Source organism: Aedes albopictus, chromosome 3 (genome assembly GCF_035046485.1).
Source record: "Aedes albopictus strain Foshan chromosome 3, AalbF5, whole genome shotgun sequence".
In the NCBI taxonomy this organism is placed as follows: Eukaryota; Metazoa; Arthropoda; class Insecta; order Diptera; family Culicidae; genus Aedes; species Aedes albopictus.
The window spans coordinates 436,595,839-436,723,091 of record NC_085138.1 but is presented as its reverse complement, the minus strand read 5'-3'; the positions used below and the strand labels follow the sequence as shown (position 1 = coordinate 436,723,091).

The window sequence follows — 127,253 nt, the reverse complement described above, 5'->3', positions numbered from 1 at the left end:
CCCAGACAAGCTTTGAAGTGCATTTGTCAGATGCAATGCAGCTTAACTATCTGAGAAAATACAAATATTTGCGTTATCTGTATTTTCTTTCAAGGCAGATTCTTGCGCATTTCAAAATAGCAAAAGTCTCTCCTTGAAACACTGTAGCATAGTATCCCATCGCCAATGAAATTTGTATTCCAGGGCCGTAGATTCTTGCTCCCGCTTTTATTCCAACTTTTGAGCCATGATCTGTATAAAATTTGATTGATCTTTCATAAACAATGGAACCACTGATTTCTTAATCTGCGCGAGTTGTTTGATGCAACTTGTAGGGAACATCATGGTTCTCCACAGGTTTCATCCAGTCTCTAATAATTTTCATTACTGGCCCTTTTTTGGAAGTATTGTGACATGCTCAGATCACCTGACATAAACTATTCAACTCATTTGTTTCAGGGATTTCTTTTCTGCTTCTAATTGCACGTATTAATGCAAAGATAGCTGGTAGATTGAGAATCACATCTCAAGTCACATCTAAAGCTTTTTGCAAGCACATTATAAATGCAATGTATGATACATTGATCCAAGTTTTTATTCTCCATGGCACGCTTCATATATAAATAGGACGCTTTATAAAACGCCCCTTCTATGGCTGGCTATTTATTTTGCTGAAAATGTTTCTTCTTTCTTTGTTTCTAGCGAATGAAATGCCGTAACCGTTGACTTACTAGATTGATAATCAAACTTTTGGCACAAATTTCCCAAATGGAGGAGAATGTGCCTCTGGAGCCAACCTACTGAAACTAGAAGTCAGATAGGGGTGGGTCTTTTATGTAAGAAGAATTGATAAACTCTTTCAAAACCTTTTCCATAGTCTTTATCAAAACTGAAGAAAGACTGATTGGCCTCTCTCTCTCTCTTCTTGGCGTAACGTCCTCATTGCCCGCTTCTCAGCTTAGTGTTCTATGAGCACTTCCACAGTTTTTAACTGAGAGCTTCCTCTGCCAATGACCATTTTGCACGCGTATATCGTGTGGCAGGCACGAAGATACTCTATGCCCAAGGAAGTCAAGGAAATTTCCTTTACGAAAAGATCCTGGACCGACCGGGAATCGAACCCGTCACCCTCAGCATGGTCATGCTGAATACCCGTGCGTTTACCGCCTCGGCTATATGGGGCCATAAGTGATTTTATAATTGTTTGTAATTTTCCATGTGGGACATCCACGAAATTTCCTTCCCAGGCAAAGTTGACATCTGGTTATCTGGAGAAAAGTATTTCGGGCGACAGCGTAAGTTACACTGTGATGGCTTTCTTGTCGGAGGTCTGAGACACTGCACCATTTTTCAGGTCGAAGTTACGCTGTTATGTGCGGAGAACAATCAGCATTTCAGCAATACGTAATGAGCAAATTGGTACCCTGCTGCTCAGATAGCCTGCTGTTATTAAAGCAGTTGCTTCGGCCCACTCTGGATCAAAGCTATTTAACGCTTGTCGAACTCAAATCGAGGAGCTGAATTCAGCAAACGCTGTTCGCCTTCCATGGATATCTGGCCATTCTTCCATCGCTGGAAATGAAATGGCGAGCTGCACTGGCATGACTTGCTTGTAAGCCAGTTATTCCGGTGTCGAAGTGTTAGGCAATTGACACCTGGGCTGCCACTCAGCACAAACAATACTGGAATAGTTTGGAGTCATGTCGTCAAAAAAAAATTGTATTGTACTTAGCCATCTCTATGGGTGGCAAAGTATCTAATAAATATGTCTGATCAAAGCATAGATTGGCTACTGCCAAATCAGCTATCATATAACAAATATTCAGCAAGGAGATTCATTTGTATGTGGTAGTTGTGAATCCGATTATGGAACTTCGTATAATTTGATATGTAACTGTCCAGATTTTGCGTATCTGCATTTTCGGTTACTCGGTATCCGAACACTTTTAAGTAAAACTTACTTCAGAAACCTGAATCTTCACAGTGTTCTGTTGTTTTTAACCCGCTGTGGGAAAGAACTACCTATAGCTGTATGTGTTGGAGTCAACTCTCCATAACTCGTGGAATGGAATTTCTTTTCGGGATTCCTTCAACAGTTTATTTTGAGTTCTTTTTGGGATTCTTTATAGTTTCTCTGGTATTTTCTCAGGAAATTCTTCTGAAACTCATACACAAATTTCTCTAGGTGATCTTTATATAATTGCCGCAGTAGTTTTGTTTGGTATTTTAAAACGATTTTGAGTACCTTATTCCCAATTCTAAAGCTTTTGCAAATCCTCTAGAAGTTCTATTTCTAAATCATGCAGAAGTTCCTTTTGAGAGCCCTCCTGGTGTTTCTCATATAAACTTTTCAGGAGTTATTTATGGGAGTCCTTTAAAAATTTATTCTTAAAAGCTTACAGGAGTTCCTTGTGGCAATTTTTCAGAAGTTCCTACTCGAAATCCCCCAAGAGTTCCTTGTGGGAAACCTTCAGAATTGATAGGAATGTTTTGGAATTTCGTACGGGAATCATTCAGGAGCACCTGAATGAAACCCCTCAAATATCTCGTTCCCAGACTATATTCTTGTTCTCTGAAGCAACTAATTCCTAACATACCAAACTCCTGAATTGCCAGAAGGATTTTTTAGAGAAATTCTTTAAAGAAATCCAGAAATCTGGAGAAATACACAGAAGGCATACAAATCGGAGTCTCTAGTAGAAGTCACTGAATGAATCCAAGAGTTGATTTTAGGAGTAATCAAAAGATGAAATTCCTGGATGGAAAATCTGGATAAAAATGCTGTTAGAACTTCAGAAGGAGTACCCAGTTGGACATTTTGGAGGAATCCTCGGTAGGAACACCAATGCAAGTCCCCACTGGGACAAAGCATAGTGTTCTATGAGCACTTTCACAGTTATTAACTGAGAGCTTCCTCTATCAATATGACCATATTGCAAGTGTATATCGTATGGCAGACACGAAGCCAAGTTCAAGTCGAAGTCAAGTCAATTTCCTTTACGAAATTCTGTACCAATCGGAAATCGAACCCGCCACCTCAAGTCATGTTGTCATGCTGAATACCCATGCCATAAGGAGTATTCGAGTACTGAATACCCATGCGCCATGCCATAACGAGTATTTGATAAAACTTTGCGTGGTTAAAAAACGGAATAAATTCTTCACGAAGTCAGATAGTGATAAAAACGGAGCTTGACAAAACCAGCTGTGATTCGTATATTGGTAACCTCGACAGAATATCGTTTGGTATCTTGATATTTTTCGTTTACATTACAAAAATAAAAATCGTAATCCAAAAAATAGGGCAATATGGACACCCGGGGCAGAATGGACACCCTCAATATTTTGAAATATGCAAACTTTTTTGAACTTTCAATGAATGGAGAATATAGTCCATTTGTCTAAAACGTAGTTTCAGGAAAGAAACATTCGAAATTAAAATTATACTTGATTTTACACGAAAAAGTTGGGTCTTCCGTTTTTTGTGCATGGAAATTATAATTTTCACACCATCTAAAATAAGATTTAGTGATTAATTTATTGCAGGTCGATTAAAACCTGACATTTCTAGAACACAAGCAAGTAGTTTTGCTGTATCTACATGCTTAACATGTTTATATTTTCTGCTTTATTATATCAAAAGTCAGGTTTGGAAATATCTTCTGCTTCCGGGGCAAAATGGACACTCATCTTTTTGAAAGAAGCGGCAAGGGAAAAATATATGTAACCTAAATCACAAACCAACCAAATTCTTCGATTTCAGTATATTTTCGGTTAAATGTTCACTATAGTAGACATAGGGTGAAACAAATTGGTCAAAAAACGACAGCATTGGTGGAAAATAGTTGTTCTAGGCACAGCTGTACTGCCGTGAATCGCATATCAGTCCCATCTTTGCTGGATTTCCTATGCAAATGGGACAGATATGCGATTCACGGCAGTGTACATGCCGACAAAAACGAAGCTTTATCCAAAACAGCCTATGTCTTCATTTTGAAATTCAAAGAAAAACTGTGCATTTATATCAAAATGCAAGCCGTTTGCCCAGGAGCAACTCAAAATCCTTGGAAACCTTTGAACCTTTAGAAGTCAGGCCAAACATTTCAATAGGGAATCGCGCCACTTGGGCGGTGGCTTCTATATTCGTCTGTTTTCCACTATAACTCAGTCAAATTTGAACGACACAACTTTTGGAATGTTGTGAGATAGGTATAGTATCTACCCGTGTGCAACATTTCAAGTGAATTGGTTCAAAATTGACTGAGTTATAGTGGAAAACAGACGAATATAGAAGCCACCGCCCAAGTGGCGCGATACCCTAGGTCCTATCTGCATTTGTGAGGCTCTCTTTGTTCACTTTCTCTTTCAATTATTACAATGTAATGATACAATTTTCAACTACTTTTGCAGTACAAATCAAAAGACGATTGTTTTCACCAACGTTCTATGCAAGAAGACAATCATAATGCAAATAAACAGCTGAGATATCAACGAAAGAGAGGGAAACCAAACTTCTGCAGATTTGACCTTTAGACATGTTTGGCCTGAAGTATTACAGTGCGTGTGGCACCTGAACCTTCTGTTTGGGAACCCCTTCCTGAGGCCCAAACCATCCAATCTTTTGCCACAATGTGTTGGTGCGTATTCGCGGCATACCAACACACAACGCACACCGGCTTCCACACTGTATAGAGAACGTGAGTGAAGCAAAAAAAAAAAGAAATAATCAGCGGAAAGCATCGATACCGGACCGCTTTGTACAACGTACTCATTCGTTGTATTCTTGTTGTTACTCTTGCTAACTACTCAACAACAGTTTTTTTTTACAGACCACGATAGTGTGTTAATTTTAATGAACTCCGGCCGCCAACACCCTCTGATTATGATTGCATATCTAGTTGGCGGCGTTCAGTTGAGAGTACGATAGATGCTTTGATTAATCTGTCTGTACTACAGTAGCGAAGGAGAGTGCGCTGAGTCTCTCCAGGCCGGTCGCTATGTCTCCATATAGGTTATAGGAAGCCGACGCGACGACGATGACTGCGACTACGTGTATAGGTATGCAAGGCAAGCACGGAAAAAAGTCCACGTATACAGGGAGATAACCGTGATTCAAGAAAGTCAAAAGTATGCCTGGAGTCTACACACGGGAGCCGCGGGGATTGCAAAACGAATAAGAAACACAATACGTAATTATTAGATAAGCCAAAGCAGGTGAATTCAGCGATTTGCAACCCGGGGTGATGTGTTGGCGTTTTTTCCAGCCCTCCGAATACATTGCACTTGGCACCTCATTCCACTCACTCACAGCACACTTCGATACGATTCCCCGACTTTCGGATCAATTCACACTGTTCTATATTGATGTCAATCGATATAGGCCAGGGACCTACTCATAGTAGGACAATGAATAATAGATATTTCACTATGATCTAGTAGGCTAAGCCGAGAGCACACATGGTACCCATAATTTCTAGAGTTCTAAGTAGGCACTCAGCAGCAAAAAAGCAGGAACAGATTTCCAGCCGCACAATTTCCAAGATGGAGAAGCGCGAATCGATATGGTCAACACACAGAATGAAACAGATAGCTAGATATAGATAGATGTCTACTCACAGAACTCCACCAGGACGAATTCGTTTCCTTCGACCACCGACTGGAAGTTATCCTTGGTCAGCACCAGCACGCCGTCCTCCTCTTTCACTTCGGCATCGGAGGCTACCAGAGCCAATCCGGCCACGAACAGCACCAAACCTAACGACCGTAGAACTCGCATATTGTAATCCGTGTGTATGTTCCCTTAGCCTACCCGTTGCTTTGTCCTGACTGACTGCTGTATGCAATGTTCCCGATCGGAGTGTGTAGGAGTTACCGGAGGAAGAGAAAGAAGAAAATTTTCTGATTCAGTGCTCCTCGCGTAGGTCGTCACCGGTGCGCGTTTTTCCGTCGACTGCAATCGGCCGGAAGTAGGATCTTGGCTTTTATATTCTCTCCCCACACTGCCCGGCAAACGCCTCACATCCGGTTCACCACCAGAGAAATAAGGAAAGAACACCAAATTCTCCAAGTTCCAATTTTCTTCCAGACCGAAAAAATCAACCAAAATGCACCACGCCACTGAGAGAAAGAAACACAACTACTCACATTAACGCTCAGATCACTACTGAATCGATGATGATGATGGGCTCGGCTCCTCGACTCCGCGGTTGATGACGGCGACGGGAAAATCTTTGAACGTGGCAGCAGTCAAGCTCGTGTGCTGTCGTGATTGGCCGAAGACACGGAGCGAAACGTCACAGGATAGCCGCAGTCACTTTATCGGCGTACAGTGATGCTTTTTGCTGACAAAATGTTAATTACTTAAAAATGTTGGTTTAACAACGCCATTTACGAAATAAACTATTCAAAATGCAAACTTCAGAGAAACTTTAAGTGATAAACAATATTGGAGTCTCGATTTTGAAATTAAAAATTACAAATCATCGACGTAGCACATACTGTAAAAGTTCAGACACTTCAAATTTGAATTCAAAATTTCATTTTCCAAGACGTTCCTATGAAATCCTCCGCTACTGAAATTAAAAAAGATTTTTGTTGTTTTATTTATTAAGGTGATGCGGGAAACTTTTTCCGGCAAAGGGCTCCAGGGAGGAATCACCACGCCCGCCACCCCGAATTCATATCGACGGTGATGAAATCGAGGCGGTTGAAGAATTCGTGTACTTGGGCTCACTGGTGACCGATGACAACGACACCAGCAGAGAAATTCAGAGGCGCATTGTGGCAGGAAATTGTGCCTACTTTGGACTCCGCAGAACTCTACGATCGAATAAAGTTCGCCGTAACACGAAGTTTACCATCTACAAAACGTTGATTAGACCGGTCGTCCTCTATGGGCACGAAACATGGACCCTACGTGCAGAGGACCAACGCGCCCTTGGAGTTTTCGAACGGAAGGTGTTGCGTACCATCTACGGCGGAGTGCAGATGGAAGACGGGACTTGGAGAAGGCGAATGAACCACGAGCTGCATCAGCTGCTGGGAGAACCAACTATCGTCCATACCGAGAAAATCGGGAGGCTACGGTGGGCGGGTCACGTCATCAGGATGTCGGATAGCAACCCGACTAAAATGGTTCTCGGGAGTCATCCGACCGGTAGAAGAACCCGGATAAAAACTAACCATAGGGTGTATGGTGAAAACCATTCCTGCACCATACAGTGTACCAGCTACAATAAAGTGTATTGTAATGAAATGGTTCGCTATACTATACATTTACATTGGATTTTTATGTAACAATATATTAAACTGTTTTTCTTACGTTTGAACCATTCACTTTTCCGAAACATTATTTTTCCGTGAATTTTTAATTATTTCTGGTGTTCGATTTGAATAGATCGTATGTTTGCTGTGATTCCTATGCAGATTCGACCTATTCAAATCGAACACCAGATTTATTCAGTTTAAGATTTTTTCCGTGCTTTGTTTTGTTGATGTTTGTGACTTTTTTGATGCAAAGGAAAGGAAAGAAAAAAAAGTGAATAAGTTGAAACATCAATTTAACCTTTTGGAATTGATTTTTTTCGCCGCTGTTGACGCAACCTCGCTGGTGTCGAACACGTTTGTTATGCTCGGTTTCATCGCCGGGGTCATATATGACCCCTCCGGCTCCAAAGGGTTAATGCCAATAACATGTTTAAATCAGTGGTAAACCAGATGTCCTAAGAACTGCAGGTCCAAGCAGGGGTCCAAGAGATATGGCGGGCTCGAGGGCGGGCTAGGTGTGTAGAGTGCGATGAGAGAAATACTAATGCAATGTAGGCCAACCCGGAAAGATGCAGGTCAGATTACCGTAAATCAGTAGATGAGTTCAACACTTCAACACTATTCTTTCTGTATTTGCATTTAGGGGAGTTTTCTCCTCTTCTCTCTTGTGAACTTGCCTTCGACCACAATCGAATCAAATCAGGCCAAACATTTCAATAGGTCCTATCTGCATTTGAGAGGCTCTCTTTGTTCACTTTCTCTTTCAATTATTGCAATGTAATGATACACTTTTCAACTACTTTTGCAGTACAAATCAAAAGACGATTGTTTTGACCATCGTTCTATGCAAGGAGACAATCAATATTCAAATAAACAGCTGAGATATTAACGAAAGAGAGAGAAACCAAAGAGAGCCTCTCTTTTGCAGATTGGACCTTTAGACATGTTTGGCCTGAAATGCGGTTGACAAACTTTATCTTTGACGTAGAGCCATCTTTAACATATGGACTGGACTGAACACTGAAATGACTTTTAATATAGGTTCATCTGCGAGTTCGCTTTTTAACCTAACTTATATTTGAATCGAACTTGACAGTTATCTCATGAGTTGTTATGTATTTCAAACTTTAGTCAAACTGGTGCCTCAATATTGCAATAACGGTTAAGCACGCTGTAATGATACTTATGTACCTCGTCACCCACTTCATGCAACTACATTAGTGGTCTAATAACACTTAGCGCGCTCGGCATAGTTCCATCATGCCGCTCAAAGTGTTGCCACAAATAATGCTTAGTTTGCGAAACCCGGTTATCTGGCTGGTGGGGAATGGGAGCCTAAGCTTCAACTGTTAATGCAATCAGAGACTACTCAGACGTGGGCGATCCTATATATGAAGGGTTATCCAAAACGCTCTGGGAATTCCCAAAGCGCATTCTAATAAATCTAATAAGCCTAAGATGCCATTAACAGGAGGAAAATGGCAAGATAATATAACAATATATGGTTTATGTAATGTAAAACAATTCAACATAACAAAAGAGAACCATTCCAAAACCATTTGATTAAATGTATAACCAGTAGTGAAATTACAATTAAATACAATTTATTTACGGTACATTTTATTGTTTGAAACAATTCATGTACCATACAATGTACGGTATATTTAAACCCACGTATCAGTATTTTGAACAATTCATTAACAATAAAATGTATGGTTTTGCAAAAAAATATATATGGAGAAAAATTTTTTTTTATATTGTTACGATACTTAACAACCTGTATAATATATTGTAAAAATCTTATTTACAATTCGCGGTATGGTATCCAACATTACATCTTATTGTTTTTGTATTTTTATTTTTACAGTGGTGTCTATTGTAAAAATATGGTTCTAAATAGTACTGTTACAATATAACGTTCGGTTTTTCTACTGTATTTTTTATTCGGGAAGACGTGGAGCGCAGCGAGCTAGGTGGGTCGACCAAGTGGAGGACGATCTGCGGACCCTACGCAGAGTGCGGAACTGGAGACAAACAGCCATGGACCGAGTGGGATGGAGGCGGCTACTATGTACAGCAAAGGCCACCCCGGCCTTAGCCTGACCGGTAAGTAAGGGATACTTTTTTCTGCGTTCATTTCACGAAGAAAGTTTTTGATCGATCTCATATGTCATATTGACAGATAACACATGAGCAGAATAAGGAGAAAAACCATCGATCTCATACTCGATCTCATATGTCATATTGACAGATAACACATGAGCAGAAAAAGGAGAAAAACCATGTTCTGTTTATGCAGAACTCTCGGAATGACCTGGAAATTGTCCAACCATGAAAAGAACCGAGAAAAGAACGTTTTTACACGTCCAAAATTGAAGTTGTTTATGACGCGATCTCGATACAGTCTTACCTTGCTGGTTGGACACGTTTTAATGCGACACTTAATTCGTACCCCGATTATTCGACAAATGGTCGGCGTTCAGTCAGACCGGACCATCTGTTTTTCGATGGTTTTAGGGAAATGTCCTGCATGCACTTGAAATATCAAATCAAGCGCATTATTTTCTGAAAAACCGTTGTTGTTTCATGTTATGATCCATCTGCATCAAAGAAACGTCGAAAAGTTCAGAGTTATCGAGTTCCTTCGCTTACCTTTACCTACCCAAAAAATCACGTAGTCCACCAAGTAGTCCACTCTGACCTAACGCCGACCAAATGTCGAATCAAAAAGTATTCAAATGTCATAGCGATGTACACTGTAAAATGTAAAACAGTTTGATATTGCGCTTATACTCGTACCCGCAGCAGTTCCTCTTGCAGCCACTAACTCGGCCGCTAATTCCGGAAGTTCTACGGTTCTATGGTGTGCTATTTGTGATAACGTAGGTGATCTACCAAGCCACGACGTCACGGTAGGACTGATCAGTCATCGCGCTGATGATCGAGGTACACGCGCTGTGTGCATTTGTGTTGGTAACATAGACGTTCTTAACAGGGGGTTTATCCCTGTTGGTATAAAGGAATGCTTTTCATATAACGACATCTATCACATCCCGTCTTTTAACCATTTTTTTTTATTTAAGCTAAACAACTTTATACTACTTTTGTTAGTTAAACATAAGAGATGTTTATACTTATCTTGTAGGGCTAAATCGCTGTCTTGGTTTGATCGTTCGTTCTGAACGACGAATTGGAGCCGTTGAAGAATCCGCAGGACCCGGTGTTACGTCTGTCGTAGAGCTCGAAGGATTGGGTCCATACTCTGGTGTTTCCGCTGAGCTATCGATGACATCGAAAGGTTGCACCAGCTTCTTCAAATGGGACACGTTTCGATCATAATTTCTTCCTGTGTCATGGGATTGCACGGTAACATTAGATCCATTTCTGTGCATCACGGTGAACTTTTCCTTCAGGAAATTGGTTGACAATTTGTTCGACGGAAGTAGATTCTTCATCAAGACTATATCACCGGCAGTTATGTCACTTGGCTTTGCTTTACGTCGAGTATCTTCTCTCTCCTTTTGTTGCATCTTTTTTTCGAAATCCTGGTCTCGAAAATCAGAGCTGGGGGGTGTAGTCTCAATATCTTCAAAGGTAGGAAGCTTTGAACGCAGTTTCCTTCCTTGAAGTAATTCGCTGGGAGCTTTTCCTGTTATCGTGTGGGGTGTATTATTGTAGAGATCCAAGAACTTATCGAGTTCGGCTTTCCAGTCGTCGTAAAGGGCATGAGCGATCTTCATTCTTTTGAGCAGTGATCTGTTTTGTCTCTCGACCTCCCCATTCGCCTGTGGCCAGTATGGCGATGTATGGTTGAGGTGTATACCGATAGTCTTGCAATAGTCTTCGAATTCTGTTGACACGAACTGTTTAGCGTTGTCAAGGGTAATTGTTCTCGGTGGACCCCATGTGCGAAAAATTCGTTTGAGTCGTTTTATGGTCTCTTGCGCAGTAATTCGCTGCATAACGTCGATTTCCATAAAACGGCTGTAGTAGTCGACGATCACCAATACATACTCTCCCGTAGGCATGGGTCCTAAGAAATCCATTGCTAAGTCGATCCAAGGTTTTTCGGGAAGAATGCGGCGCGTCATCGGTTCAGGAGGGTTTGCCATTTGGACTAATTGGCATCCTTCACAGGCTTCACATGTTGTTACCGCTTCTTTGTCAATTTTTGGCCACCAACATCGCTCGCGAAGCCGGCGTTTCATCATTGATTGACCCGGATGTCCTTCGTGGGCCAGTTGACACATTCGAGAGCGAAGACATTTAGGAATAACAAGCTTAGTACCCCGCATCACCAGGCTGTTGACGTTAGAGAGTTCAAAGCGAAACGGTGCGTAGTCTTTCATTTCTTCTTGATGCCATTTGTTGCTGTTGATACCAAGATCAATACAATCGACGAGCTTCTGGAGCTCTGGATCTGATGCCGTAGCAGCAATGACTTCGGCTATGTCAATTGCTGCACATTCCTGTACTGATCTGATCATGTGTTCCGTTCCTGCATCGAACTCCTCACCGTTTGCAGTGGTAGACAGAGATGCCAATGCTTCAACAGCGATTCGCCTTATGAAAACTTCTGTGTCATCATGCCACTCATGATCTTCCACATGAGCAGCAAGTCTAGATAAACAGTCGGCTAGATTGGTTGATCCCTTGCGATAAACGACTTTGAACCGAAACGCTTGTATTCTCAACAGCCAGCGTTCAATTCTAGCAGTAGGTTTGGAAGTAGTCGAGAACAAAGTTTCTAATGGGCGGTGATCGGTCTCAAGCTCAAAAGTTATGCCAAGCAAGTAAATTCTAAATCGCTCAACAGCCCAGACAATCCCAAGAGCCTCTTTTTCAATAGGAGGGTACTTCTTCTCCGTATCTGTGAGGCTTTTTGATGCGTAGCTAATGATTCGAGGGAGGTTGCCTTTGAATTGTATTAATACTGCTCCCAGTCCTACTCCAGAAGCGTCCGTGACAACCAGTGTTCGGTCTTGTGGATCATAAAAACCTAAACTGGTAGCGGATCCCACAAGCTTTTTGATCCTGTCAAATGATTGCTGATGCTCATTTCGCCAAACGAACGGAGAGTCTTGCTTCAGTAGTTGCCTTAAGGAATCATTTACAGTCGCCAAATCAGGAATGAACCTAAACACCATATTTATATAATAACCAATTCAAAATCAAATTTAAGGTTCTATATTGCAACATAAGATATAACATAAATTACAAAGAAAGCATACCTTGAAATGTAGGTGATGAGCCCTAGAAAACTTCGCAGTTCTTCCCTGGTTCCTGGTGCTCTGCAAGCCACAATCGATTTCACTTTGTCTGCGCTAGCTGATATTCCTTTTTCCGATAGTCGGTGACCCAGAAAATCGACTTCTCGCTGTTTGAATTTGCATTTATGATCGTTCAGCATGATGCCGTACCGGTTGAGCACAGTCAAGGCCTTTCTCACAGCAGCATCGTGTTCAGCTTCGGTGTTGCCAAAAATGAGTATGTCATCTATGAACACGACAATATTTGGACACTCGGCTAGAATGCTCTCCATCAGGTTTTGGAAGAGTTCTGGTGCGCAGTTGACGCCGAATAATAGTCTTTTGTACCGATAGAGCCCCCAATTGGTGATGAAAGTTGTGATGTCACGACTGCTTTCTGTGATCTCGACCTGATGGAAGGCTTGTTTTATATCCAGTAGTGTGAAAAATTTCGCGTGCCGAAATTTAGCAATCAGGTCGTCGAACACTGGCAACGGATGGTTCAATCTCTGTATAGCCTGGTTGGCTCGCCGCATGTCTATGCATAGTCGCAAATCTCCGTTTTCTTTTAGGATTGGGACGAGTGGCGAAACCCAAGAAGCAGGTTTAGTTACCTTTTCAATTATGTCCATTTCCAATAGCTCGTCTATCTTAGACTTGACTTTTTCCAACAGAGGAATAGGACAACGGCGCAGAGGTTGGATAACCGGAGGGACGTTTTGGTCTACTGGAATGCTCAACTTGATACCTTTCATTTTTGGAAAAGCTTTATCCGGTCGATCAACAAGATGAACTGATGCCGTCTTAGTGGGAAGACCAATCCGCAATACGCCCAGCTTTTGAGCAGTAACTTTTCCTAACAACGGTTGCTGCCCTTTTTCGATCACGTAGAAAGATGTTGTTGTTTTCAAGCTGTTGTCATCGTCAATTTGAAGTTCTGCGTCAAACGCCATCAAGACCTTCAACGGAATCCTTCCATAAGCTAAGAAACGCTTGTTGGTATCGTTCCTCTCGTTGGTTATCTTGACATCCCTCATCTTCATTAGCTCCCAAGTTGTGTCGTCAATCAGATTATATTTGGAGCCGGAATCGATTAGCATAAAGATTCCCACTCCCCCCACATTGCATTTTATAAGCTCATCATCATCGTCTCCCACATTGTACACAGGTAAATTTTCAACCTCAACATCTTCCGTTACATTGTAGACACGTTTTGAGCGTTTAGGTTGATGAGGAATGCCCATGTTTCGGAAAATCTGGCTTCCGTTTACGCTCATGGGAACCCTGCATTTTCAATATTAGAAATATAACAGCCAAATGTCTAAACATTATTATTCATGTACTTACCGCATCAGATGCAAGGGTGGAATGACAAACTGTGCGAAAATGTCCTACTCGCCCACAGCGAAGGCAGGTCTTGTTCACCGCTGGACACCGCTCCCCTTGACGATGTTGGTTGAAACCGCAACGTTGACATCTGGGATTTCGTCCTACTCCGGAATGGCTAGTGCTCAAATGATTAACAGCGTGTTCTACTCTCTTGGGAGCCATTCTCGCCGATTGATATCTGACGGTTTGATACGCGTTCACAACCTTGATTGTATCGTCCAAAGTGAGGTTCTCCTTCTCCAACAATTTTTGCCGCAGATCGTCAGCGGTGTATTGTATGATTTTATCAATTATGGCTATGTGTCGACTTTCCATTTCGGTTTTACCGAAAGAAATTTTCTCTGCCTTCTGTTGCACTCTCGAAGCAAACTTCTCAATGGACTCACTCTCTTCTGGACCCATGGACCAAAACAGAAAGCGCTCAAAGCTATCATGGTGCTTGGGTGAAAAGTGTTGTTGAAGCTTTACCTTAACTGCTTTGTAGGGATCAACATCGACGTCTGTTGGCTCATCTTCAGCCCCGGGTAATCCAAAATAAGCGGACTGCAGCTCTAGTCCACCCATGGCCAAAAGCTGGACTTTTCGGCTTGCTCCATCCAGTACATTTGCTGCATCCATAACACTTTCGAACCATCTGATCCATTGATTCCACGCATTTCTAACCTCCGATGCCGGCAGGTGTTTGTATTTAAAATGCGGCAGGTTATACGATGCCGGACTGAAAAACTGCACATTTTGATGTATAATACCATCGGTAACGCTGACATTCTCCGGATCTATCATCATTGTAGTACTGCTGTTTGTAGACCATTTTTTTCCCACATGAAATGAAACAAATGAAAAAACACATTTCTTTTTTTTTCAACGATTTTTTTTTATATAAATTTCTTCTCTAGATACAGGTCGGACTCGATTATCCGGGTGACTCCAAAATTATTTCACCCCGGATAATCGAATCACCCGGATAATCGAGCCATGCTTCTTTTCTTTTATTTTTGATGTTCTTCAATCAAAAACTGTTCGTTAAACATAGAAGCTAACATACATAACTTTATAGTGCCTAAACTCAACGTCTAGTATTATTACAACCATGTTTTTTGAAAATGAAATTTTAGCTGAAAAATGTGAAAAATTAAAAATCATTTTTAAATAGGCTAAATCCTACTTACAGGTGTTGTATTTGATGTTTATCACATTTGTTGATATATTGTAATCTAAAAATTTGTAAACAAAGCAAAAACAAACTTTTCCCCGGATAATCGAGCCATTTTTCCCGGATAATCGAGCCCCGGATAATCGGGCCCCCGGTTAATTGAACCCCCGGATAATCGAGTCCGACCTGTATCATCTTGCATGCACTGTTTTTAACACACGTCGTAATTAAATCGGCAATCTCCAATGAATCAGCATTTTCAATCAACTGCCATAATTTAATTGGCAACATTTTTCTCCATCTGGTTGTAATTTGAATCGGCAGCTCAAACATTTTTTTTTAATTTTTGGCCGTAATTGAATCGGCAACACTGAAACCATTCATCATTTTAACCATACAACCGTAATTCAATCGGTTCTTCTTCGTCTTCATGTATCGTGTATCTGTAGATTTTCATCCGTTTATTCGGATCACTGTTTCACAACGATCATAACCCCACTTCATACAAGATACCAATATTCATATATGCAGCTGCCATAATCTTCACATTCAAACATTTTACCCTTGCGACACTAATACACTTTTACGCCAACGGGAATTTTTCTTTCCGTATTGGTATTCCCCCTGCCACACTATCCGCAGCAATATCATTTGATTTTCACACACCCCGCTCTTCCAAACAGCTTTCGCTTCTCTTATATCATCAAGCCGTTGTCACTAATACATCGCTCTTTCCTTTTTTCCTCTCTCACTTATACTTTAATTCCCGATAAATTTTGCTGAAAACAAAATGGCACCCACATTTTTTTTTTACCCTTGCGCGTCACCAAATTTTTCATTCTTAATTTTATTTCCAATCCCGCAAAAACTTCACTTCTCTTCCACGCAAAATAATAACCGGCATCAGTATTCCCGCACTCAAAAGCATAACCAGTATCAGCTTGCATTATTTTCACTGTTCAACCGATGCCACAACTGCTGCTCTCTAACATGGCGTCCTTTTTCTCACTTTTTCTCTGATTTCATTTCCCCATTATGCCCATACCGTTTTATTTTCTTAATTCATATTTTTCGGTAACACCAACGCACCTTCGGTTGTTCGCACGCAATTTCACCACACTCCGATTTATTTTCCGCCGTTTTTCACCAGTTTTTCCGTGTTTTTCCTCGTCGCCACGCTCTGTGATAACGTAGGTGATCTACCAAGCCACGACGTCACGGTAGGACTGATCAGTCATCGCGCTGATGATCGAGGTACACGCGCTGTGTGCATTTGTGTTGGTAACATAGACGTTCTTAACAGGGGGTTTATCCCTGTTGGTATAAAGGAATGCTTTTCATATAACGACATCTATCACACTATTCGACGCCCAAAGCGCTTGAAGACCAACCGGAATGAATTGAGGAAGGCAACAATCGCAGAAAGATCGAGTTTTTCATTTGAACCACCACAATACAGTAGACGTTCGATAACTGCAACATGTTTATGTTTTACTTAGCGAATGAAATTCGATAACTGCAACAACTGACAGACGTCAAAGAACTGTCAGTCGTTGCAAAATGCACCCAATGTGCATACAGAAAACATCGCACTGCAACAAAAGTGCATCTGAAAAACATCGCATCGCTGTTGACATTTGATTTTGACGGATAGCGGTGCGATAACTGCAAAATTGTTGCACTTAGCGGACTTGCAGTTAAAAAGCATTGCAGTTAAACCGTTTGCACCGAGCGAACGTCTACTGTATCTGTTGAAATTATGTTCCATATTCCATAACAAATCTGGAAATCAAAACATAAATAGAGTTGCCAAATTTCAATGAGCAAGGTGGTGTAGGATGAGCAGTTTGTCGAATTAAAACTTTACCCCGGTAATTCGACAGCAGTCGTTATTGACGGTTTTCCAAAGATAAATGCGTTGGGTTTTCCCCCTCATCGAACGTGACGATTTGAATCCGTCGCAGATTAAACCGTCGCCAGAGTCGTTGCAGCCAATCAGCAGGCGGGAGTCTGACGTTTCTCCGATCTCACTAACACAAACAGCAGCAGATGTGGTGCTTTCATTGCGATGATTCAGAAATGCCGACTGGAAGTTGGCAGCGCATTTTGTTATGAAAGTAACATACAATCAAGGTGTCTATAGTTCAAACCATCCGGGGTAAGCGGTAATTAAGTTTCAGGACCGGGTCGAATTTCATTTTCCATTGTATTCCCTCTCGGCTGTCAAAATAACATTTTGTTTACAAACTACACGTGCAGGGCGTCATAGTCCTCTCATTTGCTTCGCTGTTCCCGCCGGTCTTGAACGTTTACGCAAAATTTCACTGATTTTATTGTGCAATTTCTCCCGAAAATATGGAAGTTGAACCCGTCGTTAGTGATTCTGCTGCGGATACAAAACCCGAAGAAGTGAATACAAAGTCGGACGAAATCGTAGCAGAACCAACAACAGACGAAAAAGTAGTAGTAGACGCAACAGAGGCGAAGTCCACCACCAAGGAAGACGAGTATGCATACTTGGAGACAACAGGGTTTACGTCGGAACGGTTCAAGATTGAGATTCGAAACATGCCGAAATATTATGGGATTGCCGTAAGTAGAATGCTCCTGTCCGATCATCTTAACTAGTATACTATAACGGTTATTGTTTTATATTTGATAGGAATTGAAAAAGTTCCTAAATTCGGAGCTATCACTCTCCACAAACAAGATCAAAATCATACGGCCGGGCTGTCCGTTTTTGTTCGTGTGCTTCCGCGACGAGAAGGGCCGTCAAGCGGCTATAACAACTCTTAACGGGTACACCTGGAAGAATAAAAAGCTGCAGGCCTTTGAAGCGAAGCCAGCTCCAGATCCTCTGGTCAAGCGAAGAAATCAGGCCTCCGGAGCGGATGGAAAGGTTACCGTTAAAAAGCGAAAAACTCTCGAAGAATCTGTTACGGCTTTGGCTTACCTGAGCTACGAAGATCAGCTGGTTCAGAAGCAATCGGAAATGCGAAACGTGTTGAACAAGCTCGGCAAGGAAGTGTGGAAAACTTGTCCGGCCCTTAGAGGGCACGTCGAGGAGGAAAGGAAGCTGCACGATGGATTACCATGTAAGCTGGAGCGGATCCGGAAGTCGCCTCAGGTTGATGGGTACCGTAACAAGTGCGAATTTTCAATTGGGAAGGACGATCAGGGAGAAATTCGCGTGGGGTTCCGTGTAGGAAGCTACTCGAATGGCTTTCTGGATGTGGAGTCCCCTCAGAATTTGAAGAACGTTTCCGACAAGATGAAGGCAACGGTCAAATTCTATGAAGAATTCGTTCGCAAGTCGACGTTGGATGTCTACAGCCCGGAAACATATCAGGGGCACTTCCGACAGTTAACCGTGCGCACTTCCAGTAGCACCGGAGACGTCATGGTGGTAATTGGAATTCACCCTCAAACGATGACCGAGGAAGAACTTACCGCGTTCAAAGCTTCCATTGTGGACCATTTCACTTCTGACCAGGGCAAGCAAATTGGAATCAGTTCAATCTATCTGGAAAAGATTGGAAAACGTGAGTCCGGACAGACCGTAAATCCGGTTGAGCATTTGCACGGAGAGACACACATCGTGGACGTTATCCACGGTTTGAAATTCCGCATCAGTCCGCTGGCATTCTTCCAGATCAACACACCCAGCGCCGAGGTGCTCTATCAGTGTGCGATCGATCTGGCCGAAACCAGTCAGCAAACGAGCGTTTTGGATATCTGTTGTGGAACGGGCACTATTGGGTTGTGCTTTGCCAAGCATTGCAAGCAAGTGCTGGGCGTTGAACTCAATCCACAGGCCATCGAAGACGCCAAATATAATGCCGAGTTGAACAAGATCGATAATTGCAAGTTCTACGCCGGAAATGCTGATGATCTCATAACGTCCCTCATTCGGAATGCCAACATCCAAGCGGGGGAGAATTTGGTGGCGATTGTGGATCCTCCGAGAGCCGGATTGCGTAAGTTTAGTGGATCCACGAATTTCTTCTTGTTAAAGTTAAACAATTCCATATTTTTTTTTTCAGACGTCCGTTCGATCACCCAGTTGCGCAACGCTCGCGGCCTAAACCGATTGATCTACGTATCCTGCTCGCCCAACAGTGCCGTGAAGAATTGGGTTGACCTGATGAGGCCCTGCTCCAAGGCGATGCGGGGTACACCATTTGTGCTCAAGAAAGCCCTTCCAGTGGACTTGTTTCCACATACGCCACACGTCGAGCTGGTGCTGCTGTTCGAGCGGGAACCGGAGAAGGAAGAAGCGGAAATGACTGAAGTCGAAGAAAAGGAAGGAGATGAGGCAAAACCTGCTGACGAGGAAATGAAGGTTTCCGATAGTGAGATTGTTGAAGGTGAGGCGAAGGAAGATACAGAGATGAAAACAGTTAGCGAGGAAGTAGAGGTTTGTTAAGACAGCAGCACAAGAAAAATTACTTTAATCATATATTTTTTGTTTTGACTTTTTCAGGATAAAACAAATGGTCAAGATTAGTTCCTCCGTATAACCTAGAACGGTATGTATGTCGTATGAAAAAAGTGATTAGTCCTGTTCAACAACATTGGTGGGACTTGCTCAAAGTTGCTGTTTCCTGCTCTTACCCATTCGTTAACAAAAGAGTAAGAGCGGGTTGCAACATCTTCGAGCAAGTTCAACCTATGTCGTTGGTCAGAACTAGGTATTTTTAGTTTTGGAATTGCAGCTGTGAAGTCAACAGTGCTAATCGTAATTTAGAAAGAACAGCTTTCAAGTACTATATTTTGAACTATCAGTAAAATTATTATATTGGAAAAACAAGTCGGTATCTGAAAGACGTAGGTAAATATCACAATCACATTCTTAACCTTTAGCAAAGTTTGGCATTGAAAAATGTTTGTTTTAAAGCTCGTAAGCACAAAAAAATGACAGCTACGAAAAACAAAACACTTTCATTGACCTTAAAATCTATCGTACAGACAAAATGACAAAAATAGACGTGGACCACGCGGTCTACTTTCGGTACGGTGCGGTACGGTGAACAAGATGCTTCACCACATCCATCGCTGGAGGATTTTTTGGTTGAAAATCTGAAACATGTTCCTGCATTTCAAATAACCCGAAGCGGATTATTCGTGAACTCTCGCCCTGGTACTACATTCCGACTATCCCACTTCTCAACACGCTTTTCGAGCTCCTTCAACTGGCCATCCAACAATCATCCTCAGTTGTCCCGTATCGCCTATGGATCCAGCCCTACTTTGCAGACATTCTAACATTAGTTTTTCATTGGGGCCTAACTGATAGGTACTGCCGATTTATCATTTATCCTCTCTTTGTGTTATTTCTGTATATATATTGAATATTCCATGATTTTTTGGTTGAAATACGAAAGAGACGACTGGTATCATTATGCTATATTTTTAATCCCGATAGATATGTAGATATGTAACCCCGTAAGCAATGTATCCAGATTTGAATGAAAATAGGTACCGTGAGGTATTCACCGCTCATTTAACGGCATTTTCCTAAAGTTTATGACATTAAAAATCGACGTTAGCAAATATTGCACATAAATTCACGTAAACAACTCAATAATTATGTTGTTATTATAAAAAAATATAACCCGAAAAATGAAAATTAAAATGTGCTATTTCTTGGCTCCTATTTACCGCTCATGCATCCATTCACCGCTCACTGGATTATTTTTCCATGGAGCCACATAAAATATATCTACATTTATAAAAACATATTAGCTTTGATTTACCACAGGATCGATGATTCAATGGTTTTCAGTTCATCCAGTTTTGTCAAAATTTAATCTTTTACAGGTTTTACTGTTTTAGAGCATCGCCACGGACGTCCCTATCTGGGTCCCTATTCCTATTTCCGGGCCCTTAATAGGGAAGGGACCCATGTTCACACCGATGGTATCTATCACTCAGAAATAAAAGAAGTCATTAATGCATATTTTTCATGCAAAATGACGGTTCGACTGGGTTCATGCATAAAATGACTAAATCGGGAAAAGTTTTAGCTAAACTTCATTCCGTTTAGTTTAATAATGACTATTTTTTAGATTTTTCAAACTAAATTCTAGAATTTGGAAATTTTCATGATCGATTTGTTTTAAAGCTAGTAAATAATTATTTTATATGTTATTTACATCGTATTTTCAGGATTTTTATTTCTCATATATCACATAGGTATGAAATTAATGAATAGAGAATAAATATTGCCACGAAATACGATAACACGGTCTAATCATAGATGATAGCGCTCTGCTAAGACCACGTTAGCGCCATCCGGTCGGGGAAAGCGAAACATCAGACATTTCAAGCGAATATTACGGCGTCGTTGGCTCTCCAAACAACAGCTTGGTTCCCCATTCTGAGAAAAGTATTAAAATGTTTTTATTTTAACTACTAAACGGTTTAAAAATGTAGAAAACTTACTTACCTTTGCAACAGTTCATTTCCACGAAAAACTTCGTAAGTCCAATGGCTGGTGGCTTATGTATTCGTTCTAAAAAATACTCATTCTTAGAAAACTTAACGGAAGTTATTCATAACATGCCTTAAATTCAGATTCTGAATGCATAATTTGTAGTATTTGATATGCATAAATTGAACATAGTTGGCAAATGAATAAAATAAAGTAATTTTCTGACTTTCCCTGTTTCTGAGTGTGGAAAATGAACAGCAGTGAATCAATAAAGCAAGAGGCAAATATTGATGCACTTTGTCTTGCGTGACTAGATGTTTCTCAGAAGAATCCTATCGCAAACAAACAGACGCAACCTTAACAATTCCCAACTACACCGATTCAACGGTTTATTTAAAAATTTGATATTTGGCCAACTGCCCATCTGTGGTGCTCGCAGAGTTTTTGTTCAAGTTTTATATTCGCTCACTATTGACACCTTACTCGTGATTGGCAACTCGATTGGCTAAACTCGGTCTTTTCAGATTGGGCGAATATGTTTCCGTGACTATGATTTTGAATAGCAAACGTATCACATGAAATATTGCGGAGATTCCACCTGTTTAGACGGTTTAGACTCCTGCGCGAAAATTAGTTGCGTGGATTTTTATTGCGTGGGCCCACAGATGTAAAACCAGACCGCGTCCTGGTAAATATTTTACGCTGTAATATTAGGTACACATTTGGTGATAGTTTTGCATTGTAAACAAACATGCAGTGCTGAAAAATTCATTTCGTCATATATAAATTCAATCACCTACAGCTCATTTTAGAAGCTGAACCTGAGAATATGGTATATGGAAAACTTGTGCGGCCAGACCAGTTCTGCAAGAAATTCACGGAAAAACCGTTATTTTTCGAATATTTAAGGTAAATGTCACGGACTACCTTTGAAAAATGCCAAATGATATTCACCGTGAATATCATTCGCATTTTTTAAAGGTAGTCCGTGACATTTACCTTAAATATTCGAAAAATAGCGGTTTTTCCGTGACTTTCTTGCAGAACTGGTCTAGCCGCACAAGTTTTCCATATACCATATTCTCAGGTTCAGCTTCTAAAATGAGCTGTAGGTGATTGAATTTAGATATGACGAAATGAATTTTTCAACACCGCTGAAAATGAGTCTAATCATTAATTTGCGTCGGAATCTATAAATCTTCACAACGGGCAATAAATTGCTATAAAAATCATCATCATGTAAACATATGTAATCCCCAATGGAAATCACGCTATGTTCCGCAAACCGCTCAGTAGGTGCCGGTAGTGAGCGAACGTCAAACAGGAGAAAAATGTATGTGAGCGCTGTTTGCGAACTTACTTACCTTACCGGTCAGGCTAAGGCCGGGGTGGCCTCTGCTGTACATAATAGCCGCCTCCATTCCACTCGGTCCATGGCTGTTTGTCTCCAGTTCCGCACTCTGCGTAGAGTCCGCAGATCGTCCTCCACTTGGTCGACCCACCTAGCTCGCTGCGCTCCACGTCTTCTTGTACCGGTCGGATGACTCTCGAGAACCATTTTAGTCGGGTTGCTATCCGACATCCTGATGACGTGACCCGCCCACCGTAGCCTCTCGATTTTCGCGGTATGGACGATGGTTGGTTCTCCCAGCAGCTGATGCAGCTCGTGGTTCATTCGAAAACTCCAAGGGCGCGTTGGTCCTCTGCACGTAAGCTCCATGTTTCGTGCCCATAGAGGACGACCGGTCTAATCAGCGTTTTGTAGATGGTTAACTTCGTGTTACGGCGAACTTTATTCGATCGTAGAGTTCTGCGGAGTCCAAAGTAAGAACGAGCGCTGCCTACAAGATACTCTCCCAAATTTCATGCGCCGTCTATCACCGATTGCAAGAGAGTTCGTGGGGCAATATCAGGCTGGATTCATGGGTGAACGCGCTACAACGGACCAGATGTTCGCCATCCGCCAGGTGTTGCAGAAATGCTGCGAATACAACGTGCCCACACATCACTTGTTCATCGATTTCAAATCGGCGTATGATACAATCGATCGAGAACAGCTATGGCAGATTATGCACGAATACGGATTCCCGGATAAACTGATACGATTGATCAAGGCGACGATGGGTCGAGTGATGTGCGTAGTACGAATATCAGGGACACTCTCGAGTCCCTTCGAATCTCGCAAAGGGTTACGGCAAGGTGATGGTCTTTCGTGCTTGCTGTTCAACATTGCTTTGGAGGGTGTAATAAGAAGAGCGGGGATAAACACGAGTGGGACGATTTTCACGAAATCCGTTCAGCTGCTTGGTTTCGCCGATGATATTGGTATTATTACTCGTAAATTTGAGACGATGGCGGAAACGTACATCCGACTAAAGAGTGAAGCCAGGCGAATCGGATTAGTCATTAATGTGTCGAAGACAAAGTACATGGAGCCCTTCCAGGGAGGAATCACCGCGCCCGCCACCCCGAATTCATATCGACGGTGATGAAATCGAGGCGGTTGAAGAATTCGTGTACTTGGGCTCACTGGTGACCGACGACAACGACACCAGCAGAGAAATTCAGAGGCGCATTGTGGCAGGAAATCGCGCCTACTTTGGACTCCGCAGAACTCTACGATCGAATAAAGTTCGCCGTAACACGAAGTTAACCATCTACAAAACGTTGATTAGACCGGTCGTTCTCTATGGGCACGAAACATAGACCCTACGTGCAGAGGACCAACGCGCCCTTGGAGTTTTCGAACGGAAGGTGTTGCGTACCATCTACGGTGAAGTGCAGATGGAAGACGGGACTTGGAGAAGGCGAATGAACCACGAGCTGCATCAGCTGCTGGGAGAACCAACCATCGTCCATACCGCGGAAATCGGGAGGCTACGGTGGGCGGGTCACGTCATCAGGAAGTCGGATAGCAACCCGACTAAAATGGTTCTCGAGAGTCATCCGACCGGTACAAGAAGACGTGGAGCGCAGCGAGCTAGGTGGGTCGACCAAGTGGAGGACGATCTGCGGACTCTACGCAGAGTGCGGAACTGGAGACAAACAGTCATGGACCGAGTGGAATGGAGGCGGCTACTATGTACAGCAGAGGCCACCCCGGCCTTAGCCTGACCGGTAAGGTAAGTAAGCGCTCAGTAGCGTGATCGCGCGGTAGTTCTCGCAATCCAACTTGTCGCCCTTTTTGTAGATGGGACATACGATACCTTCCATCCATTCCTCCGGTAATACTTCCTCCTCCCAAATCTTGGTAATGACCCAGTGTAGTGCTCTCACCAGTGCTTCTCCACCGTATTTTAGAAGCTCGCTTGGTAGTTGATCTGCTCCAGCGGCTTTGTTGTTTTTCAACCGGCCAACCTCCTCCTCAATCTCTTGAAGGTCAGGGGCCGGAAGTCTTTCGTCCTGTGCACATACTCCTAGATCTGTTACAACGCCACCTTCGGTACTTGCAACGTCGCCATTGAGGTGCTCATCGTAATGCTGCCGCCACCTCTCGACCACCTAACGCTCGCTCGTGAGAATATTCTCGTGAGATACACATGTCGGCTTGTGGCACAAAGCCTCTGCGCGAGCGGTTCAGCTTCTCGTAGAACTTTGGTGTGTCCTTAGCGCGGTACAGCTCTTCCATCGCTTCACGATCTCGTTCTTCCTGCTGGCGCTTCTTCCTCCGAAAGACTGAGTTCTGCCTGTTTCGCGCCTGTCTATAACGTGCCTCATTCGCTCTCGTACGGTGTTGCAGCATTCTCGCCCATGCTGCATTCTTCTCGTTTTTCAACTGTTCACATTCGCCGTCGTACCAGTCGTTTCTGTGATTCGGAGTCGCGAAGCCTAGTGCCGTAGCCGAGGTATTACCTATGGCGGATCGAATGTCCCTCCAGCCATCTTCAAGTGTAGCTGCGCCAAGCTGCTCTTCCGTTGGTAGGGCCATTGCTAACTGCTGCGCGTAGTCTTGAGCCACTTCTACGTTACGAAGTTGCTCGATGTTGAGCCGCGGCGTTCTACTTCGACGCGTGGTGATAACTGTCGAAAGTTTTGAGCGCATGCGCATACAGCGACTAAGTAGTGATCCGAATCTATATTCGCACTGCGGTATGTGCGGACGTTGGTTATTTATATCCGAGAAGAATTTACCGTCGATTAGAACGTGGTCGATTTGGTTGTCTGTTTGATGGTCGGGTGATCTCCAGGTGGCTTTGTGGATATCTTTGCGGGGGAAGAAGGTGCTACGGACTACCATACCACGGGAGGCTGCAAAGTTTACGCATCGCTGGCCGTTTCCTCCCTTCCTACCTGCGCGTTCATGTCGCCGACAACGATTTTCACGTCACGCGGCGAGCAACCATCGTATGTTTGCTCTGACTGCGCGTAGAACGCTTCTTTCTCGTCATCGGGTCTCCCTTCGTGGGGGCAGTGGACGTTGATGATGCTGTAGTTGAAGAAACGGCCCTTAACTCTCAACATGCACATCCTTGCGTTGATCGGCTGCCACCCGATCACACGTTGTCGCATCTTGCCCAACACTATAAACCTGTATAGTATTTGTGTCTAATCAATCGAATAAATTAGCTCTGAAGTACTTGGGATTCATGTTTATCGTGTAAAAAGCTCAAAAATCATATATTTGCTATGTTAATCAGTTTTGGCCTTAGTGAGTTATTTTGGCTATTGCAATCTATATGCAAGGTTTTTCAAAATTATTTTTGTTCGGTTCTGGCATTTTTTTCTACATGTATGTAGACTCAAAGCTTATTTAGTTTATTGAAAAGAATAACCTGCTAGTATACACTTTGTATGAGGTCAAGGATGTATTAATTATTGAAAACTAATTTCCCTTAGACTGGCCAAACCCGGGGCCCGTACCCTAATAATACATTTTTACTTGTTTCACTCACATGATTTTGGAGGACCTGCGATACAATTTTCGAGTAAAGGAATGTATTGAAATTACTCCCAAGTACTCTTCGAAAGATATCTCGATAACCGAATGTCCAATACAATAAAGAATCAAGAGCGTTCTACATGGATGTGATAGCTTTCATTTGGTGCTAAGAGAACTCAAATTAGTTAACAGATGCCTGAGATATTTATTATGATATACTTTTACTTTGTCATAAATCTCTCAAAACGTTAGGTTTTATTATTGCCAAATACTTTTCGAAGGATATCTTAGTAACCAAATATCCAAACGGAATAAAATTTAATAGGGTTCTACTTGGATGTTGTAGCTTTCGTTGGTGCTAAGTGAAATCAAATCGGTTGACTGACGGCTGAGAAATTTATTATGATACAATTGATTTAAACTCTCTCAAAAAGTTAAGTTGTATTACTCCCAAGTACTCTTCGAAAGATATCTCAGTAACCAATCGTCCAATCGAAATAAAACTGAATAAAGTTCTACTAGGGTGTTGTAGCTGTCATTTGGTGCTAAGAGAAATCAAATCGGTTGACTGACGACTGAGAATTTTTTTTATGATATACGCTTTGTCGAAAATCTCAAAAAGTTGAGTTTTATACAACTTTCAAATACTCTTCGAAAGATATCTCAGTAGTTACATGTCCAATCCTAATAAAATTTGATAGTCTTCAACTAGGATGTAGTAGCTTTCGAAGACTTCTGCTTGTTTCAAAGCTTGTGTATGACGCTTCATGTACTCAAGATCGAGTTTGCCCAACACATCTCTAATGTCTTTCTTCTCTGGTTTCCCTCGGGCCCTGAGGGATAGCATAGCATAGCATAGCACGAATACTTGCACAAATCGTGGATGGAGTTGCAAAGATGAGCATATCCATTGCTATTATTGATTTCGCTACTATCTACAATAACATGGACCCACTTCTCTCCACACACCTGGCCAAGTCCTTGCAAGCATTTTATAATTCTTATCATCAACTTAGAAAGCGTACAGAACTGAAACGGCTTCCAATAGATGATAGGATGGTAAAAATAGCGAATGAAGAAATAGGATAGTAAAACAATATAGTGTACAAAAATAAATTGGAAAGATCTTACCAAGTTTCATATGGTCGTCATATCGCACCCAACGACGAACGCGATCGATTATGCTGCGTTGCTAACCACGTGGGAGCGATGTATTCACAGTAAGAAACAACACAATTCTGCAGAGCTAGGACTCGACATCGTTACTGACTACGCTGGTACAGAATTTGAACAATATCACATCACAAACACGAAATCCCAGTTATATTTTTTGCACACTTTCTCTGAGAATAAACTGCTTGCGATCATCCGGAAGATCGCAAAAAAAAAATAATCAGAAATCAACGGATTCTGGCATATTCTGGAGAATCAAATATTATTTTTTTTCTTCTGCGTCTCCCGGACAATTGATAGCGTTAGTAGCACACGATAATACGCATGAAAAACGCGAGAACAACGGAGAGTTTCGGCACTTATGAATCCTCCCAATCCCGACTGTTTTCACGACACGAAACTACTCCACTCTCCGGGAGGCGTAGTACATAACGAATCCCCAGTGCCGAAGAACCCATTTCAGTAGCGTACACTTTATTTTCAAAATCTTCAATTAGCAATTTAAACACTTACTGGAGCTTCTTTTGGAAGGAAAAAACGAAAAACTTATTTTTGCCGGCCGAATCAAACACGCAGAAACGGTTCGGAAATTGCGTGACAGCTTCGGTTTCCTCGGGCCCTGAGGGATGCACATAAATTGGATCTGGCAATACCGTATTCGGGACATTACCATACTATATGGTTGATGTCTTGATAGCCTGCACCACAGCTACAGCGACTGCTATCTGTGAGCCCTATTCGATAGAAATGCGAACCCAGAGAGTAGTGATTAGACATAAGTGGACACATTATCTTGATAAAATCTCGACCCATATCCAGCCCCTTAAACCACGCCGTCTTCTATACCTGTGGGAGAATTGAATGTAACCACCTGCCTAATACCCCTGCATCCTATTTTTGTTGTTAAATGACCAAGGCATGCTGACGAGCAATCGAAAAAAAAAAATCATTGAAGGCGATATGACGGTCATAAATATCGCCTTCCATAGCGCCTACCTTGGCGAATGTGTCCGCTTTCTCATTACCCGGGATCGAGCAATGCGAAGGGACCCAAACTAAGGTGATATTATATGCTTGATGCGATAAAGCACTCAGAAATGATCGAGTTCGCTTAGGAAATACGTGGAGTGCTTCACCGGTATCGTGTGTCCCATCTACAACAAGTGCGACAAATTGGATTGCGGGAACTACCGCGCGATCACACTACTGAGCGCTGCCTACAAGATACTCTCTCAAATTTTATGCCGTCGTCTATCACCGATTGCAAGAGAGTTCGTGGGGCAATATCAGGCTGGATTTATGAGTGAACGCGCTACAACGGACCAGATGTTCGCCATCCGCCTGGTGTTGCAGAAATGCCGCGAATACAACGTGCCCAGTGCCCACACATCACTTGTTCATCGATTTCAAATCGGCGTATGATACCATCGATCGAGAACAGCTATGGCAGATTATGCACGAATACGGATTCCCGGATAAACTGATACGATTGATCAAGGCGACGATGGGTCGAGTGATGTGCGTAGTCCGAGTATCAGGGACACTCTCGAGTCCCTTCGAATCTCACAGAGGGTTACGGCAAGGTGATGGTCTTTCGTGCTTGCTGTTCAACATTGCTTTAGAGGGTGTAATTAGGAGAGTGGGGATGAACACGAGTGGGACGATTTTCACGAACTCCGTTCAGCTGCTTGGTTTCGCTGATGATATTGATATTATAGCTCGTAAATTTGAGACGGTGGCGGAAACGGACATCCGACTAAAGAGTGAAGCCAGGCGAATCGGATTAGTCATTAATGTGTCTAAGACAAATTACATGATGGCAAAGGGCTCCAGGGAGGAGTCACCGCGCCCGCCACCCCGAATTTATATCGCCGGTGATGAAATCAAGGCGGTTGAAGAATTCGTGTACTTGGGCTCACTGGTGACCGCCGACAACGACACCAGCAGAGAAATTCAGAGGCGCATTGTGGCAGCAAATCGTGCTTACTTTGGACTCCGCAGAACTCTACGATCGAATAAAGTTCGCCGTAAAACGAAGTTAAAACAAAACGTTGATTAGACCGGTCGTCCTCTATGGGCATGAAACATGGACCCTACGTGCAGAGGATCAATGCGCCCTTGGAATTTTCGAACGGAAGGTGTTGCGTACCATCTACGGTGGAGTGCAGGTGGATGACGGGACGTGGAGAAGGCGAATGAATCACGAGCTGCATCAGTTGCTGAGAGAACCAACCATCGTCCATACCGCGAAAATCGGGAGGCTACGGTAGGCGGGTCACGTCATCAGGATGTCGAATGATCAATAAGAAAAAAAATGTCATTAAAATCCGTATTTATGAGCAGCTCGCGTGCAAGTGGTTCAGCTTCTAAAATGAGCTGCAGGTGGTTGAATTTAGATATGTCGAAATGACATTTTCAGTACTGTCGCTAGGTAAGACAGGTAGGGCAGGCACTACTCATAAAATTTCTGGGCAGGAGAGTCAGTTTGTTATCTTACCCAAGACGTAGGACTTTCTCTACCTGCCCTATCTATCATTTCTTGCGCCACGGGTTATGGCTAACTTTTCCATTATTCAATTTAATTATTCAAATATTTATTGTTGTTTGTAAAAAAGGCACCTGGCCCTACATTTCGACGTGAAGTTTTTACAAAAAATAAGAGATTTTTCATTCATCAGGTTTAGTTTCAGGTTTTAGTTACAAAGTAATTATTTCCAATTACGCCAACTCGCACGTTGGCGGGTCACACACTCACACTCAGTCAGGCTAAGGACAAACGTCTTGAAATCCTACTTCAACAGTGCACCAGAACTTCAAACGCACAAATCTCAAGAAGCAAGCTTCACACAACAGTGAATTTCATTATTCTGTTCTTGCTCACTCGTAATAAGCTTAAAATAAGAAGATCTGTTGCGCTGGTTTTGTTTACGAAGAGATTTGTGCCCTCGAAATCGTGAGTAGGTACCAAAGTCGGCCATTGTGGTGGCCATCTTGGGATTCTAACAAGTCTGTCCTTAACATTGCATTAAATTCACACTTACACCCGCCAACGCAGCGAGCTAGGTGGGTCGACCAAGTGGAGGACGATCTGCGGACCCTACGCAGAGTGCGGAACTGGAGACAAACAGCCATGAACCGAGTGTAATGGAGGCGGCTACTATGTACAGCAGAGGCCACCACGGCCTTAGGGACAGACTTGTTAGAATCCCAAGATGGCCACCACAATGGCCGACTTTGGTACCTACTCACGATTTCGAGGGCACAAATCTCTTCGTAAACAAAACCAGCGCAACAGATCTTCTTATTTTAAGCTTATTACGAGTGAGCAAGAACAGAATAATGAAATTCACTGTTGTGTGAAGCTTGCTTCTTGAGATTTGTGCGTTTGAAGTTCTGGTGCACTGTTGAAGTAGGATTTCAAGACGTTTGTCCTTAAACAAATTTGTTACATTTGCATTTAATCATGAGACCATTCAAAAGATTTTAATGTATACAATCTCAATAGCTCGAAGCCGAATTTCTTCATTGACAACTTGTTTACTAAATGAAAGTGCACCCATAGAGAACAATATTAAATTAATTAAACGCGTACTGTTCAAGCCGGCAGGTAATTGCTTGCTACAGTTGTGTCGCGCCTATCCATTGTCTTAACGAATTTTCTCACGCTTAATGCTGGGTGCGCACCACGCGTAGATGATCTCGGCGCAAGTTCACACACGCAAGTGCTTCAACGTTCAACTTGAAATGCAATCGTTCCTGGTTAACTGATTACCAGGAATGAGTTAGAAGTCATGATCAAGTTTGAGCAAAGGAACAGGGAAAAACAATCCTACACAGTCTGAATCATCCTCGAATTCAGTTGCAATCGAACCTTCCAAGCAGTCAAAATGTTCGCGTTCGTCTATCTGAAATTCGCGATCACAGTTCTAAGCTTCTCTGTGCTTCTGGTGGAATCAACTCCGCGAAGAAATCCGCGCTACCGCCCTCCAAAGCCGCGGTTCGAAGTGTTCAACCCGAAAGGTCTAATCGCGTGGATACCGGCCGAATCAGGTATCACTCTGTTCACATTTCACGCTAAGTTGAACAAACGTTTCGAAGATGAGTACGAAGTTGGGCGGTGGGCAAAATCCGTGTCCCAGCCGCGTAACGGTCGGTTCACGTTCGTGGATCGAAAAGCGGAACTCCAACCGGGGGATGTTATCTACTACAAAACGGTGATTACGCACAACGGTGTGACGTATCGTGGGAACTACGGAAACTATGAGATCACACGGTTCACAGGGAACACTCCGGGAAGTGATGGGGGAGGTAGGAAAACTACCACAACTAGCACGTTGCCTCCGTTTGTGTACAAGAATAATGAGAGAAGGACGAAGGGAGTAGACCAGGATACTTACGTTCCTATGGGTCCTTTCGATTACGAGTCCAAGGAACTCGCTTCACCTCCGTTGATTAGGACTAGAACGATATCGACGCAGACCAGTGCAGAAGAGTTAGATTATAAAGAGTGTGATAGGGCTCGGACCGAAGTGAATGGTAGAAAAGTGTGTGGTGGTAAGCTGATCTTCGAAGAAACGTTCGATTCTAAGGAGCTGAATGGACAGAAATGGCGCATCGAGAATCGCTTCGCTTCGGATCCCGATAACGAGTTTGTGGTCTACGCCGATTTCAAGGAGAACATCCAGATCCGCAACGGCAAACTTAACATCAGACCGTCCTTGTTCGAGAGCAAATTTGGTCCGGGGTCAACCAACACGAAGTTCATGTTTGCTTCTGAGTGCACGGGACTGCTGAATTCTCGCGATTGCATCAGAGACCGGAAGATTGATTTCGACATGATTCCCCCGGTGCTTTCGGCGCAAATCTCCACCTACAACTCATTCAAGTTTCTGTATGGGAAAATATTGATTCGAGCGAAACTTCCGAGGGGAGATTGGATTTTTCCACGTTAGTTTCGATGTGTTTAACAACTCTTTTCCAAAATTAAGAATTCCTTTTCCTTGTAGAGTTGTATCTCAAACCCAGCAACCAGTTTTATGGCCAGGACGAGTACGCGTCGGGGTTGATGCGCGTGGCCTATGCCCCAGGTGGTCCAAAACTGCGAAATCAGCTGTCCGGAGGACTGATTTTGAACCATGCAGAACCCCTTCGTTGTTCCAAGATGTGCACCTTGACGAGACCCTACAACTGGAACGATGAATTCCACGTGTTCGGTCTCACGTGGACTCCGGACGGGATCTACATGGAAGTGGACGAAGAAGTATACTGTCACGTCGATCCGGAAGAGGGCTTCTACCATGAGGTCAAAGCTACGAAACCGCAAATTGCGAACCTCTGGAGGCTGGGCGGCAATCGAATGGCTCCCTTCGATAAGGAGTTCTTCATCAGTTTGGGCGTCGGCGTCGGAGGTCACTACGACTTCCATCTGTTTCAGGACAAACCGTGGAAGGATTTGTCTGTCAAGGCAATGCACACGTTTTGGAGCGCGCGGGGAAATTGGTACCCTACGTGGAACAGTAATAGCACTTTACAGGTTGACTATGTTAGGGTGTATGCGATATGATGAATTTTCAATTTTAACTACATATTGATAACTTCTATCGGAGGCAAAGTTAGTCATTTGTTTGTCTATGGGGCACGTTCGGTGTAGTACTAGAATTGAAGTAATGAGCTGAATTTTTGTATGGTGAGAAGGTCAATTCTCTGTTTCTGCAAAGAAATGGTTCAAAAAGCGTGGGTATTGTGATTCTTTGTCTAATTTAATGCTGTTTGAGCAAAACTTTAGACAACTATGTTGTTTATGTTGCAAGAAATGGAGAAAACAACAACACGGTTACTCAAAGTTTTGCTCAAACAGCATTAAGGACATAGTTGCTGGGGTTATAAAATGGCAGCGAGTATGGCCGCCACTCTCTCTCTTATACCTCTCTCTCCTCACCCTAGTAATCGAGTAGCGCGGAAGTAAGCAAACAAATTCTCAAAATTATACATGCTTACCTTTTAAAAATGCACTTAGGTTGCTACTGGTGGTAGACAACTATATTTTTCGTCCGTCGGGATGTACTGCTTTGCATTTTTCTCAATGTTTTCACCAAAATGTAACACACACTGCACTTTTTTTTTCTTTGACAAGTGCGTCCCACCTTTTTTAAATCACTTTTTAGCAGTCTTCCAAACAACACAGCACTGTAATAAGTTGATCGATTATGTGAAATTGTCCTCACTTTCACCTGACCTACCGGTTATCGCGAAAAACTAACGCGTTTCCCACTTTTGTGGTCGAAAACCCGAATCAATTTACATCGCGGTTCGCTAAAACGGAAAAACGTACCGTTAAACTGAGTGGTATTGTTCAAGGTACGGCGAAATTGATTAAACCGCAGTTCATGTTTATCACAACAAAAGGCTGTTATTTTGTTAATCTTTTTAACTATTTTAAATATCATACTGCCAATATGATTTCAATAGAAAACAGAACAATCTTTCGGTGTTTATGAGTTGAAATAACATCAATTAATGTCACCCTATAACACGGTAGTTTTCTACGGTCAGAGAGAAAAAGTACGAGAGAAGAGAGGAGAGAGTTGTCAACAAAACCGTAAATAAAGTAGTGCACAATGGGATAATTTGTGAAAATATTGGGCAAAGTAGGAATTTAAATAAATTTAAAAATGCTTTATAAGAACAAATTGTGTTGGTGGGCATATGCAATAAATCAAATGTGTGCCAAAATTCAAAGGTACAACTTCTGTTTTAATACAGCTAATTTTGGAACATTTTTGTTTGTTTGACCAAGTCACACTACACTGTGCGCCGTCTGATTTGCTTGTTTTGAATGGGTGGTTGAGAGGGTTATTAAAGTGAGAGCCGAGTTTATTATTATGATCTCGAGCAACCTTCACCTTAAATTAGGCAAGAAATCATAATACCCACGCTTTTTGAACCATTTCATTGCAGAAACGAAGAATTGGCCTTCTCACCATACTAAAATTCAGCTCATTACTACAAATCTAGTACTTCACCGATCTGTCCTATTGTTTCATTCACTAAGACTAAGTTTCTAAATTGCTTCTCGTAATTAAATTGCAAGCACAATACACTACACACCTATGGATAATCTCGTAGAAATGCATAATCGTTAAGAAAAAGAAAACGATTTATCATGACTTGGTGTAATAATGACTTGTTCTTCACAATAATATATTTGAATATCGTTTATTACGATAAAATACAGTAAAACCTCCATGAGTCGATATTGAAGGGACCATCGACTCATGGAAATATCGAGTAGTGGAACAGAAATCTTTTTGGAGGCATTTTGAAGGGACCATCATAGTAATCCAGAAATTATTTTTCAGTATGGAAAAAAAATACCTCCATAAGTCGATATCGAGTCATGGAACATCGACTCATGGAGGTTCGACTGTACACACTTTTCTCGTACTTGACGCAAAGAGATATTCGTGTGTACTCAGCGACGGAATCGATCTTATTTCAGAGTCGGAAAGTCATAGTGTCCATCGTAAATGACTGAAAATTAATAGAAAAAAGATCTGTGGATTTCTTAGTCAATCATAAGGGATTTTATCTGTGTGCGATTTATCAAATTTCGGTGATAGTGATTACCAAATTTCAGCGAAAACTATGTTCAATTCCAGTATACCGAAGTTCAATAGAAATGAACATTTTTCAAGCTGTGATAATCTCGTACTTAAGGATTTGAAAAATCACTCGACCTTCCGAGCCTTCAGGATATGTAACCTTAGGGAACGTCCATAAATTACGTCCCATTTTTTAGGGGGAGGGGGTTTTCAGGGGGCTAAGTGGGGCGACTCATTTTCGCTCGGGGGTGAAAATGGACAATTTTTGCTCGACGTTATTTATGGATGCCAGAGATGAACCAGCTCCCGGCTGAAAATCTCTTTAATAAAGATGAATAAATAATAATAAATAATTTATGGATGCTCCCTTAATAAAGTCGATTGAAAGTGTATTTCTTGTGAGGGTTGTGAAGAACCTTGCGGCGAACTAAAGTTACTTTTCAAATAGTTTACTTTATCAAAGTATCAAAAATTAATATGACAGCGATTGTCCTTGCCAATTACTTTATTTTTACAACATAACCTCAACTTTTGATCACTAATTAAAATCTTCTTTTATTATATAAATATATTCGATATGACTACACGGTTTGAAGTTTTTTTTTTATTCTTGAAATTGTTTTTCAGTTCGTTCTCGGTGATATAATAACAAATGTTCCTTAGCAGCAACCTGTGGTAATATATTACTTTTTATTTAGTTTAAGTGTAAATATGCTACCAGTTTTTAACTCATAAAAAATTGCAGCAATAATCAGCAAGCATCTGAACATCGCTAACCTCCCGGAAAATTTCGCCTTCAGCGTTGTAGATTATAACTTCAAAAACATTAGCTTTGCCTTATGAATCTTTATGATTTCAAGAATAATTACCAGGAATATTATTCGTTTTTTTTCTAGTGTAAATTACCCACCCAAATGCTTAGCATTAGCCATGCAGCATGCCTTATTGAATATAATTTATCATGTTTGAGTATATACATACCTAGTTAATTTTGCAATTATTTTTTTTTTAAGTTTAAATAAATATGAGATATTTTAGTATACATATACTTTTGATCATCACTTTCAATTCAATATATCCCAATTCCGTGTCTGCTCGGTATAAGGACTGTTCATTTTATAAAGAGGACACCTTATTTGTGTGATATCTATTATATTTTTCAATAAAATCATTATCAGTTTTTTGCATAAATTTCCATAGGTATTCTACAGTGTAGGAAAAATATAACATTACACAAATTGTCCTTAGTTATGGAACTGAAGCGGTGTCTGTTAAAGCTCAATAAAACCCAATTTCTCAAAATTCTACACCACTTTCCACATACATAACTTTAAAATTTTCATGAACTTTTCAATGTGTTGGGATCTAATACCATTCTCCTAAAGGTAGAGCGTAATAGTTGGTCAGTAATAATGCACCAAGCATTACACAACTTGATATAGTGAGTTACCTTGTTATCAATGAAAATGATAAAAAATACTTATTTAAGTCCAGTGGTGCAATAACACTATGGATTCAGTTAAAAATTTGTCCAGTATAGAAGAGAATCGCATTCTGAATGATACTGAAGAAAAATATGCTTTAAAGTACGTTCTTCATCATAAATTTAATCCTTCATGATGGCCATATTGAAAAATTGCATACTTTTTGCTCCATAAATGCAAGTTTTCGATTCTAGAGAAGCTTATTATTGTTTATTTTCAACAAGGCTTGACCCTATGTGATTATATACCTTATTTGAACATAACTACATGTTAAGTTTTATTTTCGCCATCATTGTTAAGTTGTATTTGCAAAAGGTTACATAGTTATTTAGAAGAACCTTCAAAGAATGAAGCTGTTTTACCTCCGGTAACTTCCATAAAGCACAGTAACCGAGCCAACAATGCTATCAAGAAGCGGTTTTCTGCCTTTGAAATTGCATTATTAGTACTTTCGACTAGATCCATTGAAAACATTCAAAATTTTATATTTTCATACATTTTTGTTTAACAAATAAATTTTGATCTGAAAATCGAGTCCAACTTGTAACTTTAATATCTCAACAACTAATATTCCGATTAGGTTTACATTTTGCCAGAATATCTATCACTCATACTGCTGCAGTATGGCAAACACTTTTATGAAATTTAAAACGATACACCGATGTTTTACAGTAATTTTGTTTTTATCTTTAGTTTTTGGGAATCGAAAAATTGACCTCTCCTAACACTTTTTCGCATTTCTATGAAGTTGAATAATTTTAACCTAATTTAATTATGATTATTATCTGCTAATATAATGTACTGAACAACTAACCAAAGCTGCTCAAATTTGAACTACGCGTTTTCTTTTTACAGCCTTGCAAAGTTGTCCTCTTTATAAAATGAACAGTCCTTAGCTTCTTATTATTTTTATTTTGCTTGGCGTAACGTTCTAACTGGGACAGGGTCTGCTTTTCATGTCAGTATTTAATGCGCACATCATTGGCTATTAATGAGAGATTTTGTTCATTTTGGCATTTGTATATCTTTAACCGTTTTTTTTAGAATAAATTTGTATATCGTTTACCGTTCGGTAGGCTCCAGGATTCTTTATGTCCAAAAAAGTCGAGAAAATTTCCAAAAACTAAAGGATCCTGGACCTATCGGAAACCAAAATCTAAACATTCAGGGGGACCAACACCACTGAACTTGTCACTTACTCTACTGTCCCCACTCGCATAACAGTTCCATTTGGCTTTTAATCATTTTTAAGTTACGCTATAAATTGTCATAACTTTCAATCTACTTCAAAACACTATAATTAAAAATGGAAGTTTTTTATGTCAATCGACTCGACTTGAGTTGAGACAAGTACAAGACACTGAAGTCGACTTTACAGTTGAGGTCGAAATACGTATCTGTCAAAGGATGCAAATTCTTAGTGGAATTCAAAGGAACAGTACTTAACACGATTTTCTTTTTACTTAAGTTTCATTCTATTCTGAGAGAAAGCTGCCAAACGCTGGTCGAGGTGATCATTGGTCACCGTACACTTCGTAGTTATTATATCATGATTAACTATCTACGGTGAAACGATCGAGGAGGTGAAGTTGACTACCGACCACTCGATCAAGGTTGTGGAGGCGTGGATGCGGTCCAGGAAACTGGAGCTGGCTCACCACAAGATAGAGGTGACGGTTGTTAACAACCGGAAGTCGGAGCAGCAGACGGAGATCAGTGTAGGAGAGTGCACTATCCTGTCAAAGCGCTCCGTTAAACACTTGGGCGTGATGAGCGACGATAAGCTTACCTTCGGTAGCCACGTCGATTATGCCTGTAAAAAAGCATCCATAGCTATTGCGGCACTGTCCCGGATGATGTCCAATAGCTCTGCGGTGAACGCCAGTAAGCTCAAGCTTCTGGCTAGTGTTGCTACGTCCATACTTAGGTATGGCGGCCCGATGTGGGGCACCGCGCTAAGTACTGAATGCTACCGACGGAAGCTGGAAAGTACTTACAGGCTTATGTGCCTGAGGGTTGCGAGCGCGTACCGTACCGTGTCACACGACGCTGTCTGCGTCATTACTGGTATGGTGCCTATCAGCATTCTTATCAGTGAGGACATGGAGTGCTTCGAAATGCGCGGCACAAGAGGCATACGCAAGACTGTCAGAATGGCATCTATGGTCAAATGGCAGCGCGCGTGGGACAGTTCCACCAAAGGAAGGTGGACCCATAGGTTGATACCGAGGGTAGATAGTTGGATTAATAGGCGCCATGGGGAAGTTACATTCCACCTGACACAGGTCCTTACAGGTCACGGTTGCTTCCGACAGTATCTACACCGTTTCGGGCATGCGGATTCTCCCGAATGCTCAGTGTGCAATGGTTTAGAGGAAACGGCGGAACACGTTTTGTTCGTGTGCCCGCGTTTTCGCACAATGCGTGACCGCATGCTTGCCACATGCGGGGAGCACACAACTCCGGACAACTTGGTCCAGAGAATGTGTAGGGATGAGATTAGCTGGAATGCCGTTTCAACGGCTATTACCCATATCGTCTGGGAGCTACAGAGGAGGTGGCGCGTGGACTCGGAGAATGGCTAGTCCAGATGCAGTACAAGAGGTGGTCCAGGGGTTCGAAGTCGGCTTCGTAGGTCATACCGGTGCCCTGCGGTCGAGATCGAGGAAGTCCCGGTAGCGGTGCTGTCGTGGCGTCAGTCTACTGGGTTGGATCTGAGCCCGCGGTTGGAAAGGGGTCCCCGGCAAGGGTCGGGGTAGGTGAGACCCTTCTGTCTGCAACCTACGAATGCATCTGATAAGGCCTGAAGGGTAGTAATACCCTTCCTTTGCGGGCAGGGCAGATCAGGTTGCATGTGGGCATCAGTTCTTGATGTCCGCTCAGCAGTAGGGCGCGGGCGGGGTTGACCCTGCCCGCCTTCCGAGGACAAAGGGAGTGGCGAGGACCACTCGGGAAACTGGCTAAGCGCCAGCACGCTACCGTGATGGACTCTCCAGAGCAAGTCATCGATGTTCGTTGCTGCTAGGCTACGGCAGCTAACCTTGAGGGTGCGATATGCACTAGCCCCTCTCTGAAGCAATACCTTCTTGGTGGTTCCGGAGAGACGTAGGGTTTGGCGACCATAGGAATGTGTTTTAGTGGGTCGAGGAGAGAGTAGTCCTGGCTTCTACCGGCATTGTAGAAGACGGCCTTAACCCCACACTACCCTAACCTTCCTGTTAGGGTGTCTGATGAGCAGATTTATCCCCCTATGGTTTAGAAGGAAAAACAAAGAGGCACGTTCTCCTCCATTTCTATTGTAACTCAAAGATATCAAAGTCAGATTTTCACGAAAAAGAGCATAAAAATCGTTTTTCTCTCGTGTGTAAAAGGTTGTTTGCCGATCAGAAAAAATTTCTCGGCTTATCTTGATGCATGGGAAATTCTTTGCCTGAATCGCAAAGAAACCGTTTTTCTTCGATCGTAGTACGCAGTTGCGAAGAAATTACAATTCAAATGGCAGTCACTGTAGACAGTTTCTGCCAGGAACCGGTCAAGAAATTTCTTCACCTATTCTTTTTGAACACAAAACTGGGCATAAGGGAATTATCTTGAGTTTTTGAAAACTTTATATCGGTCAATGTACGAAGTGGAACGCTCTGAAATACCCCTGGAACTTTATTAACCCTACGAATTCCTCTGGAATGCTCTTGCACCTTCGTGGGAACTGCTGGAATGTTCATGAAGCCCTCTGCCCTGGAACGCCCCTGAAACCCCTCACTGACAAGTATAAAAATGTTTTCAAATTTACCATGCGTTTTGTTTCCTTCCATATCAACCGGTTCGATAGCCGAGTGGTAGCGTGCGAGCCTGGTGATCTCAAGGTTCTTGGTTTGAATCCGATGGCCAACAGAAACATTTTTTAAATGTAAATCGGGTCCATGGTAAAATTGAAAAAAAAAATGTCTGCTTTGTCTGCTCAAATTTACTGGCATTGTGTATTTAAATTGACCCTCAGAATAGTAATTTCAACCGCATTCCGCCTTTCAGTGCTTGAAATGCACGATTAGGAAAAGTGAAGAAAAATCTGGCAGTCATGCTAACAGTTTATGCGAGGTATGCACTTCCAACGGAATCGCTCAAGTAATTTTCCTTCAGTGCATTATTTTTCCGTGACCAGAATGGTCAAGAAATTTAACACAGCAAGCCCCATTTGATTTGACGTTTCGTTTCAGCTCTGTACTAGGATCCGAAATAAAGCGATGCTTTCTCATTTCTTGAGCGATTCCTTGCCTGAATTTTACATGCATCAACATAGGCCAAGAAATTTCTTGGGATCAGCGTACTACCCATTAGGTTATGCCAGTGTTCAACAATAGGACGCGATCGGTGAAGTACTAGATTTGTAGTAATGAGCTCCCAAAAAACATGTTTGCTGTACAAAAGTGGAACAAACTACTCTTAAGCAAACTTCATCTTAGGAAACTGTTATTCAGTTGGTACTGTTACTTGGCCTGAATTTTTGTATGGTGAGATGATAAATTCTCTCTTTTCGCAATAAAATGGAGCAAAAAAGCGAGGGTATTATGATTTATTACCTAATTTAATAATGTTCGAGCAAAACTTTGAGAAACTGTGTTGTTGTATTCTTTATTTCTTTTTTTCGTGTTCTGTTGGATCATGGATGCATAATGAAAGTAAGATAAACAATATTTTCTGTAATGACAATGTTATAGTGTAAAGGACATCCTTTCAGTTCTTTGTGTTGCTTTGATATTTGATTGCCAGTCAAACTTATTTCGTAACAGCAATATCTTCAAATAAATCTTAAGATTGTGCAGTTTACGTTTCATTAACGATACAAAATTTTCAATACAATTCGTTAACGTAAAATATTTATAATTTTGTAACTAAACTGGTGCAATACCGTGGCACACAGGTATACGCATCTACATCATACGTTTACATTGAGTGAGAATTATTTACTTAAATTCGATTTATAATAAAATTCCAGAGACTGTTCAAGATTTGGATAGTGTTCAAAAACAGTGCAAGGCAATCTAGTACCGTGGCAATGACTGAAAACTTGCATCTCGTCCGCGTACAGCAGCTTTCTTTCAAACATCCGCTTATAGATTTATTAAATCAATGTTTTATAAATATTGTAATAAAGTTTGATGTTTTGTACACCCGTGTAACCGATTGTACCCAGTGAGCTTGCCAATTGGCAGTGTTGCCAAATCTTGATTGATGCAATATCGAAGTCATTTATATGTCTAATATGTGTTTATATGTAATCTATAATTCTAAGCTGTCGGAAATGGAGACATTTATTTTGAACGGCTTCAAAATTCAATGTTAATAAGAATCATGGTCATGTATTTTTTCATATATCTGTATGAGCATCCATATGTGAAATTATAGTTGATTTTTTTATGTAAAATAAACTGCAATTTAAAGATAATTTCGCTAAACTCTATACCCCCATAATCTTGTTTCGTTCATTTTCTCTGGCCACACCGCTTCACCTAACGCATGCGCATAGCAGTAAACAATCCAGCTGTCAGTCTGATACAGAAAAGAGCAGTAGCAGTATGGGTAGAGAGAACGACAGTGAAAATCTTCGAACGACTGCTGGTGAGATTGCCTTTTTGTGGAAGTTCCTGCCCTATTTTCTGTGAGTCTTTCTTATCCGATTTCTGTGTGAATTCGATTCCTCGAAAGTGAAAAGCACCGTCTAGCTGTAAGTACTTGGCATTGCGATTAAATTTGTACGTTTTTGTTTTCGTTGCATGAATCCGTATTGTGTTTTCGTTTATTTTTTTGCAAAGAAAAGAAATTCCTGCATGTCTGTGATATGGCGAAAAACCCATCTTGCTTGTGTGATTTTGTGATCCATATTTTTGTTTTATACTCTTGCTATGCTAGTACAAGCGACTAAATGGCACCGAAAAACGTAGATGACTGCACAGATCTTAGGCTAGAAACCTGAAAGTTCTTCATCTCCACTATCTGGCTGGGATTGACTCGCCCTGAAAAATAGGGTCTCACCCTATCACATCTCGCAATTGCCCCCCAATTCGATCGCCACCGGAATCAATTGATTAATTAAGAGTGCTAGCTCTAGTTTAAAAATAGATCTTGCGTAATTTGCACTTGGTACACGTCCGAATGTGAAATTTGTCCGAAAATGGCTTGGTTCGTCTAATCTCCGTCGCAAACGAAATCCCCCTCGAAAGGTTTATCAGTTTTCGTTACGAGAGATTTTTTTCGTTAAACCTCCCGCACAACACAAGTGGGGAACCTACGGGGTGTTTGTGTGTTTTTTTTTCGTCTCCATCGTTGGCTCCAGTAGCTGGAGTGTGCCTTCACTATCGTTTCTGTTGTATCGCGCATGTTTCCCGGTGCTCCTCGAGTGCGGTCTCATAGGAGTACATTCTTATCAGTACTAATATAATGCAAGAGACTTCAATGCACGAGTCCCTATTTTATCGAATGGATGGGTTTAATTGCAGCTATAGGCGATTTAAATGTTTGAAGATAAACGATAGGCCTGTTTGCATATGCATGTTTGCATAAAATAGGAATTCGGCAATACATAAATATTTTATCTGCATTTTGTCGAGCAGAGATGTAATTGACTGGTGTAAAATAGTTGTGCATATACAGTGACAGTTATGAGATAAAAATTGACAACAGGTGGTAACAAAAAAAAGGTCATAGATGTGCTATAGATACCATACCAACCGATCTTTCCATTAATAATAAATATCATTGAACTCTCGGATTTCTAGCGAAAATTCCAATCGAATGTGGGACAACTATGCTGCACACGGCAGTGCAGTTCTACAAAAATATTTTCTACACGATTTCATGACTACTTAGAATTTCACTTTCAGAAATACTGAAGTAATAAAAGTTTTAGCTGCACCAAAACATTTGGTGAATTACAGCATCAAATTACTAATGATTAATAAAGAATTTATGGCACAGAAAAAAAAACAGCAAGAAGTGCTGAGTTACCAGTAAGAAGAAACAGGTGTACCGAAAAAAAAAACGATTTTCTTTCATTAAACATTAAAAAATCGATTAGATTCAAGAAGTCATCAGTATCTACCGTATCTTTTGTATCTAAAGTAAGTGAGTCAGGCATAAAGTAGAATGTCAATTAGGCCGTCCCTTATTTTGCAAAAATTGAACATGTTATAAGTTCCTTGTTGGAAAATGATCGTTCTAGCTGAGAAATGATCGCGTCAAAATTTGAAGTCCGTATCTCTGTAGATAATGTCATGCAGAAACAGGTGCAGAAGACAATTTTACTCTATCTTCTAAAATAAATTGTCCCAAATGGAGGAGAACGTGCCTCTGGAGCCGACCTACTGATATACAGTACTGAAAATGTCATTTCGACATATCTAAATTCAAACGCCTACAGCTTATTATAGAAGCTGAACCTAACTATGCCAATTAATATTCAACATGAATATTAGACCTGTTCACTTTTTTTGCCCTACCCGTGTCACATCAAATTATCAATCCACATGCAAAAACAAGGCTTCAGTCCAAATTTCCGAAGACACTACGGTGTTTAAATTGCGTATTTCAAAGTTATTCAACAATTTTCGTTAAAAAATCACGAAAACATACAATATTTTTACGATTTTTCATGTAAAAGTCATGTAATTTTACATTGTTTTACGTGACTAATTTAATGAGCCATTGCTCCTATGTGTTACGAATATTTCGTCCATATATCATTTTAGTGTAGGAATTCGTTTTCATTGACTAATTATCAAAAGTATGTCAAGTTGATACTAAAAATCGCATAGAGTTGCCAGCACAAAATAAAACAAAGTTACCCATGATTAAAACGTCATTACACTTCTTTGTCTTATCTGCATTAGTTTCAAATTGGTGCAGATGGTTGAGCATGAGATTGTCGATTCGAAGATTTCAAGGTTCGAGTCTTGGAATAGGTTTTTTTTTGCATCTCGATCCAGTTATAAGTTAATGAAACTACGCACTGCATCTCATTGCAATTTGGCATCATAGCCTTGTTTCGAAACCGTAGAGTGCATAGTAAGAATGAAGTTTCCCTTCATCGTGTAGTTGTGTTGATTTGTGGGCAGATAGATACAAGTAAGCTCCACCCACAGTTGTCTGAAAAATGTTGCATCCAGAAGCAGTTCCATCATCGTATTGAATTGTTTTAGCTAAATTGATCGTTATCAAAAACAGTTGCTCGATATTTTGCCCAGCTGATCTCGTCGACACGATTTATTGTCAACAAGTAAACTAAATATCTAGCTAGTCCTGGAATGGGCTTAATTGGTAGGTCCCGATCATTATTATTTGGGAGATTGCGTGTAAGTCATGGCAGATTCATCATCCTAACTGCTACAAAGAAAAAAAAAGGTTTATCATGTATTTGAGCTTGAACCTGGGACCTTCTGATCCGCAGGCTCGAGCCTTATCATCTACACCATTTCTGATACTTAAATCGAAAGACATTAGAATACGATGGCATGACGTCTTAATCATTGGCGTAGCTAGGGGGGGTTCCAGGGGTGCCTGGCACCCCCTAGAACAAATTTGGCACCCCCTAGAATTTTTCCTTGACAAGCATCTTAAATTTAAAACTTCACACAATAATTCCAATATTTATTAATGGCACATTTGAACGAAACTTTAGCACACCTGGAATTTCTTACATACCTGTTGTACGCGTTTTGGATATTGATAAGAACAATGAACAGACTTCTCCATGGATTCCTCCAGAAACACCTCTATCTATTTATACAGTGATTTCTCTAGGCCTCCTTTATGGATTCCTACCGATATTTCTTCAATAAACTTCCCTTAGGATTCTGCTTCTTGATGGGGTTGTGCATACAATAATTTTCTGCAGAGATTGATCCAGCAATTTCTCCGGTGATTCTTCCAGGAAATCTTTCAGAGATTTAATTCAGAGATTCTTCCAGAAATTTCTCATGGAATTCCTCCAGGAGGTTATATTGGCCTTCCTTCGGGAATTGTGGCTAGGACTCCTCAGGAAACTCCTGCTGAGATTCTTCCAGCAATTCCTCTTAGAACTCCTCAAAAAATTCCCACTCTGGTACCTTCAGGAATTCTACTAGGGAAGTTCTTCTGGAAATTCTTCTGGAAAATGTCCCTGGGATTTATCTAAAAATCCCTTCGGTGATTCTTCCCGAGATTCCTTCAAAGACTTATCCTCTAGAAATTTCACAAGGGATTTCTCCAAGAAATTCTATTTACCTTCCTCCATGAATTCCAGCTGGAATTCTTCAAGCAATTCCCTTTAGAACTCCTTCAGAAATAATTCTAGGGATTTCTCCTGGCATTCCTCCTGTAATTCCTCCAGAAATTCCTCCTGCGATTCCATTGGGGATTCCTCCAGTACACTTCTATCGCCTATTTCAAGGAGCTATTCCTCCAGGCATTTGTTAGAGGAACTTAGGATATCCTCGACATTCCTGCTTCAAGAATTCCTCTAAAAATTACTTCTATGATGGCTCCCGGAATTCTAAGAATTCCTCCAGATATTCCAGCTGGGATTGCTCAAGCAATTCCTGAGGTTCTTCTAGCTATTCTTCCTCCAGAAATTCTAACTATGGTACACCAGAAATTATGCTACGGATTCTTCTAGAGCATTCTCTTGGTTTTTTGGCTGAGATCTTACCTGGTAATCTCCCTGAAATTCTTGCAGAAATTCCTTTGATTGTTCTTCCAGGGAATTCTCCAACGACTCATCCAGGAATTCCTCTAGAGATTTCATTCAAAGATTCCTCTAGAAATTCGTCATGGAATTCCTTCAGAAATTCCTTTTGGCCTTCTTCCAAGAATATTTCAAACAACTCCTACTGCGGTTCTGCCGGCAATTCCTCCAGAAGTTCGTACTATGATATGTCCAGAAATTATTCTAGTGTTTCCTACTTGAATTTATCCTAGCATTATGGCTGAAATTCTTCCGGGAAATTCCTCCTGTGATTCCTTCAGGGCCTCTTTTACAAATTTATCCAGAATACCTCTACCGGTTCTTGCAGTGGCTTCTCTAGGTTTTCCAAGGATTAATTCTTTAGATTCCCCCAGGCAACTGAAGGGGTTTCTCTAGAAATTCCTACATATTTTACTCCAAGAATTCGTTTTAAGTTTTTAATCATGGATTAGGCCGATGCAAATATTATTTTTCTTTTATGTCCGAGACCTCTCATTGGGTACGAGGGGGGGGACAAAAAATAATAAGGAACAAACGAAAAAAAAACTATTGAAAAATTTAAAATTATACACACTATTGAAAAAATATTTTTCGACTATTGAAAAATTGTTGCTTGAAAACAATTTATCTATTGAAAATGGAGTCATTGGCCGCCATGTTTTTTTTTTTCGCCCCTTCAATATTTTCGGATTTTTGAAGGGGGGGGGTGACATAAAACAAATTAAATATTTGCATCGGCCTTACTCTACCCTAATAAACCAACACCATACACGGACCGCAATGTAGACGGTTCAACAATACCGGTTATTATTCGAATTGTATCTCGAATAGGTGGTTAAGCACGTCTTATGGTTATCGTTTATGCGGGTAGAAATTAATCATGGTATTGCTCCTGCAACTCTTCTTGGCCTTCTTCAACGAATTCCACTGAAAAAACCCCAATAGAAATCTCTGTAGGAATTCCTTAACAAATTTCGAGAATAGTTGGAATTTTCAGAGAAATCTTAGAATTGCTAGACAAATCTCTAGTGAAATCCTATAGGAATGAACAAGAAAAATAAATTGATTGGCACCGAAAAATTGAGAGATCAATTTGGGAAAAAAATCACGTTCTGATGGGATTCAAACCCACGACTCCGTATTCGCTAGACCACAGTATGGCTATTTATTTGAGGGTTTCTTCGGCATGGTTGTTTTTTTTTTATTTGAAAATTTCTGTGGTAGTCTTTAATCAGCAATTTCTATGGATTTTTATTTCTATAATTTCAATGGCTATTCCTCTGAAATTATTTCAGCAATTTCTTTTCCAGTTATTTTGCAATTTTCTCAGGCAATTTTATCATGATTACTTTTGCTATTCTCTATGATTTAATTGTATTCATATATACTGCTTCCGGAAATTGCTGAACTGGAAATTCAGAAATTCTCAACTGGACTTGCTCAAAGAAAATCTTATGAAATTCACGAAAACCTTCCTGGCAAATTCCCAAAGCAATTGCGGAAAAAATCCATCAAAATTACCTTAAAACTTTCAAAGTAGTTGCCAAAATCATTTATATAAGAATTACCAGAGGAATTCCGGAAGAAAATATTGAGGCTTTTTGAAGAAATTAGCCAAATCCAATCTCAAAATAAATTGCCGAAATATGTTCTATGAAAAATTTCACAAACATTCAAAAATCGATGAAATTCTCAAAAAAAATTTCCGGAAACATCGAAGGAATTTCTGAAGAAACTTTGAAAGAATTCCAAAAGTAAAGGGCGAACACGATGAAATTGCCACACAGAAAATATTGTATAACTTTTGATTGCGTTCGCCAAAATAGCTACCATGAATAGTATATTATGTGTAGCTAATACCATAAAATTTTCATTAAAATCGGTTGAGTAATGGCGGAGATATCGTTGAAACAAGGAAATTGCCACTTGAGAACCTTGTACAAACAACCATTTTGGAAAATATCACTTTTTTCCGTTTCAACGCTGGTGCCAAAAATACTGAACCGATTTCAATGAAAATTTTTTTGTACGTAAAGTATGTATGTAGAAGTAGTTTGTCAAAATTTCATTCAATTTGATCATACCGTTAAAAAGTTATAACCATATATGTCACACTATGTCACAATAAGCAGATGTGGTTTTTGATATAGTGAAATTCAAACTGCTCTTACTTCGAAAGTACTCAACAAAAATGGCTGAAATTTTCACTATAAACAGTTTAACACAACAATTTTACACTGTCAAAGTTTTATAAAAATCGGGACAGTGTTACCAGTTTTACAGTCAAAATAGTGCACGCGAAACTAAAAATGGTCAAAAAGTACCTAAAATTTACCTTGAAGCGATTTGAGCTTTGTTTATTTTCTAGAAAAAGTACTGAACCGATTTCGATTAAATTTTTACCACTTATTTGATACTAGGGTCTGGGACCATTTGGGCAGGAGCACCTATTTTGGGCACTTGCTGCTACAACTCAGTAAATTTCAAACCGATTGACTTGAATTTTTGTACACGGCTACATACTGTGCCTAGCTGATCGTGTCTCAAAAATCAAGCCAATCGGTTGAAAATTGTCTGAGTTATAGCAGCAAGTGCCCAAAATAGGTGCTCCTGCCCAAATGGTCCCAGACCCTATGTTAAGAATATCGAGTGAAATTTTCAAACGTTTTGATGAGGTAACAAAAAAGTTATAGCCTAAGTAATTTTTTGAAATGGGTGTACAAGTTTTCTAAAATCTCATTTTATGATATCGATAATATATGCGCCAATACTCAACCGATTTTAATGAAAATTTTATGGTATTAGCTACACATAATATACTATTAATGGTCAAAAAATTATCTATTTTGACGAACGCAATCAAAAGCTATACAATATTTTCTGTGTGGCAATTTCATCGTGTTCGCCCTTTAATCGCCGTAGAATCACCGTGACAGAATTTTTAAAGAGCCACCAAAGATTTTTTTCAAATAAATTCCCGAAGAAAATCTCTAAGAATTTCCAAAGGAACTACCGAAGAAGTTCCCAAAGTAATAATCGAAGTGTCTCAAATTTCCAATGGAATTGCTGATGAAATTCCCAAATAAATTTATCAATGCAAGTAACATCGGACTTGCCGAAGATAGTCCGAAATCATCTGCTGCAGGAATTTCTTACATAATAACTGTAGAAATTGTCTAAAGAATTATCATTAAAGTTATAGAAGTGATTTATAAAAGAATTTCCGCATGAGTTCTCGGAGGAATTGGCGAAGGAATACTGAATAGCATAGATAAAGAAAGTCAAAAAAATCGAAAATCCCAAAAAAGTAGAATGACCTGCCGAAGACATTTAAAAAAAAAATAAAAAATGTGAGGAAGTTCCGAGAGTCGAATGAATTACCAAGGCTTCACTAAAAGAATTCCCAAAGGAATTGCCTGAAGAGAAATTGGAGAATTAAAAAAAAAGACATGGGCACGTTTAATGCTTCCAGTGAGCTATTTGCTCTTTGAAGGAAGCACGACACTAGACAACGGTCTAGCATGCAACGTTCAGTGGCACAGCCGAAAACTTTTCCTGACAGCTGCGGCGGGAATCGAACCCGCGCTCCTTAGCACGACGCGACTATAGGCTTGGTGACCTTAGACGCACCACCACGAAGCCACAAGCAAATATAAATAAAATTTCTGACATTAACAAAAGAATGCTTGAAACACTACTAAACAATTGGCAAAGGAACTCTCGGGAAAACATTTTGAATGAAAAAAGCCAAATAAAGTCCTAACGAAATTGCCAAAGAAGTCTCCAAAATAATCGCCAATTAAATGTTCAAAGGAGGCGTAAAAGGTGCTTAGTACCAAATTCCAAACATATTACCAAATAAATTCTTAAAGAATTTACCAAACCCAAAGAAACACTGAGAGGTTACCAAAAAAAGTCTCAATTGAAATAAATTGCTAAACAATTTCCAAACAAATTGACGCAAATATTCCCTGAGGAATTACCAAAAGAATGTTGCCGAGAACACAAATTTCTTGTGTTAAACCAGAGTCGATTTTTCTAAATGTACGGAGCTGAAATTTTGACTGATGACTACAATTGGTTTTACGTAAGTCAATATTTCAGCTTTATACACCATTCCCTTCACCAGATATAATTGGAATTTGGTGCGAGCATCCGAATCCCGAAGAGAAAAATTGAGGTTCGCTCGCACCAAATTTCAGGTTTCAACTGAATTGAAAATATGTTCGTGAAGCTTTAGAACGGAACTATAATACGAGTTACACGCAAATTTGTGGATATTTTATAATAGTTTCCGAGATTTGCGCTTCTAATAATTGCTCTGAAAATATATTTTTATGGACCTGATTGTTTTCTATTCACAAAACAAAGAGAATGTCGCGATAATTGTTAAGTTCAAACTGAAAATGCAAATTCCAAGTATCACACGCAATCAAGTTTTCAAACCTCACATGGCGGAGAAAGCGTTAAATCAGTACAATGGTTTGGATTTTCAAAAAAAAAAAACTGTTCTTTATAATACAGCGTTTTAGTTTACGGGCTATTTTTTCCGCGAGGCAGTATATCATTATACTAAGAAAATGAGGGTGAATCGGTATTCCCCTTTACAAAAAAAACCAAACCAACCTGGAAGCCACTGAAACTGGCACCCCCTAGGCACCCCCTAGGAAAAAATCCTAGATACGCCAATGCTTAATCATGGGTTACTTTGTTTTAATTCGTGCTGGTAACTGCGCGATTTTTAGTATCAACGTGACATACTTTTGATAATTAGTCAATGAAAACGAATTCCTACACAAAAACGATGTATGGACGAAATGTTCGTTACACAAAGGAGTAATAGCTCATTAAGTTAGTCACGTAAAATAATCTAAAATTACATAAGTTTTATATGTAAAATCGTAAAAATATTGTGTTTTTTCGTGATTTTTTAACGAAAATTGTTGAATATCTTCAAAATATGCAATTTAAACACTATAGTGTCTTCGGCAAAGTTGTAGAGTATTGTTCTAACTATATTCTAACGGTATCTCCGGCATCTTTTCGGAGCAATTTTGTGAATTTCTGACTAAATTTCTGTGAAAACGGCTAAAAACACAAAATCGATTTGATACACCTTTGAATCTTTATCAATTTGGCTCAATTTTGGACTGAAGACTTGTTCTTGTATGTGGATTGATAATTTGATGTGTCACGGAGAATCGGAGAATAAAAGTTTCAAAGTGAACAGGTCTAAAATATCAATTGGCAGTTTTCGAAGGTAGTCCGTGACATTTACCTCAAATATTCGAAAAAAGCGGATCAATGTTTATACTAAATTTATTATATATCGCTTATTTTAGAAGATAGAGCAAAAGGGCAAAAGTGTCTCGAATAATTGAAAGTGTCGGCAATAATTTTCTGCATGATGTTATCTACAACTTTGCCGAAGCCATAATTTAGTTTATGTAGAAAATAGATTTTTCATCTAACTTTAGAGTAAATTTATCGAAAAACAAAAATTTTGAAAATTTACTACTTCAAATGTGGAACAACTTTGCAGAAAATCCCATTATATTATTTCACATTTGCATACCCTAAATGCCCACGATCGTGTTTTTTGCGATATCAACCACTGTGAAGTGGGATTTGGTCCCAGGTCCTCGGCGTGATAATCATGTGCTTTAGTTATTACATCAGGTCCGCTCCACTAAGTCTACGTGATTTATAAACAACGCAAAACAAAGCAGCGTACATTTTGTTGATATTTTTTGCAGAAATAAACAAAGGTACTAGGTTCTTTCAACTAAAGCCTAAAATCGAAGTTGCACAAAACAGCAAAAAGAGTTGCAAAAGTGTGATGCATAAAAATCTGATATATTAAAAAAACATTATAAATGTCAATCTATCGAGGTTAAGAATTTCATTTATGGGTGAAAATACTTTTTACTAAGCCAAAGGCTGCACAGACCGAACACATTACATACGTATTGTATTAGACAACGGACAACACACAGAACACCCAGTGATGAATTTTTCGTTCGACGAATATATCTCACCGACTGGAGCGGGAATCGAACCCACACTCCGCAGCTTACGGTACGCCTAGAAGACTGGCGCCGCTAACCGCACGGCGCCGCTACGCCCTACACGCGTCAGTCCTTTATTTTTTTTAATTAATTTCCTGTTACATTTGAGAGCAAGTGTTTCCTCTTTTCTTCAAGATTAAAGGCGGGTAATTAAAAGCATAGCACAGACAAACAGACGTAACACCTAGAACAATTTTCGTGAAAATCCATCGCCCACTTTACACTACCATCACCTGGTGGAAATATGGCACGAAACACTGTGTTGTGCAATATCAACAATAGAAGTCGCTAGTGTGAAACGTCAAACACATAGAAAAGCGATGCGCGCGCTTCTGGTTGTGAAATCCACAACTATGAAGATTTAAAATGATCGTTAAAAGCGTGGTCGATGGAATTTTCGCAAGTGTTACGTCTGTTTGTCTGTGAGCATAGCCAGGACTTCAATCGTTTAACAGTATCAACAGAAAAGTGTTGTGCTGTACGTATCGATCTCAACTCCTAAAACTACACACACTTTATTTTGATCCACATACAAAAGGTGATAATATTGATTCATCTAGAGAAGCTCAATTTTTTGCACAACATACATTCGCGAAAATGAATCAGTAAACAAACATAATACAACCTAGATTTTTTTATTTTATGATTTTCTTTCATAGGATTATGATAATTGCACCGTTATCATCATGCTTATTTGCATTGTTAATGCTGAATTAAAGTTTCAAAATACTACCAATGCTGATTTGAGGCCAATTATAAATGATTATTGATATTGATCGGGTGATAAAAAAGAGACATATATTTTTATTTTTATTTTTATATTTGAACATTAACAATAATTTAAAGCAGTTTTTAGCTCAATAGTCAAAGTAGTATGCATAATTGATAATAAAAACTGGACCAATAATTAAATTAATATATACCAGGCTGCATTCATTGGACAATTTCATTTTGATTAAAAACAAAACATATTGCCATTTTTAGAAGACCAGATTAAATAATTATACATATAAGAAATCTTGATGAGCTTTTAGAAGATTTAAGCAAATATTATCAATGCTCTTGAAATTTTCAAGGGGATTTGTATGGAAACTTCTGGTGAATCTCCTAGATCAACTTATAATGGTACTGAAATTGACGGGATTTGTGATGGAATTTTCATAATTATAAATATGAAACTTTTGTCTTAAGGCTGAGTAGTCCATTATAAGTTATTACTATTATTATTATTATTATTATTATTATTATTATTATTATTATTATTATTATTATTATTATTATTATTATTTACTAACCACACTTCACACCAGAAGGGTGCATTCGTGTCGATTATGCCCAGAACTCAGCAGGGGGTGAAAACCAAAAAGAAGGGGGCGAAAATTTTGAAACTAAAAAGGTGCAGGGGGCGACAATCAGGCCAAACATGTCTAAAGGTCCAATCTGCAGAAGAGGGGCTTTTTTTTGTTTCCCTCTCTTTCGTTAATATCTCAGCTGTTTATTTGTATTATGATTGTCTCCTTGCATTGAACGATGGTCAAAACAATCGTTTTTTGATTTGTACTGCAGACATAGTTGAAAAGTGTACCATTACATTACAATAATTGAAAGAGAAAGTGAACAAAGAGAGCCTCTCAAATGGATAGGACCTATTGAAATGTTTGGCCTGAAATATTTGAACGGGGGGAATTTTTCAGTGACTGGAAAGCATGAAGAATTAAGTGTCTAGTCAATCATGTAGATCATAGTCTCCCAAACTGTGAGTCGCGGTCCCCAGGGCCACTCTTTACCAATTTAAATCAACGAGATTTCTAATAATGTTTCACCACCCGAAAAGTTTGGGAACCTATGATGTAAATGCGCATAAGTCTCTCCCTGATATTTCTTGTCTTTTTCCTGAATTTTCAATAAAAGTTTGTTTTATACTTAGAAATTGACTTTATTATACAGTAGTTTTGGTGATTCAGGAAACTTTCCTAAAAAAATCTTTGAAAGAAAATCTAGTAAGACTGCTACAGAAATTAAATCAACCAAAATACAAGTTTCTGATAACTCTCATGAATACTTTTCTATAGTGGTGGATGTTTTGGCAAGCATAAACAATATACAGAAATATACGTTACCGAAACGTAAGGATGCAGCGCTACAAAATTTAACTGTCAATAGTGATCAAATATGAGGCATTGGTCAAATAGTAGGGTAACCAATATAATTTGGACCCCCCGGGTCGTATTTTCATAATTTTCACAGATGTAATGAAGAGATGACGACAATTTTTAGAATCATTTGTTAAATTAGATTGTTCTGCACGAGCAGCAATCATTTGCTCACTGGAAATATCATTATTTGCCTTTAAATTATTTTTATTAATCTCGTCATCCGTGCGAGTGTCGCGGCATGTTTACGAAAAGAGAAAATGGTGCCGGGGAAACTTGCAGATGTAAACAAAAACTTTTATCATTCTAGCGCATTAAATTTGCAAAGTTCGTCTAATCAGCCTTTGTCAATCAAGTAATTAGGATGTGGTCGAGCGTATCCAAGTGGCAGATTCTTCGAAAATAGTTTCAAGTTGGTTTAAACACCGGGTGTCCAAAATATATACTTTAGGGGGTCCAAAATAAATTGGGGTGTCCAAAATAGTGAAAACTGATGCTTCAAAAATCAGTTATTTTCATCAAATTTTCGGCCAGAAATGACCTTGTGGGTATTTTTGACGGACAGTGGCGGCTTTTACGGTCATACCAACATCATCATTAAGTGTAACACCCTCTGAACCTGTTTGATTTTAGCTTAAATTCAAACTAATGTCCTCTAGGGGTCCAAAATTCGACCGTTACCCTATACCACTAGCGTAGAGTGAGAAACAAAGCGAAAGAGGAGACAAAGAAAAGATATCGGGAAAAGTGAAACCCGAAAATATTTTTTTTTCAGTTTTAACATTTTCAAGTAAAAGCATTTGATCAGTCATATGTTTGTTGAAAACCTACTGTTAAGGATCATTCAAGGTGCAAAATACGGCTGATAACCATTTAACCCTTCAGCGCGCGCGCTGTTGTAAAAAGTACAACATTACCAAAAAACCTCGCCTTTCGTATACAGCACGAGCGCGGTGCAGTTTCGGTTGCTTGATGGCGCGCGTCCTGGAAGGTTAAAGCATACATATGCACGTTGAGATAATTAACAATCATAAATGCCCACAGGAGATGGCGATTAAAATTAGAGGTTATGTCGTGAAAATTTTGAAGTTTGAAAGAACCAGTTCGCTATCAGCTTAATCATATTTTTTTCGAATTTCGAAGAACTTTGTACTTTGACAAAGTCGTTGCATTCATTGCCTTTCTCGATTACTCCAATGACGTGCCCGGCGTATTGATAAAGCTTCTATTGAGAATATTATTTGATAAAGTTAGATATTAAACCCAAAGTTAGTTACGTCACGCGTACATTGAAGTCTTTTGTCGTATGCCTAAAAACTTACGTATATGTACATCTCCGCTGGCGGTGGCAACAACATTTTACGCACATGGCTGTTCTCACAACTGAGTTTATTTTTGGACCCTACCCAGCTGAATACCTTACTATACCAAGAATGAACCTAGTTTATTTTTCCATGTGGAGCAAGATATGTACCAGATATTCTCAAACACGGGACGTAGGTCCTTAGTCTGCGCAGCCTCAGTAATAACGCATTTAGGAACAGTCAGAGCATTGCTGTCTTTTCCCGCTTTCGTTAGAAAGCTTAAGCGAGTAAAAATAATACGATCGTCACTCGTTATGGAGCGAAGAAGTCTATTCGACTTGCGATCGGTAGTGTTCTTTTACTAAATATGCCAGAGTCAAAGGGCATTCGACGATCAACGCGATGAGTGGTCGCTCAATACAGAACGGTCCATATGTATAACAGCGCCGCGTGTGGAATTAGCGACGCGGTAAATGGAAGATGCATTAGAAAAAAAAAAACAATTGAGCTCGTCAGTAGAGGATAAAAACTAGTAGCATATTTAGGTATAAAGATCAAACATAGATATTTTTTTGATTTATATTAGAGATAAAAGATCTTAAAATAATATTAAAAATAGGGTGTGAGCCGTTTGACTCCGTTCTTTTTGTCTTCATGCGTGCTCGCTCACTTCTAATAAAAAAATACAAATATAAGGAACAAAACAAACAGCCCTTCAATCCTTGGTTTTGAGTAGCATGGGAGCCACATGCTTCATAAGAGAAGCAACACCCTACTTCTGGGATCAAAAATTCTTGTTGGAACTCTTGGGCAAATGCCTGGACCCATGTAACCAATAAGCAGTTGAAACGCGCCTTTACAGCAGGTCATTAAATGAAAATCAGTCGAGGGTGTTTACGAGATCGTAGCTCCAAAAATTTTCGATGGATTTCCTAGATAAGTAATTGAGTGGGTTAGAAGCAAAGGGGTGTAAGTGACAAAAACTCACTTTCGAGTAAACGAGGTTTAAAGCTTGGTTTAAAGTTTTTCACCAATTTTTCATCCCATACAAAATGTATGGATTTTCAAAATCTACCCAATTTTCTCCGGTTTATTGTAATTTTTCTAATCATCGTAAAAATAAGCTTGAAATCTGAAGAATTTTTTGATATGCTCAGCTCAAAATCGACAAAATCGTCACTTACACCTTTTTGAATCTGGGCCCCTCAATTATAGTATTTCAAATGAAATTTAGTGCAAAGGTCTATTTTGAGTACAATAATTTTTGATATTTTTCTTGGGATGTTTTCTCAATTCAATGAGATGTTGGTAAGAGTCTTCAAGAAATTTGACAATGTCTTGTGTAAACATTATGCTATCAATTCTCATCCGTGCAGAAATTTTTAAATGAAACAATGTACTTTTTGTAACATTTCATTAGAAACTGCATGGGAATTTTGACTGTCGCCATTTTTTGAAAAAATCTTCAACAAGTCTGATTCCGAACGTTACTTAAAAAGTCTATACCGAAATTTATTTTCAAGAGTTTGCTTAGAGTATTCGGAATTCCGACAACTTATATTTTTAAAAACATTTTAAATAAGATTTAAGAATGATCAGGGATTTGCACGATACTCTTCCAGTGGTTTCTCAGCAATTCCTCCAGAAGGTCCAACACAAATTCGCCGAGGTGAATTTCTAAAAATTTTTTCACGGTTTGTTCCCAATCTACTTATTTGAACTAAAATCTGCACTCCTAAGATATTTTTCTCGCAAGTTTGGTTATTCAAAGCTAGTTGGATTATTTTGCCTTCGCTGCCGCAACCTCCTAGCCTCAAACACGTTTTTTATGATGATTAACCTGGGCTTGTTAGGGGAATATCTGTAAATAAAAAGAAAATCGCGTTAAGTACGGTTCCTTTGAATTCCACCAAGAAGTCAAGTACAAGACACTGAATACGATCTTACAGTTGAGGTCGAAATACGTATCTGTCAAAGGATGAAAATTCTTAGTGGAATTCAAAGGAACAGTACTTAACGCGATTTTCTTTTTATTTACGTTTCTTATGCTCGGTTTCATTGCTGGGGTCATATTAACCCCTCCGGCTCCAAAGGGTTAAGGCCCTGTTGTTAGTAAGATCCAAATCTCAACTTCATATTTTTTACTAGAACTTTGATCGTTCATTTGCTCACTTGCGGTCAGGGATGCCATAAAGCTATGTTCACTTAGAATCCGGAATCATGTCACATTTTCTAGTGGCGCTCTCAATGAACATAATCATCATTCTTTTGCAGCACTCTGATCATACACTAATCCTCTTTAAATGGTGAAAATTTCATCGATTTTCTTGCAACGAGTGAAAAGTTATTTCAGATTGAAGACAAGAGGAGGAAAAAAATCTTGCACAAACACGTTGAAAATTTAGCGTGGTCAGGTACGACAGTCGCGAAAAATGTTAATATCGTCAAAACCATTATGTGTTATGTGCACAGATGTTGTTAACCATGGCATAAGGAAGTGTCCTCGGAAGAAAAAAGCTTGGGTTCATCGATAAATCTACTTTGAATTTGAAGATTTGGCAAGAAGTTCAAACTCTGGGCATGGTTTTTTTTCGCAACAAGATGATGAGAACCAATTCATACAAGGATGACAGCCTCAAGAATCGCGTGCTGCTTTTCAAAAACGCACACAAGGGATATGTAGAGGTTTTACCTATTTTGATGAGCTGCCATGACAGCCGGAGACGTTCAGTGGTATCGTCACAGATGGGTAGTGTTTATCAACGAAAAAAACACTCAAATTTCGCGTTTTCTCAATTCACTGAATTGCCCTTCATTTCGCAATAAAAAAAAAGTTTGGCAATTTTTCTTCGGAATCCTAGTCAGACTAGTCAAGGCACTCAGGACACTGCATAGATGACCTAATTGTTGAACAAACGTGCGGAAGGGGTTGTTGCTAAAATTTACCACCGTTGTGCAGATTTTTAGAGTGGCATCGTCACATCGTAATACTGAAAAAGTGAGAAAATGTGTGAAAAATAAAAATAAATAATTTCAATGATATTTTTCCATGAAAGTACAATAAATAACCTTTGTTTTGAGGGCTTCACCTTTTATGTTTGTTATTCCATTCCTAAGATATACGTGATTTTGTCATTCCGGATTCTAAATGAACATAGCTTTATATACAGATTAATCCGTATTTTATTGATTTTTGAGCATCGGTACAGATTGCTTTTATATGCTTTTGTACAGATTTTTTACCCGAATTTTGTATGTGATACAGATTTTTTACCGAGTGATACAGAAAAGCATTTGGCATCCCTGCTTGCGGTGCACAATTGATTAATAAAGTTTCAGCTACGTCAGTACAGTGGAAATTGATATTTGCATCTTCAAAATCGCGAGGCAGATTATAAAAAAGAGAGGGAATATATTAAAAATCAATGTTGTCCCGTGCGGCCTTAAAGCTCGTTTATATATTCTTGTAGAGATATGTTACGATTTTCATCAGATTTTTTTCCGGGACTTCAGAATCGCCATTTGATTCTTTTGAAATGTTGAAGTATTGTTTACAATTTTCGTTTGTTTAAGTTTTACTTACTTCTGAATTCAATTAGTAGGTATACGAAGAATTTTTATAGCGACTCCAGATATCTTCTCAATGCACTTACTCACTGGTACTCACTGGTGTGATGGTTAGAACACATGACTATCACGCCGAGAACCTGGGATCGAATCCCACTCCCGGCAAACTCACAAAATGTGGGTTCTTCCTTCGGAAGGGAAGTAAAGTGTGGGTCCCGAGATGAACTAGCATAGGGCTAAAAATCTCGTTAATACAGACAAAAAAATGTTTTCCAATAGAAATAAGTAAATATTCACTGAAGGATTTCTTAAACACAACTTTTTTTAAAGGTCCACCGGCAACCAAAAAATATCTCGATGCGCTTCAGCTCAATTTCAAAATAAATCATTAAGCAACTGTTGGAAATTTTTTCCCCAGCTTCGGTCGCCCACTTCCCTCGAAGTTCTATCAAAAAGTCCATGAGTCCTGAGCTTGGTTCTGAAAAAAAAAACTTATTTAAGAAATGCCAGAATTTCTTTAACCTTTTGGAGCCGATTTTTTTCGCCGTCATCAGGAATGGGAACACTCACTAATAAGTCAAAGAAACTTTGAACATGATTTAAAAGAAACTTTTTCAAAAAAAAATTGTATGTAAACTTAACCCAAAGTTGCCAAATTTTCTAAAAAACGAATATAAACTTACGGCAGTGTCTCTGGAAATTGGGTCGACTAAATTATGATGAGAGCGGTAATATAATCCATTTTCTATTAGCTTTCAACTGCTTTTTACAGAACTTAGCTAAAAAATCTAGAAAAAAAAGTTATTAAGTAAATTAATCCTTGATGTCATCGACCAAAAGTTTGGGGTCACCCTTCAAAATGATGTATCGGCCAAAAGTTTGGGGTCACTATCGTAAAACATGGAAAAGTGATTTGTTGATATCTTTGTCATCTTTCATCCAATTTCAACTCTTCTTGGCTTATTTGAAACATAAGGGGTGACACACAAATTATGACACGCAAAAATCGACCTTTTTCAACCCCCCCCCCTCTCCCCTATGTCACACTTTTTGTATGGGTCCTCAATATTTTTTGTAAGGGTCGTCACGATGTGCTACCCCCCCCCCTCAGGGCGTGATGTAATTTGTGTACGATCCCTAATGAATGATACTTACTGCATAGACATTGAACCACACGTATTTCTTGAAATTTACATACTTAAACTTAACGTAAAGTTGCCTCATTTTTTTAAATGTGGTGAAATATGTTAACTTTCATAACATTGTCATATACAAAAATCGTTAAATACGTTAAGTTAAAGACATCAAACGTGAATTTAATTGATTATCTTTGATATGAGCCAAAAAGAATTAAAATTGAACTATAGATGACGAAGATATCATCAAATCACTTTTCCATGTTTTACGAAAGTGACCCCAAACTTTTGGCTGATCATCATATTGAGGGGTGACCCCAAAATTTTGGTCGATGACATGAAGAGTTAATTTTTAACTATTTTTTTCTAAATTTTTTAGCTAAGTTCTGTAAAAAGTAGTTGAAAGCTAATAGAAAATGGGTTATATTACCACTCTCATCTTAAAATTTGGTCGACCCAATTTCCAGTGACACTGCCGTAAGTTAATATTCATTTTTTAGAAAATTTGGCAACTTTAAGTTAAGTTTACATACAAAATTTTTGAAAAAGTTTTTTTTTAAATCATGTTCAAAGTTTCTGTAACTTATTATCTTTTGAATGAAACCTAGGGTTTTGAAATCGGAGGCAAATTGGCGGAGATATGGGCCTGAAAAAATTACATGTTTCTGAGGGGGCGACCCTAAACTTTTGATCGGGAGTGTATGAACGACTTTTGCCTTGTGGTTTTATCTAAAAGTTTGCTGAATACAGTAATACTTATGACACACATGTGATACAAGAATCACTGTACCATTGCGCTTGAAATGAGTGCCATACTGCAAATTCTCTCAGTTCAAGTCAGTCTTGTTAGAATTTTCTTGACAATCCCAAGTAACAATCACCATGCCTTGAAGGTTTATTCATGTTTTATCCTGGTTTTATACGAGCATGTCAAAAAGCTAGTTGTTCTAAATTAGTTTTATGTGGTAGTTTTTTACTTTGAACCTTTGGCGTTCCATAAAACTATCATATAACTTCTGCTATAAACATCTTCAATTAAAGACTTGCAAGTAGACATGAATTGGTTTTATCACTTATTATATACCATTTCAATAAAACTTGCATTTGCGGTTGTTGTCGGAGAGATTTTTTTTGTAAACAAATACACAAAACTGTGAGGCAATGCATAAAACCCACAAAAGATTTCGTGGCCGTAACATAAACCAAAAAAATGCTGTGATAAAACCGCTAGTTCTATCATGAGCTCAGTTATGACTACCTCAGGAGGATTAGCCCTATTGGAGGAATCATCAGGAACACAGAGTTTTATCAGAAAAATATGTCGCCTAGCCGGGATAATTCATGTAAATACAGAAAAAGTATTACTCAATTTAATGATTTCACGTACGATTAAGATTAAATTAAATCATACAACACGTTTCCGTCATTTTATTTTGTCAGAAAAATTACATAATGTCTTTTAAACTCCGCTGTGTTGAAAAAACTTTTTTTGCACCCAACTCCACCGAGTGAATTAAATGCATTTAACTTCCAAATTATGCATAGTTTGTGTGGCGCACTTAGTTTTTGTCATTATCACAGTCACATTCACCACAAATTTTCCGTGGCATGTCTCCTGACACGTATTAAATAGGAAAATAAATCTGAATTCCATATCTGCATCTTTCCAATTGATGGCTGGATAAACAACCAAGCATAATTTATTCTGACGATCGAACATTGCGAGTGAAAAATAATGAAAACAATTATTTGACAAGTCAGAAGATGGTTTTATTTAGAAGATTGATAAAACTATGATACAACCCGAAATCCTAAGCCGGTTTGCATACGAAGTCCTGTAGACCCTAATAAGACTGGGCCAACTAGCCAGAACGTGGGCTTATTGAGGCATACAAGAACTGGAGAGCATTTTCAAGTCGGCATCAATGGTTTTATGTTTAGGATTTTTGAAGCGCTAAAAAACTTTGATAAAATTAAAATTGTTACTTGGGAATGCGTACTGTTGTACAGGAATCACACTCGTATCACATGTCTGTCCGTGGTATAAGGGTCGCAAACACATATCAAAGCCATGGCAGAGCTGTGAAAGCGACTCTCCACGAGGTGAGTGTAATTTACATTCACCTCGTGTAGAGTTGTCTTCGCAGCTCCCTCACGTCTTTGGTATGAGTGTGCGACCCTTAAGTGCCGCACACAATGCATACGTTTGCGTGTGCGTGACAGTAGTTTGACACATTTCCCATGGGAAAACTGTCAAAAAAACGCAAACCTCGACGGAACGGACGCTATGTGTTCCAGGCTTTACTCTATTCGTTAAACTTTTAGACAAAATCACATGGCAAAAGTCATCTATACATCGTTTCTTTTTAGCACGCTTCTGAGCCGAGAAAACAGCAAGTGAGTGTAACTCTTTGCAAGTGAGTGTTCCCATCCTTGCCAAACATTCCCTAATTGACTCCAGAATTCGCTGATAATTACAGGTATTTTTCCAAGGTAAATGAAACTCCTTGATAATTCCAGGTGTTCATGGTTTATCAGGTAGCTGACACCCTGTAGCCATATATGCGCCTTATGTGGTGCAGGTTTTGGCCCAATATATGGCTGATTAAATGCTTATCCTTCAGACTTTCAAAAATAGAAACGAAAACATGTTTAAAATTCTACACTTCTTCTGCCGCTGCCTTTTCTATCTCTCTCTCCCTTTTCGCTTTTCTTTCAATCTGCGCTTCAAAAAGAGGTTAATTATGCAGTTTCGGATACACTGGACCGTATTTTTTTTTTGCTTGAAGGCCCAAAAGATCGTGCATTTGAAATGCTACGCAACTGCTGTTACATTTTCAGTAGCAGCTCAATTTCTAATTTAGGACAGTTAAGCAGTTGGACTGCTATGATAGAGCAGTAGGCAGGTGGAATGTAGATATGCGGTAGTATTGCTGAAATACGGTTTGAAATGCTTATTGGTTCCCTGATCGAGGAATCCCTAGAGAAATCCCTGGAAAAATGATTAGAGGTATGCAGGCTTGTCCGCACTGAGCGCATGAAAATTCTGCTCTTTGGATTTGCACCATCAAACACATCATAAATTAGAAAAAAATTTCATCTTATCAGATAGAAGGATGTTGAAATATCGTAAATGTCGTTTCGAACGTCAAAAAATCGCACCGCAGAAAAATCCTCAGAAGAATGCCTGGAAGAGTTCTCAATCAGGGATCAGGAGAATTCTCGAAAAATTCCTAGGATGAATCCTAGCAGGAGTTTCTAGAAGAACTTCTGGAGGAATTGTTGAATTAACGACAGTAGGAATAGTTTGAGGAATCCCAGGTAGAGTTCCTGTAGAAATATTTATACATTGGAATCTCTGTAGAAAACTCTAAGAAAAGACGGTATCTAATACGACGTTCGTTGAGAAGGTTAGATAAATATGTCAGCTTACAAAAGATGTTTTCCCTTTTCAAATTACATTCTTGGACATATAGTATCATTACCGACGCACCAACGTGACAGATATGAAAGTTATAAAATGGTATTAATTGTTTTTTTTTCTTTTTCAAAAAAGGCTTACATCTAGACTGACATATTCGGCGGTAGACGAAATCGGAGGTTAACAAAATCTGGCCATCACTGTATAACAAGATATTATTTTCCGTTCTAATGTCTTTTCGTCAATGAGTGCCTTTCGACCAAATGTCTATTTGGGCACGTTCGGTGTAGTACTAGATTTGTAGTAATGAGCTGAATTTTTGTATGGTGAGAAGGTCGATTCTCCGTTTCTGCAATGAAATGGTGCAAAAAGCGTAGGTATTATGATTCCTTGCCTAATATGATGCAGTTTGAGCAAAACTTTGGATAACTATGTTGTTTATGTTGTGAGAAATGGAAAAAAAACAACAACACTGTTGCCCAAAGTTTTGCTCAAACAGCATCAAATTAGACAAGGAATCATAATACCCACGCTTTTTGCACCATTTCATTGCAGAAACGGAGAATTGACCTTCTCACCATACTAAAACTCAGCTCATTACTACAAATCTATTACTTCACCGATCTGTTCTATTGTTCATTCGACTTCATGTCATGTTTCCTCTTACATAAAATGGTTTTTGACCAAATTTTCATTAGACCAAATGTCCGTTCGAACAAACACCATTCGACCAAATGGAATAAATTTTAAATTTTCGTCCAATATTTTACCCTATAGCCTAAGTTCTATACAGATTCACAAAATATAAGTTATTCTTAAAGAAACACCATTCCTTCATTTTGACGTTTTTTCCATTCGGCATTTGGATACATACCTATTCGACGTTTTGTCACCCAATCTCGAACAAAATGTACTTTCGCCCAAACGTCATTAGACCATTATAAATTATAAATTACAATTTTTGTCTAAAATTTTACCCGATAGCATTAGTTTGATACAGATTCACGAAATATTCATTTTTTTAAACAAATATTCCCACTGGAATCCCCCGCGTTTACACATGAAACCGTTCGTTCGATCGGTCCCAAGAAGGAAAATTTGAAAAACACAAACGACGAACACGCGCACGCGCGCCTCATTGCAGTCTCGATCCAACAATCAAGGCATTCAGTTCTCGCGCCCCGAGCTGATGGTTCGGCTTGCGGTCTATTTTTAAATACACTTTTAACATATGCATGTGTGTTCCTTCTATCGCCTGGTCCTCGTTAAAGCGATTGTATTTGATTGTGGTGCGATACGGCATATTGTTCAAGTTCAACTACCACTGCCGTCCGTCGTCACTTCGTATTGCAGTGTAGTGAGTAAGATCGTCCTATGTGGTGGCGTCCCATCATCAACCAACATCATCATCGGGTGGTACAAGCTGCAGCGGCTGCAGCAGTGATCGATTTGTAGTGGAAGCTGCATCCTGTGTGCACAAACGAAATTAAAAAAAAAAGTGTCTCTTCTCGGGAGCGCGAACATTCAACGAGTGTCACAGCGACGAGATTGTGTGATCGCGGCGTTCCCGGAATATGGCAATTTAAACAAATCAACATAATTTATACCGCGTCCGAGTGAGTTTTGTTTGGCGAAGATCGCAGTAGGGTCAGTTCGTCGTGAATTTGTTCCGTACCAACGGCAATCGGTTATCGCTAGTGTGGTTTGCGGCTAGTTACCGCGTTACACGAAGAACAATGAAGCTTCGTATTTGATTGTGACCAACTGGTAAATAATTTAATACATATAACGTTTGCAAGTATGTGTCGTCTCAATTGGATCGTCTCGTAAAGCGCCTATCGACCGCGGCTGTGCTTCTACCAGTAGTGTAATGTTTACTTTTTTCGAATTTCGTAATTGCGCTCTTATCGGCGCCCGGGGTCGGCCTTAAGGTTCACAACACGTTTATAATCAAGTAAGTATGTGTCGTACGTTGTTTTCGCTCACTTTCTGCATGATTTCATTTGTTTCGCGTGTAAAATCGCTTGATAAAAGGACGGCTCGACAAATTGTGCGCTGTGGTTCTAGGTTTGGCTGCACTGTGCCTGGCTGGTCGGTCGGTTGGTTGGTTGGCGAGGCAAATGAAATGTGATGACATGGTGGCATTTTTTCCCTTATACCCACATAATAATGCTCTCCATTATTCTTCGCCAAGCATGAATTTGATACAGCACTACAGGCGGTAATGATCGCACTTGGGTGACAATTAAAATCGGTAGGGTTCGCTTCATTAGTGCATTCAAATTTCTGGGCGTATGGAGTTGGTTGGAAGTTTAAATGTTTACTATATAAGGTACGGGAACCGGTTTTAGTAATTTTAAGTAAAATCGTGTTTTGGAAAATCATCCACAAACCTTTATAGAATACAAATACTTTCTTGGAGACTTGGTGTACTACAATTCCTTAGGTCCTGGTTGTAGGATTTCTCCATTTTCTCCATCAACTACACTTTTTCACCTTCAACAGTATAGCCAAAAACTTAAACTCAAAAAACAGAAAACTAACTTTCATCGACACTATCAACGACTGCACTCTTCTACGTTAGTCTGCAAACTCTATACTATACTATACTATACTATAATTCTTGGTAGTTCTGGGCCAATCGCTTCCGGTTCCTCAGGTAGTCTTCTTCAACAGCAAACAGTCATCTTGTACGCAACCTTCCACTGAGACGGCCTTTCCCTGGTTATCTACTGAATATAAATGTCGCTCTTTCGGCATCCTTGTGACGTGATCAGCCTCACTCAGACTACCGTGTTTTACTAGCTTGATAAGGCGCTGTCCATAAACTACGTAGACTCATTTTTGGCCTTCTCAGAACCCCCCTTCCCCCTCGTAGACATTCACTCATACAAAATTTTCGAAATTTGTGTGGAGCGTAGACTTTGGCCAGACCCCCCGTCCCCTCTAAGAGTCTGCGTAGTTTATGGACAGGCCCTAATATCATTTTCTTAATACACTTGGTATAGCTCGTGATTCAAGCAACGCATCGAGATGCCGTTTTATTCTTTACCACCGAGTATTGTTCGCAGCACTTGCAATGCAAAGACACCAAATCCCTCCAGCTAACTTCCTTTAAAGTTAGTATATAGCCGAATAGAGCATCCGGAAGGATTAGTGTCTAGTACAACCCGGAGTTCAACTGCATACTGAAGCCCTTGAGATCCCTATTTGCAGCTGCGAGATCCCTTTTCACCTTGTAGGCAACATCATTATCGCAGGTCTCTATTGGACCCACGTTTTCTACCAGCGGTCATGTAATTCTTGCTGTTGTCGTTGAAATTCAATTGTGAGGCAACCATGCACGAGTTCTATATCACAGGTATCTAGATGAATACCTGCAATTGTTTAGTGTTCTCCACTGATGCAAACTAGGTTTCACTAGCGTCCAGGAGGTATTTGTGGCTTCCCCGTTTTCATCGACTGGGGAGTCCGCTTGCGATCCTTTGTCCCGTCTTCATAGACGTATTACTTCCTTCTCGAGAGCCAAACAGCGGTGATGGGCTACGGCTTTGGCTGCTCGTGTTTTCGCTCGCTTTATCGCTGCTTTGGCGGCCCTTCGCTCCTCTACCTACCTCCAGGTGTTTTCTCTAATTGTGTAGCTTACCCAAATTCACGGCTATTGGCGATGAAAGTGTTTTTGACGCTCCATTGATTGTTTTTATAATACCACCTTCCAAAACAGTCATAGTCGACTCTTCAACCCCTTGACGATAGATCTTTTTATCGAAGAGTCTTCCAGTCAGCGGGTGTTAAATCTTCGTGTTAAATTATTCGAAACTATATTGTCACGCAATACTATCGAATATGCAAACGGGCCATTAATAACCATACCAATCCAGTTTCCTGGAGCACATCCTTTCCTCCATGATCCAGTGGGCTGTAGTCGATTCCACTTCGATCAATTCACCGTAGTCCTCCAGTGTAAGCAAAGCCGACGATGGCCACGTCCACCGGCAACTTCAACTTCAACATCTCGTCGTACATGACATTCCATAACACCGGACCCAGGATGGAACCTTGCGGTACTCCTGAGGACTCCTGTGAAAGCACTTACGACCCGCCTCTGTTTCTGAACCTATACTCGATTCTGGAAGTAACTTTCGAGAATCTTGTACAAGTATCCGGGTATCCCCAGATGCAAGAGCACATCGGCTGCACAACTGGTACTATTGAACGCGTTACTTACATCATAGAGTCACTACTGCACAGTAGCGAATCCTCCTCCTCTTACGCTGGAGCGCTAGCTCGGCGGTCTTTTTAACCGACTAGGTGCCTTCTATGGTTCTTTCCGGAAGCCAAACTGGTTACTCGAGAGATCATTTACACCCTCAGATATTCTCGAGCACCTTCCCCGCTGTATCACTGTGTCAGGCATACCGACAGGTCCCCGGGTGCCTTTTCCCGCCTTTGGCAATTGTACCGGCTCTGCCTCTTTCAAACCTCTGCAAAGAGCATCCCGGGAGATACTGCAATAGTTACTTTTAACCCTCGAGCGATCGCGCTGTTGTATTTGTACAACACGTTCAAAAAATCTCGCTTTTTTTTACTCAGCATTAGCGTGGTGCTGACGCAGGTAGTCAACCAGGCGAATTACGGAAGGTTAAGGCCAACTGCGAAACTCCGTCTCCGCAAGTTCATCATTGGTTATCTTTTCCCGGGGGTCTACGAAAGAAGACCAAGGAATAGGATCATGACGCGGAAAGAGCCCCTCGATGATCCTCTCCAACATCTCTATAGATGCCATTACACCTCTTGTCTTGGTTATCACGATCCTGTAGGCATCACTCCACGGATTCACATCACTCAAGCAAAGATCCTCAAAGCAGGCCTTTTTGCTTGCTCTTATCTCGGTCTCAGTGGAACGGTTGAAACGGCATTGAAGTCACCAGATATTACCACAGGTCTTCGCCCTGTCAGTATGGTCGTCATACAGTCCAGCATTTGCGTGAACTGCTCGATCAACCACCAAGTATGCGCATAGATCTTCTGTAGGTGCTATAATAATACCCCGTTTACCTTGACGATCACAAAGTCCATCTCCTGGACGGGGCGACTGCCTGACACAGCGGTTGCTGGGCTGCGTCACAGTAGTGAATACTAGTGAATACTAGTAGTGAATACTAGTGATTCACTTTCAACTGCATAACCTGCACTATGACTTTTCAGCGGTGGCCCTTCTGAAGGCCGGGCACCTTGGACCTCCTGTTGGATACTTGCTGTACGTGGGTCTCCCAGCTGAGGTAGATTTGTTAGTAATATCACTTTGTGTACTGGTTGATGGCAAGAGAGCGATCCCCCAATCAACATGCTTTCGTTGCCACAAAACTTTCGAGAGCTTTCGTGATTGTGCGAGAGACAAATCGCAGTACTAGCTCTACGGCGCAGGGAGTAATGCACGGTGCTTGGGATGACTGTGTTTGTCAACAAACAGAAAAAATCACTTAAAAAATTAATTAGAGAGTTTGTGTTTTCGGCAAAGTTGTTAAGCTTGTCAAGGATTGACAAGTGATAGGTCGTTTGATTCGAAATTTTCCCAACCATGCGTAGTGTCAAGCAAGGTGCAAAGCACGGAGACAAGCACAGAGAGAGTACATATGACAGAGCGTGAGAGACAGGAGACCTCCAGCGCACCGCAAAGCAGGGATTCGCGGCATGCACAGTGCGGTACGAAAAAAGCCTGTGCTTTACACAATCTCAAGTGCTGTCTCCCATTTTTGCCGAGAGACAGAGACGTATGAGTGAGAGCTTTCGTAATTGTGCGAGAGACTAATCGCAGCACCAGCTCTACGGCGTAGGGAGTAATGTACCGTGATTGTAACTGTGCTTGTCAACAAACAGAAAAAATCACAAAATAAATTAATTAGAGAGTTTGTGTTTTCGGCAAAGTTGTAAGGCTTGTCAAGGACTTACAAGTGATGGGTCGTTTGATTCAAAATTTCCTAATCATGTGTAGTGTCAAGCAAAGTGCAAAGCACAGAGACAAGCACCGAGAGAGTGCATACGACAGAGCGCAACCAAAGTAAGCCCGGCAAAGTAAGCGTGTAACACACAATCGCACCCTATCCCTGCTCTTAATTCGCTTATTTATCCGTGACCATGTCGTCCAATTAGGTGCTCATAATCCGAGTTCAAGGATGGGAACACTCACTTGCAAAGAATTACACTCACTTGCCGTTTTCTCAGCTCAGAAGTGTGCAATCAAAAAACGATGTATGGACGACTTTTGCCTGGTGATTTTGTCTAAAAGTTTTCCGAATAAAGTAGGGGTCGCACACGCATACAAAAGTCGTGAGGGAGCTGCGAAAGCAACTCTCCACAAGGTGAATGTAAATTACACTCACCTCGTGGAGAGTCGCTTTCACAGCTCTGTCACGACTTTGGGATTCGTGTACGACCCCTACTCTATTCGGCAAAGTTTTAGACAAAACCACAAGGCAAAAGTCGCCCATACATCGTTTTTTGATTGCACGCTTCTGAGCAGAGAAAATAGCAAATGAGTGTAACTCTTTGCAAGTGAGTGTTCCCATCCCTGTCCGAGTTTACGGAACTAACTTTCGCATTAAAGTCGCTCATAAGGATCTTGATGTCACCTTTTGGAATCTTGTCCAGGACAGTATGCAGTTAGCTGTAAAATTTCTCTTTGCCTTGCATTTTGATAGCGTGGCATTGGGTTATGGTAAAATCTAAGGTCTCGAACCCGTATTCTGAATCTGGTCACAATTATCCTCTCATTAATAGGCTCCTATTTCATGAGCGCAGCGATGGCATGAGCGCTGAACAGGAAATCAACTCCACGGTGACAAGGAGCGTGTTCGCCTTGTAGGCCAGAGTATGAACTTCTGCACGAATTCATACTGGCCAGTTTACTCTCACAAAAAATTTTGACGTTTGAGCGGTGCACTCCTGTTTGGCACTAATGAAAATTAGATCGAGTCAAACAAGATGTTTTAGCATTGATTTCTTTTTGGACAAATACTTGATTCCTCTTCTTCTGGGATTTGTTCAGGATTTTCTAGGAATTCCTTCAAGGATGTCTGGTGTGTCTTCCAGGATTCCCGCAGGAGTCTCTTCTGGGATCCCTGAGGGAGCTTCTTTAGGAGATTTTTAAGGATTTTTTTAGGATTTCTTCAAAAGTTCTCTTTGAGATTGATCTAGCAGTTTTTGTTTTCTAAATTACAGATTCCTAAACATGTTTTATCTGGGATTCCTGCAGGAGTTTTTTTTCGGAATTTTCCTACGAACTCTTTTCGGCTTTCCTCCTGAGGTTCTTTCCGGAACCTTTCCAGGTATTCCTTCGGGGATGTCTCTATGAATTTGTTCCTAGATTCTTGCAAGAATGCCTTCTAGGATTACTTAAAGATTACCTTCCATGGTATCCCCGGGAATTATTCCCATGATTCCTCCAGGAGTTTATTCTGGGATTTCTCAGGGAGCTCTTTCTGAGATCCTTCAAGAGGTTATTTAAGTATCTTTCAGAAGTTTCGCCTGCGATTTCTCGAGGACTTTTTTCCGGAATTCGTTCAGAAATTCCTTCAGGGAATAATCTAGGAGTTCGTTCCGGGAGTCCCCCAAGAATTCTTTCCAAAGTTCCTCTAACAATTCTTTCCACATCTCATCCAGAAATTGCTCACAATCTAAAATTTATCCAAGAGTTCTGGGATTCTTTTTGAAACTCCTTCCAGGATTCTTCCTGGAACTCCTTTCGGGATTACTCTGCGATGTCCTATTAGGATTTTTCCATTAAGGGGCTGTTCATAAACCACGTAGACCAAAATTTGGTCATCTTAGAACCCCCCTCCCCCCCTCGTTGACTTTAGTTCATACAAAAATTTTAAAATTTGTATGGAGCGTAGACTTTGGCCCCCCTCCCCCCCCCAAAAGTCTACGTGGTTTATGAACGGCCCCTACCTTATTCCGGGATTCCTCTCCTACTCCTCCTCGTTTGAGAATGCCTTCAAGTGTTTATTTTTAAATCTTTATTAATTATTTCTGGGATTCCCAGAACGAATTCCAATTGATGTATGTTATAAATATCTCAGAAGGAATCATTGGAGGTAATCCAGAAGGAACTCCTTTACAAAACTGTGGGGACATTCTGATGGGAGAGTTTTCTCAATAAAGTCCTGTAGAAATTTTTACAAGGTACTCCTGGAATAATTCTATTGAAAAACTTAAGGAGTTCCATAAAAAACGCCTGGAGGAATTCCAACTAAACTCGTAGGGAATATTCATTAGAAACATCCGAGAGAACACCAGCATGAACTTTAGAAGGAATTCCAGCAGGATCTGCAGGAAATCCAAAAAGAACTCCTCGAGAGAATCGCGCAGCATTCCCGAAAAAGTTATTGAAAGAATCCCAGAATGACCTCGTGGATGAATCTCAGCTCGGAAGCAATTTCTGGAAGAATCCCGGAAGGAATTTCTAGAAAAAAAAATACAGGAACGGATACCTGAGTTAATCCCGGAAGGAATTCCCGAAGGAATCCTAGAAAAAGATCCTGGAGAAATCATGTAGAGAAGTTCTGGGAGAATCCCCTAGAAATCCCAGTTGAAATTCCTAAATGGATATCAGGAGAAACTCCTGGTAGATTGTCAGAAGAAAACCTGAAGGAACTTCAGGAGGAATGTCAGAAGGAATTCATAGAAGAATCACAGAAGCAACACCGAGAAAAATTCAGAGGGTATCCCGAAAGGAAACCCAGAATCCTGCTGGAACAGAGTTATGCTTCACATTCATCCACTGTTCCTTCAGCTCTCAGATGTGAATCACACCAAAGTCCTTCCAGGTCCTTATGACCTCCCCCCTCCCACTTGAAGTTGTAACAGATAGGCAACTCGTGCGTTTTTCATACCCGGGAAATGCGTGACATCTTATGCTTCACTAACCACTATCTTTATCTAACATTCAGCAGAACCTTGAAATTTAATGATCTCGTCAAATATCGGTATGGATTGTCGATCACTCTTCCAGAATACCACTTCATTCATGAGGGTTGACCCCAAACTTTTCGTCGATTACATCAATAGTAAATTTACTTAACAACCTTTTTTATTAGTGGAGCCTCGTAGCCGTGCGGTTAGGGTCACCAAGCTTATAATCGCACCATGCTATGGGGTGAGGGTTCGATTCCCGCTTCGGGCGTTGAAACTTTTCGTGAGAATAGTTTCTTCCCCGTTTCCACTGGTGCATGCTCCGTTGTCCGTTGTCTAATGTTAAGTTAAAAACAGTCTGCACAGCCGAAAGCTGAAGACGTTGTCCGTTGTCCGTGTCTTTTATTGCTAATAGAAACTACTGTAAGTTTAAATTTATGTTTTAGAAAATTTGTCAACTTTAGGTTGAGTTTACATACAATTATTTTTGAAAAAGTTTCACCTAAAACATGTTCAAAGTTCCTTTGACTGAATGAGGTTCTTAGGTTCTTGATATTGGACGTAAATTGGCCTAAAAATGACCTGTTTTTTAGGGAATGACCCAAACTTTTGATCAGGACTGTAGGTGCACTCTTGTATGTTATACTTTTTCAAGGCGTATACTGATAAGATAGGCTGGCCAATTAGGTGAATTCAATACTGTTGGATTACTCATTCCTTCAACAGATGAATCATAGCAATCGCGGCATACCATATACCACACCCGCAGTATAGCACGTTCGTTATGAAGACGACCATTGTTCCGAACAATTGAACCGTGACCACTTATAAGAAGATCAATCGCAGCGCGCAGTTAAATCAGCTCGAGTGAACAATCTTTCTAAAGTGTTATACAGCCGCAAGCTTCTCGATCGACGAGTCAAACACCGGAAGCCCTACCTCGAATAAGATCGGTCACCACGGTCTTCCTACTTATGCGCTCATACAAATCATTCAACTGGGCATAAGAGCATACTGTTTCCGTCGTCGGCATAATCGTCCACACATCAGCCAATGACGATATTTCGATGGTTGATTCACTTTATGCTTACGTTAGCAAATTTATTTGTCATAAACAAAAACGTCGATGAGGAGCACTCATCGACCCGTTTCGACTGAGCCGTAAAAATATAGAACATTCAACAGGGAAAGGAAAAGACTTGGCCGTGCCGTAAAGTATGGTGTTTGAATTTGATCAATTCCATAACTGTTTATGTTTAGATTTCCGAATTATTGTTATAAAATGTATCGTTTCCCCAAACAATTGTATAACTTCGTAGATTTAAATTTCTCGTATTTCATTCAATTGACAATTTTCTTAAGTAAAATGTTGACTTTAGTCGAGGGAAGTTTTCCTTTTACTTTTTGGTGCCTCAACAGAATCAGAGCCTCTATAGGCATGCTTCCCGAGCAGAGTAAAATAGCTCAATAATAGCATATTTTGATACGGAGGTCAAAAAGTGATATTTGTTTGTTTGAGATAAGAGGTAAAAGTACTGAAAATAATATCTCAATTTTACTCCTGGAACATCATAATCATAGCACATTTAGCTCTTGGTAAGATCTAACCAATAGCAGGGAGCTATTTGATTGATCTTCAAATATGTATCAAATTTTGCGATTGGTTAGATGGTTCAAGAACAAATTTTTGCTATTATTCTCAGTACTTTTACCTCTTATCTCAAACATACCAATATCACATTTTGATCGCCAGTACTTGACTTCTGCTCGGGTTCTCAGCTTTTTGTTCTTAACCTTCCGTAACTCGCGCGGTTGGCCTGCACCGCCAGCACCCCGCTAATGCTGAATACAAAAAGCGAGATTTTTTCAACGTGTTGTACAAAATACAACAGCGCGATTACTCGAGGGTTAACCGTTTAGTTGATGCTATACTTAGCATGATAGGTAAAAGATCTGCCACGAAATGATAATGTCTATATAAAGAAATTTCTGTATTTGTACTCCAAGCTTCCTTTTACTCGACTCCAATCTAAATTCAACGCCGCTTATCGCATCTTTTCTTCATATTTAATTAACCATGTCTATCGTTCTCGTCGCCGGATGGTCGAGTTCGTTGCTTCCAGAGAGGTCTCTGTTGCATAGATTTTTTTCTTCTTTTCTCTGGTTCAATTCTGCCGCCGCCACAACAACCCAGTGAGAAACCGGCGGCGCGCGGGTGCAATATGAGTTGAGGCGATGACGACCAGACGACGACAAAATGTGCAAAACATATGTGCGAGCGCGGGCTTTTCCTCATGCGAAGGCGAAGAGCATTTCTAGAGCTAGTAAGTGGTGGAAGTACCTAATCGACCGGCCAGCTGATGAGGCGAAGAGGATGTTGAAGAAATTAAAAAATAAAAATTGTGAATGAATGCTATACAATACGTGCATATGAGTCACTTTCGGTTGACTCGGAGCGACGATTGGACATATTTTGTGACCTATGTTGTTAATATGGTAATAACGAGAGTGGGAAAGTAGTTCAGTTTTGTTTGATTTTTTTTTTATGAATGTGCGTCACTGTAAAAATATTACAATAGAATTTCATGAATTCAGCACCAGTAATTCCTCCAGTAAATATTCCAAGAATATCCTGAAATTTATCTAGGAAAAATCCTCTGCGAATGTCTGCCAGAATTACCCCAATATTTCCTCCAGGGATTCCTCCAGAAATTGCTCTACGTATTCCTGCAGATGATCCTAGAGAAATCTCACAAGGATGTCTTTTAGGAATTCCTCGAGAAATTCTTCTAGGGATTCCTCCATGGATTTATCCAGGAAATTCTCAAGGAATTTCTTCGGAAATTCCACCAGGGATTCATCCATGAATTTCTTCGAAAATTCCTCAAATATTCTTTCAGGAATTGTTTCAGAAATTTTTCGACGAAGAACTCCAGAAATTCCTCCAGGAATTCATCCAGCAATCCCTCCAGAAAATCCTCAGGGAATTTCTGCAAGAATTCCCTGGCAATGTCTCCCGGAACACTTCCAAGAATTCCTCGAGGAATTCCGCGAAGAGTTTGTCCACGGATTCCTCCAGGAATTTCTTCAGCATTTTTTCCAGGAATTTCTTCATTGATACATTAATCAATTTCTTCAGAAATCCTTCAAAAAAAATCCTACAGGTATTCCATAAAAAATTTCTCGAGGAGTTTCCCCAAGCAACACGACTTGTTTCAAGCCAGTACCATCAACATCAGTGCAATTTATTCACTGTTTGTATTAAGAACAACAGAACACAATTGCTTCTTCTTTGCAACGCAAAAAGCGCAGATTTTAAATCGTTTGCAACTTGAGCTAGGGGGAATGATAAAAAAATGAAAAAAAAACATGTCGAGACTCGAACCATGGACACCAGGAGTATTAACCACTCACCTTACATACTGCCCCAGAAGCTCTGTGAGAGAATTGCTGCTCAACACACCGTAAAAGCTACTGAAGTTACGGGTTACTTCATTGCACCTTCTTTGTCACAAATTAGAAAACTGTCAAAATGAAAAGACGCGTAAGTTTTCCGCAACATATTTAGAACCTAATCTGAACAAACAAACCAGAGTAAGATGTTGCATGTGTGCTACATAGCACTCCAAGCAACACGACTTGTTTCAAAGCCAGTACCAGCAACATCAGTGCAATTTATTCACTGTTCTAATTAAGGACAACACAACACAATTGCTTTTTCTTTGGAACGCAAAAAGCGCAAATTTTAAATCGTTATGCAACATGAGCCAGGTGGGATGATAAAAAAATGAAAAAAATATATTCAGACTCGAACCATGGACACCAGGAGTATTAACCACTCACCTTACATATTACACCAGAATCTCTGTGAAAGATTTGCTGCTCAATGCACCATAAAAGCTACTGAAGTTACGCGTTACTTCATTGTACCGTCTTTGCCACAAGTTAGAAAGCTGTCAAAATGAAACGACGCGCAAGTTTTCCGCAACACATTAGGAACCTAATCTGAACAAACAAACCAGAGTAAGATGCTTCATGTGTGTTACATAACACATTTAATGCAAGCTGACTGTATTGCCACTTGTGAGGAATATGTAAGCTCCGCCTCCATAAATCGATGTTAAATACGATGTTATTTGTAATTCCTATGAAACAAAGCTGCAACTTAACGATATTCGGAGTTTAAATGCAACTCAACTGACAAGATGAAAGTTGCGTGCGCTTTTATTGCAACTCTTTTAGACCAAAGCATAGAAAACCACATTTTGGTTGATGTTGCAGGTGCTGCTTGGGACATTTAATGCAAGCTGACTGTATTGTTACTTGTGAGGAATATGTAAGCTCCGCCTCCATTAATTGATGTTAAATACGATGTTATTTGTGATTCATATGAAACAAAGCCGCAACTTAACGATATTCGGAATTTATATGCAACTCAACTGACAAGATGGAAGTTGCGTGTGTTTTTATTGCAACTCTTATAGACCAAAGCATAGAAAGCCACATTTTGGATGATGTTGCAGGTGCTGCTTGGGTCTTCAGACATTCCTCCAGAAACTCCCCCAAGATGCCTCCAGGAATTCCTCCACGGATTCTTTCGGAAAATCCTAAAGGAATTTCTCCCGGAACTCTACCAGGAATTCCTTCAAAAATTTCTCGAAGAATTTTGCGAGAAATCCCTCCAGGAAAACCTCCAGGAATTTTTCCAGAATTTTTTTCAGAAATTCCTCCAGAAATTCCTCCAGGTATTCCTTCACAAATTCCTAGAGGAGTTATTTCCAGAATTTTTTTCAGGAATCCTCATTTTCTCCAGAAATTCTTTAAATAATTCCTCCAGAGATTTCACATGAAATTTCTTCTAGGAAAAATCTTTAAGAAATGTCTGCCAGAATTCCTCTAATATTTCCTCCAGGGAATTCCTCCACGTATTCCTCCAGATAATTCTGAAGGAATTTCTTACGGAACTCTTCAAGCAATTCCTTCAAGGATTCCTCCATGGATTCCTACAGGAAATTCACCAGGAAATTTTAAAGGAATTTCTTCGGGAATTCCTCCAGGGATTCATCCATGAATTTCTTCAGAAAATCCTCAAAAAATCCTCCAGAAATTCGTCCAGGAATTCTTTCAGAAATTTCTCGAGGAAGAACGCCAGAAATTCCTTCAGGAATTCCTCCAGAAATTCCTCCAGGAATTCCTCCAGAAAATCCTCTGGAAATTTCAACCAGAATTCCTCCAGAGAATCCTAAAGGAATGCCTCCCGGAACTCTCCCAAGAATTCCTCGAGGAATTCTTCCAGGATTCCAGAGATTCATTATTAAATTTATTTAAAAAAAATCCTCCAAAAATGCCTACAGGAATCCTTTCATAAATTCCTCGAGCATTTCCTTCAGACATTCCCCCAGTAATTTCTCCAGGAAGCCTATTATATGTCTCCAGACTTTCGTCAACTTATTTCTTCAGGAATTCTTCCAGTATATACTCCAGGAATTCCTCCAGAATTACTTCAAGGAATTCCTCCAGAGATTTCTCTAGGGATTGCTCCAGGAATTGCTCCACTGATTCCTCCAGAAAATCCTGGAGGATTTTTTCTCGGAACTCCTCCAGGAATTCCTCCTAGAATTCCTCGAGCGATTCCTCCATGGATTCCTTCAGGAGATTCTACAGGAAATTCTCAAGGATTTCTTCAGGAATTCCTTCTACGATTCATTCATGACTTGCTTCAGAAATTCCTCAAAAATTCCTACAGAAATTACTCCAGGAATTCCTCCAGGGATTCCTCCAGAAAATCCTTTAGGAATTTCTGGCAGAATTCCCTCAAAGAATCCTCAAGAATTGTCTGCCGAAACTCTTTCAAGAATTCCTTCATGGATACCTCCATGGAATTTCACAAGGAATTTCTCCAGGGAATCCTCCAGGAGTTCCTCCATGGAATCCTCCACATAATCCTAAATCAATTTCTCACGGAACTCCTCTAGAAATTCCTCAAAGGAATCCTCCAGAAATTCCTCCAGAAATTCCTCCAGGAATTCCTCCAGGGATTGCTACAGGAATTCCTCCAGAAAATTCTCAATGGATTCCTCCAGAAAATCCTAAGAGAATTTCTCCCGGAACTTTTCCGGTAATGCTTCTAGGAATTCCTCCAGGAATTTCTCCGGGAATTCGTCCAGGAATTCATCCATGCGTTTTTTCAGAAGTTTCTTAAAAAAAAATCCTCCAGACATTCCTCAAAGATTTTCTCCAGGAACTCCTCCAAAAAGCCTTAAAAGTTTGTCCAGAAAATGCTCTAAGAATACCTCCAGGAATTTCTCTTGTTATTCCTCCAAGAATTCTTAAAAAAAATCTTAAAGAAATTTCTCCCGGTACTCTTCCAGAAATTACTCCAGGAATTCCTCAAGTAATTCCTCCAGTAAATCCTCTAAAAATTTCTCCAGGGATTCCTCCAGGAATTCCCCTAGGTATTTCTCCAAGAATTCCTTCACGGATTTCTCAAAAAAAAAAAAAAATCTCCCGGATCTCTTCCAGGAATTCCTGTATGAATTGCTCGAGCAATTCCTGCAGGGATTCCTCTATGGATTTCTCCTAAAATTTCTCCAGGGATTCATTCTGGAAATCCTTCACGCATTCCTGTCAGAAACTCCTCCTGGGATTACAGCAAGGAATTCTCCAGGGATTTTTCAAAGTTCTCTGCAGGATTTCCAAGGACTCCTTTAGGAAAGCTCTCTGCAGGATTTCCAAGGATTCCTTTAGGAATGCCTCCAGAAATTCCTTCAAGTATTCCTCCTGAAAATCCTCCAGGAATTCCTTCTGGAATGCCCCCACGAGGCAGATTTTTTTCCAGAAATTCGTCCAGGAATTTCTCCAGAAACTCCTCCAGGAATTTCTTCAGAAATTTCTCCAAGAATTTCTCCACGGACTTCTCCAGAAATTCTTTCAATGATTCTTTCAAGAATGCCTCCACTGATTCCTTCAGAGATATCTCTGGGAAGGATTCATCAATGAATTCCTCGAGTAATTCTTCCAGAGATTCATGCGGGAATTCTACTAAAAACTCTTTTAGGAATTCTTCCAGCAATTGATCCAGGGATTCCTCCAGGAATTATTTCATGGACTCATCTACGGGTTTCTTCTGTTATCTCTCCGGTGATTCATCCTATAACTCCTTCACGGATTACATCAGAGATTTCTTCTGGAATTTTCCAGAGCTTCCTATAGCATTTCTTCTAAGGATTTCTTTATGAATACCTCCACGGATTCCTTCAGGGATTCCTCCTGGAATTCCTCCTGGGAGTTCCTTCAATAATTATCCAGCAATTCCTGTAGTAGTTCCTCCTGGTAATTCTACAGGAATTTCTCTAGACTCCTCTAGCAGGTTTTGAGAACTTCCTTCAACAACTCTTTCAAGTACTCCTTTAGTAATGCCTGCAGAGGTCCTTTAGGGAATCCTCCTGAAATTCCGCCAGGAATTTCTCTTGGAATACCTTCACGGATTCCTCCAGGAATTTCTCGAGGTGGTAGAGTGATTCTTAAAATGATCCATGGAATGCTGTTTAGATGCGCGAATTAAAAAAATGGTATACAAAATTCAATGGTGTTCAATGGTACATTATATCCTTAATCAAAGGAACGTCAAGTGTATGCGTGGCAAGTAATTGCAATTCGATGCTAAGATGAAGCATGATATTTGGAGATGGTGTAAACATTAGTTGCTGCATAAAAATCAGATTGGGTGTGGCAATAAAGGTGCATGATGTCACCGTGGTGTATAGGATTCCTAGATATCACTGATATCATTGTGATGGTGCATGGAATGCTGATTTGGAGCATGGCATTCAAAGATGGTGCTTGATGTCAGTATGATGCAAGTAACAATTTCTATGCTTTCTGCTCTTAGACACTATTTATATAGGTTTTGTCATTGCTTTGGTAAACCCTTTTAGGTTTAATAAAGCATTATATATTGTAAAACAGTCTTAATGACACATGCAACTTTAAAACACTTTGTATGTACCTGGAAGTCTATTCAATAAAACTTATCTTCTATCCTTTCTGCTGAGCAAAAATTTTAACCTAAACGGCCTGAAAAGTACATATTAAAACTGAATCCTAAAACTTTTTTCAAAGCTGCATGCATAATGTATGACATCGGCCTTAAAACTTATTAGAATGCATAAGTCGCAGTAAAGCAGTCTTAAACCTTTTCAGGATTATAAGCGGAAGCATTAAGCTAAGGATTTTTTTCTGCAATGCGATTTCCTTGTGGAAAATCGATTTGATGGGCAATACAAACGAAAACGTAATCATTCACGCATTATTTCGTTTTCCACTATTTTAGGTAGACACTAAATAGTTCAAAATTGGGATTTAATATACTATATACCTACCTAACGCTCGATCAAATTAAACAAAAACCTCAAATTATCATCAAATACTGCTGAAAAGCAGAAGAACACCTGGAATTTTGGTCTGTTTACATTTTTGACGGCTACCGGCTAGCCGGAGAGTTCTTAAGAAGGGTCAGTCTGAGCCCGCCTTTTCTTAAAACCTAAAAGTGTTTGAGTAGCGCAAATCAAATGCGTTAAGAATAAGTGGGCAAACGCTGGACTTTTTTCCGTATTCACAAAGAACAGTAACTCTAGAAACTATTACTTTTAAACCAAGTGCTCTTAAACAACCTCAATCAAAACCAAAAGAGTTTAACTTGACGATATCCATATTTTTAGCCACGATGTTCTGTTCCTATTTGCGACTTGTGCACGCCATGTTGATTTTTCGGTTGAAGTTTGAATGCACAATTTTGTAAACTTTAATCCCACTTCTTATTTTTAATATGACAAAACCGCAATTTGACGTGGCGCTTCGTTTTATTCAATAGTAATTTGATGCATTTTACGAGTAAACTACAATGGCATGAGTTTCTGTGTTATAGAAACAGAGTTTAACACCGCAGAAATTTGCAACAAAATATCATGGACATTATCAATTTAAAATTTACTCCATTTAATTTGAAAGCTTTGATTCCAGATTTATTTTAATGGTTTCAACGAGCTTTGATACGGCTTGTTTATCTTCTTGTGACCTACAAAACAGATCTTATCTTTGCTGTATAACAGACTACAGGAATGTGTCATAAAATGAAATAGCCTATAAAACGTTTTAAGGAATGGTTTTAACAAGCTCCTGTAGGGTGGGCCCTTTTCGGCTTTATAAAGTTTTATCACGGTTTTATTAGAGCTGGTAGGATTACTAAGCTTTAAAATGAGTTTTAACAGTTTGATTGTAACAACAGCTTGTAGGCAATAAGAAAACTAAAAATGTTACTTGGGTGCATTAGAGTTGACATGGTACATGGAATGCTATTTTGATGTACGAAACTTCATACAGAAATAATGGTTCAATAGATGCCTAGATGATATAGTGAACGCCACGATTACGCTTGGAAAGCTTTAGAAGTGCATAAAATTTAACGATGGTGCAAGATTTCAAATTAGACCATATAAATAATTCAAAGATGGAGCGTGAGATGGTGCCTAGATTATTCTGTGGACATCATGATGGTGTATGGAATGCAAAGAAGCTGCATGATGTCACTATGGTGCATTAGTATTACCATGATTCTGTTATACCAAAGAATAAAAATAGAAAGAATGCCCTCTTTTGCCTTTTTCTATGTAAACGTCAAGCGACAAGACAAGTAGCGCTCTCTAAGCGTATCAAGGTGGAATGTTCGTGAATTGTGATAAGAGAAGGTGGTGTACGTATGTTTTGGTATCCGCATACAATCAGTAACGCACACTACCGCATGAAGGTTGAACTTTCATCCGCAGGTAGCGCTGTGGTAGTGTCCTCCGAGCATCAGCGGAGTGGGCATTCTTGATATTCTTATTCTTTGGTTATACTCAACATGTTTAATTTTAAGGTGCACTTGCAATTCGTACAATGGTGCAGGAAACTCAATGTGGCACAGAAACCGACATGGCCCATGTGCATGGAATGCTTGGTGTCGGTCAAAGACTACGGTCCATACATTTTTTTTTGTATGAACGAAAGAACACGCGGGGGGGGGGGGGTCCGGAATCTTCCAAAAATGACCACGTGGTTTACGGACTGCCCCTATTGCTAAACTAGTTCATCTCGTGATTTTAGGGGTGTTCCAGGGCGTTACAAGGTGTTTTGGGAGTGTTTCAGAAATGTCAAGGGGTTTCACGCGTGTTCCAGGATTTTATTGGCGTTTCATGGGCTTCAAGCGTGTTCCAGAGCGTTCCAGTGAGTTCCAATTCTCTGGGACGTTTAAATTGTTTTCAAGGGGTTCCAGGGTATTTTAGAGGCATTTCAGCGATTTCAAGGGTGCTCCAAAGGGTTTTAGGGAATTTTAGGTTGTTTCAAAGAGTCCCAAGTGCGTTCCTGAGGATTTCCATAGTGATCTCCGGAAGTTGCAGCAGTTGACAATTGACGAAAAGGATCGTTTTTGGTCATCTCAGACCCCCTAGACTTTTGTCTATATTAAATTTTGAAAATTTGTATGGACCGTGGTCATATGGACATATGGATATATTTTACAAGCAACAAGTGCACCGAAGACACCAACTCGATGCGATATGGTCCTGCGCTGCAATCACATTTTGATGGGGCTTGCAAATTATTGTGTCAGTCTAATTTGGGGAGATGTCAACAAAATAACTTGTTGTCTATTTCGTACCAGTCTGTGATGCTTGTGATGGTAACTCTACCACACAGCCGCTGAAATCAGCGTCAGCGAAAAGCAAATTTGTTCAATGACCCCGGTGGTAGAGCTTCAGTAACGAAAAAATCTCAATAGAAAGGGGAACGTAGGACCTTTACATAACTCCTTGCTTCTAGAACCAACCCCTCCAAAAATCGTCCTTGCCTATATACATTTCACATAGGGGTTGTTGCAATATAGCACCCCACCTCACGTGTGCCATATGCTTGCGCAGCATGATCCTAGCCAAGCCAGACACCCTCGACGCTAAACTATACGTACCAACTATTGAGGGTTTCCGACTTTATCCTGTGTTGAAGTTTTTCATAACTCTCTTTTGATGCACCATTCGGTGTGGTTCGGGTGGCGGCGGGCAACAGGACTGCTGCAGTTGCGTTTTTCATTACAGTTACAGCTTTTCTCCGGAATCGTCGTCAGCGTGTTTCGCTATCGCTGCTGCTGGCATGAGTGTGTTTTTATCAGCGGCACTGTTCTGTTTATTCAGCTTATCTTAATGTCGTCACACGAGCCTCGACCAACCTCTGCCGGGCTGGCAGCCAGCAGCAACGGTGAACTACAGTTTCGAGGTTCGAACCACCGAAGTCACTAGCCTCTCTCTCTATCTTTCTATGCATGTAGTTAGCAATGGTAAATATTTGAATCTGGTTCAAATCTTTTATTTATAATCCTACACATTTCTCACGTTCGATGTTCGTAGAAGCTAACCCTCGGCATTATCTTGTATCTATTCCAGTTCTTTGACGATCGTTACCATTTCAACGACTACGACGGTATCACCTCTGAGTGACCTCCCGGGAGGAAGTCACCAGGCATCAGCGAAAAGGTTCGTCGCTGTCAAAAGAATAAATTAGAATTTTAAAATTCAATTTCTTCCCCGTGTGCCATGGCGAATGAATATTATATAAAATCGAAGCGCAAAGCTTGGAAGAGAGGCAAATGTGTTTATGCATAATGCCGACTGAGCACAATTGGACTTCAACTGTGGAATAGGTACGTTCGACCAAGAAAGTGGAGTAAACTCGCAGGACAATAAAAGCAGTGCTCTGAGGTGCTTCGTCGGTGGTGGTAATTTGTGAAACAAACGCTCGGTTGAACTATAGCAGTGTAATGTAATCAGTTTCTTATCTGGATATCTGGTGGTGGTGTTACTAACTCGTATCGTTTCATTTCCTTTATCACTAACAACCGGTAGTTCGATGTGCTAGTCGCGTTGAGAACGTGTTAAAGAAACCAAAGAGACAAAGTGCCATATATACCAAATTAGTCACGGTTGTAGTAGAAATCTGTCTAATCGCAACCCCTTTTACCAACTGAACCCTTTACTAACTGCAAAATAATGAAACGTGTGCGACAAACTAAAGCCACAAAGGCAACCTCTGGTGCGGTGAAACGGAAAGCCTCCAAAATCAAGGAGGAAAGCAACAACAATGTTCCACCGAAAGAACCACCGGTTCCACCGGAACAATTGGAAACCTCCCTAGAACTTCCACTCTCGGCTGCAACAGAACAGCCAATCCAAGCCGAGCTAGAAGACTTCGACAATGGCCTGCTCGTGCTGGAGGTCGACAACGAACCCCTCTCCTCAGCATCTCCCGTCACATCCAACGGGGACACGTCCGAACTCAGCGCATCTCAAACCGGACAGAAATCTACTCCCCAGAAGAAAAAGGAACGCAAACGGTACATCTGCCATGTGTGCAATAAAAATTTCATGGGCGCGAACGATCTGCGGAAACATTTGCGCATCCACAACGACGAACGACCGTACGCCTGTCAGCATTGCAATCAGCGCTTTCGGCAGGCCGGCTGTCTGAAGAACCACATCGCTTCGCAGCACGGAACGGATACGTTGTACACGTGCGATCTCTGTGGGAAGACCTTTCCCATCAAGGAGCGGCTGCGTTTGCACATGCGAGTGCACACGGGGGAAAAGCCGTACAAATGTCCCATGTGCTCGAAGACGTTTGCGCGCGGTGGTCAGGTAAGTGTTTTGTGCTTTTTTTTTTTATTTAGCTTTACTATATGAGATTTGTCAAGCTTGTTTCGCCAGATATTAGGGAACACGGACCAAACACTGAAACGACTATGCTGCCGCCTATGAATCGCATATCAGTCCCACGTTAGCTGGATTTCCTATACAAAAGGGACGGATATGCGATTCATGGCAGTATGGTGCTTAATTTGTTTTCAGTTATTGATATCGAGTTTTTTTCACTGTTTGAGAAATAATACATAAAATTCAAGTAAAAATTTTAGTAATTTAAATAGTTTGCGTTGTTGTACACCAATACAGCTGATTAGCTGATTATCATAAACGCCATAAACATTATATTTTGGTACCTCAATTACTTCAATATTACATGAATGGAATGATTGGATTGAATTAGGAGGGGAGTTAAAGAATGTTTACGGCAGTTTAAGTCGCAGCGATAAGGAAGGCATTGAACTTTCTAAAATTTATTGAAATTTCTGAAAGTAAACGATAATTCCCTTGAGTACAATCACCAATACTCAGTTTCATGCCCATGCTCTTCAAGAACTCCTTTAAGTATGTGTCATCAAATCTAAAAGCGTAACTAGTGGCCTTCTGCTGTATTACGAATAAGCTGCAGACTCAAATAGCCAGAGTCATACTGCTGTGTAACTTGTTGACATTCTATTTGTTGGCATTTGACCTATTTGCATTTGCATTCTGTTGGTGTTGCAACCGCTTGAATGATTATCAGAGATTTTTCCTTCTTTCTGTCATAGGCTGTTCTGTCAAGTAATACTGTTTCTATAGATCAGTGGGAAATGACCCTCCTTCTCTTGATTATAAGCTGTGCTTTTAGTCATTCTTGTCAAAGTTCTTAAATTTTTTTGGAAACATTTTAGAACCCGATGGAGCGGCTAGAAAATCCTCGCCTCATTTACCTTACCGGTCAGACTAAGGCCTGAGTGTTCTCTGATGTACGTAGGAGTCGTCTCCATTCGATACGGTCCATGGCTGTGCGTCTTCAGTTCCGAATTCTGCGAAAATGTTTTCGTTCACAGGTCTGGGCGTGACAAGGTGTTCAAAATGTGCAAAAGTGATCGGGCAGCGGTACCCCTTTGATTTACATGCATGCCGCTGTCCGATCACTTTTGCACATTTTGAACGCCTTGTCCCGCCTAGACCTGTGACCGATAACATTTTGTACTTCGTATACGTAATATTCAGCATATTGGTGGTTCCGTGTCCAAAATTGAGCTCAATCCATAAAGGCAAACCAAAGTTAGAGAGGCCGGTTGGCCGATCAATTATGCACCACAGTATAAGTTCGATTTTCTGCCACAATGCGTCTCTAAATTTCTCCTGCTGGTGACGTTGTCGGCGGTCACCAGTGAGCCCAAGTATACGAATTCTTCAACCGCCTCCATTTCATCACTGTCTGTAGAAATTCTGGGTAGCGGCGCGTTAGTTCCTCCCTAGAGCCCTTTGCCATCATCACGCAGAAAAATAAATTGTAAACACAATTAAATTCTAGTTCAAATCAACCGATTTTTCAGTTTACTATAGCGACAAACTGATTTCTAGTTTACACTGAACTGTTCTATTGTTTGATAATACAAATATTTTCATTTGTCGAAATTTTTGACAGTTTGTTAAAACAAACAGGGATATGGTATATTCAACATGAAATTATGGATTGATTCAAATGACTGCACTTTTACCACTAACAAACCCGGAATGTGATTGTGTTGGTGACGGCAGCAACTGCGGCAGCTCGGAAATCTATTTTTAGACCATCGATAAGCGGATGGGGAGGAGAACGACTAAAAAAAATACAAAAAAGGCGTGAGTACCTGCGCGTTATCCATCACGGCAAAAGCTGCACTTGGAAGTTGGCGTGATGGATTTGCTGCACCTTCTTCGTTGTGGCGATGTTGGGGTAAGCATTTTATAGATGTGTGAGTGCTTTCGGACCATGTTTATGGTTTTTATTTTGTTGAAACAAATGTTTTTATCCATAAACTCTAAATGAAAACAATTAAATATAACTTTGGAATAAGTAAATTCTCAGTTTGAAAATCAACCATGCGTTTTATTGTTTTAAACAAGCGCCATTTTTCTGCGTGATGTACTTATTAGCGTGGTTCAAAAAATCGTTTTTGCTCCACACCGCTTATTCGATTCGTAACCAGATTCTAAGCCTTCTCCCAAAAATTGAGCTGATTTGGTCGAAAATTGAGACTGCACGAGCCCTTCAAAGTTTGTATGGGAATTACTATGGGAAAACGATTCAATCGACCGTAGCATTTCCCCAAGTGCCCTAGAGGGTTAGTTGACCCTTGGTACTCCTAGGCTACTCTATCAGCTACAACTTTGCTGAAGCCCGCATTCAAATCAGACGCCTCAATAATTAGTTATCAATTTGTATTCAACTGGACAAACTTTAACAGTGATCCTCCAGCTTCCTTGCAGGCAACATTGCAGCATATGGCGCCAAAGATAGCACACTGAAATCATGGCTACTATGTTCCACTGCAAAATGCAGTGATGCCCTTCGAATAGTTTAACCATCATGAGTATGAGATTTCGATTTTGGATAAAAATCTGAAACTAATTAATGAGGCGTCCGATTTGAATGCGCTCTTAGGAAAAATTGTAGCTGATAGAGTAGCCTAGGAGTACCAATGGTCAACCAACCCTCTAGGGTACTTGGGGAAATACTACGGGCGATTGAATGAAAAACATCGTTTTCCCATAGTAATTCTCATACAAACTTTGAAGGGCTTGTGCAGTCTCAATTTTCAATCAAATAAGTTCAAATTTTGGGAGGAGGCATAGAATCTGGCAATGAATCGAATAAGCGGTGTGGAGCAAAAATGATTTTTAGAACCACGCTAGTACTTATAGTCTTCGACACATTAATGACAAATTCGATTCCCGTGATTGCCTCGGCACATGTTGGCTTGTGGCACAAAGCCTCTGCGCGTGCGATTCAGCTGCTCGTAGAACTTCCGTGTGCCCTTTGCGCGATACAGCTCTTCCATCGCTTAGCGATCTAATTATTCCTACTGGCGCTTCTTCCTTCGAAAGACTGAGTTCTGCTTGTTCCGCGCTTGTTTATAACGTGCCTCATTCGCACTTGTACGGTGTTGCAACATTTTCGCCCATGCCGCATTCTTCTCGTTTTTTACCTGTTCACATCGCCGTCGTAGCAGTCGTTTCTATGATTCGGAGTCGCGAAGCCTAGTGCTGAAGCCGAGGTACTCCCTATAGCCACAGACAAACAGACGTAACAGCGCGCGCATCGTTTTTCTATGCGTTTGACGTTTCACACTAGCGCCTTCTGTTGACGATATTGCACAACACAGTGATTCGTGCAACTTCTCCACCAGGTGATGGTAGTGTGAACTGGGCGATGGATTTTCATGAAAATCGCTCAAGGTGTTACGTCTGTTTGTCTGTGCTATGGCGGTTCGGATGTCTAGACGAACATTTGAAAAGGGCCTATCTGCTTTGCGTAAACAAACATGTTTTTGTCTCTGTAGGGCCCATCTGCATCCACCCACGCATAACAACGCCCTTATCAGAAAGAGTGTTCTTCAAGCTATCTGTTAAGGGTGCTGATGTGCGTGGGTGGATGCAGATGGGCCCTGCAGAGACAGAAACATGTTTGTTTACAAAAAGCAGATAGGCCCTTTTCAAATGTTCGTCTAGATGTCGGATTTCTCTTCATCGATTTTACCTTTGGTCAATAACTTGGCCAGCAAATCCTTTTCGGTCTTAGAGACGAACCAGTCAAGGGCTGAAAGTCTCTTTAATAAAGACAAATCAATCAATCAATCAATCAATTTTCGGTCTTTTTTATTGTTCTAGATGCTAGTCCTGCTAGGGGTCTCCAGTTAGCCTAGTGGTTAAGGCTATGGATCGCCAATCCGGAGACGGCGGGTTCGATTCCCGTTCCGGTCGGGAAAATTTCTCGACTTCCTGGACATAGTGTATCATTGTACTTGCCTCACAATATACAAATTCATGCAATGGCGGGCAAAGAAAGCCCTTCAATTAATAACTGTGGAAGTGCTCAAAGAACACTAAGTTGAAGCGAGGCAGGCCAAGTCCCAGTGGGGACGTAGAGCCATAAAGAAGAAGAAGAAGATGCTAGTCCCAGTCGTCCTGCCCCGGAAAACATCTAGGGATTATCCGGACACTGATCGTATTTCCCGGAAAAAATCCAAAGAGAAAATAGACAAAAAGAAATCGTTCATTCTAGATACGCCTATACGATACTTGTTGGAGTATAAGGAAAGATCGAGTGACAGAGTCCAGGTGTTGCGTGACTGAATAACTTTTAAGCTGGCTGCAATATATTTGATATTAAATTCACTTTCAATGTTGTATAATTTAGATTTCTTACATTTCTATATACTTCTCATACGCAAACTGGCTCCAACAGACCTTTTTTTCATTCTTAAATCACTTACCTAATTTACAGCTCTTTTGTCCACTAGGGCACTGCGTGAGCGATTCCAATTGGAAGCTGTACTTACACTTTGTGCAGCGCCTAAATGTATTCTATTCTAATTCTACTATATCGAACTGGTTGCCGTTGCGCTGCTTTCACTTTCTACCCTGTCATGGTAGAATGATGAGCACAAGGATGTAGAAGTGAGGCTGTTCGATGTTCCTTTTTCCAGTCCGATTGGGGGTCCATTATGAAGTGCCGTGTCCATGTATCCGGGTCCGTTTGAGCCATAGGCTCAGGAGAGGGTCAGTGTCAGCTGCTCTCAGGGGGAAAGAGCAACTGACGAAAGTGCCGGGGTTGGGATCGAACCCACGACCATCTTCTTATTAAGCAAACGTGTTAACAATTGCGTCACGGGCCCCGGCTACAACAGACCTTTATGCCGAAAATATCGGCTTCGTTCTACAAACAAACAATTGGACACTGTTCCATTTGACAGAGCTGGAAATCGTCGGATAGATGTAGCAATTGTTTGCCAATACCATTGTCTAAAAATATCTGCCTGTGTATTCAATGCGAGGGAATAACCAGTTGCATCACCCGTTACTTAATCGTAGCTAGCGCACATTGCGTACGGCAACAATACTGAACGCGGGACATCTTTAAGTAGAGTTCATAAATTAACATTTTATTTTATTTATTATTATACATATCAACAGGCTTTTGCAGCCCCAATGATGGTAGATTTTTAAATTAAGGTACTTAATATAACTGAAAATCCCTATTGTCGAATTAATTGTAAAATTGTATTGAATTAAAACAAAGAGCAGTTTATGTTGAGCTCTTCGACATGTCGAACGCTGTGATCTGGTCGGAATAATTAAATGGATAGAAGATATGTTTTCGCGATCTTTCGAAGAGATGGTTGATTGGGGTGGTTCACCCGGGATCCCAACATACATATAACGAAAAATCATTACAATCGAAATTGAATTTTTACATCACAAATTAAACTATTCCTCGAGCTGGGCGCCATGTTTCATTTGAACGGTCTATGAATTCCCGGCAGCGTATTCATTTCAGGTCAGTTTAATACAATACTTTGATTGAGTTTGACGACAACTTTGAAGAATATGTAGTGAATCAATGATTTATCTTTCTAAGGTGGTACAAGACATTTTTCGGAAATAACTGCATCCAATTCTATAGTTTCATTCACCATTCGTAACACTTCGTCGTTGATAACGTCATTGGCAATGTTGGACACAAACAGTGAGCAGTTTGCAGTCTGTTGAGCATTTTCGTTTGCATCTAGCGTGGTCGACGTGATGAGTGTGCATTTGCTTGTAGATCACCTAAGTCCTCAGGCTGTTCTATTGGTTTCAATGCTCCGTTATAACCATTGAAATATTGCGCCAATTCGTCAATCGATTGTTGCATTTTGGCGATCTTTTCATTTATGGATATGATTACTTCATTATCAGGCTGATCGAAAGCGGCTGGAATCGTACGAAATAGCTTTACCAGCTTTCCTCGGCAAAGATTACAAATCAATAGTATGTTTGGGTGGCTAACACGCGAGCTCTTGTTCAACCGATAGTCAAGCGCACACAGCATGAAATTGATAATCATTTTTACAAAAAAAAAAACCCTGCACCCTAATTACCGCAAAATGAATTTGGGGCGCTGTCACGAGTGCAATTTTGTAATCATGTGTGTGGTCCAGTCGTCACGGATCACACACATGATTACAAAATTGCACTCGTGACAGCGCCCCAAATTCATTTTGCGGTAATTAGGGTATTGCGAACCCTAACAATCTTCTCTTCGGTTTCAGATCACTCTCTCACGTGAATAGACAACATGAAGAGACAATAGAAGCCTTGTATTAGCCGGTTTTTTTTTTTATTCCTGTTCGGGTTTGTCACTGCGACCAGTTTTTAGATCTATTGTGACATTACCCGTATCCTTAGTGTAGTGCATGTCGCATTTCTCAATTGCCATTGAGGGGCAATAAAGTATCGATTTTGATACAGTTTTTGTTTAGTTTTTTTTTTAGAAAACAAAACAAGAGTACTGATATTGGCCATGCATCGGAAACCTAGCATCACCCTTGTTTTACTGCTAAATTCTCCCCAGTAAGAAGTTTAGAACCCGGGTTTTAACATTAGCAGCAATACCATTCCAATAATGGAACATATGTTCAGTAATAAGGATTCTAGTATGTTCCTTGCATACCAGCACTTACTTGTCTTCGAAGAGTTAGTACATACATGGATCCCTAACCCGATTTGATGTCCTTTGCATCAAGTTTAGCCTCGAACGGCGAGGTTTTTAACTATCTGCAAAGTAAAGTTGGTTAACTTAGTTTTATTCAGAGACCGTAAGTCACCACGATACCAGTGACAAGGACTAAATACTATGATTCCTTGAATTGCCAGAACGCATATTCCAAAATAGGAAAAGTAGAACGACACTAGGTTTCGGTAGATTTTACTCCGTAACACAACACGAAAAGGTGATCTACCCTTCTACCCACGTTACGGGCTCCGTTAACGATCGAGCATCTTTGAAACCCCCTCAATCATTCATCCATCAGCACGGGTCGCCTGACACCTTGGATTGGGGTTCCCTGTTTGGTGGACTTTTACCCCCGGAACAGGGGGTCCGTAGTGCTATTCATAGCCGGCAGCTACACGGGCAGTTTGTTTTGCGGTTGATTTGTTTTGCGTTGCAGTATGTAGGTTTGTGCTGGTAGCAAATTTCAAGAAATTGTTGATTATATGGAATCTACGTTGAGTGTAACTTTCTTTGCAACAACTGCTACTTATCCAGTTCGATGGCACTACACTGTTATTGCGTTCAGAAAACTGTACAGTCGGGTCTCCTATTAGACGCTGCCACCAACTTTACGCCCACCGCGTTTTCCAGGCTGTCTTTTAATCAAGTTAGTTCATTTTTTGTTTTTGATGAGTCTTTAATAAGCACTAACTGCTGTAAAAAAAATCAGCTCGATTTGATGTAAGACAGCTGAAAAATTTCGGTGGGCGCAAACTGGGTGGCAGTGTCTAATAGGAGACTCGACTGTACTTCAAAGGACAGGCGATGGACAGCAAAATAAATAACAACCGCAACGCACGAAACTTGCAACAGAATCTATTTCATGCTCAAGAATTTCATTTGCCCAAGAGTGTTTTCAACATAATCTCTTATTAAATTCCGATAACCACCTAACAGGCCCTTGAATCTGGAGATACAAGTTAAAATGGCTATGAGATAATATACTAGGATCGCTTTAGCTTTATGTAGAATATCCCTTTTAAAAAAAACAGCCAGTCGTCACCCTTTGATCCTTAAAATTCAGGCTTCCGAAGATCGCAAAACGATCCGAAGTTTATGGGAAAAGTTATTTAGCCATAGACGTAAAAACTCGAAGTATTTTAGGCAAAGTACGTTTAATTGGCAAATTGAGAGATAAATTTGTGAAAAAATTACCACTTGTTTTGGTGGGATTCGAACCCACGACTCCGTTATCGCTAGTCCGGCGCTTTAACCAACTAAGCTACAGAACAAGTTACAACTCTGCAGAATAGAAAGTCAAACTGGATTCGAAGCACCACCCTAAACCGGGTCCGTCTTTCGCAACTTTATCTCTCTTTCGGCTCTTAGATGCCAATCTCCCGCACTCTCGCGGCCTACGAACAACAAGTGTGCGCGTATTGTTTTTGAATGTTGATATTGAAGCTCGACTGACACATACTTCGTCACCAACCATAGCCGACTGGTATAGCCGGAAAAGGGCAATAAAATCATTGTTATTAAGCCATACCCGATCGTTACAATGGCGAGATTTCATTATTAATACCAATTTCTCACATGTTAAACAGCGTTGTCTTGCTATTCGCTTTTTATTGATTGATTGATTTGTTTTTAGTTTAGTTTTGGACTTTTAGCCCTTCGCTTTTTAGATAATAACTTAGAACGACTATGAACGGATATGAAAACATAGAATGGCTGGCGCTAAAATATAGTTTCTCCGATTGAGCTGAAATTTTGAACAGTTATGATATGGGATCATAATGTAACCTAAGCCTAAGATTTTTTGTCCCAGGCTAATGATCATTTTGTTGGCAAAGTGTGTTCCAGTAAAAGTTTTCAAAATAAATTCATAAATTGATTTCTAGTCATCATTCGAATGACTAAAAAGTTTAATTCAATTCAGTTTTTTTTTTCAGTGATTGAAAAGTGTGTTTTTATCATTAGCGACAATTAGTATAGGTTAGCTAATTAAAGCAAAAGTATATGCATTCACTTCTGAGCGACCGACCAACAACAGTTCATATTTCTGATTTTCCTTATCTACTGCTCCTACCCCATGAATTTCCCGCTTCCGAAAGGGGCGCTTGTCGACTTTTCCTATGTGTGTGCTTGGCACACGTCACAAACGGTGGCGGCCGTCGGTTCCTCGCCGTAAGTGAATGAACAACAACTAAAACGACAGGTTCTAACCAGGGGCTTTCCCAGGCAAAATACATACCCACCTAGGCATGGTTGGAAATTATTCGCCTGTTTTTGACACCCGCGCCTCCGAACTCCGGGGCGGTAAACTGACGTCGTTGACGAGCGTTCCGCTCCGTCGCTATTTGGCAGGCTTGGGGTCTGCTCCTGTGCATATTTTGTAGTTGCAGCCAGGTCAGGAGCAGTTGAATGATGATGCTGTGATCCTAGGTGAACCTACTATTCCTTTCGAATTGCTTTGAGAGGCCATAATTTGGTTGAACAAACTCTAGCATGCCGAGGGGATTGGATGATTTTGAGGGGGTGTGGGGAGCACGGGGGTTGTAATCAAAAACACGATAAATTGATTACTTATACAAATATTGCTTTTTGTACCGTGCTATGTCTCTCTTTCGGTTTCTGACTCTGAGCCGAACCCAGCTTTTCCGGTTGTTTCCTATCGTTTCGTTTTTTTTTCCTCTCTTCGACCGAATATTTCTTTTGCTCCGCTATATGAATAGCAAATAGAGCTTATTCCTTTCATGTCTTGGCTGACAAGAACCGGATAATTGGAACGCCGATGTCGTTACGGCATGGCACGATTGACATTTCTCTGATGTTGCTGCGGCACATTTGCTGCGTATGCTTTCACCCTTTAAAGTTTGTTAAAGCACTTCTGAAATTCCAACGATTCATTTTTTTTCAATTTTTCAGCTAACACAACATCTTGCCACTCACAATGGAGTCCGTAAGCACAAATGCCCCGACTGTTCGTCGGCATTCTCGTGCGCCGCCAATCTCAAGATGCACCTCAAAAGCCACATGGACATCCGGGATTACACGTGTCACATCTGCGGGAAGGGGTTCTTCCGGCCGGACGCGCTGAAGAAGCATCTGATGTGCTATCATGCCAACCTGAAGGCCTTCCATTGTAACATTTGTAACAAGATGTTCAAGGGCCACCTGCCGCAGCACATGCGGACACACAAGATGATCCGACCACATGGGTGTGCCGTTTGTGGGGCGGTGTTCTCCCAACGATCTCAGCTCGTCGTTCATCAGCGCATCCACACGGGCGAGCGGCCCTACAGATGTCAGGTAAGTTGAATTCATAGCTTGTAGGATTAGACAATTAGGATAAGGCATGGTACACAAATAATGTAACGCTAGAATCGGCCATTTCAGACCCCCTTGTAACGCTTTTTGTATGAAAGCTTAATCATTTTTGTATGGATCGTAATCGTAACGCTGCTCTAGACTCCCCCTCCCCTTATAGCGTTACGTAATTTGTGTACGATGCCTAACACGTAAGAATATTACGCTGCAGTACTCGGTATGTTACTGCCGCTCTCTCACGCTCGCTAGACTACGCTCCAGCTGATCCATCCATCGTGCTCACTGCGCTCCACGCCTTCTTGTGACAGCCGGATCAGTAACAAGCACCAACTTTGTAGGGTTATTGTTCAGCATTCTTGCAACACGCCCTGCCCAACGTATTTTCCAGGCTTTGGCTACCTTCTGGATGCTGGGTTCGCCGTAAGGTGCAGCGAGCTCGTGATTCATCCTTCGCTACCACATACCGTTCTCCTGAACACCGCCAAAGATCGTCCTTAGCACACATCGCTCTGCAAACTGCAAGTGCTTGTTAGTACTCCTCGAGCATAATCCATGTCTCGTTTCCGTAGAGGACCACCGGCCCTATATGCGTTTGGTATATGGTATATTTGGTGCCGGGGTTTGTACTAAGCACGGCTTCCACTGATAATGCACCTTCAAATTTCACGACTCACATTGTTGTCAGCCATCAGTAAGGATTCGAGGTAGATGATTTCCACCCTCCAGGGTATTCCCGTCTATCGTGACATTATTTTCCAGACGAATCCTGTCGTCTTTGGTTCTGCCTAATATGCTTTTTTTATGCATTCACTACCAGTCTGACCTTTACTGCTTTTTGTTTCAGGTGGATTTCTGCTAGCGTTGAACTGTTCTGGCGACGTTTTCATGTGGCTAAATTATTCAAATTGACCGGATATCGTGAAAATCGTACCTCGTTGGCTCAGCCCGGCTCGCCGCATTACACTTCTCAGAGAGATATTGAAGAGTAGTCATTAGAGTCCGTTACCTTGTCGCAGTTTTTGACAAGATCCGAATGAACTGGATAGTTCACCCGAAACCCTTACACAGTTTTGCACACCGTCAAACGTTGCTTTGATCAGTCTGGTCAGCTTCACTGGATCGATACTGTCGTAAGCCTCTTTAAAGTAATGCGGTGAGATCTGGTGTTCACAGCATTTCTGGAGGATTTGCCGTACGGTGAAGACCTGGTCTGTTACCGACCGGCCGTCGATGGATCCATTGGCGTAGCTAGAAGGAGCTTCTCCGCCAGACTTCCCCCTCAAACCCCCAACATTTTTCATGATATCATATACGGAAATTAGTAAATATCTGAAAACAATCGCCTTAAAGATAAAGATAGATTTATAATACATTTATTCGGCATAATATGGGTTTAACATTATATACTAAATGGACACGAATGCCAACTTTTTTTGGTAAAGTGTCGTTAATAAAATATAATAATAATAATTATATACTAAAAGCATTACTTTTCAGCAGTCACGTAGGTTTTTGTACATTACGTTGAAAAAACCTCGTCTTTTCTACACAGATCAGCGTGGTGCTGATAGCGGTGACAACTTTCTGGAAGATTAAGAATTTTTCTTTACTTGTGCATTGTTTCTTCCGGAGCTTACAATATTTGTTCCTGTTGATATCTACAAATCTATCCTAACAAATCAACCTACACTTTTTAGGAGAAACTCAGAATTTTCTTCATGATTTCCTTCAAAACTTTCTCCGGTTGAACATTATGGAAACCAGTGCGAAGATTTTTTGAAAATGTCTAGGAATGTCTTCCATGACTAACTGGAGTTCTTTTAGTAAATAATCATTCATTTTGTATATGTAAATGAGCAATCTTGGAATATCCTGGATCTCTATTCCTCAGAGAATATGTTTTCAATTGTATCGTTCAGAGTACATCCTTGCCGGAGTTTCCCAAGAGACAGCTTTATATACTCCTATACTGAATAGTGCATATACTCATCTCAGAACATAATCTTATTCGAATGTCAATTCCCGGAAGGATCATCGGAAGAATTTTCAAAGGTATTCTCGTAAAAGTCTTGAAACTATCACTGAACGAAAACCTCGGGGTGTCGCTGTCAGAATTTCTAAAAGGAATCCTGAAGAAATTCTTCAAGAATTTCTTGAAGGTATTTCTAAAAAAATCTCAAATGATGGAATTCTCTGAAACATCCTGGAAATTGCTGGAGTAGACGAGAGTAGAGTAGTGGCAGCCCCTCATAAGATGAACAGAAAACCCGGAATTGGGAACCTCTGATGGATGACAGATGACTGTGTGTGTCTAAGTGCATGCGTGTGTAAAATATGAAGCATAAATTGCACATTACAACGATGTATGTTTGTTATTGTTTTTCATTAGTCCGTACTACCTCGTCGACGAGAATAGATGTTCGATAAAACACGCATTCGACGTTGCATATTTTCTTCGCCCTATCACACAAATCCCGGGACGGGTGTAATTGTCCGGTCGATCGGTTTGTACCGTATCTACTGCACCTGGGTTTCCATCAGAAATCACCTGAAGGAATTCCTGGACGAATAGCTGGAATGTATTTAAAAAGAAATATCTGGAAGAATTCAAAAAGGAATTTCTAAAGGAATTTGTGGTGCCAGGGGGTATACTTGAATGAATTCATGGATGGAATAATATATCTAGGAGATAATTGTGAAAGAATTCTTGGATTAATTTTTTAAGAATTTTCCAGCTCCTGCTTCCCTCTAAAATTATCCTAAAAAATTCAAAAACAAATCACTGGGGGAATTCCTCAAGCAATTCTTCTTCCCCAGTCATTCAAAAAATCTTCAGGTAATTCTGGAAAAACTCCTAGGTGAATCCCTGGAAAAGATGATGAACGGGTTTCTGAAATTTGTAACCGAACCCCTGAATGAAATTCTGGAAAAGATCCCGAGAGAAATTTTTGCAGGAATCACTACAGGAATTCCTTGAATAATCCCTGAAAGAACTCCCGGAGCAATCTCTGGAAAAATTCTAGGTGAATTCCCTAGAGGAATTCCTGCAGGTATGCCTGGAATAAACCCTGTAAGAATCCCGTGAGGAATTTCTGAAGGCATATCTGGAGGAATCCCTGGAGGAATCCTTAGAGCAATTTTGGGAGGAATCCCTGGAAAAAATGTGTGAGAAATCTCTTGAGGAATTCCTGGAGAAATTCGTAGATAAATTTATGGAGGAATCCATGGAGAATCCTAGAGGAATTCTTTGAGGAGTTCCTTTAGGAATTCCTGAAGAAATTTCCAGAGCAACCTTTGGAAAAAATCCTGGAGAAACTTCTGGACAAATTCTTGCCGGAATCCCTGGAGAGATTGATGGTGGTATTTCAGAATTTTCGAGGTAATCCCTGGAAGAATTTCTGAAGGAATAATTAGCGGATTTTCTTGAGACACCCTGGAGAAATTCCAGGACGAATGCCTGGATCAATCCCTGAGGAATTCTGGGTGGGACCTCCGGAAAAATTCTCGAATCAATCCGAGGATCGGAGCAATCGGAGATGTTTTCCTAGAGAAACCCCTGGAAGAATTCCTGGATGAATACTTGGAGCAAACCCTGGAAAAATCCTGGATGAATTCCTGGAGGATTCCTTAGAGGAATTCTGGGAGGAATCCCTGGATAAATTTCTGGAGAAGTCTTTTGAGGAATTCCTGGAGAAATCCTTAGAGAAAATTCTTGAGAAATTCTTGGAAAAATCAATGGAGGACTCCCTGAAGCAATTTCTGTAGTAACCTCAGGAAAAAAGCTTGGAGAACTTCTGGATTCCCGCGAGGAATTCTTGGGGAAATTCCGTGGAACTATCCCTGGAAGAATTCCTGAAGGAATCCCTGAATGATTTCCTAGAGGAATCTTCTGAGGAATTCTGAGAGGAATCTCTGGAGAAATTTCTAAAGATATTCCTGGATAAAATGCTTGAGAAATGCTTCTCCTCCTTTCAGGAGCAAGCCCCTTCAGCAGGAACCCAACAAACATTATCGCTATACAACAGATGAATTAGCCGCTCTTAAGCTTGGTTTTGAAAATTTTGACTGAATAAGCTGTTATTCAGCTGGCATTGTTACTTGGGAAGCCCTTTCAGGAGGAATTCCTGGAGGTATCTCTAGAGGAATAACTGTAGGAATTTTTGGAGAAATTCCTGGAGGAATCTCTGGAGGAGTCCCCGGAGGAATCCCTGGAGGGGAAATTCCTGTGAGAATTCCTGGACGAAACCCTGGAAGAATTCCCGGAGGAATTCCACGGAAACTCCTGGTGGAATTCCTGAAAAAATTTCTGAAATTATTTCTGAAGGAATTGGAGGATTTTTTGGAAAAAATCCTGGAGGAATTCCTGAAGAAATACCTGGGGTAATTCCAGAAGGATTTCCTGAAAAAGTCCCTGGAGAAATACCTGAATGAAATTCTGGAGCAATGCCAGGAGGAAAGTCAGGATAAACTCCTGGAGGAATGCATGGAGGAACACCTGGAATAATTCCAGGATAAATTCGGGGAGGAATTTCTCGCGGAATTTCTGAAGGAATCCCTGGAGGTTTTCTTGGAAAAATTCCTGGAGAAATTGTCGTATTTCTTGGAAAAAGAGACAGCAGTTCCATTTCTTCGCACTCCGCTTCTTCCAGGTGGCGTTGTTTCTCTCGTATGAGGTAGGTCTGCTTTTGTTTGTAACGTTCTGCGTTCTGCCGGGACCTAAGTGCAGCATTACCGCCCGCGCTGTGTTCTTCTCCAAAATCGCTCTGCACTCCTCGTCGAACCATTCGTTCTGTCAACTTCTTTCCACATATCCGATGGTTCCCTCGGCTACATCGTTGATGGTTGCTTTTACTGTACTCCAGCAGTCCCCTAGAAGAGCCACAAGGAGCTTGCCCTCGTCTGGCAACACTGCATAGAGATTCTGCGGGTATGCTGAGGTGACATCCGGTTGCTTCAGTCGCTCTAGGTTGTACCGTGGTGGCCGCCGGTACCATACATAGTTGAAGACGGAAAGTTTTGGATGCAGTTTGACCATCACCAAATAATGGTCAGAGTCGATCACGATAGATCCTGGCCATCCTGACGTCGACAATGTCGGAGAACTGCCGTTTGTCTATCAGAACGTGGCCGATTTGAGCTTCTGTCTTTCTGGCACTAAATCCACTGAATACATACTATTATTATAATAATTCTCATGCGTTTTTTTTTAAATTATTTCTCACAGGTTTGCTGGCAAGCGTTCGCCCATTCGAGTGTACTGAAGTTGCACATCCGAAAGCACACCGGTGAAAAGCCGTTCGAGTGTCCCATCTGCAGTGTTGGCTTTTCGCAGCTTCCCCATCTGAAGAAGCACATGCTCTCTATCCACAACCAGGACAAATCGTACCTTTGCAAGTCGTGCAACATCTTTTTCAAGACCAAGCTGGACCACCAGAATCACATGGCGAGTTGTTCGCCGGAGTCGAGGTCGGTCACCAGCGTGGAAGAGATTATCGATAGAAATGTAAGATCAATCGACGTGTATATATACCCAAATGTATAACATATATGTTTGTTGTTTTTAGGTGAAAGCTGCCAACAGCGGCGTCGAACCACCGATGCCCTTGTCCCAAATGAGATTCCTAGTGGCGATCCTGCTGAAGAAGATCTCTACCGAAGAACGGCTGAAAGACTTGGGATTCGATAAGCGCCTGATCGATAACGTACTCGTCGATTCGTTGAAATGCGCTGGACGCATAGCCTTCGAGGATAAATCGTTTGAACCGGCCTTCCGCTTAAAACAGAACGTTCAAGAACTGCTCGAGTGGACCGTTCCGGCAAAGTACATGGAGGAGTTCAAAAAGGCCAATCGTAGCACCGAAGAGCTGCTGGAGGATTTGACTAACTAAGTGTATGTTTGCTTCTACTAACTCGTAGATATGTTTTTCTTTCTCCGTTTCGTAAATGTAGTGAATTCAAAACAAACGGAAGTAGTAAGTTAAACGCAACGAACTGGCGGTGAAATAGCCAAATACTTGAATTCGAAATGACTTATTTCATGAATGTGTATATTTTATCGCTTATTATTTTTGTTCTATTGAATTCTACTGTTTGATGCTGAAGCATCCTCCAACTTCATATGAATAGCACACAACCCAAAGGTTATATCGTACCGAATAAATCTTGCCGTACAATTAAAAAAGCTATTTGCCAAAAACCAAATCCTAATTTTAATCACTTCTCACTTTATTGCCCTATACAGGATTTGTTGGAAATCTAGTCAAACGATTGCCATTTCGGAAGTTTCATTTATCAGTTTTCTGAAATGAAACAAACTTCAAATAAATACAAAGAAAAGTAACAATGCGCCATTATTTATGTACATTTGCGACGTCGAAAGCTCAAACCAAAAAGTAATCACATTCGTTAAACAACAAAACAAAAAAAAAAAGATCAAAGCGGATGTGCTTTACGCCATTTCTACTATGCCAGTGTATTTTTGTTTGTTTTAATTAGCATTAGTAGTCGTTTATTTAGTGTAGTACTCTAGTAAAATTTCCCTAGATGTGTAAGTGTCAGCAAAAACGAGTAGATACCAAATTTCGTCATAAAACATTTCGTAAAATGAGTAATTTATGCCGAAACATTCCGTATTTTAAGCCGACTATTTGTTACTTAATATTGCCAAAAAATTAGTTATGGGGTGCGGTAAGCAAACGATAATAAAGGCCAAATCACAGCCAAAAGTACGCAATACGTTTCGAAAGGGCTTGGCATATGCATTTAAGGACAAATGTCTTGAAATCCCGCTTGAACAGTGCATCAAAACTTCAAACGCACAAATCTCAAGAAGCAAGCTTCAAACAACAGCGCTTTTCATTATTCTGTGCTTGCTCACTTGCAATAAGCATAAAATAAGAAAATCAGGTGCGTTGGTTTTGTTTACGAAGAGATTTGTGCGCTAAAAATCGTGAGTAGGTGCCAAAGTCAGCCATTGTGGCGGCCATTTTGGGATTACAACAAGTCTGTCCTTAAGGGTTCATTCAAATATTACGTAACGCAAAATTTGACCATTCTAGACCCTCTCCCTCTCCCACGTAACAAGTTTTGTATGGAACATTTTGAAATATTATATGAAGCGCAACGCAGCATGTTACGTTTGTAATATAGTTAATACGTTGTAAAGTAGTTTTAAGAATTTTCCATGGATTGCATTCTCCAATTCATGGAAAATTCTTCGATTGTTGCATGGAGTGTGTTACGTGTGTAAATTGTTGTGAACATTTTGTCTGTTTATTTTGTATGTTTTACTAAGGTTTGTACATTTGTCCCTGAAATTTAATGTGCATTTGTAGCGCTCCAAAAATTTCAGGAGCGATCCAGTACAAAACGCACAAGCCGTCCCCCAACACGGACATCAAATTATAGACGGTCTTGTGTTGTTGCCCGAATCTGGATGCCCCCTTAGGATTAGAAATTCCTAGACCAAAACAAGCTATGTAAGTTAGCGAAAACAGCCACAAACTGTTTAGGTCAAAAGCGTAGGCGATAAAACAGTGCGATTATAGCATAGAACGCGAGCCAAAAAGCTAGATTTTTATAGCAAAAAGCCTCCCACGATACAGTAGCTCGCAAAAATTTCGCGACACATGCACCGCAACGGGCGCCATCTCGAAACCCATGTACCTAGACTATCCGATGTAGAGCATTACTATACATGTACAAGAGAACGTAACCTCTAATCCTTGAAAAAGGTAAAATATATTACCGAAACCGTCGGATGTAGAGAGAATATCGTTTCTCGCTGCTCTTTAAGACTGCAAAGGCCGAGAATATCACGTTTCCCAGCTATGTAAGCAAGTAACGCTGCAAACAAAAGGCAATCCGCCAGAAGAAATACGATTACAGGATTGACTGATGGACCAAGAACAAAAATGAAACCTCGTCATCCTGGGTTCGGACTTAGTTATCTATTTGGATAACTGGGCACAATTTATGTTATGTGTTGCATGTTTGTGTTTTGTGCATTTCTAGTTCCATTTTATTTTGCGTATCTAAGTTCCCAGACGTGGGGCCCGATACGGAAAATAAAATGTGCATTTGTAAGGTTCCAATGTATTCGTTATATTTTACTTTTCGTATCCCACTAGCTTCAAAATGTGGGGCTCGATGCGGAAAATAATATGCGCATTTGTAGGGTTCTTTTAGCAGTTGTCTACATTGTGGTACCCATCGGGAGCACAATGCATTTGTAGTGTTTCGCAAAACTTTTTTTCCGTTACATTGGCGCCCAACGTGGGGCGTTGCGCATTTATAAGGTTCCAATGTACTTTCCGTTACAAGCACTAGCCCGCCTCCCTCCCCCTTAGCGTTACGTAATATTTGAACCAAGGTTGTTAATCGATAAATTATCGTTATCGCCGATAACGATAATTGTGTTCAACGTTATCGCTCACTGCGATGATGATAAATTATCGCAGGATTTATCGTCGTTTGATATTGCTAATTTAGAGAAAACTTTCCGTTTTACGGTAGAACAAAAAGCTACCGCAGCTGTCAGACTACTGATTTTCACTGAGGTATCATCGATCTACCCTAGCGAGCCCTAGCGATGCCTTGGATAGCCTTGGATACGACGCCGATGATCATTGTTTGTTGTTGGTTTTCAGTTCAATTCACCTTGCAAGCATGCTTTGATTTGGCCTTCAATTTCAATGATAGGATGATTTTCAAGCCTGCGGTAGGATTTTGACAGCTGCGGTAGAACTCGGCGGCTACCGCAGAGTGGAAATTTTTCTAAAAATCCGCAATAATTCAACGCAAGTTAACTGAAGTTAACTTTGGGAGTTTTCATCATAGCAATCTTGGTCGAAAACATTTGACGTCTGTAAGGCTGCTTGAAAAAGTGCTTGTACGAGTTGGGGTTCAATCGGAAATTCTGCCAGGGATTTTATCGGGAATCACCACGGATCCACCACGGATTCCATCGGGAATCTTGCCAGGCATTTCAACGATAATTTGTCGTGATTCCAACAAAATGTCCACACGGACTTCTGCGGGAATTTCTACGATGATTCCTTCGAAAGTTCCATCAGAGTCCCTGGTGGAATTGAATATTTCGCAAGGAATTCCATCGCGAAATTTGCTACGAATTTATGCAAGAATTTCTCGCATTTCATCGGAAGTTCTGCCAGGGACCCTAACGATTTCTCTAACAGTTCCATAAGGAATTTTCCCAGAGTTTTCATCTGGAATTTCTATAAGCATTTTTGTATAAATGCCTTCGAAGACTCCACCGGCTCCTGTTGATCACAGTATTGAACAAAAGATTTTTCTTCCGGGCGATTACATTTTGACATTCATAAACCACGTAACCCAAAACTTGGCCAGCTCAGACCCTCCCCCTCCCCGTCGATGACTTTTGTCCATACAACCATTTTAAAATCCCCCGCTCCCCCTGGTTTATGAACGGTCCCCATGTAGCAGATTGTGATGCGTATTAATTTCCTTAAAGTTATGACTTCAAAAATTGATCCAACATGTTCATACATAAGTCATGTACCTACACGAACGGGAACATCTGTTGACTGAAGTAAAAAATCACTACTCCGACGATTTCTTTACTTGAAATTTAACAGTTAACTCGATAATTTTCGATAAATTATCGAAGACACGATAACGATAACGATAATGTAACGTACTTTTTATCGTTAACGACGGTTTATCGAAAAACTGTCAACGAGGTCATAGTTGGCGTTAAATTATCGGCGATAATTTATCGATTAACAACCTTGATTTGAACGAACCCTCACCCTCCTTTGGCATTGGGGTCATTTTTGACCCAAACCGTACACTGCATCCGCGAGCTGTTTTCGACGAGATGCAAAAGGAAGATTGATGATGAATTTTAATTGAAATTTAATTTTCTCGATCGTTCCACTAGAGGCGCTAGTTTTCGATCGCTTTGACGTTACACATGTTGCTGAATTATGCAAACGAGATTAAAAACGGTTTGTGTAGCGGTGTGCTACACAATAGATGTACGTTCAAATTTATCTGATGCCAATTTTTCTCGCCGAAAACCAACCGACGAACCACCACCACACATATTGTGTGGAAGTAAAACATTACAGTCTCTTCGAGTACCATCTATCGGAGTTGAGGTTACAATTTCTTGTATAATTTGTTGTCAGAAAAAAATATATTAGCTTCAATCTCGGACAACTGACAACTTCCAGAATTATCTACATGGGCCTACCCCAAAGCTCATGCTGTAGTCCCTTGCTTTATAAGTTTTTTCTGAAAGACATTGATAGCTGTCTGGAAGGACAATGCACGCTAAGACAACTTGCTGTGGTTTCTCTAAAAGGCCCACATGCAGAAATGTTGCAAAGACCGTTGCAAAATTCCCTAAATAATCTGTCCATTTGGGCAAGAGATTTGGGGATAGAGTTTGCTCCGCAAACATCTCAATTGGTTGTGTTCTCTAGAAAGCAGAACCCAGCCCAACTGAAACTCAATCTTTTGGGAACAGAAATCGACCAGTCTTTGACTTCGAAATACCTTAGTAAGTATTTGGTGCAAAAATGTCAACAAAGGATCAATTTTCTACGCACAATTACCGGAACATGGTGGGGTGCTCACCCGGAAGGCCTCATAAAACTTAACAAAACAGTTCATCTGTTGAATATGATCTATCCATGAAACAAGCAATTCATGGTATTCCAGATCAACTTCGGTGTATATCTATTCCCCGCATTTTTAACGAAAAGTACCTAAATATCAATTCCAGTAAGAGATTCTTCACTGATGGGTCTCGGATAAATGGTTCCACTGGCCTCGGTGTCTTCAACGAATACTCCACCGCCTTCCGCAAACTCCAAGAACCTTGTTCGGTTTATGTTGCTGAGCTGGCAGCAATCAACTTCGCTTTGGGGATGATTTCCAACATGCCCGTATACCATTTCTTCATCTTCTCGGATAGTCTTAGTTCTATTGAGGCACTCCGGTCGATGAAACCTGTAAAACATCCATCTTACTTTCTTACAAAAATAAGGGAGCAGATGGGTGCACTGGTCGAAAGATCATACAACATTATCTTTGTATGGGTCCCCTCACATTGCTCAATTTATGGCAATGAGAGGGTGGACTCTCTCGCAAAGGTGGGCGCACAAGAAGGTGAGATCTATCATAGAAGAATTTCACATGATGAATTTTTCCATTTTGTTCGCCAGAGTTCTCTTCAAAGTTGGCAAAATGATTGGCGAGATGGCCAGCTGGGACGGTGGTTACATTCCATTATTCCTAATGTTTCTTTGCGAGCGTGATGTCAAGGCTTATGTCCAACCATTACTCGCTAGACGCGCATTTATACAGGATTAACCTCGCGTTGAGCAATGTTTGTACTAAGTGCGGTTCCGGTTATGATGACATCGACCACGTAGTTTGGCAATGCCCGCATAATGACGCCTCCAGAGCACTACTTTTGGATACCCTTGAGGTCCGAGGTAGACAAGCCTTTGTTCTTGTGAGAGATGTGCTGGGGACCCGCGATGTCACATACATTAGGATGTATTTTCGACTTTCTTCGCTCTGGTGGTATAAAAGTTTAATTCGCTTGTATTTTCTTCCCCAGTTTTATTTCTCTGTTTTTGTCTTTTTTGTGTTGTTGCTGGCCATCCGGCAGAAGAATGATCCACTGCAATCTGGTATCCAATCACTACACAGACGACGAACATGTCATCAAGATATACCTACCGAATGAGCTTCAGAGAACCCTTACCCCCAATCCTTTCCAAGTCCATCCTTAAAAACTATTGTGACATACTAACCTCGAGCTGCCACGAGTACCATGGCTCCGACCCATACTAACTATGGCATATAATAATATATCTGTACATAATATACAACAATTGTATTTCGGCTCCGCAAAGCGTTAAACGCGATTGAGCCTCAAATAAATGAAGGTGAATACATTTGTAACACAAACATTTGTGTTTTGATTGAGAAAACTACTTTTTAGCCTCTCCAGTAAAAGTATAGAGCGTTGGATTTTTCATTCCAAAATTACTCTTCAAAATTTTGTTTATTTGCCGTGTTGGATATTCGATTTTTTGTCAAAGATTCCCCACTTCACACTTTGTGCCTACACTTTTCCTATCTGGCTATACGTTCTCACTGAAACTAAACCTACTTTTCAACTTTCAACTTTGCGTATTGTAATTATATTTTGTATATTTTCCCCTTCCAAACACATGCACCGGGAGGAATTCCTGAATAGATCTCAGTAGAAATCCCTTTGAATATGCTATATGAATTTCTGAAAGAATCCTAAAAAAATTCTATGGACGAACACCTGAAGAAATCCCTGATGAAATCATTGGAAGAATCATTGAAAGAATCCCATGAGGAATCAATGTAGGAATCCCGAGATAAATCCTTGACGGAATTCTTGGAGTATTTCCTTAAATCCTTAAATGATTAGTACGCTTTGCTCCAGTTGGGATGCTATGCCAAGAAGAAGAAAAAATAACTTTTGCATACACATTACCTTTTTCGAATCCATAAACCCTCTTCCAATTATTTTTACATTCCATTCACTTCGCCCGGTTTTGCTTATGCCATTTCGAAGGTCGATCACCCTTCAACAACGTATCGCGAACATCTAGGCGCCCCATGATTGAAATCGTTGAAATCGGTTCCGCTCACTTTCCCACATGTTCTACTCCTGTCCTTTCGTCTTCCGGTCACCCTCACAGCCGTGCCACCAACGAAAAGAGAAAAAAAAAAATAAATACGAAGTAAGTACGAAGGAAACAGGAAAATAAACTGGGAAGCGCAACAGAAGACCCACCACCACATCAGCAGGGTGATGGATCCGCTCTCCAGTGCTACAACGTGACGACCGCGAAAGGAAATGTGGCCTGAGCTTGGAATTCAGTGTGGAAATGCCATCGACTTTTCTTTTCCTTTCTATCGCTTTCGCAGCCCGTGATCGTCGGTTCAAAATTTCGATGGAGCATCCCCCAAATCGCGGTTGGTTGGTTACCTCTTGCGGAAAGGACATGATGGCTATACCAATGTCTAGGTAGAAATATGAACTGAAACTGAAATTTCTCTTTGCATGGTGGACACAGTGCGAGGCTTCTCCTAGAAGGGGTGCGGAAAATACTGTCGGTAAAAAGGACACATTTTTTTCGGTCTCCTCAGGAATTACTTTGGTTAAGATTATATTCATTTTCCTGTCAACATCGTTGTGTCGGATGGACCTACGTTTATAGTTGATATGTACACAGCAAATAATTTTGTTATATGCAGGAGCGTAATTTCTGGCGATGTATTATTTTTCGACCGGAATTTCACTTGGCGTTACATTGTTTTCCAACAATTATCGCATAGGGAAGTGGAACCATCTCGGCAGGGATCCTATTTTGGGCACTTTTCTGCTATAACTCAGCCAATTTTGAACCAATTGACACAATTTTTTGAACGCGATGAGATACGTATAGTATCGAGCCGTCCACACTGTCAATGGTGCGCGGCACAAGACTGCCTCAGTGTCCGCCATGCGCAATTACCGGGATTTGCTGACAGACAAAACAATGCACTTCGAAGATTTGTTGAATGGTAGCAATGAAGGAGCACACAGGAACAGGATCACCATAATGGATGACAGTCACGCAGGGAAACCACCAACACTGGATGAGATTAAGAAGGCCCCTAAGCTAAAAAACAGCAAGGTTACTGGAAGGACAAGATCCCGGTCGAGCTTCTTGGGCACGGAAGCGGGCAGCTACCTAAATCAATCCATCATATTATTGTGAAGATTTGGGAGGATGAAGAACTGCCTACCAGCTGGTTGGATGGCCTCATATGCCCTATCTACAAGAAAGAGCACAGTAGTGTGCCAATTACAGAGGTATTATACCCTTTCAAATTCGGCATGTAAGATACTGTTGCGTGTCCTATTCAACTGACTGAGACCTCTTACGTCGGCTACTACCAGGCTGTATATCTCTTTATCGTTGATATTTTTCGGTGAACGAAAAATATCAACAATAAAGAGATATACTAGTTAACGGTGATTAAATCCAACAAGTGGCTGGTTTTCGTGGGGGCCGATCGTATCAAATGTTTAACCTGCGGATGATTCTATGTAAATTTCGGGAATATAACTTGCAGGGTAGGCTCTGTTAATTGATTTTAACCCTTTGAAGCCGGATTTTTTCCAAGCGATATTATAGTTTTTTTCTATGAATAGAAAAGGTAGAATATGATGCAGAATATTTTTTCTGGATATCCTAGGTCATCCAAACTGTTCTTGAGATTAGATTCTAAAGTCTACGCGTGTAACGATAACTTCTTTCATTATACCAAGCTAAGATTTGTACTCATGTCCAGTAAGTCTTCTTAAAGTTCAGTTGACAGTATCAGAACTGTTGGGATATCTTAGGTTATCCAAACTGGTCTTGAGTTCAGATCCTGAAGTCTACGGGTGTAACGGCAACTTCTCATTATACGACGCTACGAGTTATATTCCATTATGTCCAGTAAGTCTTCTAAAAGTTCAATAAACAGTATCAGATCAATTGAGATATTCTAAGTCATCCAACCTGTTCTTGAGTTTAGATCCTAATGTCTATAATGGTAACTTGTTTCATTTTACGAAGCTACGATTTGTAATCTATCCCAGTCCAGTAAGTCTTCTGAAATTTCAATAGACAGTATCAGAACAGTCATCCAAATTGTTCTTGAGTTAAGATCCTGAAGTCTACGCGTGTAACGGTAGCTTCTTTCATTATACAAAGTAACGATCCCTAGTAACATTTTAATAACCAATTAGTCGTGTAGATGTTTTAAGAACCGTAATAAAACTTAATACCCTTTATTTTTTTTAAATGGTTCTGAGAACCTCTTTTAGTCTATTTGACTCAAAATTATAACTTGGAATATGTAATCTATCATGTCCAGTAAATCTTCTGAATGTTCAACGGACATCATCAGATCGGCTAGAGTCATCCAAACTATTATCATGTTAAAAATCTAATATCCACAGCAATTGAAGTTTCCGTTTTGGCAATAAGAGATATGACTCACTCAAAGTGCAAATTTTCGGTAATACCAATCCGTGTGGTCAATTATGAATTTCAAATAACTCAACGTACATATGTACAGATGGGTAAATTATTGGTTAAATTGGGAAAAAATCCACAGCTCAGGTGAGATTTGAACTCACGACCCTTATTCGCTAGACAAATGCTTTACCAACTAAGTTACTGAGCCAATTAATGACCCGGCAACTTAGTTGTCATAAGGTTCAATTCTAATTTCATCGATCTATATCATCTTCCCCTAAACCGCAAATATAACCATCTCTGTCGTATCAAACAGAATGCGAACGACGTGTTTGATCGCCTTCCAGATAGCAATTGTTCTTCCTCTTCAAGTGGTTGAGGAAGCGGTGCCTGTATGATAGGCATACAGTTTCAAACAATAAACAAATCGCTTTCGCTCTTCGTACATATGTATGTACAACAGAGATGGTTATATTTGCGGTTTAGGGGAAGATGATATAGATGGATAAGATTAGAATTGAACCTTGTGACAACTAAGTTGCCGGGTCATTAATTGGCTCGGTAGCTTAGTTGGTAAAGCACTTGTCTAGCGAATAAGGGTCGTGAGTTCAAATCTCACCTGAGCTGTGGATTTTTTCCCAATTTAACCAATAATTTACCCATCTGTACATATGTACGTTGAGTTATTTGAAATTCATAATAAGTAGAGATATGTTTATAATCTATTGTATTAATTGGAGCTCACAGAATACTAATGACCTAGCACCGGGATATTCAGAATCGTACACAGCGTCCTGCAATATGGGCTACATGCAACATGGAGTCTACAGCCCTAATAATATCTTTTTGTTGTTTTGAATTACACAACATTATCACCCGTAATGATTGTATTTATTATTTTTTATCGTTTATAATTAGATTTCGTTAGACATATCGCTGTTACGAGTGTACCTGCAGTTCTGAACTCCAAGATAGTTTGGCTGACCTGGAATATCTCTATAGTGTCTATTAAGTAATACTATTATTTATGGCGAAACACATAAAATTATTCTTGTAGATAGTGCTTCAACTATACCACGGGTTCCCAACCAGTGGTCCGCGGCCCCCTGGGGGACCGTGAAGCCAGTCCAGGGCGGCGGCGATGTTACCAATAAAAAACATGATGAATTTATATTCTATTTTGTGCAAATTATACCAATTTTAAATTGATTACCGCCACCTCCAAAAGCCACAATTTAAGGAACAAATTTTCAGTATGAAACGGCTTCAGAAGATAAAAAATTTCGGCTGCGCCGCTATTTTTCAGCTATGACTCAAACTGAATGTACATGATATCAGTAACAAATTTTGAAAACGACGTATAATCAATGCTACACCATTGATTATACGTCGTTTTCAAAATTTGTTACTGATATCATTGTTTACGAAATGTGAGTGCCGAAAAAAAAACGTATCATTGATTATCGAAAATCCCTCTCACAGTAAATTTCTGGCTACGTCACTGTATCCGAAAAACTCAGTTTCGTTCGTTTAATTCATATTTTTCTTCTAAAAATTTTCATTGGGCCGCATATCAATTCTTAAAGGGGGTCGCCATCTCAAAAAGGTTGGGAACCCCTGAACTATACTACAGGACAGTTTGGAACAACTAGAACATCCCAGAATATAAAACGCCTTCTGATATTCTTGACGAAAGTTAAATGAATACATATGAACGTAACTTATATCCAAATTCAGCTTTTAGAACAACTGGACCGTAATAGGAAACAATCAGTGAAGTACTAGATTGAAAGTAGTGAGCTGGATTTTTGTATGGTGAGATGATCAATTCTCCGTTTCTGCAATGAAATGGTGCAAACAGCGTGGGTTATAGGATTCCTTGCCTAATTTAATGCTGTTTGAGCAAAACTTTGAGTAACTGTTTTGTTGAAGTTGCAAGAAATAAATAATACAACAACACATTTACCCAAACTTTTGCTCAAACAGCATCAAATTAGGCAAGAAATCATATAACCCACGCTGTTTGCGCCATTTCATAGTAGAAACGGAGAATTGATCATCTCACCATACAAAAATCCAGCTCACTACTTTCAATCTAGTAGGGTAAACAGGTATAATATGCCCCCCCTAAGCAGAAATGGCAATATATCTAAAACTGGCGCCTTATTCCATCTATTGTCCACTGCAAATCGTTGTTCCTAAGGTCAGTGAAGTGTTGCATGCAAACTATGCCTTTGAAGGGGCGGCTATGGAAGCTTTGAAACGTTTTTCGAAAACGTTCAAAAATTTGCCTTATCAAAACAAACGGGGTAATACGCCCCACCAAAAGAAAAACGTCCAGCCCCGTGATAAAACTGTCCCAGGGAATAATTCCACTACATGCTTATCCTAGGAGGGTCTTTTAACAAGTGTTTAACTGCATAATAGTTGCAAAATAACACAAGCGAATAGGGCTAGCTTCGTTTACAACGAAGTCAGTTTACAAGAGGTAAAATATTACGCCAAAAGCCTCGATTTCAGACTTTTTGATATTTTTGTTGCTTTTCTGTACCAATTAACTAATGGATCAGCTTGATGGCAATTATTCTTCAATATTCAAGATTTCTAATCGATCACGCATGCGAAAAGCGCTTGAATCGCTAGAAAATGAAGGGGGGCGTTTTGCCCCGGTGGGGCGCATTATACCCTTTTACCCTACTTCACTGATTGCTTCCTATTTGTTCGTTTCTCCAAACTTTATGGTGTTCAGGATGTTCTAGGTTGCCAGTGAAGTCTCAAATACAAATATTCCCGTTTCCATAATAGAGGGCTCAATTTGCATCAACTTTACTGAATTCAGTACATAAGTGACCCGATTTTGTCAGCCCCTTTTCGGAACACATTTTTTACTCTCTTCAATCCCTCTATGTTCTGCATCTCATCAGTAGTTTGATGATAAAAAATAATAAATAGCATAAAATGTGACCGTATGGTAATGAGAGCAAAAAGTTTGTCGCAAAATGAGGCTGACAAAATCGGGTCCTTACTGTATTATGTTTTAATAAATGTGTAAATTTATATAGCTGTTTCTATCTTGGGGTCATATATGACCCCTCCTGCTTCAAAGGGTAAAAAAAAGCGAAAGATTTAGTGAAAATACATGTCAGATAATGTCAGAACTTGTTTTTCTCAGTGTCTATCTCGTTTGTGACCTGGGATGGATTGAAGCATGGTGATGCTCTTTCAAATTTGCTGATCAACATGGCACTCGAAGGAGCGATTAGGAGGTGTGGTGTGCAGAGGAATAGCACTATCATCACAGGGTCGTACATGCTCCTCGGCATTGCGGACGATATTGATCTCATCGGCATCGATCCTAGGGCATGGGCAGTAGAGGAATCCTCTGAAAAGAGAGACAGCGAGCATAGGCTTGACGATTAACTCTACCAAGCCGAACTACATGATAGCGGGTAAAGACAGAGGCAGGCCTAGTGGTGTTAGTGCTGAGGTAATGATTGATGGGGATGTGTTGGAAGTTGTTGGAGAATTTGTTTACCTTGGAAGACTTGAGACATTGACGTTTCCCGTGAAGTGAAAAGGCGTATTGCAGCTGTGAATATGGCCTATTACAGATCGCGAACGCGCTGGCTGCACGCGGTTGAAGAAGATGTGCGATCCCTACACGTTCAGGAAAACTGGAAGAACATCGCCCAAGACCGACGAAGATGGTGCTCTACTATACGGTCGGCGTTGAAGTTAAGTGACTTTGTAACCAACAAGGTTTTTTTTGTCTGTATTCACGAGATTTTTAGCCCTAGAGGCTAGTTCATCTCGGGACCCACGCTTTACTTCCCTTCCGAAGGAAGAACTTACATTTTGCAAGATTGTCGGGAGTGGGATTCGATCCCAGGTCCTCGGCGTGATAGTCAAGGGTTCTAACCATCACACCAGGTCCGTTCCACTAACCAACAAGGTAACAAGGTAGGTAGCGCTCATGTCATTTTAAGTAGGCAATAATCAAGTACAACGTAAACCGTCCCCTAACACGAATATAAAAACAGCTTAGGGTTCCGACTAGATAGCGCTGGATACATCGTCAGTGTAACCATCCATAAGCAATCGATCTACAAATGACGGCTTATCGAAGCGCGAGGTCAGCCATTGTCGATGACCTTCGGCTATGGCTGTCTCCACATACAGTCTTCCTCCGTGTTCCTTGTATCCAATCGCTTCGAGAAGAGCACAGCCTCTCGCATTAGTCGAGCGGCTACCCCGTAGACGTTGAACTCTCCACTGATGACCACAGAACTCAATCCCACAAGTACGCTTGTTGACGAATCCAGCATAGACGCGATCTCGTCTCTCGGCCACCATTACAACTGTAGTAATAAATAGACCCTATTGATCTTTGCTATTGTGAAGCCCTCGTGTGACGTGGAAATTTGTTCCTGGACCGGAAAACGACCGGTTGTACTGATCGCCGCTAGCTTGGCCTTATCCGCTACCCTGTTCCCGCTATCGAGAGGGATGCGGTATGGGTCCGCTAGTAGAGCGATACAGTCGGAACCCGCTCGTTGAGCCACAACCTCCACCCAACCAACGAATTCGATTCGCTAGTTGGGTGAAGTGACAGCAGCACAAGGGGCGTGCGCATTGTTTTTTCAAATCATGTTTAGGTTGGAAGTAAAAAATAAAATTTTTCAATTTGTTTTACATTTAGAGCTAAACTGATACGTTTTGCAAGATACATATATGGCCAATGCGAAAAATAATTATTTTCACCCATTTTTAGTCGGTGAAGTGAAAATATAGATGTTTTTGAAACCACCCGTACCAAAGTACAAGCACAAAACGCTTTCATTGATCGACAAAATAAAGATTGCCAATGTTTTGCATTTGTTCGAAGTAATTGTACATATTGTTTTTTTGTTAAGAAATATAAAATAGAAATTCTTTTCGATTATCAGTAAAGTTTAAGAAACCAAAAACTCATTAGCTCGCCCCTTGAAATTACAGATTGGTTGTCATTTTCATTTTGACATTGAATTATGACATCCAGGTACTTTTTAGTTGGCTGACAGCTCAACTAACGGAGCCCCAACTAAAAAGTCACCCAACTATTAAACCCCCAACCATCGGGCCATGACTGTATCTGTATTTGACTCCGAGACTGACTGCCACAGTAACTGTTGTGCGGTGCATGCCAAAACCTAACCTCACCTAAACCTAAAGGTTACTTACTCCTATTCTACTCCTTCCCTATTCTCAACTTAATGTATGTAGGGGGTCAGCCCCGTTATTAAAGCTTTTAATTTGATTGAAACCATTGCATTGAATACAGTGAGAAAGGTTTTGACAAGTTTTAGTCATCCTTTCAATTGATTCACTGTACAGTCAGTCTAAACTAAGCTGAACTAAGAAAAAATATTGAATCATGACATTTAAGAAGCTACGATTTAACAAAATTCCTGCATTCATTCCTATACCAACCATACAATTTTATGAAGAACCAGGAAAAGTAGAATAAACGGAAAATTAAGCATGTGTCATTATTTTGATGTGCAAGAACGAACTCATGAGACGATGTCGTCGTCGACGACGATTCTGCCTTAACAAGACGGCGAGAGAAAGGATATGCACCGAATAGGTTTTCTGTAACGACGAAAGGGGACTCTTGGAATGGGACAGTGGTTGAGACTTCGGTTTCTGGTAAAAATTCGTCCTCACCTGCTGGAAAGGACTGGCCGATTTTCCAACTCCAAGCATACCACTGTGCAAGGCGGGAAACTTCGGAAGCCAGCTCATTTTTCCCTCATCTCTTCGTTAGGTGGCCACACGCGAGCGAGCGCCAGGCTGTGAAAAGCGAACCCAAAGTGGGAAAAGGCCGGAAACAAAATAAAAATTTAAAAAAAAAAGTACAGCAGAAACGGTTGAATTCGGTACACTTGATTTGAGTTGTAAAAAAGAGAGCAATTCAATTATAAATCAACGATATGCTCTGGGAGACGACTTCCTAGTTTTGCAATGGCAGTGGCAATGGCTGGTAGAACGGCATGGGCGTCCTTGAGGACGAGGAGGACGGGCCGCGTGCAATTTCGAGTGGTCGTCGACGTCTGGTTTTCGGTGTGTAACATGATGACGCCGGTGTGGTGTACTCGAGTTGCCACTCATCAGTGATTATGTTGTACCCTCGTTCACTCTCTCTCGAAGCCGCGCGTGGTGATGATGGGATACTGCTCGAGCGGTGCGTTGCGTTGATTGATATGCACACTGAACATAAACCAGGAGGAGGTGGGTGACGAAGGGGTGGACAGGGAGAACATATTTTTCGGTGGCTCGTTGTCGCAAAAGAATTTAACACAGCCCTTGTGAAATGAAAACATACTTCAGGATAATGATATATGAAACACGATGAGGCTGTATATTTATGTAATCTCTTTTCTCAAGATGAGTTATAATGGAGTATTGTAAATATGGAGTGAATGGGGAACCGAGCATTTTAGATCATTATTTATTCAGTTCGTATTCTGAATTAAAAAAATGAAATTTTATTGGAAAGATGCAGAAATTAACTGACGATTCAAAGTAAAAAGTGCAGTTTTGACTAAGTCTTGTAATTCTCAGACAAATATTTCTTCTTCTTTTTTTGGAGTAAAGGCTCAATAAAAACAGCTCTTTACTGCCCATCTCATAGTCGATGTAACCGCTATTGACAATGTCGACGTACACAAGCTACCCAATAAGGGGGCCCACACTTTTATGAAAAAACAAAAAAAATCGAAAAATGCCAAGTCTTACCTCCTAAATCAGTTATTTTGGACTCCCAGAAGCTACGTTCAAAATTTGAGCAAAATCAATTAAGCATAAGGGGGCGCTCAAAACGCTTGAAGTTTGTATGGGAAAACTTGGCCAAATGTAAGCAGAAATTTTAAGTTTTCGAATTTTGCCGCTAGGTGGCGCTGTAAGCGTTCAATAATCAAACCCTTTGGTATTATTGTAGGTGACTATATGACAAACAACTTTGTCGAAGACCGCAAAGTGATCCAACGTCTGTGAAAAAAGTTATACCCTAGGTAAAGTGAGGATAAACTTTGTTGTTTTTCCAATACCTGTAAAGGAATAATATCAATAATGAAATCTCAATACTTTGCCTCACTTTGCTTAGGGTGTAACTTTTTTCATAGCCGTCGGATCACTTCGCGGTCTTCGACAAAGTTCTTTGGCATATAGTTACCTACAATAATACCCAAGGGTTTGATTATTGAACGCTTACAGCGCCATCTAGCGGCAAAACTCGAAAACTTAAAATTTCTGCATACATTTGGCCAAGTTTTCCCATACAAACTTCAAGCGTTTTGAGCGCCCTTAGGCTCAACCGATTTTGCTCAAATTTTGAACATAGCTTCTGGGAGTCCAAAACAAATGATTTAGGAGGTAAGACTTGGCATTTTTCGAAATTTTTGTTTTTCATATAAGTGTGGGCCACCCTACTACGCTGTTCAACATACATAAATACGGTGAATATGAAGCAAGCACTACTCTGCCCATAACTGCATAATTGTAACATTTGCAGTTTTTGTCAATATTGAGTTAATACCGGGGCTCATCTCCAAATCATCAATACACTTTCATCTATCCAAATGAACTTTACAAGTTTGTTCCACAAAATGTGAAAAAAATACCAAGTCGTTTTGTCTCATTAACAAATATTAACGAATGTAACCGCATAACAGTCACACTGGGAATACACACTGGCCTCATAGCGTACAACCAATCATATTTTGCTCTAATATTTTTTTGAACTATTCGCCCAGCATACAAGAAGATCTATAGAAGATTACATTGCAAAGTAATTAACTTTGAATTTTTGCCAAATTTTTGAAATTTAGATCCTTTTCCATACTAGTGCAAGTTGCAAACTTTGAGCTCAATTTTTTCCAATGCCTACTTTTGTCGAATGTGACTGTAATGCAGTTATGGGCAGTACTGTGTATGTACACTACCCGTCATAAGTACGGACTCACAAAAGCAACAACTTTTCTGAAGGCGGCATTTTTGTAGGTGATCTGGTTTTAGAGATATCGAGGTGAGTCAGGTTGATGCAATATTGTTGCAATACTTTTTGTGAGCCCGTACTTATGACGGGTAGTGTACATACAATTAAAGTTGGATAAAAATGATAAAGTCGTATTGTAGCTAATTTCAATTTTACTGCATTGTTTTGATTTTGTATGGGGTTTTGACTTTTACTGGCCATGTTGTTTTCATATTATCTAGAAGAGTGAAAGAGATAGACATAAACTCATGCAGTGCCCTATTGCTTGAACAGCGTGGTTACTTGGGTAATATCTACTTATTAGAGTGGGTCATCTATTGAAGATTTTATCAAGGATTTTATACGTATCACATCGCGTACATAAAACTATATTATGAGCAGAAAAGTGCCCAAAATAGAAGCCCTGCCGAGTGCCGAGATGGTTCCACTTCCCTACTTTTGGAACGTATCTCCTTAATCTAGCTGAAGTCAGATCTGACAACGAAGGACAACTGCTCCAAGACTAGCTGGTAAGCACAAAACTCTTAGAGGGCCGATCAACTACGTATTAAATGTTTAACCTATGGATAATCCTGCCAAATTTTGGGTGTATTGCAGACTCACCCACCATATGTTTATAGCGTATAATTTAGTAGAAAAAAAGAGCTTTGGCAAATAAGTTTCTTATGGGTTCGACTGTTGATGTTTGTGACCTTGTAAATGACTGTATAAGACACTGATTCTTCTGGCAGCCCTCTACGGTAACGAAACAAGGACGTTAGATAAGAACAAAAAGCTTTCGAAGTTGTTGAGCGCAAAGTTGTGCAAACAAGAAAATGGTATGTGGTGCAGACGCATCTAACGCTGGTTATACCAAGTTGAACAGTAGCAAATAGGGTATCGGGATGCTTCGTTGGCATAGTCCCCTCGTTCGGCCTATCTCAACGTTAACCAAAAACTCAGACAAACACGCATAACTGGATATCGGAAAAGCTATGCGGCAAACAACTGTAACATTTCGTTTCAATTTTAGCACTTTGGAGCATTAAAATGAATGAAAATGTCTCTTTGTTTATCTTTTGTAGACGCCATGATTCTTCGGCTTAGTGGGTAGCCTATACACATGATCATAAATGGCATGAATCTGGAACATTTCGAACTGACTTTTCAATAACTGAATATTTGATGCGACGGTCAAAGACTCAATTTTGAACTTGTATATTTGTTTTCAACGAATAATAAATATTTTACAAATCTTGTCCCATCACTAAAAGGACGTCAACAACACCGATAAAGTAACGTCTCAACATTGCTTGCGTAAGAACCAGAAAGAACGAACAGGAAGAAAGATTTTGTGTACGGTGAGTCTAAAAATATAACACAATAATAGGGTTACGTTGTTACCGTTAATAAATTTAGAAATAACTTTAGTTTAAGTAATTCATTTACAGATTTTTGAAAATTTGGCTCCGAAAATGTAATTTACAAGTAAGATTGGTGAACAAACAGAGATAATACTTCAGCAGAAATATTAAAAAAATTAGATAATAAGTGGTTCTAGTGCATGGAAAGCAATAGGCCAACGTTGTATCCACTAATAGGCCAATTTTTGTACCATAGACCAACGTTGCATACCATCGCATCGAATCTTTTCAACTTAATAAAGTAAATTCTTGAATATTAACGTTAGTTTACTTCCAATTAGTGAAACAAGAATTGCCTAGAGTGTGTAATAGGATCAACATATTATTTCTAGTGCTATTAATTCATGAGTTTTGGTCAAAATTGTCAAGGCGATTTGCAAATTAGGCCAAGCAATGGTACGTATACCCTATTGTGAAATGAATAAAACAGCATACTTCCGTGAGCTTGACACGTAGTGTGTCTTCGAGGGTGGCACATTCGGGTAAATTGAAGGAACATCGTCCAGCACCAGCGAAAATGATGTTCTACTTTACGCTGGACGCTGGAGTTATGTTACTTTGTTGCCAACCAGGTATCAATTGCAGGTATAAGTGAAAACCACAGACAAACAGACGTAACACTTCGAACATTTTTCGATTCAAATCATAGTCACGGAAACATATTCGCCCAATGCTAAAATGACTATGTTTGGCTGACCACCAACTAGGTGGCGGTAGTGAGCAAACGTCAAACTCGAACAAAAACGATATGAGCGCCACGGTTGGGCAGTTGGCCAACTATCCAATTCTGAAAAAGACCGTTAAATCGGTGTACGATGGGAATTATCAGAGTGTTACGTCTGTTTGTCTGTGTGAAAACTATCCTAATGGAGACGTATTGTCGGGCCGCCACCAAACGACGTCGCACAGTTGTGACGCGACCGTACTCGCGACGTTTTCTGAATCATTTCGGAAACATTGCGCACCTATCTCCTTGTCATTAGCAATACAGCGCACTAGTTGCGAAAAAGTTGCGACACTTGTGGACCAAGAAAATGGCAATTTTTGATTGAATGTCTGTCTTGATTCCAACCGGATAGAAGTTGTTAATGACCGAGTAAGGAAGCATGAGAAAAATGTGATTCCTTAGACGTAAGAGAATATGGTACAGAATGATATGCGGAGATTCTACGAAACTGTCAATGACGTGCGGAGAAAAACAGCGCCTTCACTCCCGTTATATGCAACGGGCGTGATGGAAACTTGCTGACAGATTAAGTTGCTGCCAGGTGGAGATAGTACTTCGAGGTATTGCCAAGGTTGAATCAGACGAGGTCAAGACAACATTTAGAGGACTGAAGAACAACAAAGCTTCTGGAAAAGACGAACGCCAGGCAGAGCTTCTTAAGCACGATAGTGAGCAGCTGTATCAGCTCTGACCTCGTATTTATTTATTTATTTATTTATTGTTCAATCGTCAACAGATCAAATCCCCACCCCAATGACAATGGTTTATCTTAAAACTAACATAAAACTCTTCTAAAATTAAGCTTATTAGTTTCGCGAGACAAAGTAAAATTCAACACACGAACACGATGACACTTGTTAAAAACACGGGACTTGCTGCGCAACGGTTCATAGAGGCCATTGTTGGTTCTGGTGCGGGGAAAACGGTTGAAAGCATTATGGCGTAGGTTCCGGTAGCGCGTGTTGATAGCCAGCATGCTGAGGAGCAGCGGGCAATCATTATTGCCATGTAGGACATCACCTCTAAATCACGCTTTTGCCACGTCGCGTATCGAGTTGCTCCAGGCTTACCAGTTGGCAGCGGCTTTCGTAGCTTGGCAAGTTTAACGGGTGCCTCCAACTGAGGCTACGTAGGGCGAAACGGGCGAATTTACGCTGGACAGCCTCAATTCGATGAATTTCGTTCCTGTAGTCCGGTGACCATATGACGGATTAGTATTCTAGTAGGATGCACAATCGAGCATTACAAAGCTTTCAAGCAATTTCAGACAATGCAATACAAGATTGACATCGTTCATGTAGAGCAGGAACAATAATGGACCAAGGTGGCTGCCTTGAGGAACGCTAGACCAAACCGAGAAGGGTCTACAATTTTGACGGTCGTGCTTCGTCTGGTCAAATGCGATCGAAGCCAGAAGAAAAAATCAACGTTCATCCCTAGTTTGTCGAGTTTAAAAATCACAATCTGTTGATTTATTTTATCAAAAGCGGCAGACAGGTCGGTTTATATAACGTCAACTTGCTCATCGGTTTCAATTTGGCGAATCACAAACGAGGTAAAACATCAAAACATGCCAAATTTGTTGTCGTGTAGAGCGTTTAGGCATGAAACTATGTTGATCCGCGGAAAGAAAATGACTGTAGCTCTGAATTAGCTTTTGCAGAGCTTTCACCTCGAACAATTTAGAAATCGAACTCAGTGCAGCTATACCACGATAATTCGAAACATTCATTCTACTACCCTTCTTGAACACAGGGAACACATATGATAGTTTCCAACATTCCGGGAATACATTGGAAGTCAGAGATATGTTGAACACTGTTGCCAAAGGTGCTGCCAATGAATCCAAACAGCTTTTTAATTGAAAACTGTTGCAGTGAAGCTGATATTCGAGGAACATTGCCGGTGGCGTCTGCATGTCGTCTATGCATATTTCCTCGCTGAAGAAACACAGATCGAGTACAGTAATGTTCCGATTTTATCACGCCCTCCGCGCGTCAGCCCTACATTTTTCATTAATCTACTGTAACATTTGAGAGCAAGTGTTTCCCCTCTTCTTCAAGATGAATATTGAAAGCTCGCTTTGCAACGTCAAACATATTGGAAATACGTATAGATTTTGTGGAATATTTAAAAGAATTTTTGAAAAGGGGCGTGATAAAATCGGAACAATACTGTATTCGATTGTTTTAATTTTCGACACCATTCAACTGCTTAAGTTTAGCGGTAGAGTACGCGTCGATCAACGGTCGTGATGCGCTGATAGAGGACCGAGAAGAAATCAAAAAGAGTTACCCACAGGAGTTACGTTGCCAAAAGATTGCACTCAGATTGAAACCCCCGACGATGATAACGTTGTCTCTGGGTCCAAATTAAGCAACAACCTAATTGATCAAGGTAAGGTGCTTTTCGATAAAATCACCATCGTTTACTCGATCAGGTGGCATCCCAAGTAACATTTTGATAGCCAGTTAGACTTGCAGAGGTTGTTAGAATCGCCATAAAACCTTATACGTGCTTATACATTCTAATTTGGTTTTATGGCGGTTCTAAGAACCTCTTCTAGTCTGTTGACTAAAAAATGTTACCTGGGATATAAACCAAGCACAAACAAAGCGATGTGTCAGCTGTTGCGATAGCGATCCATAGTTGCTGGACCGTCGGACCACCAGGTGACAACAGCCAACACAACGCCACCTCCGGAACTTTTGTTTCTGTTTGAAGGAGACCGGTTCTGCCTATAAAGGGAATACGAGTCGTCGAACAGTTGACTTGTAGAGGTGTTTTCCTTCAACCAGGTTTCACAAAGAGCGTGGATATCATAGCAGTGGTCATAGAGCTGTTGATCCCACCGTTTTGGTAGTACATCAGAATACTTACGGAAGCCAGTGAAACGTTTGTTCGTGTTGTTGCGGACGGTGTATATGAGGGCCTTGAAGAAGCCAGGGCTGCTGGTAAGCAGGAATTCGGATCAGCACGATGTGGCGATGAATCGGAATATTGTGGCAGGCCAGTTCCAAAGCCTTCGATGCTAGGAGCGGAGGAGGAATCAGATCACGAAGCGATACGTACTCGACTAGATGAAAAAAAAAACAAAATTATTACAGGTTTTTATATTTTGTTACAATGATTTTTTGTAACAACGGTTGTTATAACACATGTACCGTTAGAAGTAGGAATAACAAAAAATCTAACAAAACTTCCTCCAACTAAAAGAAAAAAATAACAAATTGAGATATGAACATACCAAGATTATATCAAACTTTGTTTGATCACAGACAAACAGACGTGACATTCTTCAAAACGGCTTGGCACATGCATTTAACGATCAATTCAAATTTCATTTGATTTCCGTGACCGTTTCACCAGAGGCGCTAGTGTTCGATCGCTTTGACGTTTGCCAGTGTACACGTTGCTGAATAATGCAAATGAAAATAGTGGTTTCTGCTCTTAGTAGTGTTGCGTGTACGTACACGCTGCATTACACGAACACCACTTGATTTACTGGTTGAAAATAGTAAACAAAGATCAGCTGTTCCTAGCAAAATTAAATGGGCATATTTTCAACCAGTAGATTTGCATTAGTCTTCGTGACACCGCGCTGCGAAACCACTATTACAGGCGATTTGTGTAGTAGTGGGCGTGTTAGACAAACGTCAAATCGAAATTCATCATGGCCGACAGTGTCTCACGCGGTTATACCAACAGGTTCACGCTATGTCCAAAGGGAAATATTATGAAAATCGAATGTACCTCAAATGCTATTCCCTAGGATCGTAGCTTCCAACTTCTAGTTCCAGAATGTGGTTTGAAATGTTTCATCTTGGGTTTTTTTATATTTTTGATTTTTTTTTTCTATTTTTCCATACAAATATCGAAAAAAAGTCATTTTTATGTCAATTTCGTCCCATATATTTAAAAATGTATGAAAAAAACCAAGATAGATTATTTTAAACCACATATTTTCTGAATCTGAAGGTCCAAAAATATGGTGCTAGCAAATAAATTCTGAGGTACATTCAATTTCCATAATACTTCCCTTTGGACATAGCGTGAGGTGGCAGTATGCTCATGAAAGAGACACCGGGAAATGATTTTGTTACAAAAAATATAACAATCATTGAAATAGATGAGTTACGAAATTATATTATAAGCATTTATATTAATATCCATAATGTAGCAAATGTTGTTATAAATCTGATTGAATAAATAAAACAAATGTTGTAATAATTCTGTTACCAAAATAATAACAAATGTTATCATAGTTTTGTTATGGATATTCACATAGAAAAACCCTTACAACAAAATTATATCAACCTCTGTTTTTTTCTAACAGTTGTCATAATTGTGATATAATCTTGTTTTGTGCCTCTAGTTGGGTACTAACATTAGGGTACTCATCTAGACGGACACGGTGGAAACCCCGTTCTTCAGTCTCCACTCCACTACTTAAGTAGTTGTTTTTCGTGGAGCACAGATTTTCCATCCTTGAAGGAGACGCATGGTCGATATTAGCTCCACCAAGGTAACCCATTGCACATTGGGCAAAATCAAGCCCAAAGGTGGAAAAAATTAATAACTTTCTTAATACAAGACCATATGTGATCATCAATGGCTTATTCGAAAGCAAATTTTCTCAAGAATTGTTTGGTGGATGATTCATGTACGGGCAACTTCTCTGAAGCGAGTCATAGAGCCCGTTTTACCCCAGTTCCCCCTAAAATTTGTGAATTTCTGTTACTTTACGGCACTTGTTATGATTTTAATGATTATTTCGCTGGGATACCATCTCTCCACTCCTATTGAGTAACGTTACACACAAAAAGTTATTAAAAAGTTGGAATTTTAAGGTGTTGTGGGGTCAATTAGGCAATGGTATATTTTCAAGGTAGAAATTCATTTTGTTTTTTTTTTATTTATGATTTTTTTCGTGACAATAACTAAATAAATGATCGAATACACATGGTTTATTCCTAAAGAAACCATTTTTGGGCGAGTTTGATCTCAAATTATTGTTTATATTTAAGTTTTCCCGCATACAAATATGAGTAGTTCCCATCCTTGTACCACCGATTCCAAGCATTTTCAAACGATGAGCCATTGCTTATATACTCCAAAAATATCCTAAATGTTGTTTGCTCATAGCCCCATAGACGGGAGGTGACGGCAGCATATAGGTTTAGAGCTTAGTTTACCCAAAATTCCCCTATAAACTTATTCTTTATTGTTTTTAAATAAAAACACCTTTAACGTGAAACTTCTATGCATGATATGAGTTAATATTGATGAAGAGCTAACCAGTAATATCACTGCATCCTATGAAATTTGGAAATTTAAAGTACAATGGGGTTAAATGAAAGTAAAAACAATCAAAAAGCTTGAATGACCATATATGTGTTTGATCATTTATTTAGTTATTGTCACGTAAAAAATTATAAATAAAAATAAAAAATGAATTTCTACCTAGAAAACGTACCATTGCTCAATTGACCCCACAACACCCTAAAATTCCAACTTTTTAATAACTTTTTGTATGTAACGTTACTCAATGGGAGTGGAGAGATGGTATCCCAGCGAAATAATCATTAAAATCATAACAAGTGCCGTAAAATAACAGAAATTCACAAATTTTAGGGGGAACTGGGGTAAAACGGGCTCTATAACTCGATTCAGAGAAGTTGACCGTACATGAATCATCCACCAAACAAATCTTGAGAAAATTTGCTTTAGAATAAGCCATTGATGATCACATATGGTCTTGTATTAAGAAAGTTATTAATTTTTTCCACCTTTGGGCTTGATTTTGCCCAATGTGCATTGGCCGCTAATCCCACTTCAATTTTTCGGTTGACTCTAACAATATAATTTGTTTTTTATCAGTTGGACCAAGCAAAAATAAAGAAAATGATCAAAGTGATATAACATCAATTAACAGATCATTACGAATTCACACAGAACTAGCAGTTAGCCACACCTTCTCCAGTGCTGAATGAATATGCACAACAGTTTATAGTTGGGTGCTGTTGGGTGGTAAGCTAAACGGTTCTGCATACATAATCGCGGGTAAATCTTTGATGTATAGATTAATGAGTTGCAGACCTAGAAAAATACAGTTCAACAAGTGTGCCTGTTATTCGTAAATTTACGTATTGTCCATCGCCATTGGAACATAGCACCTTCTTAGTTCATCGTGCTGCAACTCCTTCATCAATCGATTCATACATAATTTATTCTCGATACATTTCATTTATTCATTTAGTCCTTTTCCTTCCTTTTATAGTTTGGTTTCTTTTAGTTATTCACACTATTTTATTTCCATTGTAGTCGCGCCATTTCTAGCCGTTTGATGATTTCCTTCGGGGCGAAC

General features: G+C 40.3%; 5 protein-coding genes across 9 annotated transcripts; 3 read left to right on the top strand and 2 right to left on the bottom strand.

Annotated features, from left to right (window-relative positions):
• Positions 1–5,595: 5,595 nt before the first annotated feature.
• LOC134289875 (protein disulfide-isomerase-like) lies at positions 5,596–6,382 on the bottom strand (the record flags this gene model as incomplete). The annotated part of the gene is given in 1 exon segment (XM_062856560.1): positions 5,596–6,382. A coding segment is annotated over 1 exon segment (160 nt), but the record flags the coding sequence as incomplete, so codon positions are not given.
• Positions 6,383–13,829: 7,447 nt separating this feature from the next.
• Positions 13,830–16,390, bottom strand: LOC134292103 (uncharacterized). Its single transcript, XM_062860860.1, has 2 exons — positions 16,126–16,390; positions 13,830–14,679 (listed from the first exon to the last, which is right to left on the bottom strand). Exon 2 carries the CDS (start codon positions 14,667–14,669, stop codon positions 13,830–13,832), a length of 840 nt encoding a protein of 279 aa, XP_062716844.1. The 5' UTR covers positions 14,670–14,679; positions 16,126–16,390.
• Positions 16,391–17,275: 885 nt separating this feature from the next.
• On the top strand, positions 17,276–19,846 carry LOC109426027 (tRNA (uracil-5-)-methyltransferase homolog A). Its single transcript, XM_019701459.3, has 4 exons — positions 17,276–17,628; positions 17,699–19,013; positions 19,080–19,453; positions 19,520–19,846. The coding sequence occupies exons 1-4, from the start codon at positions 17,392–17,394 to the stop codon at positions 19,541–19,543; spliced, it is 1,950 nt and encodes a 649-aa protein (XP_019557004.3). The 5' UTR covers positions 17,276–17,391; the 3' UTR covers positions 19,544–19,846.
• An 11,245-nt stretch (positions 19,847–31,091) lies between these two features.
• Positions 31,092–33,147, top strand: LOC109425899 (beta-1,3-glucan-binding protein 2). The gene is made up of 2 exons (XM_019701274.3): positions 31,092–32,468; positions 32,528–33,147. The coding sequence occupies exons 1-2, from the start codon at positions 31,409–31,411 to the stop codon at positions 33,082–33,084; spliced, it is 1,617 nt and encodes a 538-aa protein (XP_019556819.3). The 5' UTR covers positions 31,092–31,408; the 3' UTR covers positions 33,085–33,147.
• Positions 33,148–42,139: 8,992 nt separating this feature from the next.
• Positions 42,140–102,262, top strand: LOC109426028 (zinc finger protein 436). 5 transcript variants are annotated; one of them, XM_019701461.3, is made up of 5 exons: positions 42,140–42,328; positions 84,358–85,605; positions 95,267–95,650; positions 100,893–101,171; positions 101,233–102,262. In XM_019701461.3, exons 2-5 carry the CDS (start codon positions 84,961–84,963, stop codon positions 101,554–101,556), a joined length of 1,632 nt encoding a protein of 543 aa, XP_019557006.2. In that variant the 5' UTR covers positions 42,140–42,328; positions 84,358–84,960; the 3' UTR covers positions 101,557–102,262. The 5 variants fall into 5 exon arrangements, with proteins under 5 accessions (XP_019557006.2, XP_062712540.1, XP_029731826.2 ...); XM_062856556.1 differs by having other exon boundaries at positions 42,185–42,222; XM_029875966.2 differs by lacking the exon at positions 42,140–42,328 and adding an exon at positions 65,122–65,924.
• The last annotated feature ends 24,991 nt before the right edge of the window (positions 102,263–127,253 follow it).

What these genes read in the sequence shown, in the direction of transcription:
- LOC134292103 (XM_062860860.1), bottom strand. Translation starts at nt 14,669, where the DNA reads ATGATGATAGATCCGGAGAATGTCAGCGTTACCGATGGTATTATACAT.
- LOC109426027 (XM_019701459.3), top strand. Translation starts at nt 17,392, where the DNA reads ATGGAAGTTGAACCCGTCGTTAGTGATTCTGCTGCGGATACAAAACCC. An exon ending in CGAAATATTATGGGATTGCC is followed by an intron (nt 17,629 to 17,698) that starts GTAAGTAGAATG and finishes TATATTTGATAG; the next exon opens with GAATTGAAAAAGTTCCTAAA. An exon ending in TCCTCCGAGAGCCGGATTGC is followed by an intron (nt 19,014 to 19,079) that starts GTAAGTTTAGTG and finishes TTTTTTTTTCAG; the next exon opens with ACGTCCGTTCGATCACCCAG.
- LOC109425899 (XM_019701274.3), top strand. Translation starts at nt 31,409, where the DNA reads ATGTTCGCGTTCGTCTATCTGAAATTCGCGATCACAGTTCTAAGCTTC. An exon ending in GGGAGATTGGATTTTTCCAC is followed by an intron (nt 32,469 to 32,527) that starts GTTAGTTTCGAT and finishes TTTTCCTTGTAG; the next exon opens with AGTTGTATCTCAAACCCAGC.
- LOC109426028 (XM_019701461.3), top strand. Translation starts at nt 84,961, where the DNA reads ATGAAACGTGTGCGACAAACTAAAGCCACAAAGGCAACCTCTGGTGCG. An exon ending in AGCGGCCCTACAGATGTCAG is followed by an intron (nt 95,651 to 100,892) that starts GTAAGTTGAATT and finishes TATTTCTCACAG; the next exon opens with GTTTGCTGGCAAGCGTTCGC. An exon ending in AAGAGATTATCGATAGAAAT is followed by an intron (nt 101,172 to 101,232) that starts GTAAGATCAATC and finishes TGTTGTTTTTAG; the next exon opens with GTGAAAGCTGCCAACAGCGG.